Raw genomic sequence first — 130,863 nt, 5'->3', positions numbered from 1 at the left:
TACGTGTTCCACCATACTCTCGCCATCCCGGTACTTGAGATTCACTATCTTCCTCATCAGGGAGGTCCGGTTCAATGCATTCTTCCTCTCATAGAGGCCCGACAGCTTCCGCCACATCTCATATGCGTTGGTGTCGTTCGCCACATGTTGTAGGACGCTTACATCGACATATTGTCGGATCGTCGCTACGGCTTTCCGGTTCAGGAGCTTCCACTCCGACTCAAGTACCCCTTTCGGTATTTCCGACCTGTCAATCGGTTCGTACAGGTCCCGAACAATCAGAAGATCCTCCATCTTGATCTTCCAGTCGGCGTAATTCTGCGCATTCAGCACCATCATCCCCGGCTGCCCGCTGCCGCCGCCTTCCATTTTCTGCAGCAGTTCGCTCTGATACCAGTTTGTTGGGAATCAATGCTTCGATTCACCTTCTTCGCTCGGCCACAACCGAGCAAGCGCGAATCAATGGAGCAGAAAATAGGAACCACAAAGAGAAACAAAACGCGGACACACAGGGATTAACGTGGAAAACCCTAGACGGGAAAAACCACGGGAGTACAAGACTCCAAACCAACACTATACAGAGAAGTATACAATGGCGAGCTGCAAGGCGACGACCTTGAGCTCGTTGTCCTCGCCACAGGCGGCGGAAATACACAGAGGCGTCGACCTCTTCCTCTCTCTCTCGCGATCTATCTCTCTCTCACGGCTGCTCTCTCTTCACTCCTCTAGAGTGGAAAAACAGAAAGATGAATAGCAACGACAAAAACTGTTTGCCCTAAGTCATATTTATACACATATGACTTTAGGGCTATTTACAACTATAGCCTCAAGGGCCCTTGGCAAACATATTCGCAGATATGTCCCCGCATCCGGATCTCTCTCCGGGTACATTCGTCATCCGGTTCCGAAACCGGGGTCTTCATCATCCGGTTCCGAAACCGAAACCGGGCTTGTCGGTATTCATCTTCGGACATCCGACCATCCCATCCGAAAGGGACCATAATCCCAACAGTTACTACCCGTTTGCGCTTTTGGCAGAAATGGCGGAACACACCCATGGTGACACAAGGAGGAAGTGGCCCGACGTGGAACTACCAGCCCCCACGTTGGTTGTTTCCGACTCACTTACCACCCTCCCTTCGCTATCGACCCCAAGAGTTGTCTCGTACTAGTCATCATTGAACGGCACTGTTTTTAGCTATAAGTACTTACATTAAGTAGGGAGTCTGAAAGGTGATGTAACTAGTCTCATTTTTTTGAACTTGATCGGAGGGAGATTCCCCAATCTATATATAAGCCTCCTTGTACAGTCTCTTTGTAATAATCCTTCCTAATTAATGGGAAAGTAGCTTCATTTTGGGAAAAACAATATATATATATACTAATGTAGTATTTTTTTTTAGAAAAAATCATAAAATAGCTATACATGGATAATATGATTTTTCATATTTCTTATATGTATGAGAAACTTTAATAATTAAGGTGTATTCTAAATAAATAAAAATTCCTTTCAAAAAATGTGAAAACTAGCGATTATATTTTCATAACGTGTGAAGTTTGATCGATATTACAGCCTACTACTTATATGTATATACCATTTAATTAATATGTATAGAACTTTAGTGTCATCTGATCTATTTTTGTAAGGATTACCAAAAATGAGTTTAATATTATTGAGTATTGCATCTCAATTTTAGGTTTCACAATTTCATCTGCACACCTTAGAAACAAAATTACCAATTCTCAAGCATGGAGTGTTGCACAACATTCTTCAAAGTTTCATACTATTAGTTTTTTACATGTATAAAACACACATACACACAATATCACAATGTGAAATGGTTCTATACTTATCATTGGACCCGTACTGGACATTGCTCTTTCTTCGAGGTAAATGTCTAATATTTACAATTCATTAACTGTTAAGGGGCGTAACCCAATTTTTGGATCTAGACCAACTGCAAATCTTAGTTTGCTATAACTTATATTCAAATATCTTGTTTTTATTTACCTTAAGAGACACGAATAGTTGCACTGGGATTGCTTTTATTTAATTGGAAAATGTGTAATTCCTTTGTTTTTTATGTTCATACAATGGCATTCCATGTCAATTTCTCTCTCTAAGAAATGTGATATTGTGAGGTTGTTTTGGAATCTATGCGTGAAATCAATGCAAATGGATCACAAGAGAGTTGCTGGGGTCAATGAGGTTTTCCACATACAACCACAACGTATAAATTTTGCATATGTCCTAACTTCTAAGATATTCCCATTAGAGATAAATGAATAAATCTCAGTTCTCTTAACTTATCCGGGGAAAATAATAGTCCATACTCTAGTAGATTCAACATTAACAAGTTCAAAGAGTTGAAACTCCACTAGAAGATTTTCTCTCGAAAGTATTCTATGAGACATATATATATATTATCTCCTTGTGATGATTTGGTTTTGTTCCAGTGGAATGAAGATGGGGCATACACACTATACAATGGTGATACGGACCTAGATAAGAAAACATTTAAAAATAGGTATCCTCTTTCACATATTGATAAACTATTAGGTCAATCACATGTCACTAATATCTTTTCTAAGGTTGATTCGATATTAGGTTATCGTCATGCCTAGATTAAAGAGAATGATATTCCAAATATTGTTTTTAGGAGTAGATACATGCATTATGAGTTCGTTGTTTTATTTTTTGGTTCAATAAGTGTACGTAATACATTTATATGTCTTATGGATAGTGTGTTTCGTCCTTATCTTTGTGAGTTTGCTCACGTTTCTTTATGGTATGCTTATTTAGCTGAAATATGACTATGCAAGTGGTTAGAAAAACATAACTTCTATACTAGCATAATTTTTTCTTTTCTTTTGATAAGATAGATTACTTAGTAAAAACATAGTCAAGGACGGGATAGTCATAGATTTGTATAAGGTAGAATCACCTACATCTAGATGTGTATAGGATGTGCGAATTTTCATAACTACGGTAAGTATGAGAAGACAAAAGCAAGATGCTTGTTATAGATGTAGATGACCTTGTTAATCACAAGATAATCTCAATGACCCCAAGGTATTTAGTGGCATAATAACCAGGTTCATTTTAATGGTTGAACTCGTGTCTTGTTTGGATGTTTCGTGTATTCTTTGAGAGATTGGATTTAGTGTAATATTGATGTTTGCAACAAACCAAAATGACTTATGAGATCAATAGTTACAACCATCTTATATTAAATGGTACGCATGTCAGATTAAAAGGCTCAAGAAAGTAGTGATAAGAAGCGTACAACTAAGTGACAACTATTAATTAGGTACAATGTGTAGGGGTATTGATGATGCATGCATGCTCAAGATATCTCTAAGATAATTAGTACTCACATATTTGACTATTCATGAACAATAAATTGTTTGAGTGGATCAAATAGTGTCGACAACCTTTCAAAACGTAAACCATAAGTTTGCAAAGAATTGTCTGCTTAAGATTATCTATTTAGCCAAGCTGTATGTAGCTAGTCGTGATGCCAAACAATATCACCCTCAATGTGCATTGATTCATGATGGGAGGTTGTACCTCAAGAGTTCATGGAAGTACATGTGGTACCTAATAGCAAGAGTACATACCTTAATGTGTTTGAGGCATTTGTTGGTGGGAATCATATTCAACTCGATTACACTCTTTTTTTCCCATGAAAGATACTCCTTGGCATTATAAGATCACAACGAACATGTACACAAGATACTCCTTGGCATTATAACATCTAAATCCCATAGACCCACATCATGGCCAATTTGAAGCATATATACAAGAGCCAAACTTATTTTCAATGCATTATACCATATCTCCATGATTACTATGCTCTACTCCTCCCAAACTGTGGATGATCACGGAATATAGCCTATACCACCAAAAGCTAAAGTGCATAAGCAGCAAGATGTCATAATGAAGGCGGTAGCTAGTCCCCTTTATATAGCTCAATACAACTCCTAGGCCACTAAGTGTTCCCACATGTCATATGTCCCAATTCCAAGGATAACCAATTTCCTAAGGATCCTACCCTTAACTCATTAAAATTAGCCATAGAATTTGTCCATAAGGTTACGCCTATAACATAAACAAAGTTGAAATGGGAATGTATCTCCATGGAGTTTAGGAATGGGTTTCTTGACGATATAACCTTTCATGTATTTGACATCAAAGAGATATCTTGATTATGGGATTTGCCTAAAAACATGGTCTTCCTTTGGTATTTAAGGTCACCAATTTTGAAAATCTATTTTGTAATCCAAGGGGCCATCATTGAAAGGGATTAGACAATAAACCATACTCAAGAATACATATGGTTAACAAGTATATGAGGCAAAGTAATTAGGTTGAGTATCTTCCATCGACATAATTTGCCTATAATAGCTCATAGCGCAATAACATTGAATCAACACCTTTCCAAGATGTATGGTCATTATTATTTTACTCTTGTGAATTTCTCTAATCCCTAGAACAAAGTAGAATTTTTAGTGCCTTTACTTCAAATGATGGGTGAGGAATTATATGTTATATGTGATAACATAAAACATGCATAGCTTAAAGATGTGAAACTTAACAATGCAATATTTGCTTTTGGGATGTGGTTTGTGTAAAGATAACCCTAGGAAAGCTTCACATGGATAAGGAAGGAGCATTATCCCATGTGTTTGCAAGCCCCTTTAATCAAGAATATGTGTAGTAGCATATAAATTTGTACCATTTGCCTACTCATATAAAAGTGCATATTGTTTGTCATGTTTTCTTGATGCCAAATGGTTCAAACCATTTGGGTTGTTATGTTGCAACTTTGTGCATCGCGAAGAAGGAAATTTGTCTTACCCTTCCGGTGGGTTTTCTTGAGGGAGCTTGGGTTTTACCCTCCCCATCATATAATGTGTTTGACTACCTTAAGTATTGAGGTCCAAGGTACAATTGGAGTACCACCACAAGTATGCATATTGAAAGGATCATTGATTTCATAGAAGTTGCAAGATTTGTCTTTTTTGGGTGCACTAAATTTTACATGTCACCTCATCCAGTGTGTATGTATGTACTTCACTATATGTATATGAGCATTTTTTCATGTCTCTTGCTTCAATGGTAATATTTGGTTACTATCTAGGGCATAGGTCATCCATGGTAAAAAATCTCCATCTAATATTGCATATTGTAAATGTTCCGAGTTACAAAAGAAAAATTATTACCACAAATAGAAGAGAAAATGATTTCAACAACCCATTATTGTTCCCATAAATAAAAGTTTTGGATTAGTGATGATGATCATAGAAATTTTTGTGAATCGTGATAGTAGAAGGTTCAAAAAATGATCATGATTCTCTTTAACAAAAATATATTGTAAACGCTTTGAGACCATTATTATGAAATGCGTAGTCTTGTTCTTTTCAGATTTTGTGACGTGGTAATTTAATGTATACTTTTTTCTCTTTCTTTAAATGGATAATACCATTATAACATGAGAGGAGAGTTAAAGAATCAAGCCTAAATGAGAATCCTCTCCCATATAATACAATTGCTAATAAATCAATTGGCATTGAAGATTGGGAATGCACAATTAATAACATAAATGCACAAATATTGACTTTACTGTTGGAGTACTTTTAGTGATGGTAAAAGAATATGGACCACAAAATGGTTGTATATAATTGTAAAACTACCATCTCTATATTTTATGTTGAGTTCAGGGTCTCACAAGCTACTTCTAACTACAACAAGTCTATCATTGGTATGTACATTGGGTTAGAAATCTTACGAGTAACCATCAACACATTCCAAATGTTTGATTGTTTTTCCTCAACACGGTGTTGCAACATTGGAGCATCAACAAATCATAATTGGGATCACACTCTTTGTTGTCTCTTTGAAAATCCCTCACCTCAATATAACGCTTAATTTGCTAGGGGTTGAGGTAAGAAGTTTCAGCACAAAGAAAACCACAAATGCTTCACCAAAGAAAACCATAGCTGGACGAGAGCTTCAACCAATCATTATGAAATGGCTATGATGGATGCAAGCAAATAGAGAGACATTGACAAATCTTTGTAAAATCGCTTTAAAATGTTTAATTCTGAATGGGTAAATTTAACTAGAGTGTACATAAATACTTATGGTGGCCTCGATCTTTAACCCATGGGTTAATAAAGTCTTGACCATGCAAACATAAAAAGGAGTGATATGGGTGATTGCTATGTACTTAATTTCTAACTCCCAAATGCACGCAACCACACACCTCACACACTATCGTGCATTAAAGGATTTAGTAGCCCTTCTACATTTCTTGTGCTCTCAAACGATATAAAATCATGATAACGATTCATTTGACTTTCCCAACCATCACACACTTGGTACAAGATAGAAATGCTACATCCAACATGAGGGGGAAATGGAATAGAAAAATTGTTTTAACATCTCAGGTTCCACCAAATTCAATTCATTTGTATGTGTTTTGGATTATTGCTAGTTTTTAGTTTATTCTCATTGATAATATACGTATGTCACTTTCTTTCGTACAATCCCATCGTTATCTATGAATTTGTTGTTGGACTTGTATTAAATTGGCATAATATTGTGAGTTTGAGCATGAACCTGTGGTTTGGTAGGGTGACCAATCATTAATTAGAGCATTTCATAGGTTGAGCTTGTTTCGTATTTGATAAGGATAGTGAATTCCAAGTGGAGGAAACCTAGCAAATATTTATTTGGCTCTATAAATTTGTAGATGATAAAACCATACATTTTTATCATACCATTTTTAATTCTAGATAGTTAAAAATGATGTGGTTGGCTAATGAGTTCCATTGCAATGATGTAATGAATATGGAAGTGTCATCTTAACGAGTATAGAAATTGATTTAAAGTGAAAAATAACCATGATGTTATCTTTGGTCATACAACATGTTGCATGCTCATGTTTATTGGGGAGAGAGATTTCAAAAGGATTAAATGCATCCATTAACAAATAATTTACATATGCATGTGTTTTCTTGGATAACATGGAATTTAGATGGTGTTGTAATGCCTCTAGAATTTTGATAAAGGAAGAGACAATCTTAGTAGTCGTAACCATGATATCTTGAAAACAATGTGAAATCAAGGGTAGGAATGAACGTTTTACATGTGACAGTAATAAAGAACAACAAAATCAAAATAAATCTCACTAAACTATCCTTGGTGTTTGTCAGTAATCTGGTCATTTGATATAACAAAATGTTGAGGTGGAGGTGCTTTCGCATGTGAGTATTTCGGTTATGGCCCAAGTGAGAAAAGTTATACACGGATGATAAAATTGAAAGCAAGATAAAAAACTTATGAAAACCACATAGTAATAAATGCTCACCTGGTCAGATCCATTAACATGGTATCCATATGTAGGTTCTAACTCTGCCTTTTGTGCTACAAACAAAACTTTGTCAAGGGTTTGGATATGGCATTTTGATAATTCCAACTTTCAAAAGAAATGGCTTGCAAATCCAATTGAGTTTCTTTACTTCACCTACTATAATCAATGTATTATGTGTATGCATATATACTACTTGTTTTGACTCTCAAATTGACATAGTATAATTTTCATACAACTTGTGATAAAAAGGTTGGTATTTGGGAGGAATGGCATGAATGCAATCCAATACGGTAAAGTAGAATAAAAGATGGGGGTCGGGGGGAAAAACATTAGTTTTGTTTGGAGAACAAGCTTCTTTTCCGCAAGGGTTCAATGGTGAAAGAAACCAAAGCATCCAAAACTTTTCATGACAACGTCAATGCCTTTATATTTCTCTTGAAACTATTACGAAACAAACAAAACAACACCTTTTATGTTTGTTGGTGGATGAAGTTTACTCGACACATCTTGGATTTACATAACATTGAATTTTGACTTAGAGACAAGCAATAGCAAGGAGTTTGAATTTGTGAATTGACAGAAAAAACCTGGGATTTGTACCATAAATCTAGGTAAAATAAATGAGCCCATGAAGTAATAGGCACAAGTTTGATTTGCCCTACACAACATTGAAACCCAGACCTAGAACAAGGTTTCGTTTTAAGCTTTTTTAAGCGAGCTAAAGAATGTATGTATGTGAACTCTCCTATTCAGAAAACCATCCCATACGGGGAAGGCGAAAAACAAAACTGACCTATGCCAATCAAATTCTTTTAAATCATCACGGACCACAATCAACATATCTCCTCGGTAATGTCATTGTTTCCACTCTCAGTTTTGTCCAAGAAAATGAGGATGCCAATGTTATAGAGGTAGATGATGTTACGAGGAAACCAGTAAATGACTGATAAATCTCTCTAATGAATGCAACATCAAACCCTTTTAAGTCTAAAATCAAAACCTAGGATCAAAGCCTAGAACTACATATTCATGGATTGAAATCATGACATGTAACAAGTCGGTTGCTTGTTTCCTTCTGATGGACAAGCACGTCAATAATGTGTGTGTGTGTGTGTGTGGTTTCACATTCGGCGGACAACGCAAGTCTCTCGAGCCAGACAAAAAAAGGAGGAAAGAATGGGGAGACATGAGAGTTGGGGGGGGGGGGATGAAAAACTAAACAACAAAAAAGACATAAAGAATAAAGAAAAAGAACAAACAAAAAGCAGAAGATTTTCCCCAAAAACGCTAAAAGAATCCCCCCCCCCCCCCCCAAAACAATTTGCTTTTGTTTTGGGGGGGGGGGGGGGGGGTTCCATGTCAGCATGCCACGTATGCAGAGGGTGATGACATGGCAAAACACGTGTCTTACCTCTCTCTTCTCAGAAAAACAGAGCAATTTGAACTAAATTGAAAAACCCCAAACATAAGTTTTCACTCTCTCTCATTCTCTCTCTCTCTCTCTCTCTATACTTTGTCTGTCTGTCTGTCTGCTGTCTTCTTCTTCTTCTTCAAGGTTTCCATTCTTCTTTCAAGTTCCCATATATTCACACACACACACACACACACACTCTCTCTCTCTCTCTCTCTCTCTCTCTCTGTGTCTGTCTGTGTCTGTCTCTTATGGGTTTCTTTTTGTATATTAGCTTTAATGAATCTTTGATTCCACCCAATGGCCTTGTTGGCTTAAGCAGAGCTTTTTATTAATATTATTGTTTTGTGTATACTCTCTCTTTTCTCTCTCTCTCTATATGTATGTATGTACATACATAGATGATAGTATAGTTGCTTCCCTCTCTGCATTTTCAAAATGTTTACAAAATGGTGAAGTCCCCCCTGTTCTTCTTAAAACCCTATCCTCTCTCTCTCTCTCTCTCTAAACCTCACCTCAGAGGTCCCATCACTACGTCAAACAGTTCCTCTCTTCTTCTTCTTCTTCTTCTTCTTCTTCTTCTTCTTCTTTAGTCTTCTCTGTTGAAGAAGAAGAAGAAGAATGTATATACAAGCAAACAATCACACAAGCAAATTTTTACTAAGTCCCTATGTGAGTGTGATCTATGGGCGAGGAAAGGAATTAGGGGGGTTTTGTACCCACAACACTCTCTCATTCGTAGATAATTAACAGGTTAAGAACAAGAGATGGCTTCGGCAAGAGGCAGTAGAGGCGAGAGGGATGATGACTTGGCTCTGTTCCATGAAATGCAGAGGAGAGAAAGAGAGAAGAAGCACAGTCTTCCTATGCGTCCTGTTGCTGAGAATCAACACTCCGATCCTAACCATGGTCAGTTTTTGTGTCTCTCTTCACCTTACCTTATCCATGGTTTTGTTTTCTTTCTGATCTTTACGTGATCGTAACCATGGTTAGTTTTTTTTTGGTTTTGTTTATTCCTTATCTTCAATGGATCGTTAACCATGGTTTGTTTTTTTTGTCTCTCCTCCTCCTAAAACTGAATTACTTTCCTGTCTGGAAAATAATCTTAGCTACATCAGTGCTTACTAGGATAGCTACAAAATTTTTAGCATCACAGTTCGAAACATTTTTAGCAATAGAAAAATGTGGTCAATTTTAGATTTTTAAAGCCTAAATACTCAGTAGATTTTCTCATTAATAAGCTTTTGAGAAACTCAAAATCTACTAGGCAAACTCAAAATTTAGAATCAAACTTTGAGAGTTTTAGTGATAGAAGTATTGAATTAATTTTAAAATTGTATCCTTGTTCATATCTGGGAAGCTCAAAAATTGGAGGTTTTATATCAAGCATGCCGAAGCATATTCATCTATCAACAAAAGATTTGAGCATATTGATTATGTATGTCACATTATCTTCTTAACATTTCTATGTTCAAAGCTCATCGTTCAAATGTGACGTGAATGCAAGGATTCAACCTGCATTTGGTCTAGTGCGAGAATATTTGGACATTACTCCTAGTTTTTTATGCAAAGTTATGTGAATAGCATTTGGTCACTTTAAAAGAAGACTTAGGCACTTTGCTCATATACATACAATGTGAAATGAATACATGAATTCATCTTAGTGTGAAGAGTATTTGAACATTTCATCACGTTTATATACTTATACTGTATATGCATGTACATATCATGTGTACATATGCCTGCATATATGTGTATCTATGCAGGCTATCCACGCATGCATGTATGATATGTGTTTTGTTCTAATAAGCTGATATTTCTTCTTCTCTTAAGCAGCAAGGCTAGCAAATCCATCATTATATAGAATGGCAACATCTGCAGCTGCAACCAATGTATATCGAGGAAGGACATCGGGTGAGGAGCTTCTAGCTTCTGATATGGGTAAAAATGACTATGACTGGTAAGGCAAACAAGAAACCATATCAATCTATGATGGAAACCAACCAATGTAGTATGCTGGAATTTTGTTTTTTTAAACTTTCTCATATGAATTTTCCATAGGCTCATGACTCCTCCTGGCACACCTTTGGTAACGAATGCATTGGAGAATGAACCAATGGAAAGTGCTGGAAACATTTCATCCCAGAAAGGACTTCCTAATCTTGTGAAATCTCTTGCTACAATCAAGACAAGTCGAGTAAGTTTATATTAAAAAGGCGAAATCTTTACTTTTAGCATCAAAGCTTATGTTGAATATTTATTTTCTTGTATATTTGAAATCGGGTTCGGACATGTTGTTTTATGTGCTCACATATGCCTTCTTGTTTTATGTTTCAATATTATGAGAATATTGGAGACAACTTGAATCCAATTTGAAATAAAGATACTTCTGCAACTAGCTTATTTGTTTGCCAATCCATCATTTGGAAATGTGCAGATGCTGAGGGAACCATCAACAATAACATCAAGGTCGGATTCGACATCGAGAACGGTCCGTGGTGGTAATCTCTACAACAATTCGCCAGCAGGTGGACCAAATAGACGCTCGTCTCTTGCTCCAACAACATCCTCAGCCCCAACATCAAGGCCTAGTTCATCATCTCGTCCTTCAACACCCACAAGAAGCCGACCCACGATCCCATCTTCAACTACTAATGGAAGCATCGGCATTACTGCTAGGTCCAATACAAATTCATCATCTACAAGGTCGGGGGTTCCATCAAGATCCACCACTCCTCTTCGAAGACCTTCTACTCCTGTGATGTCTCAAGGACAATCAGCACCAGGAAGGTCTTCTTCGGCTAACAGGGCAAGCTCTTTGCCTTCAAGAAATACACTGAGTTCTCGTGGAAGCTCTCCTAATGTTAGAGCTACTGTTCCCCATGCTTGGCAACCATCCGAGATGCCAGGATTCTCACTCGAGCCACCCCCGAACCTAAGAACTACAACTATACCCGGCACTCGTTCTGTTTCCAATTCTAGAGGCACTTCTGTAGGTACTGGTAGGCCAAGTGTGTCACCATCCATGGGTTGTGTCAAACCGGGTACATCTTCATCACCATTGTTAGTTTCTTCAAGGCCACGAACAACATTGTCTTCACCATTGTTGGGTCCTTCAAGGCCGGGAACACCAACTAAGACAAGGCCGGGAACACCATCTAAGACTGGGGGGTTTAGGCAGGGTGCTTCATCGTCATCATCATCATCAAGGCCCTCTATGGCCCATTCATCAGCAAACCCCCCATCCCCATCATCGACAACCTCATCGAAAACAAGTGAATCAATTCTAGATAGATCGAGAAGACAGTCGTCCTCGCCTAACATCACTCGAGGCCGGGCATCCACCTCTGAAAGACCCCTCTCAAGAAATGGACGGAATGAGGGTAACAACTTGAATGACATGAGCGTTGGTAGAAGTAGCAAGATGGTTGATCGTATGTTACAGTCTCGACGTGTTGCCCTCACATCATCCATGTCCCCGGAAGAAATGTCAACATCGCATACAAGACGTGCCATGAAGCCCACAACTCCAACAATTAAAGATAGTAGGAATTTACCGCGGAAGCCAATCGACATGGCCCTTCGACATATGGTAACTCAAATATATTTTTAGCTCTATGGATTTGATGATAGCTTTTTTGTAGGGGAAAGAGCACAATAGCCCTAACTTGATGGGTATTTACGAGAATATCCCCCAAGTTTTCAATAATTACTCGAATACCCCTGTATAGTAGTGATACTTTTGTAGCACAGAAGGTGTATTCTGGTTATTGGGTGCGTTCACATTTTTCTAAATTGGAAATTTAAGGTTATTCTCGTGATTACTCAACAAGCCAGGGCTACTTCGGTGTTCACCCACCCCTTTGGGGTATGCGTGTGTAGATTGATTTGTCACATGATGATGCAACTGTAGGATATTCGGCAAAATGCAACAAACAGAATCCGATCCCTCGTACCAAACATAACCTCATCGTCGTCAATGCCAGCATTCTACGGAGTTGTACGATCCGTAGGGTGTATTCGCACTGGCCATTCAGCAAGCAGCACTGCAAGCTCTGAGCATAGCATGAGTATTGCAAGAGACCTAGAAGGAAGTGAGGTGGGTGAAGAGGTTTGCAGCGAAGTAGGAAGCAAAGCATCCCCGAGGAGTATTTCCGATTACAGAGAAGATAGTGTAGAGTTGATGCAACTCTTCCGCCGCAGTATTGAAAAGCTGAGTGGCGCGGAGTCTCCTCTTGTTTGTCAACATGGTAATGGAGGTGCAAGTTGTGATCTTTGCAGCATCAAGAGTAGATTCCAGAGCTTAAAAGAGAGTCCAATGTCAGCTGAGAGTTTGAGGTTAAGTCCGTATTCATGTTCTAGCACCGGGGCTTTGTCACCGTCCGGAAGCCATTGCTAAATCAAATTGAGTATCAAAAGAGGTACCACTTTGATTTCTTCATCCAGCAACATGAGGAGAATCATATTTAGAATCACCATGGTTTACATGCTACCAATCATGTTGAAATGTGTTCAATTGACTTTCTGTGAGGCACTGCTCGTAATGTTAATACAGTTTATCCAGAAAAGATATATTTAGAGTTGTCACAAAAGTTTTTTAATAGTTGATTATTTTAATTTGATTGGTGAAAAAATGTGGCTCATTAATTATGAAATGCTTATTTCTTTTGAATTTTGATGTTCCTTACCATTTATTGTTCATAATTGATATGTTTCTCCTTGGTGGTTAAATTTATAGTCAAATCATAATAAATTATTAATGTGAATAATTACCATGCAAATAAATTTTACAAGATAAACAACACATCGCTTAACAAGGGGTATGTAGCCAGATGTCTCCCAAATTACCCCTGATTTTATGCCTGTCGTGAATTGTAGCTTAAAACCCATTATCCAAAGATGCTTGTTGTCTCAAGAGTCAGTATTCTTGGATGGTCATGATGCCCTATCCCATTATGACAATGCAATTAATCATAGCGTTCTTATTGTTAATATATGTATCAATGTGCTTTGAAAGTGTTCAATCAATATAATGAGAAGCATTGTTCTTATTGATAATATGTTTATCCATAAAAACACAAGATTTCAGTGAAAATAATCACATAGGCTTCTTAATAATTGATTGATTATCCTGATTTGATTAATGAAAAAATGTGATTCATTAATTGTGGAACCCTAATTTCTTTTAAATTTTGATATTGTTCATAAACCATTTTTTTTGTTCATATTTGACTAAAAATCAACATTCTTCCGTTTTATATTCAACTCACGTGTAATTATTAATATGAAGAGTTAGCATGTGAAAATACTTTTAAAAAGACAAAAAACTTACTCCTTGACAAGGAGCACGTGATGACATCAATATAATTACTATGACAAGTTTTATATTACATACATCTAATATGAGGGTGCAATGTCATGACTTGCCATGCATTTTGCACCACCCTTTGCACACATAACCCACTATTAAAAGATGATCGTTGTATCAAGAGCCATGTTCCTATAGGGGACAAGATGGCCCTCTCTTGCTATGACTATGTAATCAATCATACTCTTATGTTGCAAAAAAGAAGAAGCTAAGATTTAGAGTAAATCTTAAATGTCGAGCCATGTGGGGGGTGGCAGACGAGGTTGCAATCAACTAATGTGATGTCAACATGATCGAACCATTTGGGCAATGCTGAGGCTATTTTGTTGTGATGGGCAACACGATGGACCCATATGGGTAATGGGGAGGCCACAACAAACCGTTTTATGTCAACGTGATCTCTTCGTTAATGCCTTTAGGCGAATCATGGGACACGTATGTGCGTACACAAACTTGTGTACAACGAAGGAAGGACTGTGAAAGATGGGATGGATTGCTGGAAGGAGGTTTGAAAGTATGTGCGGAAGTATGTGTGTGAGGACTTGTTTGAGCTATGCACAACAAACAACACAGATATGTAGCAATATGAAGAAGAAGATAGACGCAGTTCTAGCTTCAATGGAAGTTCTCTATTATTCTGTAACTCTTTCTCTACAAGACTCAAGATACGATACAAGACGATCATATAGTTACAAGGTTAGGTTAGAGTGTATATACCCAAGCCCTAACTATTGGACGTGTTCACACTTATATGGATACAAAGTGGAAGGAGTCGGCCTTTTATGCCAACATGGATACCATGGGCTACACATTAGGACCTAAACGTTGGTTGGGTGGTATTTGAATGAATGATCTCCGAGCATTTCTCTAGTGTACAAAAAATGGTAGCCTTGTAAAGTTGTATCATGTATGTATATCATTATTTGCATGTCACCCCAAGCTCTGTTGGAATCCCCTGGACTGTGCAGGGACGACCCCCCTTAACCCTAAACTTCGAGCTTCTCGCCACTTTATTCAGACATGGCAATCTACTCCAGGGCTCTCTGGAAGATTCCCACCCTCGATCGAGGATATCCACTTGTCGAGAAAGGTACACAATCCTCAACCTTCCATTGTAGGCATATTACTTACGCATATTTCATGGATCTAGACGAAGGAGTGATTTTCAAACAGGCAATTCGTCCTCATTCCTTTGCGTATAGTAATGACTTGGAAGCTTTATGAATAATGACTGGCCTTGTGTCTATGTTCGTGGATGTTGGATGTATCCATGAAGCTCACAAGGCCTTTGATGCATTGTTGTGTCTTTACGAATTATCTTGGAATACTCTCATCACTGGGCATGTGAAATATGGAAATAACCTCTACCAGCGTTTGCAAATGAAGAAATTGTTCTATTTTCTGGACGTGCCTTTGTCCCTTTTCTTTACTATTATAGAGGGGTGGAAGACATGGAAAAGGCATTTTGTTTGAAAAACCAAAATAAATATATTTGTATAAAAAATAAAAAATAAAATAAAAGTGACGAAAGAATCATGTTACCTATAGATGTAAGATTCTCAAATGAGATGGATTGTAATTTTTGTCTTGGAATGATCTCTAGCATAGGTCGATAATGAACAGAGAGATCTTGTTCTTTGTTCATGAGCTTGTGTGGTTATATTGTCGCTCTTCAACAACTTCTGCTACATGCTATGGAATAAATAATTACATATTTATCTGTAGAAATTCTAAGTGTATTACATTTATTTCAATGAGGCTGATGTATGCGTTTTGAGAAAAACATGCCTTCATTATGTAATTTATAACTGAGATATATATATAAATTTTGTACTAATCCTCTAAAATTGTCATACTTTTTTTGCAAATTTGTAGCATTTCATGCATAAAAAAGAAACTCGACCAAGTTATAATTTTTTTTTTCCAAGAGCTACATTCGCCAAGGTTTAGGTTGCATTGTGAAACTACACTATGGTAAATGAGATTTAATTTGAGTCGGACATTTGATAAATGAACGTAGGATATGAAAGTAAGAAAATTATGCTGATTCTTTTTGCTTGTTATGGACAAAGAGATCCCTTATCGGTTATGCATCTTGGCAAGCAGGGTTTAAAATTACAGCACAGAATTTAAACAGAGTTAACATGGCAGTGGATCATTTGGAGGACAACACAGGTTTGAGCAAAACATGTGGAATGGATAAATTGGAAGAGATTGGGCCACATATAGATAGAGGGCGAGGCAAGGCCATGCCGAAGATCGAGGAAAAAAATTTACACTCATCTTCAATTGATATTTTCCTAGGTGTGTGGCACCCCTGATCATGTGTGCATGAACACATCTTAACATTTCGTATTCTTTGGACTGATTTCTTTAACATCATTGCATCATTAATGATCAAGAATATCAGAAATGTCTGAAATTGAGTGGGAGAATATGCATAGAAATACAGAAGAACAGGTACTACTAGAAACACAATATGTTAGGTTGTCGAAAGCTTATATACTATGATCATATGGTCAAATAAAGCATTGGGGTCTCCTTCATCAAGATCAATCTTTTGGAATACCATGATTTCATCATGTATCGAGCGTGGTGAACCTGAGATAGCATTGAACATTTTTTCTCGCATACAAAACAATGGTATCAAGCCTTGTCCACACACTTTTGTATGTGTTTTGAAAGCTTGTGCAAGTATAAGGTATCTTGGGCATGGTAAAGAAATCCATGCTCTCCTTATCCATAGAGAAGAAGACTTTCTATCCAACATTTTTGTTTCAAACAGTCTCTTGAGTATGTATGGAAAATGTGGTGAGATCGCAATGGCTGAGAGAATATTTGTTGCCCTGCGTAGACGGAGCGTTATCTCCTGGAATAGCATGCTCTTGGCCTATGTTGACCTTGGGAAGGCAAACCGTGTATTGTTGTTGTATCGACAAATGAAGCACGAAGGTATGAATCCGGATTTTACGACTTTCTCGATCATTCTTCATGCTACAAGAATTCTAGTCAAGAAAGAAGAAGGCTTGTTCCGAAAGGATCTGGGAGCTGATTTGATGCTTCTCAATCTTTCTCGGGCTATTCATTCGGATTTCTTCTGGAAACATTGTGCAATAAACACTGTTGTTGCAAACAGCCTTGTAAATGTTTATGGCAAATGCGGCGCGATTAAGGAGGCTGAGAATGTATTTTGTGGATGCCCATTCAAGTATGATGTCATATCATGGACTACGATGCTCTCAGCATACGCTGAAAATGGTTATGAAAAGAATGCTTTACAACTCTACAAGCACATGCAAGAAAAGGGTGTGAGCCCGAATGAGCAAACATTGGTGCATGCACTTCAGGCATGTAGTATACTTGTAGAAACACAAGATATTCATCGATCATATTTGGAGATCGGAAAATCATTACACACGGATGTCATAAAAATGGGTTATGCATCCAATGTCTTTGTTTGCAATACAATCATGAGTCTGTATGGAAAATGTGGATTGATAAAAGAAGTTGAAGCTGTATTTGATGGAATGAACGAACAAACTACTATGTCATTGAGCGCAATGGTGTGTGCATATGTTCATAAAGGATTAGGGCACAAAGCATTAGATCTTTATAAAATTGTGCAGGAGAAGGGCATGATCCTGGATCATGTTATACTGTTATGTCTTATTCAAGCTTGTGGTGCTATAAGAAATGTGGAGAGATGTAGACAACATCACATGGAAATAGTTGCTTTGGGTTATGACCGAATACCATGTATAGCATCAACGCTTATCTATGTCTATGGGATTTGCACCCTTAGTATGGTAGATGCAAAACCATTGTTTGATAAAGCTATAGAGCAACCTGATATAGTGTTTTGGAATGCATACATAGCTGGTTATGCATGCCTAGGAGATCATGTATCGTGTCTACAAATCTTTGAGGTACTGAAGAAGACACAAATGAAACCAAATGATGTCACATTTGTTTCAATTCTTTCGGCTTGTAGTCACAGTGGCCTTGTGCATAGAGGTCTTCAGTATTTTGAATCCATAAGTAAAGACTATGGTTTAATACCAGGCTTGAAACATTATAGTAGCATAATAGAGATGCTTGGCCAAACAGGGAACTTTGGGATGATTGAAGTTATCTTAACAAAGATGCCAATGGAACCCAATCTCACCATCTGGTTGGCTTTGTTAGGTGCATGTTGTGCATACGGTAATTTGGGAAGAGCAAAACAAGCATTTGATGGGATAATGAAGCTGCAATCCAAAGAAAATAAAAAAATATCCATTGGTGGATAAAATATGCTTTCATTGTGGTGACACACATGCACAAAAAGATTGGAAAGGCCAAATGTTATGAAAGATTGATGTCTACGCAAATCTTAGTGCTCCAAGGGGAATCAGAATTTCATAAAGATGCCCACATTTAGCTTTGAGTCACAAGGGTTAACAAAAACTTGACCTTATGTAGTGTCCCATAGCTGAAGTTTGGATGTTGGCTAAGTGTTAATGAGGTTGGTGCAAAAGAGTAGCTGTGGAATCTTAGGTTTTCCCAAGGGTATTTGGTAAAGACCAAAACATTTCTGGACCAAATTTATGTTCAGTGGAATTTGAACTCGTAACCAACCAATTAATCTTGCTAAAGCATTGCCTCCTAAGCCAATTCTTCTGTAAACACTAGGATTATTCTTATGGTCCTAACCTCTAGTAGAGGAAAATGAAGATTTTTGAATCTGGTCTAACAGGTTATTGAGTTAAATCATGTAGAGAGGAAGTCTAAATAGAGGGATGATGAAGTAAAAAACATTTGTTTGTTATTACTACAATCAATACTAATATACACTTGTCATCATTCAGAGACACAGATGTAAATGATAGAATTAGGTGCTCATCCTCATGTCCCGACTTGATAAAGGCAATGTTGGAGGATAGATTACATGTTGTAAATGTCAATGACTTGTTTAGAATATGTATTTTATATGTAAGCTCTAAGGGTGTTTTAAATTTGAGAGATGGCAATGAGATGAAGGTAAATAATTGTAAGAATAGTCTTCATTGCATATTTGATTCTTTATGCATTGTAAGAATCTAGATCATGAATGTTTGGTGAGGCTATTGTGAAATTATTTTTTCCGATGCTGCATCTAATATGCAATACCCATTCTGATGCCGTTCTGATGCCATTCTTATAAAAAATGAAGTTCATTTGAAAACTTGAAACCTTTGCACATTTATAAATTGCATGTAGATCAGGTAGATCAGTCTTTAAATACTAATATGTATGTCAAAACATATTGCATACAGGTCACAAATGTCCTGTTTCTTATAGATTCACAAGGTTACAAAATTTAAAATTTAAAAACATAAATGCGCTTCATAATGTTTCTGGGTTCATGTCTGGATCATTGATGTGCACCAACAGTTTTAGTTTCAGAACACAATGTGCTTTTCTAAATTTTGAAATTTAATGATGCTCTGGTGATTACCCAATAAGCTGGGGGCACTTTGGCTATTTTTCATCTCCTGTTCATGCATGTGAATATTTCTGTGACATGATGATGCAATTATAGGCTATTTGTCTAAGTTGTCGGATGCCACCATTCTACAGAGTTCAATCAGTAGAGTGTGTTTGCACTGGCCATTCCACTACCAACAACACGAGCTCTTAGCATAGCATGAGTACTTCAAGATTTCTGGAACAAACTGAGGTTGGGGAAGAGGTTTGCAGGGAAGTAAGATGCAAAGCATCCATGAAGATTGTTTCAGGTTACAGAGAAGATAGTATAGAGTTGATGCTACTCTTCCACTGCAGTACCGAAAAACTGAGTGATGCGGAGTCTCCTCTCATTTGTGAACATGGTAATGCAGATGCAGGCAGCAAGTTGTAATCGTTGCATCCTTCAGAGTAGATTGCAGAGCTTAAAGAGAGCCCCGTGTCAGCAAAGAGCTTGAGATTAAGTATGTAATATATGTTTCTAGCAAAGGGGCTATGTATTGGAAATCCGAGTGGCGCAGAGTCTCCTTTCATTTCCCAACATGGTATGGAGGTACAAGGTCTGATCTTTGCAGAATTAAGAGTAGATTCCAGAGCTTAAAAGCCATGGTAGGTACAAGGTATGATCTTTGCAGAATTAAGAGTAGATTCCAGAGCTTAAAGCCATGGTAGGTACAAGGTGTGATCTTTGCAGAATTAAGAATAGATTCCAGAGCCTAAAAGCCATGGTTCGATCAATATGAGTGGTATCAAAAAGAGATAGTTCATTCATCACTATTTATGGCCTGATAGTATACATGCTTTCATGAATATTACTTGATTGTTTTGGTTGCTTTTAATTCTTGATAGTGCAATTAATTATATGTGCTTCCTGGTGGTTAATGGAAGTGGACAGTTTTGGTTGTACCCAAATGAGACTTACATATTGGTATATGCCTATTGTTTACTCTTTGGAGGGAGTCGACTATGAAGGCAATTAGATTCTCTCAAATGTTTTCATATTGAACTTGATCTATTTTTCTGTAAATGTGGCTAAAATGGAAGTGATATCAGGAGGAGAAACAAAAGAATTAAAGGGGAGCTCATATGGAGGCTGTTAATTTGCAATTAAACGATACCATCAATATGATCAAAATCTCAAGCTTTCCCATTGTTCTCAACCTCCATACGAGAAAATTGGTTCTTGCTTGCATGGCCCTTGCATTGGAGGAGTATCTTTAATGTGGAGAATGGAGATGATTGTTTTTTATAGAGGCAGACAAAAAGTCCCTATTCATGTTCTAGCAATGGGGCTTTGCTAACGTTTAGAAGCCATTATTGATTGCTATATCAAGTAAGAAGAAAAAAATCTACATGTCATGATGATATTGCTTGCTCACTTTCTTGGTTGACGTGCTTGTTATTCCTTTAACGGAAATGCATAGTTTATGTTGGTACTAACAAACTTTAATCATTTTGTTACGAGCTTGTGTGGACATGCGTATATAAAAAATATCCGTGAAACAAACCTTTTATAAACCACACAAAACCATTTGGGATTCCATAATGAAGGAAAGGATCATAACAAGTTCTTTGTTATCTTGTGAAAATAGGGTTCTTACATCATACTTTGAGAAATGAGTCGTGCCATTCTATTATGTGAAACTCAATAGAGCATTAACAATATGGCTTTAAAGTATCCATTAAAATTTATGTAGGTTGGATTTAATGGAGATCATTTTGTAACTAGAGAAGAAAGCACCATCTATGAAGAGTTGGGTTTGTGCACCACCACGGCCACAACTTGTGTTTGCCGCTTGTTATCAAATGCCATGAGACGAATGTATGCGTTCGGGTAGGTTTTCTTACACTCGTCGATTTCCCTAAGAACAGCTCCAGCATCCATGCATCCAAACATAGGAAGTTTCCACAAGGTCCAATAGCGTCCATCATAATAGCCACATCCCCTAGAGTTCTCTCGAGATAAGGTAGCTTCCTAAAAGAGAGAGATATAGAGATTGAATTGGTCATCCCAACATTAAGTAAATGTAAATAAATAAATAAACGAACTTTTGATATATTTACCATAATGCCTTAAGTTCTAAAAAACAACTAAATACCCCCATGTGGTACACTTTCCTATATAAAGAAATATAGGTAATCTTGTAAAATTTCCTTTTCAAGAATCTTGATTGATAAAATAAGTTATATTAGTTTTGAGATGTTAAGGTAAAATTGATGAATTACGTGGTCAAATTCGAGGCAAGGGACCCATCCCTTCAAGATGATGTAGTCGACTTGCTTTGCGATTTGCTCGTCACTCAACGCAGGCACATACGACAATGTCTCGAACCTCCTGTTCGTACAAGGGTTCACCACCTAGATGCCAACATCATGCAAAAACCACAAATTAATATATATAAAGCACACGTTTGTCATGAAGAGGAAACACACAAATGCAAATAAAATGTAATCAAACTCACATTTTATTTGCATTTGTACATACATACATGGATGCATGCATGTATTGCTAGTTTGCAGTATAGCTAGAGCAATTAATGACGTTGGAAGATCATTTAGCTTTGAGTTGTTGAGAGTAGAGATATTCATAGGTAGCATTTTAGATCATTACAAACTTGATTAACCTTGCTCCATATTCATTGGTAACATTTTAGATCATTACCAACTTGATTAACCTTGATCCATACAAAACATGCATGTCGATGAATTAATGACATATTGTTGTATGTAGATCCCCAAGGTTTTCATCATATTTGATGGAACTTGGAACAGGAACAGGTAACAGGCTGCTCAACCTCATTGGAAAGATGGTAACTTTTTGATAAGGTTACAAAAATGAACAGGCAAAATCTAACACCAAACATTTAATGAATAAGGTCAGATTTCATGGAAATCAAGAGGTTCGTTAAGGTTGAAGCGATTTTAACAAGGTCATAAAATGGACATGCAAGGTCTACTCAGATTTTCAAAGGAATTTAGAGCAAATATAGACTGGTCAGAAAAAATGATTTTAATAAAGGTCACAAAAATGGGACACGCGAAATCTAACGATGGGTTTAACCAGATTAACAGGCCAGCGGTTAATGGAAATTAAACCAAGAGCTAGAGACTGATTGAGGTTGAAGATTAAAAGAAAACATAGATTGATATAAGATTACAAACAGTTTGATGATATGTGAAGATGTAAAGAAAAGGAAGTGGCTTGAATGGCCATGAATTTACATGATTGCAAAATCATTGAAGCAGATTAATGACAGTTTTAAGAAATTAATCGAGTTGATTTTAAGATTTATAAGCATGCAGAAAACCATACGATTCAAGCTTGCTACAGAGAATCAACGAAAGTTTCAAAAAGAGTTTTTTTTTCCCTCTAAAACGTATTAACCTCATCACGATCAGAAATATGGTGTCTGACCTGCATGTTGCAGTAGACTCGGCTTCCATTGGAAGTAGCAGAAGATAATTCTGCAGGAAGTTTATTGATGAAACTAGACGAGGAGGAGGAAGAGGAGGAAGGAGAAGAATACATCGCCATAGCCACTGGATTGGTGGTACTGAAGGCAGGACAAGAGCTAGATTTCGGGGCAGAGGCATAATGATCGAGGCCAGACATAGGCATGCAAGGGTGTGAGATGACAGATCGCGGCGCAGAAAGAAGGTACATGGGGGCGGCCATGGCGTCTTTACTATCATCGATCTCCTTCGATGAATTCTGTCGATGTCTGTGAGGATTCCTGCCTGTTCTGTGTCTGTGTCTGTGTCTGTGTCTGTGTCTGAGGATGAAATAGTAGAGGCGTGTGGTGGTGATGGGAGGAGGAGGAAGCGGAAGCTTCTGCCTGTTTGGAGCTTGCCATGAAATGCATGCAGAAAGACAGGCTTCTCCCCTGCCCCATCCATGCATGCATACATCCATAGTATGAACCATACATAACCATACGTATTCGCGAATGTTGAAATCATTCGAGTATGGTAAACACCCTCTACGTATCGTAAATACCATACTTTTGTATTCATTACATATTTATTATAAGGTAATTTGTTTTTTAAAGGTAAGAAAGTTAAGGTAAAAAATGTAATAATAATAATAACCATACGAATGTTTTGATAACATACGCATTCGTTTGAATTCGTATGAAAGGGAATGTTTGCCGGTGCATTCGAGTATATTACGTACTATTCCGATACATCCATCCATGCTTCCATCCATCTATTGGGAACTGTAATCTTGTATTTGTTCCATTTTCATTCCAATCACTATTCCATGTATCGCAACTACATTCGGAACATCCCCGTTTCCAACTTCGGTCTTCGATCTCCAGCCTTCCGGTTTTCAGAAATTAGCGATTAGCCAATTTTATGTGACTTGTTCTTCATATTCTTATGGTCTCTAGGCATGTCAATCGATGCATGTGCTGGTTGTTGTTATGTACCTATGTCACCTTTCTCCACACTCACATTTGAATCGATATATTCGCTCGCCCATCAAAACCTTAGCCAGTCACTTTTGCTCTCTTTCAAACCCGCCCATCATTTCCCCAATGCGCGCACACACAACACACAAACACACGCATAATATATATATGTATATACTCTCTAGTCTACATAGACCACCATTATCCCCCTCTCTCCTAAATACATGCATTCGCATTGTCCGCATAAGTTAGGGATGACATTGAGAAAGTAAAAATTTGCACGAGCCACATGTGTTCTACCATTGTTTAGGTGAGGAGGTATACTATTGAATTACACACCGACTATACATAATAAATTGTGTTGGTGATGGTTGTTCACCCTCCTCTATTCCTCGCTAGTTCGCCATGTGATCCACCTCTTGGGTCGTTTCTATTTTTCATAGGTTCTGTAGGACATCCAAGAGCACATGATGATTTATATAGATCATCATAGTCCAAGAATATCAAGGTTATATCAAAATTTCCATAAACATAAATTTGATGCCTTCACACATTCCTTCCATGAGTGTTCAAAGTTTGATCCTTAAGATTACTCCATTTTGGCTTTTCACTACTATTCATTTCAATCGCTTCTTTTTAGTCATAGAAACTTAGATCCTTCTCAAACACCCTAAATTCCATCTCACATAAGAAACCCTACTCTAAAAGAAGGTTCTAGATGAAAGAAGCCATGTAGAAATTTTCTATTACGAAATTTAATATTTGTAATATAGAGGTAATCACGACCTTAAATCACACAAGAAGCCGCAAGCTATGGAATGAATTGTTACATATTTTTTTTGGATAAAATAAAATAATAGTTACATATTTGTTAGTAGAACTTCTATGTGCAAACATTTATTCCAACGATGAAGTTGCATGTGTCACGTTGAAGAAAACCATGCCTTCACTTTCTAGTTTATGAAAGTAGAGATTTTTGAGCGAGTACCATAAATACATCATTTTTGTACTAAATCCTTTAAATTTGTCGTGTTTTTTCACAAATTTGTAGCATTTCATGCATAAAAAAACATTTGATCAAGTGCTAAAGAAATTTTTTCTCTAGAGCCACATTCACCAAGATTCAGGTTGCAGTGTGAAATTACACAATGCTAGCAATTGGTGTTCAATTCTAGTGCGAGATGTACATGATAAAAGATTATAAGATACTAATGGGAGAAAATTATGTTGATTTTTTCTATCGTGTTATCACCAAAGACATATTTCTTATTGGTCATGGATCTTGATGAACAATGTTTTGGAGCACAATAGGGCACGAAGAGAGATAAGGCGATACTAAATAAATTGGAGCATAATGCGGTCTTCACAAAATATATAAATTCAAGTAGATAACATGGAGAAGGTTGGATGACACCTCAAAGAGAAATTTCTCATTGGTTATCAATGTTGGCGAGTAAGGTTTGGAAATATAACATGGGTGACAAAGAGGGCTAACACATAAGTAGATCATTTCATCAAGGACAATGCGGGCTAACAAAAAAAAATTCAGCATGGGTAACATGGTGGAGGTTGGGAGGCATAAGAGGTAGGGAGTATACATATTATATAATCATCGTGCATTTCATGTGGCAATCTGAAACATGCCACTCTTTTTTCTGTAATATTCTCACATGTCCATCCATACACATAGTAAGATGAGTCTACGTAAATGTCTTATTCCTTATAGACTCATGAGCTTGCATATTCTTAAATTTAATCAAATAAATGTGCTTTTTAATGCTTGGGGTTTCATGTCTTGATCAATGGGTTTCACAATTGATGTGACATTCTAGGTTCTAGTTTTTCATTTAGAGTTTTTAGTTTCAATTCGTGTAGACTAACAAATTCCTTCTAAACATTGGCTTTACAACTTCATGTTTTACATTGCAAGGAAAATACACTTACAATGATTTGGACAAAGAAGTTATAATGCAGTTAAGCTTGTAGGCAAACTGTTGAAATTGAAAACTTGGAATAATTAATTGAGGGGTTTAATTAACACGATTAGATTATTTGAAATATTTGTAGAGAAGGTGAACTTAAATAATGGAGTTTGTTAAACATTGGATGGCAACAATATCTTTCATGCTACAAAGAATGGATGGCAGGCTACCAAGTGGAACCAACAGAGGAAGGGGATTGGCATCTCATTCACTATAATCACGTGTCAATGGGAGGTGACATGTCAGCAATGACTCGAAATGAATGTTGGATGGTATGTTTTGGACAAGTTGATACATTGTTGTCTCCAAACGAACACCATACCACATTCAGGGAGGGCCTATTGACATGTCAACAAGCTCAATGTGAACAACAAGCTAGTCCAACTAACAACAATAAATTTTTTTATGAGAGCATGGTAGCACCCCCGACAACTTGATGGATATGCCAGAGGGAAATGTTAGTGACACTCAACGACTATACCGTGACGATGATGAGGGCTCTGAAGCGATATTTAAAAGGGCGAGCTAAATATTGAATGGCATATAATGGATGATATCTTGACACTTGCATCTATCTATCTATGTATATAGAAAATATATATACAAGTGTGTCTTTTGTACTGTATATATACTTCTTCTATACATAACATAATATCTAGCGTTATATGTATATATGTATGTGTACAGTGTATACAATACAGAAATATGTACATAGGAAATATATATACAAGTGTGTCACTAGTAGTGTATGTATATACATATTCAGCAGGGTTGAGAGAGAGAGACAGAGACAGAGACAGAGAGAGGTGGTAATGCTGATGGGATGCAGACATGGCAATCTACCGCAGGGCTTCCTGCATCAGCATTCCTGAGCGAAGTGGCGCAGGCACATGGTTTCCATAGCTTCTGGAAGATTCTCACCCTCGATCAAGCATTGCCACTTCTCGAGAAAGGTACACATCCTCAACCTTCCATTGGAGACATATTAAGCATATTGCATAGATCTAGAAGAAGGAATGATCGCAATCAGGTACTCCGTCTTCATTCCTATGTGTATAGAAATGACTTGGAAGCTCATACGTCTTTATGTAATTGCCTTATCTCTATGTTTGTGGATGTTGGATGTATTGATGAAGCTTACAAGGCCTTTGATGCATTGTTGCATCCTAATGAATTATCTTGGAATACTCTCATCACTGGTTGTGTGAGATGTGGAAAGCCCATATATGCCTTAAACCTCTACCAGAGATTACAAAATGAAGATATTGTTCTTCTCTCTGGACATGCTGTTGTCGCTTTGCTCAAGTCTTGTAGAGAGGTGAAAGACATCGAAAAGGGACCAAGAATTCATGCTGATATTGCTAGAAATAAATCGCTCCAAGAGGACCTTTATGTTGGTACCGCGTTACTTGATATGTACGCTAATTTTGGTTCACTTGTTAAGGCACGAGAAGTTTTCGTAAAGATTCCGGTTAGAAATGTTGTCTCTTGGAATGCACTCATTACAGCATATGCAAGATATGGCTGTGATCAAGATGTCATAGACTGCTTCGAGCAAATGCAACTTGAAGGTGTCTCTCCAGATCCTATAACATTTTCTTGTGTTCTAAGGATTTGTGGCAATAGAGGTGATGTCGGCATGGGCCAAGCAATACATGCTGAAATTGAAACCAATCATATGCTAGAAACAGATTTGATTGTCGGTAGTGCATTGGTTGATATGTATTGTAAATGTGGCTTTCTTACCAAAGCACAAATAACTTTTGACAAGCTTAGTGTTCGGGATTCTGTATCATGGACTATGCTAATTTCGGGGCTTGCTGAGCATAGGCGTGGTGATGAAGCACTTAAATGTTTTGAACAGATGCAACTTGAAGGTATACCAATAGATGATATTACTCTTGTTTGCATCTTGAAAGCATGTGGTACTATAGGATCTGTAGAAAAAGGCCAACAAATACATGCAAAGATTGAGATCCAAAGTTTATTTGGAAGAGAACTTTCTGTTGGCAATATGCTAATTGTAATGTATGCTAAATGTGGTTTCCTTGACCTGGCACAAGGTGCATTTGAGAAGCTTCCAGGTCGAGACATTGTTTCCTGGAATTCTTTGGTTACAGGATATGCGAATCATGGGTATAACGAGAAAGTATTGCAGTGTTTTGAACAGATGCAAGTTGAAGGAATTTCGCCAAGTGCAATTACATTCACTTGCAGCTTGAAAGCTTGTGGCAATGTTGGAGCCATAGAGACAAGTGGAAAAATACATACTGAGATTGTTGTAAAAGGTTTGTTGGAAAGAGATATCATGGTAGGAAATAGCTTGGTTGATTTGTATGTGAAATCTGGATCTCTTGTTAAAGCGCAAGAAGTTTTTGACAAGCTTCCAATCAGAACTGTTGTCTCTTGGACTTCTCTTTTTAATGGCTATATTGAGCATGGGCCAAGTGAGGAAGCAATCAGCTGTTTTAATGAAATGTTGCTAGAGGGAGTTCATCCAGATGCTATTGCTTTTGTCTCATGTTTGAAAGCTTGTAGCTGTATTGGAGCAATAGAGAAGGGGGAAAACCTCCATTTGGAAATTGAAAAAAGAGGGCTGTTGGAAGATCCTGCTGTTGGCTGCGCATTGATCAGCATGTATGCCAAATGTGGTTTTCTTAAAAAGGCACGCAAAGTGTTTGATAAGCTGGCGGTTCAGAATGTTTTTTCATGGACCGCACTAATTTCAGGCTATGCAGAGCAAGGTCATGGAGAAGCAGCACTTGATTGCCTTGCACATATGTCCCTAGAGGGATTGTCTCCAGATGATGTGACATATCTTTGCATCCTGAAAGCTTGTGGTTATGCTGGAGCCATAGATAAGGGTCGAGAAATACATGCTCAATTGGAAAGAAATGGGTTATTGGAAAATGATCCAGCTGCTGGCATTGCTTTGGTTGACATGTATTGTAAATGTGGTTCACTTGACTTAGCACAAGAAGTGTTTGATAAGCGTCCAGTACAGGACACAACCTTGTGGAATTCATTAATGGCAGGGTATGCCCAGCTTGGAGACAGTGAAAATGTTTTAAATGTCTTTCACAGTATGCTCAAAAAATCTATAAAGCCCAACCATATCACCTTTGTCATTATTCTTAATGCATGTAGTCGTATAGGGTTATTTAATAGTAGTTTGATGTATCTTGAAGCTATGAGTAGAGACTATGGAATTATTCCTACTGTGGAACACCATGCCTGCATTGTGGATCTTTTTGCTCGTGTAGGTCAAATTGACATGGCATTAGCAATGGTCAAGAGGTTGCCATTCAACCCTGATCTTGATGTTTGGCATACTGTTCTAGGTTCTTGTAGAAAATGTGGAAATGTGGAACTTGGAAAAGAGGTATTTAAGAATGCAGTGTCGATTGGGAAACAACATGCTGCATCTTACGTGCTTATGTCTCATATATATTCAGGTGTTGCTACTTAGCTTGTAAATTGAAAGTTGTACACCAACTTCTTCAAGCACAGCCGACTATTGAAGTGGATTCCAAATCATGCAAACATGCAGTCCAAATTCAAGGTCATTATTTAATATAACAATAAACTACCACAACTGATCATCTGCACCATGGATGTGTTGACGATATCAATGCAATCGTGGCTTGTACAAATTGCTGATGTGAATCTGGAATTGGAAATTGAGCAGGTGAGAAAGTAGCTCTACAATGTGTATTCTTTTGTCTCTATGATATGAAAGGTAATTAAAACATATTTCTTTTTGAGTTTCTGATTATGTCCCTTCATCTTTTTGCTTGTGAAGAAGGTATACAAACATGTCAGGATATGCAAATATTGCAACATGACATTTGAGATGAATGACAAGACCAATATTTTGATCTGTAGACTTCATGATTATATCACTTTCTTCCTTTGAAGAGAAGTCTTCAGTTCCATTTGAGCAAACTTGTGGATGGCAAGAGTGACCCAACAAGTAAGATTTTCACTTGAATGCTCCATGAATTTATTCTATTTCTGTCAAGACTGACCATTGCAACAAGTAAGATTCTAACTTGTATACTCCAATTTTTCATTTTGGACAGAATTATATTATATTAACAACAATTCATGTTCTACTCTTCTACTATGGATTTGGCTACAAGGAGAGATCGATAGCAGGTTTGAGGCAATAAAATGTTTCGTTGTAAGAGAGCAACATAGTCCTTGTGGAGCCATGAGACCCTCCATCTTCCCCAATGAGGCTATTTTGATAAATAAAAGATTTCGATGAAGTGTTCTTTTTTCACAATGGTTATGCTATAAAATGCTAAATCGTTTTCCCTGAGGAAAGTCTAATTTAAATTAGTGGCTTGTGCAAGGCATGTATCAATAAGATATGTAAAGCAAGACATTGTCATATTTGAGGTAACAATTAAATATGTAATATATTGATTGTCATATTTGAAATAGCAATAGAATGTCACATGTGAGATTGTTCTAGCGTTCCATGATATAGAACTCTAAATCATTGTCTTAAGATCAAATCAATTTAAATGTTCCATAAACATTAGATTTGATAGGACCTACAACTTGAAGTAGGAGCAACTTTAAGATATGTGAGTCAAGACTTCATATTTGAGGTAACAATAAAATATGTCGCACATGATATTGTTCTAACATTCCTTGATATAAAACACTAATTCATTTGCTCTAATGGTCAAATCAATTTTTATATTTTGTAAACAATTAGATCCAATTGGAATGACATTTTGAAGCATAAGAATCTTTAGTTCATGTTAGTTCATGCAATTGAACTAACTCCATTTTCTTTTTATAATGTTATGTGGGCCTTTAGCTCAAATTTCGCTTTGGGAGGGAAGTTACTTTTGGTTTAGTTGTTAACCAAAAGGAAAGGTTAAAGTGTATCTAACATTTGATGTGTGGCATTTGATTGTATATGAATTAGTTGTTATGTTTGTAATTACTTAGACTGGTTCATGTTAGATTTAATATCAATATGTTTTTTACGATTCTGAGCAAAGTTTATTGGTGTCTAAGATCTATGGGATTGTGTCTCGAGGGTCCATGGTTGTATTTTACTCTGCATATTGCAATATGTATTTGAATTAGTTCTACCACAAGATATGGTGTGACGATGCTTCGCAAGTGGAAGTACCAAATGCTTTAGGGAAGATCAATAATGGGAACATTAAGTTGGACACAATGGTTTAAATATCATGAATGTTGAGGAATGAGAATGTGTGAGCTACAATATATTATGAGATGTGTTCTCTATGTAGTAAAAAAACCTAGACAAATCAGTTTTTTGAAAGAGAATCTTTAACCCAAGCCTACCTACATGCAAGCAATACAACTAAATGGGAATTCAACAACCTTGAGTGCATATGGTAGAGAGAGATGTTGGACATTACAATGCCATATGTCAATACTTTGTGTGTCATATGGTTCACAATAGTTGTTCTCATAAAGTTGAATTTTTATGCATTTTGAGAGGGAATATATGATCGCCAAAATGCATTCGAATGCAAAGGTGTGTCACAAAAGTGTGTATCATGAGTTGTGTTGATCACATATCTTGCACCTTGCCATATGTAAGAGGATTCGTAAGAGTCAAAGGGAATCATTAACTTCATGGTTTCAACAATAGAAAAAAGTAAAAATGGTCAATATTTTGTTGACTTAAGATCATTGATAATCTAGTAATAGGTGTTCACCTTTGGATGATGATTCTTGGAAAACTTTGGAAGCTTAATACAAGGAGATGATATGGGAACTAGTGACTTATAGTAAAACTTGGGGTAGTGAGACACATAAGGAACTTACTTACAGATGGGGAAAGGCTCATCAATGAGCAAGTTATTGCTCCACGCGGATTTCACCAACCTGAGTGAAAGAGTGCTCGAAAATTCAAGTTGGTAAAGCAAAATTGGTGTAATGGGGAACACGTGTATTTATGAAATGACGAGCCTCGCTGATAGTACAGCTTCCTGAGAGAATGAAGGATGGGAGTGACATTCAATGAGCTTGGTACGAGGTATCGTAAGTTGTCATTGTGAGGAATGAGTTGCTTCCCGAAAAGGTGGAGTAGGGTTGACGGCAGTGGCGCGCTGCCTCTCGGCTTACATGGACCAACCCTACGAAGGAAGGAAGGAAGGAAGGAATCGTGTGGTTTTTCCAGGGAGCTTGGATCCAGGTCCGAGGATGCTAGAAGGGGGGGTGGAGAGGGCGGAATGAATGCGAGAGGATGGTTTCCCGGGGACATGCGGGGTGGGCGGGACAGACGGACGAGACGAGAGAAGGATAAGACACGTGGCAGATCCTAGGGATGAGAAAAAAAAGCCGTAGAAATTAAATAAATAAATATATAGAGAGATAGAGAGAGAGAGATGATCCAAATGGAAGAATTGATTATTGAGTGTATGGTGTGGTGTGTATGTATGTAGTCTCCCACGCACGCCTCTTGTGAAGAAGATCTTGTTGGCCCAACCCCACACACACACACACACACACACACACACATTCATTCAGAAACAGAGACACACAGAGACACAGAGACAAGAGAGAGACAGAGAGAGAGATGGGAAGAGGCACAGCGTTCTTCTAAAGAATTAGGTTTTCATCCCTCTCCCTGTCTCGCAAACCCGGGCTTTTTTGGCACTTTGGGCGTATGCTTTGGGTTTAGGGTTTGGATTATGGTTATGGTTATGGTAATGGTTTGGGCTTGGGTTTGGGTTTAGTTCTTTAGGTTCAAGCTTGGGTTTAGGTTTAGGGTTGGGTTTAGGTTTTGTTACGGTTCTGTCGAATCCCCTCTCGAAGCAACGAACGACATAGCTCCACTCCGCCAAGCTTTCTTCTAACCTGCATAAAACCTGGTGAGTTCTCTCTTTCCCTCTCCTGTCCCACCCCCCATCTCGACTTCAAACCTCTCTGAATCTGTTCCTTCTTTTGAAGGACTGTTTCCAGAAGCTTTTTGAAAGAGAAACAATAAAAAGATAAAGAAAAGGCCATGGATATAGTTCCTTCCATTAGTTCTATTCCGCAAGAGGGAGAAACGGATACTCTCTCTGACCGTGTTTCCTTGGGAGGTTATATCTCGTCGATTGATGGAACAGTAAGAGATGGTGATGTTTTGGCTTCCGAAGCTCAGGATAATATTAATAATTCCTCGGGAAGCATTCCAGATGCAGAACGAGGAGTTTCTGTTGGCGCAGAGGGCGGCCATGGAAAACTCCTGGATTCAGGATTTATAGCTATTCGGGCACGTGTTTCAGATGATGTTGATGATGAGGATGAAGAAGAAGAAGAAGAAGAAGAAGAGGATGGAGAAGATGAAGGTGAAGAAGGTGATAATGAAGATGAAGAGGCCAGTAATGAAAGCTATGATAGTGCTCTCGAGCGTATTGCTCTTGTTACCACCCCAGATATGGCAAGTCCTGTTGGATCCTTCACAGAGTTCCTGCCATTTTCCGAAGCTAATTCCATTAAGTTCAATAAACTGGATGCTGGCATGGTCTCTTCTGTAGATTCTTCAATAATCAATACCAGAGCTATGCCTGTAGCTAAGCCCACAATTGAAGATGAGGATGATACTGATGCCTTGGATGATGCTGAAGATGAAGCAAATGTGGGAGCCTCAGACTTGGATTATTTTGAAGAAGAGGGAGATTCGCTTTCTTATTCCGCACGAGGTTTGCCTGTTAGAGGAGCGGAATATGAGTCTGAGGAGGTAGATGACTCAAGCTTGGCACCTCATGAAGAAGGAAACAGTACCTTAAATTCAAAACAAGCTGAGGCCTTAGGCATGGTTGCTGGCGAAGATCAGGGGGTTATTGATTCTGAACAGGACAATAGAGGCATTCTTATATCGTTTGATGAAAATAATCTTGATTCTCATGAGCCTGTTTCTTACGCTAATGACCAATTGCTTGATGTGAAGGAATCAACCAGTGAACTTGTAGACTCTGTAACCGTTAACTCCGCTGATGATATTGACCTTAATACCGCTCATGGTTACCCAGATTCCACACCAAAGGATGATCTTCACGATTTGCTTCCAGAAGTTACAAGTAAGAATAAGAAGGATTCAGCACAATCAGAGAATAGTGAATTGGAAATAAAATTGTCAACATGCCCTGTGGAAGAAGATGAAGCGTTAAAGCACAAGGAAACTGACTCTCTGGAGATGAGTGGCATCCTAGATGAAAAAAATGTACGTGACTCTGAGCAGGAGTTACAGAGTTCAAATGAACCAGAAGCTGTTCGAGATGTGAAAATTCATTTTGTGGACGTGGAAGAGAAAGATGTAAAAGATGGTATAGAGATAGAAAATTTGATCAAGGTTGATGCCGGCAAAGAAGGTAAAGAAGAGGTTATTGAGGCTAATCTCATCAAAGAAGGTAAAGAAGATGTTATTGAGACCGGAGAAGGTAAAAAGGTGCAAGATTTTGAAGCTTATAATGCTAACAACAATGAGGTTGAGAATGATGGTAATGATGCTGTTGGTGAAGGTGAAGGTGATGATGATGATGATGTTGATGATGAACATGAATTTGTCATGGAGAGTTCTTCTCTTCTGGATGCATTTGTAAGTTCTAATTCATCTGAAGCTCGGGCAACTGATATGCGGTCATTGGGTGGTGCAGGACCTTCTCTCCCTATTCGACCTGCTGGGCTAGGGCGCTCCATGCCTTCCCTAGATCACGCTCCTCGATCTCTATTACAACAACGTAGCAGTGGATCATCATCCATGCCTATATCAACTACAGAGAATGAACCTAGAGACTCAAACGAAGATCTTTCTGAGGCTCAGGAAGATGCTCAGAAGAAACTTCAGATGATTCGTGTTAAGTTCTTACGACTAGCTCATAGGCTTGGACAATCTGCAAATAATGTGGTTGTTGCTCAGGTATTGTATAGGTTGGGATTGGCTGAGCAACTTCGTAGAGGTCAAACCAGTGGTAGAGGAGGAGGAGCTTTTAGTTTCGAAAGGGCTAGTGCATTAGCTGAAGAACAAGAAGCAGCAGGGCAGGATGATCTAGAGTTTGGTTGCACTATAATGGTCCTTGGGAAGAGTGGTGTTGGGAAAAGTGCTACTATTAACTCCTTGTTTGATGAAAGTAAATCTATTACTAATGCATATAGCCCAGCAACAAAGAAAGTGCAGATGATCAGTGGTACTGTCCATGGAATAAAACTAAGGGTTATCGATACACCTGGCCTCCTAACCTCATTTGCTGATCAACGTCATAACGAGAAGATTATGTCATCGGTGAAACGCTTTATCAAAAAGTCACCGCCTGATATGGTGCTCTATTTTGATCGACTAGACATGCCATGTAGAGACTATGGGGATCTCCCTTTGCTTCGGACTATCACTGATACTTTTGGTGCAGCTGTGTGGTTTAATGCTATTGTAGTTCTTACACATGCTTCTTCAGCTCCTCCAGATGGTGCTAATGGTGTTCCTGTGAGCTATGAGATGTTTGTTGCTCAGCGTTCTCATGTGGTTCAGCAAACTATTCGGCAAGCAGCTGGTGATATGCGTCTTATGAACCCTGTCTCTTTAGTAGAGAATCATTCAGCATGCAGGAAAAACCGAGCTGGACAATATGTATTACCCAATGGTCATGTTTGGAAACCACAGCTTTTGCTTCTCTGTTTTGCTTCTAAGATCTTAGCTGAAGCTAATTCTCTCTTGAAATTACAAGAGCACAGCCCAATTAAGCCATTTGGTGCCCGGCCACGGGTGCCCCCTCTTCCTTTCTTACTTTCATCCTTGCTTCAGTCTCGTGCACAGCTGAAACTTCCAGATGAGCAGATGGACGATGATGTATCTGATTCAGATGAAGAAAGTGACTCAGATGATGAAGAAGACTATGATGACTTGCCGCCTTTCAGACGTCTTACCAGGGCTGAACTTGCTCTATTGGATAAGGAACAGAGAAAGATCTATCAAGAAGAGCTAGAATACAGAGAGAAGCTCTTTATGAAGAAACAGCTGAAAGAAGAACGGTTGAGGAAAAAGGAGTTAAAGAAGAGACTAAGTGCACTCCCAAAGGAAGTATCTGACTATGTGGAGGATGAACTTGAAGAAGAAACTACATCAGGTGCAATTGCAGTTCCGATGCCTGATATGGCATTACCTCCATCGTTTGATTCCGACAACCCTGCTTATAGATATCGCTATCTTGACACTGCTAATCAATGGCTTGTTCGGCCTGTATTAGAGACCCATGGTTGGGATCATGATAGTGGATATGATGGACTGAATATCGAGAAAACTTTCGTGATTTCTAAGAAGATTCCTGCTTCGCTGTCAGGCCAAATTACTAAAGACAAGAAGGAGGGTACTGTGCAAATGGAAGCTAATGCAGCTTTTAAGAATGGGAATGGTAAGGTCACTTTGGCAGGAGTTGATATACAAACCATTGGTAAGGACTTGGGTTATACTTTACGGAGCGAGACTAGGTTTGATAATTTCAAGAAAAATAGAACATCATGTGGTCTTGCGGTAACAATGTTGGGTGATGCTATCTCAGCTGGTATGAAGTTAGAAGATAAGCTAACAATCGGAAAGCAATGCAAGCTGGTACTGAATGGTGGAGCTATGACTGGACGTGGAGATGTGGCATATGGGGGTAGTCTGGAGGCTTCGGTTAGAGCCAAAGATTACCCCATTGAGCAAACATTCTCGACTCTTGGGCTTTCTCTTATGAATTGGCATGGTGATGTTGCAGTTGGTGGAAACTTGCAAATACAATTCAAGGTAGGTCAAACATTGGTGGGTGCTCGTGGTAATTTGAACAATAGAGGCACTGGACAGATAACTATTCGAGCCAATAGTTCTGAGCAAGTACAAATGGCCTTGATAGCATTGATACCTTTGTTGCGGACATGCTTGAAAAGGGTTTTGAGCTCTGGTGAAGGTATGCAGTAATTCTCTTTCTAGCAATGCTTGTTGAAAGCAGAGTATTGCAATACAAGCTTGGAAAGAGGAATTTTTTTTAGCAGGCATACTCTTTTGGTGAGGTGAAAGAAGAGAAATAGCAAAACAAATGCTAGGTGAAAAGAGGAAAGTTTTATAGCAATAGTGTGCTTGGTAGAAGAGGAAAGTTTAATAGCAATACAATGCTTGGTAAAAGAAGAAAATTTTATAGCACACATTTTGTTTGGGCAATTTTTTTATTGTAGGGATTATTTTATGAGGCTATGAGATCTAGGTGATTTTATTTTAGCATAATTTTATTTTCATTTTGAAAGGTGAATGAAGAGTTTTCCTTGAGATATCTAAACCGTTTCATGGCTTTTCACAATCCAGGCTCCATTTGAAATTATTGGCCTGAAGAAAGCAATATCTAAAAAGCTCTAGGATGTTAAAATGTAAAAGCCAGATTTATAAGAAAGGATTGGTTCGTTCTCCTTGATGTCCTTGACATTGTTGAAAGTAGCTAGCAGGGTATCAGTCTTTCCTTTTTCGTTGTTATTGCAACTGCAAACATTCTGCTCTTTTGAATTCAGGATAGGCTTGTTGCTTTTTTTGTGAATATGATTTGAACATGTTGAGGGTTAAAAAATGTGATTTTTCCATTCAAATAATACTCTGTCCATTTCCCTTCCATATCATGCCAGTTGTAATCCTACTCAGATAACTGAATGTGAACTTGGATGGATGGTCAAACTTACATTCTTTATATGAATACATGATTTCAACATGTTTTGCATGTTAAAAAGCTAATAAAGAGTGGAATTAATTGGAGATTGTTACTTGTGCTGTTGTTTTATTATATCTTAACTTCACTCCCTGTAAACAGAAGAGAGGATGAAAATGACTAAAAAGAATTGAAATAGAATTGCAGTCATTCTTTCATATTTGTGTTCTAAAAATAGGGAGGACTCCCAAGTTTCGAAGGCTTTTAGTTGAAGGTTGAATGTTAAATGAAGAAAGAGTTGGCAGTCAAATTTGTAGTTTGAGTTTTTTATATCTGTTTTTGATATCATTGCTGTGTTCATGGTAGGTATTTTCTAAAAGTTAATTCATGCCATATTTACAAGATGATTTTGTTGTAATTAACTTGTAGAATGAACAAGGGCCAACATCTTTGGGAATTTTTTTTTGTATGCAACGAGGTGAAGGCATGACTTCACTTCATAATCTTATAGACTTTATAAATTATGCATCAAACATTTACCTTCAGTGTTTGTTTGAAGTTGGTTTGTACATGTGTGTCTATCCTAAAGGAGCATCAAGCGTTTGATGAAATAAGCAAAGATTGATACAATGATTATCTAACAGTAAATCTGGATTATTATTATTTATCCTTATGTTAGTTCTTGGACTTTGGGCTGGTTTCTTGATACAACATCCTATCATGACTCATCATAATGGGGGAAATTAGCAAGAATCGATTCAAGATGATATCTCAAAAAAATGATGGTTCATCATACTTTCAAACTCAATATGATACTAAAACTTTAGAATGTCTCTTGTTGCACTTAGTTTTGAATTCATTCACAAGGGCAAACATTAAATACCCGCTTTAACAATGAAACGACATAAGATTGAAGCTTTGTTATAGTGCATGAGGTTGTTATCATGAAATTATAGCATGATGTAACATTTATATTTCATTCATGCCCCTTGATGAGGTGCCGTGATAGGATCCCAACATTCACATTCATGCTGAACAACAAGGGAAAATAACAAACTCCCAACCCAGCCCAAGGCCAGGAGTAGCTGGCCTTTACCACAAGGATTCGACAATCTTGGCTAATGTTTACATAGGAGCCTACCGAGGGCCAGAGTCTGAACGTCATGATCACTCTACACAGACTAATGTGTGTCGGAAGCCTTTCAGCCTCTATTCAGCTAAGGGGGATGTTCACACAACTGCTTAAAGGCCTTTCACATTAGTAGTCCGAAACATATGGACACGGCAACGTAATATTTATGATGGATCAATTCAATTATAGAGAGAGACCGAGCTAGTCATGATGATGATGATGATGGAAAAAGTCAGAGATACAGGCATTGCCTTTAGATGTATGTGTTTCCCAGTCAGAAACCTTTTAAACTCATGGATTTAGTGATGTCCTTTAAAACTCATAGATTTAGAGATGTAATGAGTATGGATGTAGATTTGGTATGGTTTCATGGAATGAATGGTCATGGAATTGGCACATGAGAAACTCATAGATTTAGAGATGTAATGAGTATGGATGTAGATTTAGTATGGTTTCATGGAATGAATGGTCATGGAATTGGCACATGAGAAGCCATGTTTCCATTGGGAGGCCACACAATGCCCTTGCTCTTTATTATAATTACTTGCATAGCCTTCCTTGCCTAGGTCTTACATGTTACACATTTGTTGCTTTGTTGAAGGCATGTGCAAAGCTTCAAGACCTTGTTGGAGGTTCTCATATACATGCTGAGGTTGCCAGGATGGGATTTCTTGAAAGTGACTACTATGTCGGTAGTAGCTTAATTTGTATGTATGGTGAATGTGGATTTCTTGGTAAAGCACAAGAAGTATTCCATGGCCTCCCTCTCAGAAACGTTGTCACATGGAATACACTCATCGCAGCATATGTGAATCATGGATTTGGGGAGAGAGCACTTGGATATTTTGAAGAAATGGAAAATTGCGGTGTCTCTCCAAATGCAGTCACGTTTGTTTGTAGCTTGAAAGCTTGTGGCAACATAAGAGCTATAGAAGAAGGAAAAAGCTTACATAATGAAATATTAAGAAGAGGTCTTTTGGAGGAAGATGTGGTTATTGGCCGAGCGATGGTCAGCATGTATGCTAAAATGGGTTTGATTTCAGTAGCACAACTAGTATTTGACAAGCTTCAATGGCAAGATGTCATATCATGGACTGCTTTAATTGAAGGGTATTCCGAACATGGATATGCTCAAGAAGCACTTGAGCTTTATGGAAAAATGAGGCTTCAGGGTGTGAATCCAAATGCAGTTACATTGCTTTGCATCTTGAAAGCATGTGGTAGTATAGGGGCAATAGAGAAAGGCCAAGAAATGCATACAGAGATTGTGAGAAAAGGATTGCTCGAAACACATTTTATTCTTGGTAACAGCTTGGTGGATATGTATGCAAAATGTGGTTTGTTCATTGAAGCAAAACAGTCATTGGACATGCTTCCGAATCAAAACGTTGTTGCTTGGACTGCATTGATAGCAGGGCATGTGGACCATCACCAAGGTTTGGAAGCCCTCAATTGTTTTGAGGAAATGTTGCATCAAGATGTCCTTCCGAACGCAATCACATTTGTTTGTAGCTTGAAAGCTTGTGGAAGCATAGGCGCCATACAAAAAGGTCAAGAAATACATGCTGAGGTTGAAAGAAAAGGATTTCTTGAAGGTAATATACTTATCGGTAGCACACTAATCACTATGTATTTTGATTGGGCTGACTTAGTAAAAGCACAGGAAATATTTAAGAAGCTTCCTGTAGGAAATGTGGTTTCATGGAATGCTTTAATTTCAGGATACTGTAAATATGGGTATTATGAGGAAGTGCTGGAGTGCTTTTATCAGATGCAAGATCAGTGTATAATACCAAACAATGCTATATATGTTTGCATCTTGAAAGCATGCAGCATGACGGGGGATATAAAGACAGGTTGTGAAATACATGCAGAGACAAAAAGACGGGGTTTGTTTAAAGAAGACATGATGATTGGCAACTCTTTGATAGATATCTATGCTAGAAATGGTTGGGTTATTAGAGCACAGGAAATTTTCTTTGAGCTGCCAGTCCCAGATATAGTCTCCTGGACTACACTTATCTATGGTTATGCTGAGGATGGACAAGGAGAAGAATCATTACAATGCCTTGAACGCATGCAACTGACAGGTATTAGTTTAGATGCTCTTACTTTTTCATGCATACTGAAAGTCTGTGGTGATGTCGGAAGCATACAAGAAGGGTATCATATACACTCTGAAATAGAAAGAAAAGGATTATTCGACCAAGATCTTGGTATTGGTAATGCTTTGGTAGATATGTATACTAAATGTGGCTTGCTTATTGAAGCACAAAAAGTATTTGATGAGCTTCCGATTCGTGATCATGTTGTATGGACGATTTTAATAGCTGGATATGCTGAGAATGGGCATGGCATTCAAGCACTCACATTTTTTGAGCTGATGCAGATGGAAGGTATCTATGCAGATGCTGTTACCATTATCTGTGCCTTGAAAATTTGTCAGACCATGAGTGCCACAGAGAAGGGTGTAGAATTACATGCTGATATAGATAAGAAAGGTTTATGGAAATGCAACTTTGTTGGTAACACCTTACTCAACATGTATGCCAAATTTGCTTCTCTAGCCGAATTACGGACATTGTTCACTAAGCTTCCAGCTAAAGATTTAGTCTCTTGGAATATTTTAATCGCGGGATGTACCAAACATGAAGATAGGAAGGAAGCTCTTGCATGTTTTAAATGTATGCAAAATGCAGGTCTCACACCAGATACTGTGACATATGTTTCTATCCTCAAAGTTTGTGGCATTATTGGTGCCATAGAGAAGGGCCATAGTTTTCACGCCGAGATCACGGAAAAAGGTTTACTAGAAAGAGATGTTATCCTTGCCAATAGTGTGATTGATATGTATGTCAAATGTGGCTTGACCCAAGTAGCACATATATTGCTTCATAAGCTTCAGTATCAAGATATAATTGCATGGAATTCCATTATGAAAGGATATGTACAGTGTGGAGAGATTGAAAATGTCTTTAATGTCTATACTACAATCTGTGGAAAAGGCATAGTGCCAGATCATGTCACGTTTATTATTATTCTCAGTGGTTGTAGTCGTAATTGCCTATATGCAGAGAGTAGATCATATTTTGAAGCCATGAATGAAGACTACGGAATCCTTCCAATGCTTGATCATCATAGTTGCATGATTAATGTTCTGGGTCACATGGGACAGCTAGAGGCAGCAGTAAAAATGATAAGTGAGATTAAGGTTCATGCTAATGCTATTGTGTGGCATTCACTACTGGGTATGTGTAGAAGCTGGGGAAATATACAGTTAGGAAGACGTGCATTTGAGCAAGCTCTGTATCTTGACAAGAAAGATTCTGCAGCTTATGTGATGATGTCTCAGATTTATGGAGATGCCCAAATATCACTTTTGTGAACATGCAAAGAAACAATTTATAAATTGGTTGAGATTCTGGGATGTCACATAAACATGCAAGTGCATGAATGAGTTAATATTCTTTGACATCTAGACTATCTTGGGATGATTGACTAAGGGTACAGTTTTGGTAGACCTTTGAATGCTTTTAAACATGTCATACTGTCTACACAGCAGTTTCTACATCAACATTCTTTTGAGGGTTTCACCTCATATTGAGGGTTCTCACTAGTAATGTATGTTAATACCAAAATCTAGATTCATGTCCCTTTGAATTCCATGTCATCATGAAGAGAATGATTATATTGGTCCTGGCCCTGTCGTTCTAATTTTCCATCTGCGAAATGCATATCAATTCTGTGCATATCTGCCAAGCTACATGCTTATGCACAAATTTTAAAGCCTCTAGGTTTAAGTGTATACTAAAAAGTATCAAATGTTTTATAGGATTTTTTCATCTGTGTTATCTCATTTCATCACATGAGGAAATAGTGAAAAGAGTTCTAATTGGGTAATGCAACAAAACATGAAACCATTAGGATGTGGAAAAGTGTTGATGACACAATCTCAACCGCCTCTTGAACCATCCAAGTCATTTTGGTATAAGACGAGATAAAAGGGATTTTTAACAGTATTCTCCAAACCATCCTAAACCCACTTGGTAGTGTAAATAAGAAGTGTACAAGCGTACCTATCCAATCCCTACACTTTGCCATATTGATAACACATTATATATAAAATAATCTGCATCAAAATATCCCTTAAACTTAAAGAGCTTCTCCCACTAAAATTGGTGGCAAGGAGCAAGTGACGAGACCAAAAATGTCATCAGATGGGGCAGGGACAGATGGATTTCTTGCTAGATCCCTTCCAGAATATAGCTAACATCCAGGCTTCTGGGTTGAGGAATGGAATCATACATTGGACCAATTGGATGCTAAAACAATTATCACCTTGAATTTTTTAGGGCCATGTTTCTGTGCAGTCTTTTGAAGTCACATCAATAACTTTAAATCTCCCCTTCTATTTTTGGGGTCAACTGTATTTGCATAAAACATATGAACAGTGCCTCACTGCCAACTTCATTTGACCTACCAGAATCTTTACATAATTATCCTCCACAGTACTTAACCACAAGTTTGGTGAAATTCCATTGATGTGAATAACTATGCTGCAATAAATAATTTACATGAGAATAAGGTCTCTGTCAACAAAACATGTGTTCACATGATGATGATCCATCAAACGTTCCCAAGTTCCAACTTAGAAAAAACAGCCATTACACATATATAAGTCAGTTACACTGATCTAGATTCTACAGCATTGATCTACACATATATAAGTCAGTTACCAAAATTATGTAAAGAACAATGAGTTTAGAAAAGAAAACAACCCTCTTATAAATTGCACATCCAATACAAATCAAATCACTTACATTAATCAATCTAAAGTGTAAAACCATAATGTGCAATAAGAAGAGAACGATGACTATAAATAAACTATATGGATGTGCTAACAGCAGTTTGTTACAGTGGTAAACTGTTCCATCATAACATCAAACAGATTTAAATGTAAAGCTGAAGCTTTAATACCCAAAATGAGTAGTACTTTTGTCATCAAGAATTTGCTCAATACTTTGTTGGTGATATTTTGCTGTAATTCTCGAGTCAAAAGGCATCAATTCTCCTGCAACAGATATGCAGTCAGCACAAGGAATTTTGTATGCGCATATATTAGTTAATAAATTCACATCTACAGTAGTCATAATTGAATTTGTTTACTAGTTACTGAATTAACCTCAATGGTCATAATACAATTTACTTACAGCAGAGATTGAGGGACTCCTACTTGTATTGCGAGCTGGACTTCTCCTCAAGCTGTTTTCTGGCTGCTTGAACAAGATAAAACAAATTTGATCATTGTAACTGTTGTACACATGAAGGACTAAAGCCCATCATATTCATTTTATATGATAGATGTTCTCAACTTAACAGTACGTATGGAAGGATTACATATCATTTTAAGAAGTTTATGCCATACTCACTGAGCCAGAAGGTGACCTTGATTTAATCACTGTTCGATTTGGACTCTGACTTTGGCTACTGCAACAAAATATTTTCAAAAAAGCCACTGTGAAAGTTTCCTAGAGTTGGAATGTAAGCTTGACTTTGAGCCTGGCCTACTTATATAGAACCATGAAAATTAATCATAACCATATAGAGGGAAATGTGTAAAAATACATCTTTGTCTCTCAAAATTATATTTATGTTACACAAAAAGGACTTCCCCAGTCTTATATCCCCCTCAATGTCTAAAATGAACAGAGTAACATATGCCTCATGAAGTCTCTAGTTTGTTATATATGTTGTGTTTTTGAGAGATTATGATATGCTATGTTTTTCCATTCCATTCTCTGGCCTACTTAGTGTGGGAAAGAGAGAAAGATGTATTATCATCTATAAGCAATGATGAACCAAAGCATTTTGTATAACAGGAGATATTATGATAAATTTTTCTATTTAGTGAGGAAGAGAAAGAATAAACGTCTAACGAAGGCCAAGATGGACACACGAGACCGAAGCATGTTCAGCAAATGCTTACAATTAACTGTCTCATCATAACAAGATAAATAATAAAGCAGGAAATTTACCAAGCTATGTTATAATTACAAAATATATACAAAAGTATACATTTATATTTTTTACATTACCAGAATATGTTCATCAAAGTTGAAGCCTAACACATAGTTATGCACCAACCACTCATTAATAATTGATTTTTTTAATAAAACAAATTAATCACATGTTTCTCTTAAAACCTATGCTTTACAAATAAAGCTTCTGGTTAGAAAGGTGGTTTGCATATCTAACAAAACTAAAGATGACTTAAATTATTTATTAGCCTCACTTACATGCCTTCTTTGATCATTAATATTAGGCTCATTAAGCCAATATATACGCTAAACATATATTATTTCCTAATGTGGTTAGCCTTAATTTTCATGTCATTTGAGCTTCAACTTTAACCAAGCATATTTTAGTAAGTTTCCTGAAATAAAATAGAAAGTAAAGAACATTTGAAGCCAATATGTCATTGGATATGCTACCACAAAGGAGTTATGATAGCCTGGCACACGCCTTCTGTGAATGTCAATGATAGCTTTGATCTTTCTGAAATTGTGAGGTTGTTGGTGATGCCCCGTGGGCGTGATAGTGATCATTTTTACTGAACATTCCATAGCTCCCTCTATGTTTACCACTCCAAGAGGTGTCTTTTTCTGTTTGTTGAACTCTTTAATGGGCAAAAATGGAGAATGATTGGGCCAGGGCAGGGGAACTTCGAAGAAGTTAGCAATAGTTCTTGGGAGCTGTGATTGGCAAAGACGTTGGTGAATGGCATTGAAGTTGTAGCGTCTTTGATTCTTCCAAGCCCATTATACTTTGTAAGGTCCAAAACCTCATCCCCTGAAAAGGCAATGATACCTTCCTCTGATCTCATAGAAGACAGGGCAACGACATATGTGGTCCACCCCTAGAAAGCACACCTGATAGAGACATCATTTTGGTTCCAAAGCTCCATACATTCAACTACCATCCAGAATTGAAGTGATGAGGTGCAGATCTGCCCAATCACACATTATATGCCATGTTTCGTAACACAACAGCCTTGTACCCAAGGGGAGTGGTGACTTCATCAAAAACAGCAAAATTGCAAACATACCTTCTTCCATTGAATTAGCATGACAGGCTTCAAGCACATAGATATGATTTTAAGAAAGATCAAGAACATTCTATACTTGAGAAAGAATAGCCACACTTTTCGCAAAGATTTAGAAGTAATATTTTTATCTTTCCATATAATATAGGTGCAAATGAGATTCAATAGAGCTAATAACAATGAACCTCAGAAATTTCCTTGATTGAAGTACAATCTGACTACTCATGGTTAAAAAAAAAGAGTTTTTCATGGGAAGGATAATAATCAACTCAAATCACCTGCGTGCACTTCTGTTAGCATTCCGGTCGTAGCTAGCACTGCTACGACTTCTGCTAGGGCTCAGGCTCAGGCTACGGCTTCTAGTATGGCTTCTTGTCCAACTCCGGCTTCGGCTACGACCATGACCCCTGCTCCGGCTATGGCTACGGCCACGACCCTTGCTACGGCTATGGCTACGGCCACGACCCTTGCTACGGCTACGGCTACAGCTACGACTCCGACTCCGGCTCCTTGCATTATTTTTATCTTCTCTCACCTGTCCAAATGGTTGTTCAGTGACTGCTTTCAACAAGCCTATCCAGAAAGGAAATAAGCTCATGCCACTGGCATTCCTTACCCTTATATACCCTTTAGCAAAAGGGTTCCTAAATTCTGAATCGTCCAATTTTCGTATCTAGATAGATGGACAGATAGATATGAATCCAATAAGATTCCTTAGGTAGAGAAACAATTTCTTATCAAAGAAATCAAATCACAGGAGCATACCGCATATTTCATATCATCATAATTTGTATAGTCCACTATGCCAACAAGTCCTAAAATAAGCTCACAGTGGTAAACAAGCAATAGCAGTATTCAATAAGATCCATAAACATAACAAGAACTAAAACATCTATTTTATGATGCTACAGTTTAGAAAAATGCTCACCCCTCCCATCTCGGAATACTTGGGCAAAACAAACCTCACCACCAGCACGGCGCATATGATCCTAAAAAAGCCCTCCGATAAAATCCAAAAGATAAAACTGAGAGCCTTCAAAAGCTCCCATTATACTAAATAAAATATACTACTACACTCCATCAAACCTTAAGATCCTGCCAAGATGCTGAGGATGGCAATCCAGTTACCACAACTGCACTTATACAATTAGATCATTTACTTCAAATAACCTTAAGAAGGGCCAACAGGAAGAACATTAAGATAGATATCATACCTCTATAATCTGATCGTCTAGAAACACCGCCCACTCTTCCACCTGAATAACTAAAGTTGCTGTTACGATCCGAAGACGAGGATTGACCCCTCCCACCATGGGCCAACTCAACCTATGGGTATTTGAGCATGGAAAAGTAAGTTGGGGGCAGAATAAATACAATCAATGTCCCAAAACACACATATGTATAGTAAACAAAATGGTACTGCCAATAGAAAATACCAAGCAAATAGCTAAAATCATTTACATATGTGATGTTACACACTGATGCAATGATTCAAACTTCATAAACGTGTACATGTATGCTATTAGGCAGCACACCTGAAAGTTATATAGGATGTAACAATATAACAAAGAAAATTTGCAGATTTCACAACTATCCTGCAAATAGTTTGATATCAAAGTTACATAACCCCCATATTTGAAGTTGATAACTTAGCAGGAAAATAAATTCCTAGAAGTTATCGAGTTTGATAGATTGCACTTGTACATGAATGAGGATAACAAGCAAATTTAAGATGACAAACACTGTGAGCATGAAGAAGAGGAGAATTCAATTCGAAGATTTGGACCCTTTACCTTCAACACAAAGTCACACTCCTAACAAATAGAGTATACTATGCCTTTTCATGATTAAAAGGATGGTTATGATGATGCTGATGCTGACAATGAAGTCATGGTGAAGAAGATAACGACAATGACATGATAAGGAAGAAGATGATGGTGATGGTGATGGTGATGGTGATGGTGATGGTGATGGTGATGGTGATGGTGATGGTGAAAGCAAAGATGAAGATAGGTGCAACATTGCTGTGCAAGCCATGCTTGTCATAAACTTGCACACCCTGACCTTCATTAAGGCTTTTAACATTTTCCTATTTCTCTATAGGTTCCCACCTCTTTGGCTTCCCTTCTATTCTATATCTACAACCAATCAAGGCTCTCCCTTTTCTAAGGGCCAAATGGTTAAGATGTTAATTTAGGCTTCAACTTTGGTTCGCTCCCCCTTTTTTCCTCACTTTTTTTGGGTTTCACAAACACAGACATGTAAATACATATTAACTCGTGTAAGCCTACATGCATGAATCACATTTACACATAAATGCACACAGCTCACATGGTCATACCTAAGTTAACTTCTTTCAACATTGTTTTGGTTCCATTATTTACCTTGCTTTTATACACAAACATACATTAACTCACGTAAGCTTACATACATTGCTCACATTAACACATAATTGCACACTGCTCACACCCAAGAACATGTATGCCAAGCTAAAGAATTAAAACAGAATACATGCTTGGCATCAGAAATCCTTCTGGCTAGTCCTACTGGGACAATTGATACCCCTATATGCTCAATACAACAAATATGAGGCCCCAGTGGTTCTCTATACAACACCAGATGACAGCAAAGTTTATAAGTATTACTCTTATCATGATTTTCTCCTGGTGGATATGCAGCATGACAATGTCCCAGTAAACAATATCAATACAAATGGAAATAATAGAAAAATAAATATGTTCACAGAAGGCTAAACAGCTTCAATTTAATTAGAAGATCCATCTGAAGAAGCATAACTTTATTATTGCATGCTTAATATTACCACATCATCGTTGTGCTGAGTTTCTGTCACGTTTCTAAAGAGAGATCAGCATACTCAAACCATTCAGCCAAGAAATACGAAATGCACAGCACAAGATTGCTTAAAAAGGGACGCTCATTAATATTAACCATAAAGCTATCAAATTACAAAGACATTTTCTCACAATTCCTTCAGCATATCTACAACATCAGGCTTTCTATTTCTATAGCAAATGTACCCTTATGTGATATCCATCGAAATTATATCCATCACGCCCCCTTATTGCAGCTTCTGCATCTCTCTCATCTTCAAACTGTGGAATTGTGTCAATCAATCAAATATTTGACATTTGAGTTGCTAGCAAAATATCCAGATTTACTAAGTAGTGACACATTACCTCAACAAAGCAATAGCCCGGAGGACGAGGAGGCACTTTTAAATCAATATCAACAATAGGTCCATACTACACAAAAGCTCAAGTTAGGAAGCGTAAAGATTGACAAAAAAAAAAAATTTGAATCTTGTTAAAGCATATGCATAGTAAAATAATGATAGATGAACGTTTTCACAAAATAAACATATTGACCTTGTAAAAGAGATCTTCAACCTCCTCCTCACGGATATCCCCAGGAAGATTTCCAACATAAATTGTCCGACTTGACCGACGGCTCATAGCTACACTTCAGTAGCTGAACTTTGACTACATTGTAGATGCAAGGTTAATAATAGCTACAATGGAAAAGAAGAACATATATATATATTTATATATATCATAACCCAAGGCCATCAAATTAAGCACTGTCAAATAACAAACAAGCTGATGGGCTTGCAATCACAGTTTCGCTAAAAGGATTGAATGCTTTGAGGGCAATCCAAGAGTAGTTTTCTTTGGCTTGCACATTTCCTCCTCTTGTTTCCTTTGCCATGATATGTAACTTATCAAACTTAACAACCCATTAATCTCCCATTCAGCCAAAGCTCTCTCCTAAACATGGTTTTCAAAGGCCACATGAAAAACAATTGCCCCCTGGATCATTCTTTTCCCTCATTCCCAAACTATTCCATACTACTGCATGTTGAAGAGCTCCTTTTGTCCAAGCTCCATGCATCTATCCATAATCAACAATAAGGTATTATCATGATATTTACAGTTAGGGTACAAGCCGATAACTCCATAGAAATTGACACTACAAGTGGTTTATCCGAATTCAGAATACTATTTGAAAAAAGAAGTAGCTTTGATCAAAAGTTTCTTTCTTCAAGCAAAAAAGAAAAAAAAGGGCATGACATTAATTAATAATAATAAACGCATAAAAGTCCATCCAGAACACGAGAAAACATACTGATGTTTGTTCGAACACATTGTCAGACCTACATTTCTTTGCATGATGATGATGATGAATGGACAAAGTATCTGAATTGCATGTTGATGTTGATAATACAGACATAGAGAGCCTATGATTTGCATGCTGATGAAGAAAATTAACTAAGAGTCTCTGATTTACATCAAGTGATGAAAATTAACTAAAGTCTCTGATTTTCCTGCTGATGATGGAATTAAATAAGAAATTCTCTGATTTGCATGCTGATGATCAGAAATTCTCATGTCTGCATGCTGATCATTCATATCGCAGAATTTCAAGCGTGGCTAAAAACTCATGCAATATTTGAAGTACGTATACCCACTAAAAATATCATAAGGTACTATACATCGGGAACCCAACCCCTCTTTGATGTATATTCTACATTCTCCCACCTTCCAAGGAGGAATTTGTAAGGATCAGTGTGGCATTATATACCTACATCCACGTTTCAGGGGCTAGTTAAGAAGAGTTGGAAACCTAGATTGGGTTGCTAAACAGAAAGAGACCATCATATTTAGTAACTGGTGATAAGTGTTAATATATACGAATAGTGCATTACCTGTAATATTGAATCGAAGGGAGGGAGAGAGAGAGAGAGAGAGAGAGAGAGAGAGAACTTGCGCACCAACTGGGGGTATTTGATTCTTACGAACTTGGAGAGTGAACATAAAGAGAGAAAGAAAGAAAGAAGGTAAGACGAGCGAAGCGTTGATGTCTACATTCTTGAGCATTACTTGTGTGTTGTATTGATGGAGAGAGAGAGAGAGAGAGAGAGAGAGAGAGAGAGAGAGAGAGAGCTTGTGCAATCGAGGACATTCAATTCTTAGAAGCCTTGAACACAAAGAGAGAAAGTAAGTTATATTAACGTCTTTTAAGAGCCAAAATAGCCTAGAAGACTGTACATATGTTTAAGGGCATTGGTGAGCACTCACTTCTGATGGCGTATCTAAAGTACCTCTTCCAACATTTCTAAAAACCAGCAAATAAGTATTAAAACCTTTGGCCCATGACTAGGCCTAACCTTGCCAGTTCCACAAGCGCCAGTGCATTGATAGCGAGAGTGAACTAGAGCAATTGCAGATTTACATGTTAATAATGAGAATCACATAGTCACAGATTTGCATGTTGAATTATCAATTGACTGAGAAATGCTCAGCTTTCGAAAGTGGTAGTTTGGTGTTGTTCATTGGACACTCAACTTTATTTAACAAGGAAAGTCTTTGATTTGCATGTTGATGATAACAATTCATTGAGAATTCTCATATTTTCCTATTAATGATGAAACCGGTCAATAGATTCTCATATTTTCATGTAAATGATGAGAAATAACCAGGCAAAGTTCATGATTTGCATTTAGTTAGTGAGAATTTAACAAGGAGAAGTTCTAAATGGCATATTTACATATCGATTATGAAAATTCACTGAGAATCTCATGTTGCCATGTTAATGATGAGAACTACTAAGGAAAGTCGCACATGTGCTCTTTGACCATCAAAATGAGCTCCAAAAGTCCTCTGATTTGCATGTTGATGACGAAGGTTAAGCTAAGAAAGTCAAAATTGTTGATTGACCATGATGGTGAAAACAAGCTATGAACATATATAGAAATCAACTACAGAAACTCTCTAATTTGATGCTGATGATGAAAAGAAAATAAGAAAGGCGTTGATTTGCAGGCCGATGATGAAGATTAAACCAATAAAAGGCTGTGATCCCTTCTCTGTGACCGACATGCACATATATTCGCATATAAAATGAAACCCTAAGATTGCATATATAGGTGTACAATAAAACCCTAAATGTATGTAAACATGAACACATACGTATATATACGTACAAAACGAAACCCTAATAGATATATGCAGAGGAAAACAGAGAAGAGAAAGTAGAGGGAACGAACCTGAAGATTATTGAAGAAGAAGAAGAAGAAGAAGATGGTATGGGTTCTGCTCGAAAATCAGAAATTAGGGTTTCCAAACAAAATTAATATTTAGAAATACTCCATAATATAAATTATAATATATTATATATGTATGTATGAGTGTGCGTTTTTTATTTTGGGGCCTTTGTATATGTATACAGTATAAATATATGCATATGGATATGTGTGTGCATGTGTGTGTATGTGTGTGTATGTGTACGTGTATATGTACGTGTACGTGTACGTGTACGTGTACGTGTATGTGTATGTGTATGTGTAGGTGTATGTGTAGGTGTATGTGTATGTGTATGTGTATGTGTACGTGTATGTGTATGTGTATGTGTATGAATCATCTTTATAGTATCCCAACATTATACACACTTTCAACATTTAAACATGCATAATAAAGGTTGCAATTTACCATCACTTCATGCTTATACAATTAGATTTAAGAAGGTAAGCTTGTGAATCTAGCAACAAGAATGTGTTATAGTCACTTGCATATTATAATGCTTCCTAATGTGCTTTAGACTTTCCCACAAATTGGCTTGTTTTTAGTAGGTTTTGATTGGTGCTCTATTTAGAGGCATTCCAAATTGAGCGGCATGCTTATCGATGATCGTGGCTCTTTGCATTCGTTCCACATGTTTTCGAATTGTTTGGCAAGGGAAGTTCTTTAATGACATTGTTGGATCTTTGCTTACTGGTTTCTACGACCCTCTTAATAATTCAATGTTGGTTATGAGAACCAAGAGATGAAGTGCTAAGTCATTTGATCATGAATCGTGATCAAGATTTGGGGGCAATTCAGGTGGAGAGATTGAGAATGAGAACAAGTGATGAAAGGGTTTTACTCCTCATTTCTTTCAGCTGCGATTTTCTTCACAAATTTTGTTGCCTTCATAAGCAAGAAGACTACTGCACGTGTCTTCTTGCACTTTCTCCATTGAGCATTGGATGGCGCCATTAATTCATTAGCCTTCATGACAAATATTGTTGTCTATGAATGTGGTCACAACATCATTTAGTTTGGAAGTAAACTTTGTTCCCTTAGGATTTAGTGTTTAGAAAACCCAATGTGCTTGAGAACAAGCCCGCAATATCCTTCAACTGTCAATGTAGTCTCTATATCATAGTTGAAGGAAACTCGAGAAAGCGAGTTTCTATGAGGTTTACATCACAGTTCATTCTCAATGCTTAAGTTGATAACACACCTGTAATTTTCCTGCTCATGTGAAGGAAAAGGAAAACTTGGAAAGCATTTAGGATGGCATAATGTTGATCTTTTTATCCTCTCAACCTCCTGCACAGATGTGAGACATGTACACATACGCAGCAGCATCCTTTTTGTCCAGTCGAACAGCACACTGAAATACCTCTTTTCCGAGCTCAATATTTCCCCAGTACCTACAACCACTGAGCATGGTTTGCCACACTACACGGTTTGGATTAAATGCCATATCATCAATCATTTCTACTGCTTTCTGTAATCTTCCAGCTCGGTTGAGGAGATTCACAATGCATGCATGATGCTCCACAGTAGGAACAATACCATATCTCTTGCTCATTGCCTCAAAGTATGATTGGCTTTCCTCAAATAATCCTGCATGACTGCACGCATTGAGAAGAACAATAAAAGAGATCGAATCGGGTTTTATGCCTTCACCCAGCATTCTTTCAAAGATGTAAAAAACTCGTTCATTCTCTCCGATCTGTGCATATCCTGCCATAAGTGCCGTCCAAGATATCACACCTTGAAATAGAAGCTTGTCAAAAACATCTGATGCTTTGGCAAGAAATCCACATTTTGCATACACATCAACCAACGTATTACCCATGAGCATATCAGTTTCCAACAAACTTCTCCTCTCAATCTCAGCATGTATTTCACCAGCTTTCTCTATCGCTCCTATATTACCACAAGCTTTCAGAGTGCAAATAAATGTTGCAGCAGTCGGGCAAATATCCTCACTCTGCATTTGGTGAATTCGTTGAAGTGCTTTGTTACCCTCACCTTCAATAGCATATGCTAATATCAGTGCATTCCATGAGACCACATCTCGAACTGACAGATTGTCAAACACCTTCTCTGCATTAACAAGAGAGCCACACTTACTGTACATATCAATCAAGGTACTTCCAATGAAAGAGTCTGTTTCAAGCAGCCCTCGTATTTCTATCTCAGAATGCACTTTTTCACCCTTTTGTATGGCCCCTACACTTCCGCAAGCTTTTAAGCTGCAAAGAAATGTAACAGGATCAGGACAGACTCCTTCAACTTGCATTTGTTCGAAACACTCCATAGCTTTTTCACCACGACCATGTTCGATATATCCTATCATCAAGGCATTCCATGAGACTACATTTCGACATAGAATGTTATCGAATACTTCTTGTGCTTTCGTAAGCCAGCCACATTTCCCATAAATATCTACCATCGTATTTCCAATGACCATGCTTTCTTCTAGGAAATCCTTCTGTTCAAGCTCAATATGTATATCATTAGCTTTTTGTATCACTCCAATGTTGCAGCAGGCTTTGAGAGCACAAAGGAATGTCAGATGATCTGGAACGACACCCTCCAACTTCATCTCTTCAAAGCACTTTAGTGCTGCTTCCTCTTGCCCATGTTCAGTATAGCCTGAAATAAGTGCAGTCCATGAGACAACATTACGAGCTCGAATCTTGTCAAATACTTGTCGTGCCCTTTGTAGAGAGCCACATTTTCCATAAAAATCTACTAAGGCATTACCAACAATGGGTTCCTCCTCCAATAACCCTTTCGTTTCAACCTCAGCATGTATGTCGCTGACCTTATCAGTTGCACCAATACTGCCATAGGCTTTTAAGACAAAAGCATATGTAACAGCATCTGCCAAGATACCCTTGAGTTGCATCGTTTCAAAACACTTAATTGCTTCCAGATTGTGGCCCTTACCAGCATAACCCACAATTAATGCATTCCATATAACTACAGTTTGAACAGTAAGTTTTCCAAACACCTGTTGTGCCTCTGAAAGTGAACCACAGTTGACATACATATAAACCAAGGTGCTGCCAACCATGGTGTCCCTTTCCAACAGGCCTTGCTTTTCTATCTCAGCATGTATTTCTTTACCCTTATCTGCGTCACCTATCTCACCACATGCTTTTAAGCCAGAAACAAGTGTGACTACATCACGAGAAACACCCTCAACTTGCATCTGACTAAAACACTTTAGTGCATTTATACCATTACCGTTTTCTATGTATCCTTCCATCAATGCAGTCCAAGTAACTAAATCTCGAACTTGAAGCCTATCAAACACTTCTTGTGCAACAAGAAGCTGTCCACATTTGGCATACATATCAATCAAGGCATTTGCTACAACAATGTCATCTAGAAAACATTTCAACTCGATCTCGTGATGCAATTTTTTACCCTTATTTAGATCTCTTAGACTACCACAAGCTCGCAAGATACAAACGAATGTTACAACAGTTGGGGTGATTCCCTCACCTTTCATCTGATCTAGACACTTGAGAGCTTCATTCTCATGTCCATATTCAACATACCCAGCAATTAATGCATTCCATGACATTTGGTCTCGGATCATAAGATTATCAAACACTTCTTGTGCTTTTGACAGAAGATTCGATTTTGCATACATATCGACCAATGCATTTCCAACATCACGGTATCTCTCTGATAGTCCTAATCTTTTTACCTCTGCGTGTATTTCTCTGATTTTCTCAGTTGAACTTACGCTACTGCAAGCTTTCAGTAGACAAATAAAAGTGACAGGATTTGGTGAGATGCAACCTTGCTGCATCTGCTCAAAGCACTTGATTGCTTCATTTCCATGGCCATGTTCAGCATACCCTCCTATAAGAACTGTCCATGAGACAACATCCTTCATTGGAAGATTGTCAAACACATTTTGTGCTGATGCGAGCAAGCCACATTTTGAATACATATCAACGAGAGTGTTGCCAATTACAAGGTTGCACTTTAGAAATCCTTTTCTTTCAATATCCACATGTATATCTTGGCCCTTTTCTATATCTCTTATGTTGCTGCAAGATTTCAGAATACACATCAATGAAATAGAGTCAGGGAAAACACCATCTAATTGCATAGATTGAAGACATTGGAAGGCACTTTTACTATGACCATTCTCTGCATAAGCTGCAATTAAAGCATTCCAAGTGACCACGTTCCGAATTGGAAGGTCACTACATATTTGTCCAGCTACATCAAAAAAGCCAAATTTTGCATACATATCAACTAAAGCACTGCCTACAAACACATTTGTTTCCAAAAATCCCTTCTTTACAATCTCTATATGTAGCTTCTGGCCCTTCTCTACAGTTATTATAAACCCACATGCTTTTAGACCACATACATAAGTGATAGGATTCGGAGAGAAACCCTTGTCTTCCATTTCTTCTAAACATTTGAGAGCTTCTTCCTCATGTCCATGCTCAACATATCCTCCAATAAGTGTAGTCCATGAAACAACATCCTTAACTGGAAGCATCTCAAATACTTCCTCGGCTATAGAAAGTGAGCCACATTTAGCATACATGTCAACCAAACTACTTCCAACAAAAGGGTCTCTAAAAAACAATCTGGTTCTCAACGCCTCAACATGCATTTGAAGACCAGTTTTGAGGTCTTTTAGTTTTATACAGGCTTTCAATATGTTCACAAATGTATGCCCTTTAGAATAATACATAGCAACATCGAGATATTTTTCTTCATAGACTCGGAAAGCCAAGTGCGGCTTTCCAAGATTAATATAACCATTGATAAGGCTGCTCCACGACGTTTGATCTTTATACGTTAGCATATCAAATATATTTTTTGCATTTTCAATTAAACCAGTTTCCACTAGCATCACAACAAGAAAGCTTCCAAGCATTCTGTGAGCTTCTAATCCACAGCGACAAACATAGCTCTGCAATTTTAAGGCAATGCCAGGGTCTTGTTTCTGTCTACAGTATTGCAGTATGTGGGAGAAATCCTCGATGGAGGATTGAAGTGGCATTGTTTCATTTACATATGCATAGAAGAAGTGGTTTGGCTATCCTCAGGAAAGCTTAGTATAAAGACATCCATATGCATTTCTTCGTTTAATATATGAATTTCCTCACTTAATATGGCATCATTCTAATATACCATGTCATGCCTTTTGAGCAGTTTCTCAGTTAGATCAGCTTCCCCTAAAACTACACGCAGAGAGTGGCCAAAGGTTTATGTGAGCTTCTAGCTCCATGGCAGCGATTCGCGAGCATCGTCGACGACAACGAGGCCTCGCTGCTTTCAACGGTATTTTCTGAACATATGGTAGAAATTATCAACAGAGAATTGAGGAAGCATGAATGAAATTCAAGCCAGGTATGCAAACAAGAAGCGGTCCAGTTTTGTTGCTTACCTTTTTTGTTACGGGAGCCATGGAAGCTTCAAAGGAAAGAATGCTTATGTTGGGCATTCGGGACTGAGGATGATCACGAGTGAAGAAGAAGAAGAAGAAAATGAGGAGCTTTGTCTTCATCATCAGATGCATGTCGGGTTGCAACATGCACTGTTGGTGTTGGTTTAGGGTTTTAGGGTTTTAGGGTTTAGTTGAAAATGCAAAAAATGCAAAGAAATAACTCATAGGAATGAAGCACGTGATACCTACCTACCATCTCCTCGTACTTCAATTTGGTAACAAATTACAATACGATACCAATACAATTCGGACTATGCCTTCGCCACTAAAATGCGAGGCTTCATTTGGCCGAATCGAGAGCTATGGACGGCCTCATGCTCTCCCATGTGCCATCTCGGCCATTGGCTCCTAGTTAACAACTTGTATACCATACATATATGTCCATGCATGCACCTCTTACGACAACCTTTTTCTTGTTACTTTGCATTTTGCCTTCTTCTTGTTAAGAAGCGGCAATCGTCTTGCTATATAATGTTTATACAAGTCTGACCTTTCGGCTTTTCAATCTCACTTGAAGGACCCCCAATCATCAAAACACTCTGTGCAAGGTGACAATAACTAGTACTTTCTCTTGACGAAGTGCAGGTACAATGGAGAACTCGCTTTAGCCTTCTTATTCGCATCCCATGTGTTGGGGTGGCCTCTCACCCCCTCCCCCTCAACTCCAAAACCAAAAGAAAACTACCTTTAAGACGTCAAGGGGCTCAAAGTGAAATGCATTAACCATACTAATTAAAGAATATGTGTAAATCATATCATAGCCATTGACAGTTAGTCCACCATCCACATCCAAACTTACATTGGACCTAAGGTGTGTCAAGAATAGTACTAAAGCAGAGATGGAATTAGTACTAAGAAGAGTAGTACTATTAGTACTAAGAGGACGAGACGGAGTAAGATTCCCGAGAGAGGAAGTGAGAAGAGGAGAGAGAGAGAGAGAGAGAGATAGCGAGGATGAGAGAGAGAGAAAGATGATGACAGCAGCTAATATATTATGTGAAAAGATAAGTACAAAGCGGCTAAGAGGCTTAAGACTGGCGTTGAACCAATTTGGTTCAACATAATGCCTAGTGCCTTCTTTTATAGTGTTGTCAGGAGTAATCTTGAAATTTCTAGAATGTTCCAGAGAAATCTGGAATATACATTACTTTCTTATAATAAAACATAAATGAAAATAATATATTACGAATTACAATAGATGGTGTGATGGTTAAGAGCTCGACCCATATACCATAAGGTCATGGGTCAAAAACCAGCGCAACACCACTTTGTTCATTCCTCGAGGAGCAGTTTCGATAATATTCATCCGCAGCTAGCCAGATTCATGAAGTCGAGGAATGCTCTTCTCATTCGTGTGCAAGTGTCGTCTGATCGAGAAGGCACTCGGTAAAAATTGTAACCGATTAAAACTAACCGCATGTCCGAGCCCCAAGGCCTAAAGTTAGTTAGTTAATGGAGTGCTTCAATGGAAGTGTTCCTCAGAGAAGTCTCTTCTCCTTCGCAAGCTCAGAGTCATGTGTGTTACCACCTTGCATCTACCTATACTTTTCCCATCGGTTATGTTGATATGTTCATGTGCATGTTGAGGAGATGCATCTCGTTGAAGGATCTAGAAAAGGGTCACGTCATACACGGTGAAATTACTGCTCATGGATTTACTGAGAAAAGCATATGTGTTGGAACCTCTTTGGTTCATATGTATGCCAAATGTGGTTCATTCACAGAAGCTAGAAATGTATTGGAAAGCCTCTGTGTCAGAAATGTGGTTTCATGGACTTCTCTCATAGCAGGACATGTTGAACATGGTTATGGTGAGGAAGCATTGTGTTGTATTAAGGAGATGCAAAGGGAAGGAATATCTTTGAATGAAATTACCTTTGTTTGCTGCTTAAAAGCTTGCGGCCTCATCCAAGACCCGAATAAGGGTTTAGGGTTTCATGGCGAGACAATTAAAATAGGGTTATCAGATGTGAATGCATATATTGGGAGCTCTTTGGTAGATATGTATTGTAAATGTGGCTCAATCCAAGAAGCACAACAAGTATTTCAAAAACTCACTTTCCGAAATGTAGTCACCTGGACTGCTCTCATTGTAGGTCTTTTAGAACATGGCTATGGTGATGAGGCACTATACCGCTTTAAAGAGATGAAACTTCATGGCATATCTGCCAACGTTATCACATGTTCTTGTGGCTTAAAAGCTTGTTGTAGCATATTGACCTTGGATGAAGAAGGGCGAGAAATACATGGTGAAATCTTAAAGAAGGGGTTTGAATGTGAGATGTGTATTGGCAACAGCTTGGTTGATTTTTATGCTAAATATGGTCATCTCGATGAAGCAAAGGTAATTTTTGACAAGCTTCCAAGTAGAGATGTGGTCTCTTGGACCACGCTTATTTCCGGATATGTTGAACAAGGGTGTCCTGATGAGGCACTCTTTTGCTTTGAACAGATGCAACAAAAGGGTGTCTTTGGGAATTCTATCACATTTACTTTTTCCTTGAAAGCTTGTAAGTGCATAGCCAGAGGTAGAAGAATGCATATTGAGGTTATCAAAAGAGGGTTTGAGGAAAAAATAGTTATAGGAAGTGGATTGGTTCATATGTATGGGAAATGTGGTTTCCTTCTTGAAGCCCAATATGTACTTGGAAAACTAACAATACAGGATGTGTTTCCCTGGACTGCATTGATCTCGTCATGTGTTGAACTTGGAGACATTAAAAAAGCACTTCATTACTCGGAAGATATGAAAGATGCAGGTGTTTCAAGGAATGTGTTCACGCTTATGTCAATCTTGAAATGTTGTGTCGACAGAGACTATGTAGAAATTGGTCGAGGATTGCATGCTGAGATTATCATGAGAGGATTGGAAACAGATGTTCGTGTAGCCACTAGCTTAGTTCATTTTTATGGCAAAAGTGGTTGGTTTTCAGAAGCAAAGATGCTGTGTCTTAAGCTTGTAAATAGAAGTGTAGCTACATGGAATGCACTCATCTCAGGCTACACTGAACATGGATTCTATGAGGAAGTATTAAATTGTGTTGAATCAATGTATATTGAGGGAATCTCATCAGACATTATTACATATGTTTGTAGCATTAAAGCTTGCGGTAGCATTTGGGGCACAACAAAAGGTCAAAACGTACATGTTGAAATAATGAAAAAAGGGCTAGAGATGAATCTTCTTGTGGGAAATAGCTTAATATACATGTACGTGAAATCTGGACTACTTAACGACGCTCATAAAGTGTTCAACGACATTCAAGCTCGTGATGTAATCTCATGGACAACCCTGATGACAGGATGTGCTGAAAATGGACATGAAATAGAAGCACATCTATGTTTCCAACACATGCAAAATGAGGCTATCTCAATCAACAATGTTGCTTTTATTTGTCTTCTTAAAACTTGCTTGATCACGCATACTAACCAGGCTATACATTCTTTCGTTGTTCATAAAGGGTTAGAAGATGAGTTTTTTATTGCTAACAGCTTGATAGATATGTATGCTAACTGTGGCTTACTTCTAGAGGCACAAGAAGTATTTGATAGGCTTCCTTGTCCAGATATTACATCATGGAATGCACTCATGGCTGGATATTGTCTACTAGGTGAGAGTGCATGCGTTTTCTCTATGTTCAATAGCATGATGAGAGAAGATATAAAGCCTAATTTAGTGACATACCTTATTGTGCTTAATGCATGTAATCATGGAGGCCTAGTGGAAGAAGGTATGATGTGCTTTGAGGCTATAAACATTTACTTAGATCTCGCTCCACCTCTCCAACACTATGCTTGTATAGTAAATCTTCTTGGGCGGGCTGGTCATGTTGCCATGGCAGTGGCAATAACAAAAGAAATGCCTTTCCAGCCAAAGGCCATGATTTGGCATGTTGTGCTGGGCGCTTGTAGGAAGTTCAGCAATCTAGAATTTGCACAACTTGCGTTTGATCATGCAATAGGATTGGATAAAAATGATGTCATTGCATTTGTGTGTATGTATAATGTTTATGTAGGTACTCTTTTTTGTGATCAATACACATGTTTATAATAACGGAAGATATCTATTTGGACAAAAACCTTGTTTCAAATTCTTGGAATGAATCTAGAGTGATGGCTCTTGTTATGCCATCCAACCCAAAAAACATATGCACGTCTCGTTCTTAAAGAGAGACGTTGAAGGCTGATGTGACACCCAACTCACCAAGGTAAAAGTATGATTAAGACAACATACCACCTGAAGTAAAGTGGGTGAATGTTTCTTAAGTTCAGAAGACTTGAACAAGTGAATAGTAAGTAAAAGTGGAGTGAATTTCTCCCAAGAAATAAAAAAGGAAAGAATTGACCTCTCTTCTAATATTTTAAAGACATGTGAGATTGACATGTTTGTGTCATGATGATATTCATCATGCATTCCTTAAGAGCTACCAAGGATCCTACTACAAATATCAACTATGCATTTGAACCTTAAAAACCTAGAAGACAATATTGAAAACTCTTAATCATCGAAGTTTCGAAAGGAAGCATTTACCACTTGAGTCTTACTCTTGGTAGATTCCAACAAGTAATACGTGAAGAGAGAAAACATTGCATAAAATTATTTTGAGAATCAATTTGATCTCTTCATTGCATTGTTCTCTCCCCCTTATTGTGTCCTCCCATACCCTTGTTTGTGTCGTGCTTTTGATAATCTTGCCACATGTAATTTTATTTGTTTCTCTTCTCATCCTCAATCTTCTATTATTCCATAACCCCTCTTGTATTATTTGTTGGAGATTGAGAGGTTCATTGGTCAAAAACAACTTCATAAGCCTTGCCTTTCAAAGGGAAATGTTGTCCTTTTTCTCTGGTTGCATTGATCAACAAAATGGCAACATCAATGTTTTAGGGTCACGTTTAGAACCAAATGATTCGTGCAACAATAATTATGAGGAGGGGAATGCTACTTTGCATGGAATAAAATACTTTTAACATTTTTTTCATTATTAGATGAAAACTCTAATGGTGCTAATTATATTAATTCTATGTTATTCGTTTATATATTGATGTTATGATGTGCTTGGGTATGATGATTCTATCCATGTTGTGTGTAGCATTTGAATAGAACACCAAACCTGAGTGTGCACATTATTGATGATGAAAGGCAATGTTCTCACGTTGTGCTAATATTACACAACTTTTTGCTTAGTTGTGAAACTATGGCCTTCAATTAGGGCATTGTCATTCCACATCTCTTCTTCTTTAGAACTTAGGAGAGGGTCTTAGGTTCCCACGATGTGAAAGGGGGTGACCATAAAAACCAACTTATGGGCTTTCACAACTTTTTTAGCTTAGTCTCTCTAATGCACATATGTTGAGATATCAAGCTCGACTATCCAACATGTGTGTGATCCCACATGTAGTGGATGCACGCGAGTCACTCAATTGTCCAACATTTGTATGATCACACAGGTGGTGGGTGCACATGTATGCATTATGATCCACTCACTCCCTTGTCATGTATTTAATATAAGGGATACTCTATCTAAATCATATGATAATGAAAGAGAAGTCGGAATCAAGTGAGAAGGTGATGCTATATAAAGCAATGTTGTAACTTGTTCCTATAGTGAAGTGTTGGTTGATTTTATTATATATTCTTAATGTTAATATGCATCCTTTTTTTCGACACATCTAATGTGATGCCCCTGTTGATGACTAGAGGCCAATGCTCAAAGTGTTCAGCAGAGATTTTATTTCTCTCCAAGCAAGTTTTCAAAAACATTTAATATGATCAAGGGTGTTAAGGGTATCCTAAAGAGTCGAGACATAGGTCAAGCCCACAATTGACAATTTTGGGTTCCCTAACCACCCCTATTAATCACATTTTGTATTTGCTTTACTAATTAAGTGTGCCATGAATATTATTACTTTTGTTGATAATATTTTGATCACTAATCACAAATTGCTCTCTCTAATTTCTTTTTATTTTCAGTTAACCACGAGGATGGTTAACTCACCAAGTATGCTAAGTAAAATGACAATGTTGAAGAACTTTGAGGTACCTTATGAGAATATAGTTGCCTTGATTATTTCGTAGAGCCGAAAAATCAAAACACTACCCTTCACATTTAGGACTTCCCTATTTGTTAGTCACAACCAAATCTCATGACCAAAATGAGCTTTAGAGAAAAGCACATTCTTGTAGGGAGCTCGTGAGTGAGAATTAGGACACGAGGTGAGTTCGTGATTGATTGTAGTTCAAGAGCACAATCACATGAATGAATATGGTTCAAGAACCAAACTCATTGTGACCAAAGCTAACACACCCATGCATAACGTGTGCATGTTCAAAAAATTTACCTCTTATGCTAAACAAAGCTTTGATTTTAGGTTTTCTCATTATGATGGGTGTTCATGGTGTGGCGATAGGGATTGAAGCATAATAGTATGATGAGAGGATGAGTGATGACGGTGTGGGGGCCGAAGTAGATCATGAGGGAGGAGGAAATAGTCTAGATTTAGTTCGTTTTTAGTTGTACAGGAACTTCGTTGCTGAACTTCATTGAGAAACAACAATCTAGGTTGGTTATTCAACCAACACTGGGAGAGCAAGATCTTATATTCGAATCAAAGATCTATGAAGCAATGATTTTCCTTTTTGAAATGTTACAAAGAGACTGACAGATCATCCCTAGATGAACGTATGTTGTTGCTATTGGAACATGCCATGGCCGTAAATGGAACAGTTGATTTACATGTTAAGGCATCAAATAGAATTCTAGTTGTTGTTGCTCAGTCACCAAAGAAATTTGTTGAAATGTGTAGGTTGGGAGAGTAAGCTGGTTGAGACAAGTACACGTGAGATAACAAGAAATCCTCTCCTATCAGGAATTGTAGTGGAAGCAGTTGGTCATATTGGTCTATGGGGCTTTTTACCTCTATTTTCTTATGGTGATGAACAATATGTAGGTGTAGAAACAATATTTTTTGGGCATATCTACCATGGTGGCCCTGAAAAGATACTTTTGGAAGCAGCGCTGTCGTGAAGATTTTCGGCAATGGTGAGAAAATCACATAAAACGTACAAAATCAAGTATGAATCACATAAAGCAATAATAGTGAAGTATCTACGTACAAAATGATAGAGATCTTCAAGAGCTTTCGAATGCACTTTATTACACGTGAAACAGACAACTAGATGTCAAGATATGAGGGTATAAAGTTTGTGAAAGGAAAAGAGAAAACTGTGAGATATCCCATATAGGCACGACAAATACGGCTCTCATAATATATAAAGTAGAGCAAAAGCTATTATCTCTTGTGTCTATGTGTTGAGCATAGAGAGTTCAAGGTAACTTGAACTAACTGGACAATAACCGGCGATCCGACGGAATCGGCATCCGACAGAGCCGGTGGTATCGGCGACCGGCATCCGGCAAACCGGCGACCAAATTAATAAATAAATATATATCACATATATATACACAAGGAGGGCAAGTGAGGATTTGAACCTTGCACCTCCTAGTTAAGGGTGAATAGGCTTACAACTAAGCCATGACATTTAGTTAAATTTATATTTCTATCATTGTACTTTTACATGGAAATTCTCATACATGAGAGCTAAAATGAGTGACATGGTTATCATGCACTACATGTAATACATGAGCGCCAAATGGCAAACATGCATTTTATGCATGTCTTGTACCCTCACATGCATCATATGCATGAGAGCATCTATAAAAGAAGGGATGAAAAAGAAGAAGGGTTAGGCTTTTTTTGGTTATGAAATTAAGAAGAAGAGAATTTGTTATTGAATTGATCGTGTAACTTGTTTCTTAAAATCTAAAATCAAGAGTTCAATCTTAATCTCTCTCAATCTAAAGTCAAGCGTTCTATTCTATCTCAAGTTCTCTCTCTCTCTTTCAATCTAGCTTACGTACTTTCTCGCTAAAGCTTGCGCCAACTTCAAGTCCTCCCGGTCCAGAACCCCGACAGTTCCACCTCACGGTCCGCGCCTAGTGACGGATTTTTACGACATAATAAAGTGGTGAACCCGACGTGAAAGAGGCGGTTAGGGTTATTGTTATGACCGTAGCGTCGTGACAAGGAGTGCGAGCGAACTCGCACAACTATTGAGATGATATGGGAAGAGTAATAAAAGAAATAAAGCAATGATGCAAGTGAAACTAAGGTGAGTACGATTAGAGGTGAACAAGAGTAAAAGAGAATGAGAGAATGAGATGAAAGAAGAAGAGAAGAGTGAGTGAGAAACAAGAAAAGCTTAAGAAATTTTCATTAGAAAGACCTTGTGCAATCTAGCTTACGTACTTTCTTGCTAAAGCTTGCACCAACTTCAAGTCCTTCCGGTCTAGAACCCCGGCGGTTCCGCCTCACGATCCGCGCCTAGTGATGGATCTTCACAACTACGCTGAATGCAATATTTGCATTGAGCAGGACTACGGCGGAGGAGGTGTTGTTTTCTGTAGGTGAAGTTATTTGTTTTATATGGGGTGGTCTTCATTAGGCCAAAATCTTGAGCCTAGTGTTGAGATTGTTAGAATTGCACGAGTGTTCAATAGTTTTCTAGTTAATTATGTTGCATTTTTCTTTGTAATACTAGACTTTTTTGTATATTGCCTTTGGCCACTTTATGTTAATACCAATGGAGGATATTTTTTAGGGAAAAGTACCAAGATACCCCTGGATGTTCGTCTATTTACCAGAATGCCCCTAGAAGTTCCAAATTTACCAAACTACCCCTATGTCCAAAAAATTACACTTTATAAAGTAATTATACACTCAAATCTACAAGCCCTATTTACCAAAGATGGAAGAAATGGACCCGAACTAGCCCTATTTACCAAACATTTGAGTGTATAATTACTTTATAAAGTGTATTTTTTTGGACATAGGGGTAGTTTGGTAAATTTGGAACTTCCAAGGGCATTCTGGTAAATAGACGAACTTCCAGGGGTATCCTGGTACTTTTCCCTATTTTTTATGGAAAAAATAAAATAAAGCTTTGATTATTGATATATAAATATGTATTTAATGTATGAATGGAATGAGCAAATTGAAAGGTATATTTTATAGTGAAAACGCTTCATTTACAATAAGTTGGTTATATTCCTTGTAATAAATTTACATTTAGTATCTATCCAAAATCTTCTTATTGAGTGGCATTTACATAGGATTGACCATCAACTTTGTTGCCCTTGGAATTCCTCGCACACATGGGAAGAGAAACTTAGTAACTACATCAACAATTATGCAAATTCAAACAAAAGGCTATTATTTATTCAAATCATACTTCCATACCTCCATCAAGTTGGCTCTGATTTTCAATATGACGATTTGTTATCATAACTTTTCACCTTGATCATTTGTTACATGCATAACCTTGTGGACCAATTCTATAACTAATTTTAATGGATGAAGGGTAGGATAGTCAAGAAACACATTATATTGGGAATTGGAACAAACCCATGAAGACATATGACACATGGGAACATTGTTAGAAATGTTGAGAATCGACTAAATGGGCAAATAGAGTTACACTCACATGATGTATGTGTCAACGCAAATTTTCTATTACATATGAGAGTAGCTTACAATGGTAGTTTTCCTCCCATGTGCTCATACCTTAGAGTTTATATTGGATATTGGGAGTCGGGACTAGTTGACTATACATTTAGTTCATACAAATAAGAGTCACAAACTCACAACAACCAAGTTAAAGCGAATGAGGATGGATATTGATATTGATATTATGTGTTTGGCTTTGTTGGCACATTAAAATGTGCACATCAATTGATAGTAGTGGGGATATTCCTTTTCACTCAATTGGCTTATTTAATATGGCCCAATTCCCCATATACAAGCTAGTTCTAAATAACATTTATCATAAAGTCAATGGCATATAATTCAAACACAACTTCAACTTAACCTACCAATAGAGAATATTATTCTAGTCAATCACATTACCATACTTCCCTCTTTCATAAATACATCATTTCTAATTCTAATTCATAAATACATCAACCCATATGGCTAAGTTGCACAATAACTACTCCTCATTTGGGGTGTTATCACGAAATTTACACTCTTAGCATGCATATGGACATAAATTGGCAATGTGGGGGTGATCGTTGATGATATCTAACAAATACGTGGTGGTCTACAAGCCTTAGTAGTTGAGCTATATATAATGGACTAGCTATCCCTTTTCTTACGGTTGCTTGAGACATCGTTGATGAGCCACATTTCTCTTCATCAGATCTATTATCCGATCAAGGTATAATATAAGGTAATATTCAATGGCGTGGCAACGAGATAAGGGGAAAAAACCATTTAAAGTTGTAGTACCAAATATTACAAATCAAATTAATGATAAGCAAAAGAAAAACAAATCAACGAGAATATATGGATCAAGGGTGCTTAATCACACCAACTGCCATGTTGCATGATTATCCTCATAGAAACATTCATGGATCAATTCAGTGAATATCCTTGGACTTTGTTTGTATGTAAACAATTAGAAAGTACAAAGAAACTTCTAACTCAATTCGTGAGGTTGTCTATTGAAGAGAAACAATTATTGCATGAAACCTCCATACATATTTCATACTCTCTGACTAGTAAATTAGAGCAATCATAGTTATTTTAACTTTGACATATTACTCGATAAGACATGCTTAGCATAGGGTGCAACCCCAACAAGGAGAATGATGGTGAGAGAATTCCATCGAGACTTGTGGTTGTGTTGATTGATGTTGCACCATTCTTGGAGTCTACGCATTTTCTAGTAATATAAATTCTCAATGACGTGCTTTAAAATTTAGTGCTACGTTAATTGATACAATAGTTAAAAAATGAAAATAATTGTTCCTAAAATATTAGCACCACATCAATGTATGTGCCATGAAAGGTTAGTTGGTTTAAACAAAAAAGGTCACGGGTTCAATACTATAAGAAGATAGGTGAGACTTGAATGTAGGACTAGTATGTTATAAGCCATAATCAAAACCAACAATGAATGGTTCGTAAGCTTATCAAAAAATAGGATTTGCTTTTTGGTTGTTTCTACCAAAAACGTATAAAAGATAAAAGTTGGGATGAGCATATATGCTCTTTTGTCATGGATGCAACTTGTACACAAATAAAGATGAAGGATTGTCCCTAAAGTTGCAAACATTTGGGACCTTTTAGGTAGAATAGATGCCTTTGAATAAAGCGAATTGGCTACTTCGATCTAAAATGTGGTTGAAACGGTGCAAATGTATGTATGTATGTATGTATACGTACATAGTACATACATACATATATATAGAGAGAGATTAATTTATGAGATTAACAATATAATTTCGTTAAATGGAGGCCAAATTTGGTACAAGACAAAACATGCACGTAGAAATGTCTTGTAGGCATCTTAAACAACAATAGAAGACAATAATTAACAAATAATGACAATATTGTGAGGGTAACATGTTCATATGAAATCTTATATTTGCTATATATACAACAACAAGATACTTAACTACCACGATGGTTTTAGGTATTTCTACATGGGAATCGTGTCTTGGGATCTATGGTACACTCAAAGTATGAGATGAGTTTCTTGTTTCGATCCTCATCACGGAGTATCGTAACAAGTTGAAAAGAAAGTTGTTTTGGTACCTTGTCATCAAAGGAGATAGTGCTATCCTAGCTATAGTCTTGTAGCATCTTAGAGGTTCGGCCTTGGCATAAGGTCCTCAACACTACGAGGACAACAATGGCTTCGCGTATTGTAATTTGTCAGCTTGTTTTAATACGATCCTCACTACTTTTATGAGAAAGGAGAGAAATATAGATAGATATATAGATTCTATTATCGTATTTGGAGGTCAAATATGACTAGCGTCTCCCTCCCTCCCTCTCTCTCTCTCTCTTTCTCTTAGATGATAATGTCTCGATATACAGATGAGAGCTTTTGCACATACCACAACGACAAAAGTAACAGGAGAGATTGATTATGAACAAACGGAAGACAACATATGGCCTTTTTTTTCGAGACCTGGAAGTATGAGAGAAACTGCAAGAGATCGAGTACGAACAAAACGGAAGACAACATATGGCCTTTTTTCCGACACTTGGAAATCCACACGAGAGAAATCGCAAAGAAGAACGAACCTCATTTCACACGGGGAGGAGGAAGGAGCTCGTTCGGGTTTTGTCCGGCTAGTGTGAAACCGGACGTCGGTTGATTTATAGATATATCATATATGCATACATTTTCAGGGCAGCGTTCATTAGGGTTTCTGAAGCAGGTCTCTCGCTTCTTCATCTGTGTGTCCTGTATATCCATCCTGTGCCAATCCATCGATTCTCTGTACTTTCCATTCTCCGGCACCATTGTATTCTGACTGCGGCCTCGATCGAGGTTTTTTTTTCTTTTCATCAGGTAATCTCCTTCCCCCCCCTCTCTCTATGTTTGATATTCGGTTTTTGCTTCAGCTTTCCTGATCATCATGGCTTGTATCTGTCAACCATTGAAGTTTCATAATCAGACTGTTTCTTTGTAGTACAGCTCATTGATTCTCTGTGTTTTCTTCTGCGTTCTCGGTCCAGTATATTGATTGCCATTCTTTCTTTATTCCATTATTTTGGAGGCCTTCGGTAGAGTTCATTGATTCTCTGCGTTCCCGATTCTAACTCCGGAGGCCTTTCTAATATGATCTGTGGTATCCTGAAATTCTTGCATCATACGAAAGCAAATTCCTTAATCTCCTTATTTACATGTCTCCAACATATCTCACAATTTTGATTGAGTTTGAAACATTAATTCCATATAACCAATTTATTCGTTCTTTCTCATCTGCCATCCGTGCATTTCTCTAATGACATCAATGCAGGATTCCGGATTTATCTTGTTAGACATGGTCAACTTTTGTGTATCATTGTCTTTAGTTTCTCAATTCACACCGAGGAAAGAGTGTGGTTTTGGTCCTTGAAATTCATCAGGATACTAGTCTTATATTGTGACCGTCCTAATCTGAATCCAATATTGATAGGAAAGATAGTGCTTTTTGTATGCTGCAGTTTTCCTACTTAGATCGCTTTGTGTGAGTTCTTTTGATAGAAAAAAGTTTATAATTTTGATAATTTTTTGTAGCCCTTAGGCTTATCGACTGTGTCTAATTTTACTTGTAGTAAAAGTCAAAGGCGATGCGTAATATATTTGAATAATGCTCAACTGAATTTGTTCGAATTTCTTATACGAAATATTCAATAACTTACGTAAAAAGTTCAAAAGGTTAGTAATGTTAGTATTTTTGGATATTCTCGGAGTGTATGTTAGTCAAGTATCTGGAATTTGCTAGTTTTTCTTGAGAAACAAGTTTTAAAATTGATTCTATGCTTGTATAGTGGCTGAATATATTGGTTACTAGGTAGGTCTTTATATTTCATCATCATAACCGATTAACAATTGCCTCCTGTCCTATTCTCGTTGAAATTTTTTATCTGATACAATCCATGCTCCTACATTATTAGTTTTTCATTTTCATTGAATTATGACTACTTCTTTTCTGGAACAAATCTTGAGCTTTATGAAATCGAACATAGTTAGTGGGATGATTTGATTGGTGCTATTTATTCAGTTTTCTTTGAGAGGTACGTGATTGCCACAGAGTTTTCCTTATATACCTTAATGAATCTCAGTTTTTTATTATTTCGCTGAATTCCCCTATAAGTGCCTGTTACATTCCCAAATTCCCTAGGCTATACTGCCTGAGTGGGTTTAAGTGGATGAAATGACCATAATCCCCAATTGGTTTATACAATTTTTGAAGAATGTAATAACCGGAGGGCATTTGGAGAAATATGATTAATATCGGTTAGCAGGGTTATTTTGCATTTTTTTATTGTCATTGCGGGAGTTGCATGTTATATAAATGCATTAACTTTGTTTGCTGGATCCGTTAACATTGCAGAGCTTACGTCAACCTTGGAGTGATTCATTGTGATGCGCAGAGAGCCTTATAAATTCTGTATGCGGTCGACCCTGACCCTAAATCTTGAGGGTGAGGTATCTCCTTCTACATATCCAGTTTCTTATCATTACAGCTGGAGTACATTTCACCGTTGGTGTGGAGGACAGGGCATTCTTCATTTGCTTGATAAGGGACCCTTTCCATAATATATACATATATATTGAAATATTCTCGGAAAATAAAACAATGGCTCTTCAGAACATTGGTGTGAGCAATCAAGATGACGCCTTTTATAGATATAAAATGCCGAAGCTTATCACTAAGGTTGAAGGTAGGGGAAATGGTATCAAGACCAACTTGTCAAACATGGTTGATGTTGCCAAGGCTTTGGGTAGACCTCCTGCATATACTACTAAGTACTTTGGATGTGAACTTGGTGCCCAATCCAAGTTTGATGAAAAAACTGGCACTGCGATTGTTAATGGAGCACATGAGACTGGCAAACTTGCTGCACTATTAGAAAATTTTATTAAGAAATATGTTCAGTGTTATGGATGTGGAAATCCTGAGACTGAAATTTTGATATCGAAGAGTCAGCTTATATCTCTTAAATGTGCTGCTTGTGGGTTTGTATCTGATGTGGATATGAGAGATAAGCTTACAAATTTCATATTGAAGAATCCTCCGGAACAGAAGAAGAAAGACAAGAAAGGGATGAGGAAAGCTGAGAAAGAACGGTTGAAAGCAGGTGAGGCTTTGGATGAAGAAATGAAGAAAAGCAAGAAAGAGCTGAAGGTAAAGAAGATTCATGAAGGAAACAGTAATGTGACTGCGAAGAAGAAAGTTCCTGATGGTGATGTTGAAGGTCATTCTCCTGCATCAAGCCAAAGGGATGAGAGTGAAGAAGATGAGGATGAGGATGAGGATGTTGTGCAATGGCAAACAGACACTTCTGCTTTAGCTGCACAGCAGCGGATCAAAGAACAGCTGACTGCTGCTACGAGTGAGCTTGTTATGTTGATTAATGCTGATAATGGTGAACAAAAGCCCAAAGCAACGGTGAAGAAAACCTGTGTAAATAGTTCTGGTAATGATGAACATAGATCGAATGGAGCAGTAAAGAAAACATCTAAGGAAGTAGCTGCTTCAGGAAAAGAGACAACAGATTCTCTTCTTGTTAATTCTCAGGATATATACAAATCTCTTGTAAAAGAATTTAGAAAGTGTATAGATGATGAATTTGACGAGAAACAGCTGGTGAAAAGGCTGTATTCTGTTCATCCTCACTCTTCTGAGCAGGAAGTTATGAATGCTTATTTTGAAGCTTTGTTTCAGGGAACATCCAAGGGATTGCCTAAAGAAATCAATAAGAAGAAACTGTTCTTGGCTCAGGCGATGGTTAGGGGTGAGCATTCCCAACGTCTGTTGCTTGGAGCTGTGGAAGCATATTGTTCTTCAGGATCTCTTCAACTGCAGAAGGAGATTTCTGCAGTGTTGAAGATGCTTTATGATCTTGATATTTTGGAAGAAGATGACACAGTGACTTGGTACAATGGTGTTTCTGACAGCAGTGATGTGAAAAAGTTTGCAAAACCTTTTGTTGATTGGCTTCAGAGTGCTGAATCTGAAGAGGATTGATTCAATCACGCTAATAACTGAAGTTGATATGGGTTGTTTTTATAATAGGTATAATGTTATCATAAGTTTGTTTCCGGGTGGTTTATTGAGAACTGTGAGCAACTGACTCAGCTTAAACAAACGTTTAGATTTTAACTTGATACTTTTGTGACGCTCTGGCTTCATTTGGTATGATGTTATGCCATTCTACTTCAGGCTCTGTGTTTTGTGGTATGTTAATCAACTTTGGCCTTTTGTTCTAAAATCTAGACTGGTTACACCTATGTTTGTGTTGTTTTTTGTGGAATTTGTTGTGATTCAATTTTATAACTGATACCTTCATTTGGGGGTATGGTATCAAATTTTATTTTAGTGCTAAAAAATTGGCTTGTTGCACCAGTATTTATTTTATTGTAAACTTGTGCTCTCTTTCTGTGTACTAAAATTTTGATTGCTTAATTAAACTATATGAATACTCAATCTCAAACCGAGTGACCCAAGAAACATAAACTTTATTTATCATGTTGTGGCTTAGTCTTACCTATACTATTCTAGATGGTACATGGATATCTGTATATGATGTTTTGTGTGCGTGCCATTGATCAATCTAAAGGAAAGGGCACAAGAAACATAAACTCTCTTTTTATTCAGTGTTTAAGGGTTTGGATTTTAACTTTCCTATGGTAGATTTTATATGTGTGTGTAGGCCATAATTTGTATAGAATGACTCACTAGGCTATATTTTGTGTGGATTTACATATTGATGATATTGTGGTGTGCATGTGTTCCTTTGTGCCATCCTTTTAGCTCACCCTTTTTAGGATGCACGTACCCAAGTTGTCCCTGCCCTTTTAGCACACCCTTTTTAGGATGCGTGTGCCCAAAATGACCCACCCTTTTAGCACACCCTTTTTAGCCAAGCCAACCCAAATGGGTTCTGTTGTATCAACTATAAATTGATTAAGAAGTAAGAAGCTAAGTAGATTGGTTTTGATCTCTTATGTGCATTTCACATATTGGTGGAGAAGCGGGGTATTAGTCCCCCACATCCAAGCATCTGCCTCTTCCGCTTCGTAGGTAACATCGCCCTCACTACCATCACCGACACTCTTGTTAGTCTCTTGTAGTAGTATCTTTTCTATTAGCACCGCCTTAGTTCACTAGTTAGGCCTCCCGATATCCATCGCTTCCTCCATCCAAGTCTTTTTTTGCGATCGCCATCTATACCTCTCTAGCACGTAAGCCCACTACACTTTCACCTTAGACACTCTCACTTTCTCACACCACTTTTATGTCTTGCCCCACCAACTCTTCCCCCTCACCTTAGGTTGCCCACTAACTTCTTGTCCCATGAGTTTCTTTGATCCCCCTCCTACACGATAGCCCTCCAGACCCCCACCTCAGCCAAGTCCAGGTGGTAGTTAGACCGACCAACTGAGTGATTGATCTTTCTTTGCCAAATGATCTTTTCCCTGATCCCCCTTTGACACGATAACCTTCTTGTCCCCCACCTCAGCCAAGTCCAAGTGGCCCTCAGTTCATAAGAGCGATTAATCTTTGCCGCCATATGATCTTTCCTCGATCCCCCTCCGACACGATAGCCCTCATGTCCCCCACCTTAGCAAAGTCCAGGTGGCCCTTAGTCCACAGGAGCGATTGATCTTTGCCGCCATATGATCTTTCCTCGATCCCCCTCTGATACGATAGCCCTCCTGTCCCCCACCTCAGCAAAGTCCAGATGGCCCTCAGTCCACAAGAGTGATTGATCTCTATTCACCGATTGCTAGCTCGTTTTCCGTCACTAGCCTCGTCCAACTATCAAGGCCAACAGTTCCACGGGGATGTCCTCAATGTCATTGCAACTCAACTATGTGTCGGTAGATGTTTACATCCCCACGCCATCTTCACCGAACGCCTCAACAAGACCCTCAAACACGAGATGGTTGCATAAATAAACCCTTTTCAAGCACTCTATGGGTGTAACCCTCATCTCGCACTAGAATCATCCATGGATTTCCATTTGAAACTTGCCATCAGATGCTCCCCCTCATTCGACAAGCCATTGTTCTTATTCTTGTTCATGTACCTGTCATGTTCTTGTTCATGCCCCTCAATCTCTTATTTCTCGCAAGGGGGAAATGTGGTGTGTGTGGTGTGCATGTGTTCCTTTGTGCCACCCTTTTAGCTCACCCTTTTTAGGATGCACGTACCCAAGTTGACCCACCCTTTTAGCACACCCTTTTTAGCCAAGCCAACCCAAATGGGTTCCGTTGTATCAACTATAAATTGATTAAGAAGTAAGAAGCTAAGTAGACTGGTTTTGATCTCTTATGTGCATTTCACAATATCTTTTTGTGGAAGGATTCTGTTTATGCTTCATAGAGCTCCACATGTCCTTGTGATTATAGGTGAATGTAGTCCATTAGAACTTGCATGTGTGAGAAGCTATTTCTCTTCTATGTGTGGAGAGTGTTGTGTATTCATTGTCAAATGATTGACATGTAAACATTTATAGTGATGTTAATTATAGGTAAATAGGATGGTGCCTAAAGTTTAATTTTTATGTAAGAACCCAATTATGAGCTGCATAGGATTAAATGAGGGTAACCATTTACTGTTTTAAGGTTGGTCAATGGTTTTGGCAATAGAAGTTGTATAAACGTGGATCATTGCTATAATTGAGGTGTAGTTACCTTACCATGTTAAAGTGCCTTGTGTTGTGCCTAAGTTGTCCCAATGGGAACACAATCCCAATCTGAGTTGGGACTCACCACAGGGGTAGTCCCAGTCCCAAGGAAGGTGCCACTTGGGTCAACACAACCCAATCTCAATGGGGACCTCGCAACGGTTAACCACCCTAACGACCAGTCCCAACAACAATTTCTGGCATATATAAGGAGGATTACTCATTTGTAACCATTCCTTGATTTTGTGATTCACTCTCACTCCCTCCTATTCTCTCATTCTTATCTTGGTTCTAAGGATTGTGTTCCATTTTGCTTTCTCTCACTCCTTTAGTGGTTTTGGGGAGTCGTCCTAACTTGTCCCAACTTCGAGTGGTGGATCATGGCTTGTCCCAATTTGGGATGGTAGTAAGCTTTTGTATCCATAATGAAATATAACTATGATTCATGTCCTAATTGGTCTCCAAACCGTGTTTTCATGTGGTTTTGAGACCCCCATAATCTAGGGGCAGGGGCATAACAACCTTCTTTCGTAAATAATGGCTTCCATTATGAAAGAAAAAACACCACCATGACTAGTAACTTGCAACAAAGTATAGAACCCTTCTCGGGATATAAATACTAGTGCTATGACTACAAACTCAATCCCACCATATACACCAATTCAAATGTTGAATATGATGATATGTGACCTACTCTCTCTCTCTCTCTCTCATGTGCGTGCACCCCCCCCCCCCCCCCCCCCCCCCCCCCTCTTTGGAATTATAGAAGCCCACATATGAGATATATAGATTATATGTTGCATTGGGCATGCGATGAAGTAATGTATGATGAGTTGCTATGACACTGTATGAAAGGAATGCTATGACCCTAAACCCTAAACCCTAAATTTACCTTCTTCCTTTGGGGAATCTCTCTTGCAAGGACGATTTGCCGCCGACCAAATATAACCGTCCTTTAGCTTTGATCAAATGGACAGCCCGCCCGCCCGCCCAAACCATGCCTTGGCCCCTCCCTCCCACTAAGCACGCTCTGCCCACGATGCTATTTTTGCCCCTCTCAATTTCCCCCAACATATCTATTGCGAACCAAAAAGGCCTTCGATGCTAAATTCAGCTGCAGAAGAGGAGGACGAAGAATCTGAAGGTCTAATGGCGACCTTGGTAGATGTACGAGGGAAGAGAGCTCTCCTTGCCATTCCCTCTACGGGAATAGAAGAAGATAAAGAGAAGGAAGAATCAGAGGAAAGACTTGGTTTAAACGTTGCTCGATCTTTGATAGCTCATGGTTGCAGGTAAAATATATCGTTTATGCAATCATTCTCTTCTTGCTCAACGAAATGATTTCAGATATTTTCCTTTCTTATGCGTGTCAGAGTGGTTCTTGTCGGTGATTCTTCATCCCTTCATACTGCATCTCAACAGATCCCGTGTGAAGAAGATGATATCCATGTCTTACATCTGGATTTTCTCACATCTGTACGTTCTATCCAAAGTCTCGTGGAGGATGTTGTAGAGAAAGCTTGGCATGTCTTTGGAGGATTTGATCTTCTCTTGGCATTCTCTTCATTCACAGGTCTCTCTTTCTCTCTCTATACAAATATGCATATAAATATATAGCTAAATTAGGGTGTTTTCACCTCCCATCCATTCATAATAGTGAAGTTAAGAAACAAAATCAGTGGTGAAATTTCGTTTTCCGAAAAACATATGAAGTTAGAGTTCACAGGGAAGTTTAAATTAGCTATGCAAAGTGCATGTATACATGTCAAAATATGCTTCAATTGTATCTTTACATGGGTGAGAACGGTCAGAAATTTAAGACTTTTTGCACACTGGTAGACCACTTTCATATGAACATCATCTGCTTGGAATTCGTAGATAATATGACATGAATACATTTTGATTGGAATCTAAATGGAATTGAATAGCCTCGTTATGTATCAATTAATTTTAGTATTAGATTTTAAACACTAAAGAAAATCAAGATTTAACTTCAAAGACCAAGACAATAGAGAGATATAGGAATACGAAGAGCAAGGTTGAAAACTATGGCAGATTGTTATTAGTTAGCATGTCTATTCTATGTGACGGGGTACTTGATTCATAGTTTTCTTTAGATGTATCAAAGGTGGAAGACTTAGCTTGCTATCAACGTCAGCCAGCATGCTGATGTTGTCTTACTTCCATAGTAGTCTTAGGTTGAGACTCTACTCCTTACTTTTGTATTTCGCAAAATAGATATTGCAACAGATCGTTGCAAGCTTATATATTTTTTGTTATTTATTACAGAAATGTATTCGAAATTTTGTGATCCTACTTGAAGCCCCCTACTTGAAGCCCGGGCATTGCATTTCCCAGGTGCATTTACACTTTCAAGATTGTGTTCTTTTGATATTACAGAAATAGATATAAAGTTAGTTGTCTACCATATGCCTAATACATCAGAGCAAGAGGGGGACATTTTATGAAGCTTGTATTTTAGAAATACATTATCACCAAGCTATGATTATGCGATTTATCTGTGTATTAATTTGTACAAGGGCATGCAAGAGTGAGTCTAGCATGTAACCATCAGCATGAATTTTTTGTGACTATTGGAAGCCAAGATATTTGGTATTTTTCCAGGTGCATCGAGACCTTTTTTAGAGACAAATGTGCAACAGCTGGAAACAGCCATCAGTGTCAACTTCAGGTCTGCATGCCTGTTCAGTATTGCAATAGGAAAGAGAATGAGAGAAGCTGGCATTGGAGGATCTATCATATTTGTCACATCAATATTAGGCACAGAAAGAGGACTTTTTCCGGGTACAGCTGTTTCTGGTGCTTCGATCGCTGCGGTCAACTATCTTACCAGAGTAAAGTTCTCGCTGTCTCTCTTTCTAACTCATGTTTACAAGTGTATGTATGCATATGTACGTATGATTGTGTGCATGTGTGTATATGTAGAAAACAAAATTCAGCTTTTCTGAGGCTTGAAAACTCTACTCTGTTTCCAACTGGGCTGGCAATTTTGATATTCAAACACACCCTTTTTTTTTGGTGATACATTTTGATTTCTCATGAGAATCCAAGAAATAAAACGAATACAATGAAATGAACAGCATGTCATTGTTTCTCTCAAAGTCCAGAACATTCAAATAAGAGGGCATATATGTCCTTGATGTTATGTGAAACATACGAAACATGCATGTAAATATTGAAAATAGTTTGACCATAATCCTGTTGGTACTAAATTTCTGTAATGTCCACAAAGCCCGAAATCTCTTTAAGGGGGGATATGTATTCTCAACATCATGTGAAATGTAGCAAGCATTTATGTAAACATCGAAAAGAGTTTGATAAGAATCCTGTTGGTACCAAATTTATGCAATGTCCATAAAGCCCAAGTTTTCTCTCTCTCTCTCTCTCTCTCTCTCTCTCTCTCTCTCTCTCTCCTCCCATACAATCTATCTGACTTGAGAATTATTAGTCAGATAATGAGATTCTTTAGTCACTTTTTCATTTACTTTCTATGTAGTTACATTTAACAGTCTTATAGGCCATTTTGTCCTCTAAAAGGCGTTAATATATCTTTCTTGCACATACACATAGAGCAGAGCTATCATCTGAATCATGTCTGATGGATCAGGCCATGGCAATGGAGTTGGGGAAGTATAAGATTCGAGTTAATGCAATTGCGAGAGGTCTGGTTGACTCCGACACACTTTTGAAACCCCTTGATAATAATCTTATAAGGAAGGAAGGGGAACGAATCGTTCCATTGAGAAGATGGGGAGATAAAACGAGAGACCTGACATCGATGATTCTATACCTAGGTGGAGACATGTCTTCTTTTATGACAGGAACTGTGATTTTTGTTGATGGTGGGCAATCTCTTGTTAGGGCCCGGATGAGGTCCTTCCTCTAAGCAACCCACAGTATGAGGGAAAATCAGCTTTAGACTCAATATTTTTAGAATCAGAAAAATCCTCCAGGACAAGTAAATCAATTAAAATCTGTACTGTAATTGGTTGCCAATTGGCATATGTAAAGAGTATCAACTTCCCTCGGGAATATAAGATAATGAAGCCGGACTCATGGTGGAAACAAGTGTATGTGATTGGTATTCAACATATGTTGTAAACTTTCCTGGCAAGTTTTGTAAAACATCATTGCATGGTATTCAACATTTTGTTTAGGAAAATGATCAATAAACCTATGAACTTGCATCAATATCAATCCCATTGATAGCAATGTATAGCATGCATTCTATAAAGACTTTTCAAGGAAGTCTTCCATAGATGATGTACCAATTATTATTCAAATTGCTCATTTGATCCATACAAAAGATCTACTAAGAGATTTTCATACAAAAGATTCACCAAGAGATTTCATGTTATGGGCAATATGAATAACCTATGAACTTGCATCAATATCAATCCCATTGATAGCAATGTTCACTATTCAAAGATTTGCTAAATAGCCTCCTTATTTTATTGTGAGGCATTGTGTAATGTTCACTATTCAAGCTAAGACTCTACTTTCTCTAATATTATCGTTGATCAATGCTAGAAATCACATATGTTTGCTTATAATTTAAACCTGTATAGGTTTTAATCAATCAATTATTCATGCATTGTTAAGTAAATTGGGTGAAACATTTATTTATATTTCATGTTATCCTAGACAACTTCATACATTTGACTCTATCTTAGATTCGGTTTCACTTGTGCTCTTACTTAGATTCACATAATATAAGACACATGCTAGGCTTAGTGTTTCACCACAATTGTTGAGTTATGTATGGTGATAAAATGGAGACCTCCTTAAATACTTCCTTCTCATTTTCTCAAAAGCATTAAATCAACATCTTTGATAAACCGGGGACTAACTTACATACATGGTTAGTTATCTATTATGAAAGCATCAATATAATATTCAACCATTTTTGTTCTATTTATTGATTTGGCTTATTAGTTGCTTCTTAATATGTTCTTAAACTCTTTGTCCTTGGGGTAGGCATGTTGAGGGTGAGGGTCAATTATTGTCAATAATTCCCATTTTCAAGTTATAGATGAAACACGGTTGTCCTAGAGACATGATAATCTACACAATCAATTTCTTGGTCGTTGGTGCTTCACTCGATTCACACTATGGCTAGAAATGATGAAGGATAAGTTTAGGAGCTTTGAATTAATTTTTTTAATCTACTAGAGAGTGGATGCCATTTGCTTTGCATTTTAGTATATTGTTAAACATCACAAGCTTGCATACTTTGGTGATATTGCCACGGTCCACACCTATAAGATGTAGACAACATGTCCTCAACGATATTTTACTTTATACAAATTTGGGCAAAACCACAAACCCAAATGTAGAGATAGGAATAGATTATGTAAACCTTTATAAAAAAGCTCTGAGATCAATAATATAGTTGGTATCGAGTTTCTAGGTCATTGGCTATATTCATGACATTAGTTATGTTAGAGTACTCCAGATAAATGTGTCTCGATTCACAAAACAACATCGATCTAATTCCATAACTTGTGAGAGAAATATATGTTTATGCTTGGATATGTTCATATAAGGCAAAACATGTGGGAGAAATATATGTTTATGTTTGTGAAAATCTCATGAATTTGGGGGGTATTTCTCATAAGATTCATATTATTTTCATGCAATAGGAAGGTGGTAAATCTGTGGAATCAATGAAGAAACAATTCAATATTGGCACAACAAAAGGTTGCCAACAAAAATTGTAGCTGTTATTAGATGGGAAAAATGGATTTTAGATACATAGGTCCGTTTGGGAATTCTCGAGGGTTTAAGCAGGACCCACAGGTACCCAGGGGGGTGGGAGAATAATTGAGCCAAGGATTGAAGCCACGGATGTGAATGCGATTACCAGCCGAACCAAGACACGGGACGGGCTACAACGGGCGAATGGATCAATTTAGCTCGCCTTCACGTTCTCGAAGCATACATATTTTGGACACGAAAGACACCCCCGAAACACAAAAAAGGCTGACAAAAAAAAGCCCCCTTCCTTCCTTTTACTTCTCTCTCTCTCTCTCTCTCTCTATGTCTTTGTCTCTTTTGTTGAAAAGCTTCTTCTTCTTCTTCTTCGTCTTAATTTATTTGGTCGGGGGGGGGGGGGGGGGGGGGGAGCCTTTGGGCGGAGTGCCGGCTGACGTGGAGTCCTCCGTGGCGTCCTACGTGGCCTGACAAGTGTTATGCGTAGCGGGGACGCCACGTGGAGGTGAGGTGGGTAGGACACGTTTGAGGGGACGGGGAGCGAGCAAAGCAGCGCCGTTGGATGCATCCGATCGAACGGTGATGGGCCACCCCCCTTCCTTCGTCACAGGCGGGAAGAGAGAGAGAGAGAGAGCGCACAGAAACTGCTTCTCTCTCTCTCTCTCTCTCTCTCTCTCTCTCTCTGCGATTGCCCTAATTTCTCAATCCTCTCTCTGTTCCCTCTCTTCGTCTGTGATCTCTCTCTCTCTCTCTCTCTCTCTCTCTCTCTCTCTCTTCTGCCCTGTGTTCTCTGCCCTCGCTTTCTTCCTGACCTGAGATCCGCTTCATACCTCTGATGGGTCTCCTCTGAGAGCTCGCCATTCCCAGCACAACCTCCACAGATAAGCTCTCCTACATACAGCGTAGAGAAGGGAGAAGAGAGAAGAGAGAAGAGAGAGAGAGAGAGAGAGAGCTATGTCAGTCTTGCCCTTGCCTTCTTCAACAAGGTTCCCCCAAGATTTTGCTCTCCGTAATGCGTTTATAGAGGACGCAGCCGTGATGCTCCCGAAAGGGCTTATTAGAGGTTCATCTAACCCTGTAAAACAGGCCGAAGTGGAAGATGAAGAAGATGAAGAGTACACCTCCGCCGCCGCATACTCGGATGATGACAATATGCTACGTCTCAATAGGCTTGTGAAGATAGAGCTCGATGCTGCGGAAGCACTCGCAGAGTTCTCGCGCCTCGCCCAACTTCGCTGCCAAGAAGCAATGCCGGGCATTTCTCTACAGTGGTCAGGCAAACGGAGGAGGTCGACTAGGGCTGACGCCAGCAGCAAGAATGCTTACATTGGTGGCCATAGGTGGGCTGGTCCCGGAAGCATTAGGGCTGACATCAGCAATGTGAAGGTTTCCGATGGTAGTAGTGATGGTGATATTTCGAAGTTGCTCCAAAGCGCTGCTCCTACATATGTCACTAAAATTGCAAGGTCTCTGTGTAAAGATCCAGGTTCAGGGTCGGGTTCGATTTCAGATAGGGAAGACAATGACAGTGTAATGGACGCCCAAGAGCACTCATTTCTGGATTCAAGAGCAGAAAGCCCTAGCTCTCCGCTACCCTCGTTGCAGGTTTCTTGTACACGGTTACCTCTTTGTGATGGTGGCCCCAAAGCTAAGTCTGCCTTCCAGAGGGTGCTAACTTCATTAGCACCACCTATGCATAGTTCTTCAGTGCTCCAACCAAAAACTAAGGTACACTTTTCATCTGTGCATTTAGGCATGTATGTGTGTATTTATACATGTGTATGCGCACACACGTATATGTTCATTCTTGTTACAATAGACTTTTACAATATTTTTGACTAACTCATATAACTTCCGTGAATTGATTCACTCTGTTAAGTGGACGCATTTACATCATTCATGACTGATTCATATGGTATGTAATTTTTAGTGCTTGATGTGATTTCTACCATTTGTATTTTGTGCATTTGTTCCAACATTCATGGACACTCATATAAGATGTCTTTTTGAAGTGAAGGAATGGAATTAACTGCCATATCTTGATAAAGTGATTGATATAACAATTTTATATGTGAATCTTGGTGTAGATTGAAGAAATTCATTGCAAGAGCTTAGCTGGGAGGCCTAGTAAAATGTCTGCCCGACGTAAATTGAAAGCTTACAAACCCAATACTTTGTCGATATGGTCACCAGTAAAAACTGAGCCATTATATGAACTAGATATGGACATCAAGGATGTACGTAATCAGGACTATGGATTAACAGAGGCAGCTGTGAAATGCTTGGTGAGTGTGGCTTCAAATGTATCTGAAGTTAGTCAGGAGGCTGGCTTTGGGGTTGTAAACAAGCCTAAGAGTCTGTTGACCGAGGTAGGCCTTTTAGTTTCTTATCATTGCTTTGTTTGTATTTTTGTATATAATGCTTTTGTTTATGAAGCTTTTTCAAGGAGCAAAGTGCTAACTGTTATTGTAATCATCTCCATGTCAAAGTATGAATGCTTTATACAAATGAATATAGTAACAGACTCTAAAGTTGTAAAGCATAAGCTTTACCATTACCTTGCATACAGTCATTTTACTCATAATTACAATTTCAGTTGGATGTCAGCAAGGCCTTCACATGGTGATTCAGTGTCTAATATCTTGTCAGGTCTTGAAATTATATGTAGTGGGTATTTTTAGACCTCAAAATGACTTAGTTGGTGCATCTGGTGTCTTTTTTGTTTTCAGAATGAAAAAGATGCACGGAGGTTGCGTCGAATTCATGCAAATAGAGAATCTGCAAGACAAACTATCCGAAGGAAACAGGTATATCTTTGTGTATTTGTTTATATACAGTTAAATAAGCATAGCTGCTATCATCTTTCCTTGTGATTTTGATCGTTAACACTGTTTGCAGATTTTATGTGAGGAATTAACAAAGAAAGCATCTAATCTTGTGGCAGAAAATGAAAGCATGAAGCAGGTTGGTTAATAAAAGCCTTTCTATTGTCTGCTCTCATATTAGTCTTTATTTGGTTATTTTGAATGGTATGTCCTAATATTGCAGAAAAGAGAGAAACTTATGCAAGATCTATATGCCCTAAAGGAACTGAATTATCAGCTTAAACAGCAGGTACATTATTATAAGTAATTTTCGGGCAAATGTATCATAGATGACATCAAGTTCTTTATTATACTTGAAGTTGGATTGTTCAGTTTGTACTAGGAAATAAAGCTCGTTTATAAACTAGGCATTGCTTGTTTTTGATGAATCTGTTTCACCCAACTGGAAAAGATTATGAAGGATACTGATTTTTCCTGTACTATTTTGCTGCTATGAAGAAATATCTCAAAGGTACCTTAATAATGTTGTATATTGCAGCTAGGAGAAAGTACTCCTGGAAATTTAGAGCTTGCAACAAGGATTGATTCACAGCCACTTAGTTTGCCAGCTTTGAAAGTGCAAACAAGCATGCTATTTACAGGGGATTCTATGGAAGGAACATGCGTGGAAAGGTGTATAGTGAATGGTGAAGGTGGAGATTCCCTTCCTGATCAAAGCCCACAAGATGATTCTCAAATGGCTCCTAGTGTAGATCCACATAAAAAGGATGTGGGTGAGTTGCCAATTCAAGCAAGGGATTCATCAATACATATGCCTAACACAGAATGCTATATGGTTCCACCTCTATATGCATATCCTTATGCTTGTAATGGAGATATGGCAATAAAGGGGTCTTTCCCTCTCCACATGTATATGGGCCGAAAGTCGTATGCGGCAGTTCTTGCTTCAGCTCAAGCTCGGAAGAGAAGAAAGGAGCTTACTCTAAGTAAATTTCCTCGTCCGCGAGCATACCGTCGTCAGATAAAGTGAAAAAGCCTCTTGATTAGAAGCAAATCAGTCTCTAGTTTGAATTTTGCATATATAGAGTGGAGGTCATATGTACTAATTCCAGCCATGATGTTAACCGTCACCCTATGCAAAAAGCCCCTTCGTTAGAGAAGAGTCCTTTTGCAGAGGGGATCAATTACACGTGACTTGCAGCCACCCATTGTGTACTTGAACGTTCGTAAATCATCATCATCAAATTTCCTCATCGATGTCAGCATCCTCATGTCATCATCCGTATCCTCGTGCCATCATCCTGATCCTGATCCTTGTCATTGACCATGTTCTTATCGTTGTCATCCTCATCCTCATTATCCATCATCTCTCGTCATCATGGACAGTGGCATCAATATTCACATAGGATTGTGGTGTGACATGTGTGTGTATATATATTTTGAGACGTGAGTGCTGACAGCCATAGAAGTTTTGTGATTTTCTTTCTAAGGAATAGAGCTCCTCTCGAGATATGTTCCAGGCAGAAGCTATTTTACATTTTTACTGGTACTCAAAATTCAGTCACAGAAGCTTTGTGATTCTTCTGGGAATACAATCCCGGGAGAGTCGTTTATTTTGACAGCCTATACTGCAGACTTAGTTTTACAATTGTACTTGATTTTTTATGGTGCTCATTTTACAAGCCTTATGGGGCTATGTTCTTTTATGGCTTTTGTGAAACCAGTGTGCCATGTGATAGGTCTCCTTTCAAAGAACATTAACCAAGTGTAATGTGTCTAATTATGAAGAACATGACCTTTTTTGCAGGTCTACTAATCGAGAAAATTATTATTTCCGCAGAAATTTGATGTGAGTAATGTATGTTCTGATATCTGGGTGGGTCTTTTTCGTAGCCTGTTATCAACAACCATGTGGTCTGTATATCAGTTTTTAGTGATTTTTTAGGTGGTAAGAATAATATTGTATTTCATGGTTCTCCATTTGCAAGGGAAGTACTTAATTGGAGGAATGACCGAATGATCCGAGTTTAGGGTAAGTTGATTAGATTTTTAACTAGTTTGATATGGGAAAATTTAATTGAATATCGGGATAACAATTTCGAATATGGATAGATTATCCGAGCAAATGAGGTTGGATGTGCTCAAAAAACTGTACACAATTGTTACTGTACATGTTACTTGTACACAAAAACTTGGGTAATGGCTATATAGTGAGTTTGTTCATGCGGACAATGTTACTCCCAAATTTTCTGATTTGTTAAAGAGATGAGAGCCAAAAAAAGATAACAATATGCACCCTTACAATGAGTTTATAATACTAGGTTTAGCCACAATATGTCAGAAACGTCATGACATCATAATTTTTGTGCTTCATCAATACGTAGGTGATTCATGTTTCTTATTTCAAAAAACAACTTTATCATGTTTATCCTAATGTTTGAATTTGAATGTGCGTTTTTGAGGTGTTTGTATTGAAAACTATTGGAAATCATGAGCTATAAACTTTATGGTGTTTATATACAATTCAACCATCTCATCTTTGAATTTTTATCCACAAAATCCAACTAAAACAACCCAGTATTTGGAAAAACAAAATGGCCCATCATTATATATGGAAAATTTCGTAAAATGAGAGGCCATCACAAAGTGCTCCATGATATTCCAAGTTGAAATATTGATTCTCAAGATATATGCATTTTAGGATAGGTGCAAGAGGAGATAGCCAAAGAAATATTATATGGTCTCTCATTAGGATATACACATGCATGTTGAAGTAGCCTATGTTAGCTTCTTTTGTTGAAGCTTGGGTCAAGTAACACTCTCAACATATGCCCAACATAGCAAAGGTAAGTTGCTTCAACATTATGCAAAGGCTTGGCTGTTTTCTATATCTCATTGTGTTTTTTTTTATCAATATAGGGTTGGTGGTGTGCAAAAATCCTGTTGATGTTGATTTCATGCATATGTGTGCATATATACCCCTATATAACATGCACGATTGTACTAGACACCCTTTTTGTTGGAAGCAAAGACAATTGAAATACAATGATTCCAAGACATAACCAACATGCCCAATGCAAGGACACAATAACTTGTTTCAAAACAAATTCATATTAAGAGTTTCTTTTTGTATTGGATAACCTTCATGAAATCCTATTGTATACATCATGGAATTGACATTAAAGAAGGGGTTCTTAACGTGAACAAGTGCCATCAAATCTCTTCACCACAGTAAAGGGAAGTGAGTGATTTGAGGAATTAAAAGGCATTAGGTAAAAATCCCATGAATGTTAGAAACTTGAAAATAGTCCATCAAGGTAGTCACATCATGCTTGAAGCCATATGTTTTATTGTATTTTTTTTAGCTTAGGAGCTTACATCTATGACATTTTTCAACACAAACTTTTAGCATGGCTTCATAGCTGTAGTGGTTTTGCATAGGTACAATGACAAGACTTGGAGGGGGATTTGAGTAATCAATTTATGTAATAGTAACATCAATTAAGAGAACAATCTTGGGTAAGCCATTCAAGAGGGAAGGCAAGGCAATGTTGATTTGACACATGCCGATGATGACAACACGAGGATGCACTCTACCACTTGGCCTGCCCACCACGTTGCTCGATCGCTAAATATTAAATGGGGACCGATGCATGTGACCACAACTAGAAACAAATGTAATTTGTTGGGAGGACATGCAAGGGGGTGAGATAACAAAGATGTTAAGGGCATATGGGGAAGTGAAGGAAAATGTCAACCTTATTTCAGAGTCCCTTTTATCCTTACCTTCAACACACACTATATCTTCTTCTTTTTCTTCACCATGGGGGCTCAACCTTATGAAACATAGCATCAATTATACATTCTACAAGAACAGAAAGGGAGGTGGGGCCTTCACACAGATGGCATATATATTCTCTTCTTGCACTGCACCTAGCAAAGTCTATGTTTGAAAGTGTGCATGTACACAGCGACAAAGAATGTTGTGTGAGGGAGATGGTTTTTGTTGCATTGCTCTCTATTGGTAATGAGTTTTCACAGAAAGTCTGGCATCAAAAAGCACGCGGACAATAACAAGATACATGTGGAAGTGGTGCACATGGGGGGCTTTTTCCGGTAGCCCCATCCCATTCATTCTACACAACTCATATAAAGTATTCATTGGTTAAAATTTAGGTGATGTGAGGAGCAGGGGTATGGATGGTAATTTGTGAAGAAAGTCAGGGAGGGGTATCCGTTTGTAAATTCTCTAAAACTCAAAACAGAGAGACACACATATTTTTGTTTCTTTCAAACTTCCTTTCGAGCTTCTCTGCAGAAGAAAAAGAAGAAGAAGAAGAAGAAGAAGAGGAAAATCAGAAAGCAGGAAGTAGACGAGAGAAGGAAGGAAGGTAGCAAAGAAACAAGCGAAGAAGAAAAGACAAAAAGAAGCTATGGGAACAAGCGTACAGCTCACACCTCTGAGCGGAGTGTACTCTGAGAGCCATCTCTGCTACCTTCTCGATGTCGATGGATTTCGCTTCCTTTTGGATTGTGGCTGGGATGATCGTCTCAACGTTGATGCTTTGCAACCCCTCGCCAGGTCAGTATACATATTTAACTCTGAATTAAAGTTTCTCAGAGAAATATACGCCTTTTCCATGCAAGTATGAACACTGAAGCCAGGGTCTCTCAGTAAATGATATGCTTTCCAGGTCAGTGTTAGCAGGGAATATAGGGATCCTCAGTGGGAGCTAAGTTCTAGCTCATTACAACTCTAAAATGAGAGATTCTCTGTGAAAACCAAATCTTCCGTATCAGTGATAGCACTGAAGTTGGGGTTTTCAATGAAAAATATATATTTGATTCACAATGGACTTTTATTTCTGGAGAATGTACTTAAAATGTTTGGGTTCATATGTGTTTTTTCATATTATTTGCATCCTTGCGTTCAAACTTTACAAAGTGACATGCCAACCAGTGTTGGCCCTGAAACTAGGGTTTGCCACTGAAAATACGTGTCCTTCACTCATTAGTAACACCAAAATTATGGTCTTTCAGTGAACAATATATATTCTAGTCTGTATAGCTCTGAAATTTGGGTCATTCAGTGAAAGTGATATCATTATTTGCATACTCTTTTTCTGGTTCTTGTGAATGTACCAGAAAATTTAAGTATTGCAGTGAAATTTATACTTTCCGATTCATGATCAACATCGATTCTTTGAGAACAGTGAATGAACTTTAGGGATTGTTTGCATCTTTTGATATTGTTTGCATATTTATTTAAGCTTTAACAAGATCCATAGGATGCCAATATTAACACGAAAATTAGTGTTTCCTAATGAATGATATACCTTCCAGGTCATTAGAGCTCTGGTACGAGGGTTTCTCAGGGAAAGATATACCTCTATCTACAGTTTTGTTCTATTTGCTGAAGAATGTATCTGGAACCTTAGGCATCAAATAACTCTTCACTTTCAGTAAGAAACCTATAGCTTTTATTGTTAATACCGACAAGCTGAGCCAAGTGAAATCTCTACTCTCCAAACCTGAAGGACAGTAGTACCGGTGAAACAGATTCTCAATGTAACCTAGCTAATCAGTATGAATCTCTAATTACGGTTTCTCAGTGAAATATAAAGATGGACAAGACAGGATAAAGGGAGCACAAAATTAGAGGCTTAAGGCATGCTAAATAGTGAGAAGCTTAGCCACGAGGCTAGGAATGAGCACATGGCATGATGTAAAAGATTAAATGTCATAGTATTGAGGATGCAATCTACGGTTACTATTTTGTTAATAGCATCATTGCATATTTAGAAAGAGAGAGAGGGTATTGGATGCATGCCCTATTTGGGAGCTCCATTCTTATGCATCAGGATGAACTGTTGGCAAGATACGTCTGTGTTATGATAAGAGGGGTGTGGTAGGATCTTAATTCTCTTCTTTTCTCATGACAAAGTGTCTACATCAGAAATTTGGGTCGTTATAGTTAAAGGTGAAGATAAATCTTGCTTGATTCTTTTTCTGGTGCCTGTTGGAATTAGCCTATGGTCCAATCAGTACGACTTTATGCTTTAGTTTACAGGCAGAAGACAAAAATTCTCAGATTAGTGCTGGTTTCAAAGTACATAATAAATTAAAAGGTTCTCTCTGCTGGCTTATATACCTGTAGAAGAGGGAAGATACATCATTGTTCTCTATGATGGTTTAGCTATAGATTCTGATACTTTCTTGGAATTAATTCCATAGTTGCTTTGCTTGGGTTTTGCCAACTTAGAGAAAAAGACAGAAGGTTATGGTAAAGATTCAAGGCCTGGGATGATCCCTGGGAGAGGTATGGCACAAAATGAGTGAGTTGATAGCATGTTTGGTTGCAACCCTTATTACATAGTAGAGGCAAGGCACACAATAAGTGAGTTGATAGCTTGTTTAATTATGCACATGGTTTCAAGGGCAGGGATGATCCCTGGGAGAGGCAAGGCACAAAGAAGTGAGTTTATAGCTTGTTTGGTTGCCGCCCTCGTTACATAGTAGATTGAGCATAGTCCGTCACCTTTATAACAGCATAGGTGGCACAAAATAAGAAACAGCTCAGGCTGCCACCCTTATTACGAATTAGTTGGAATAGGGCTTTTACCGCAACATGAGATGAACCCAATTACACAGCATTTGACATGTTGAATTTGCCTTTAGTGAGCCATGGGAGGATGCACATGCTAGGGTAGAGGTGTGGATAAGGGAGTTGCTTCATAGGCTTGTCAAGCCTGACTACATCTTTACGAATGGCACATATAGCCGAACCATTGTTGATATGATATTGTTGTACGTGAACAAAGGGGAGAGTGTCAAAAATGGACTTAGCAGCAGGGGGTGGGTTTTGTAATTTGTACATAGAATTAGGTCACATGACAGGCACAGTCAATATAAAGTCCTACTCCTATTCGGAAATTCATAGAAGCTCAGAATATAGAATGATGCATGACTTGATTGGATTACAAGAACACGGCTTATTCTGTTTTTGGATCCTAACCACGAAAATGAGTAAAGAACCATAACCACGTTGTTAGGAATATTTTATCAGCTGGAAAATACTTACGTGTAAATTTCTTTTGTAAAGAATATTTACAATGTGCATGGTTGTTTTTCACAGATTATAGTTAAAGATGCATGAATTTTAACAAGTACTTCCCCAAAACAATTAGGATGTTCAATGTGCATAGCCATCTTTAGGGTTTGTTGAATGTTCTTCAGTTCATCATTATGTTTCTTTTCAATTCTGAATGTAAGAGGTTGAAGAACTGAGCAACCTTAGAACAAGGCTATCAACATATCATGTGAATCTCTGGCCTAGAGCAGGAATGTAGTTGCATTTTGTGTGTGAATCATTTCTTAATTGATCTGTGTGGGCTTTTTCAAGTGGGTTTCATGTGTTGATCAGGGGTTTAAAGTTTCAATGTAAAATCATTTTCAATGCTGCATGTATTCTAAGGTGGATAGAGGATAACACCTTGTTCCTTGCTTTCAGTGTTTCGCATCTGAAACCAATGTATTATGTGAAAACTTTCAAGAGAACTTATCAGGACTACAATAGAATATCTATAATTTGTCTTTTTTGCACCGCTTCTTCAGAGTAGCCTCTACAGTTGATGCTGTGCTGCTTTCTCATCCGGATACACTCCATCTTGGGGCTTTGCCGTATGCAGTGAAAAAACTTGGACTTACAGCTCCTATTTATTGCACTCGACCAGTCAACAAAATGGGGCTCATGTATATGTATGATCATTTTCTCACAAGGAAGGCAAGAATGTGTAGCAATTGCTGATTTTTGGAACTACACGTTAAACAGTTGGATTGAGTTCTAACTTGGGCTTTACAGGCTGTGTCAAATTTTGACCTTTTCAACATGGATGACATAGATGTTGCTTTTCAGAATTGTGTGGCCATGACATATTCTCAACATCTTCCATTGTCAGGCATGCATTTTTAATCTGGATAACTTCTTTGTGTATTTTAGATTTTAATCATTAACTCTATTTCATTTTTTATAGTTATGCATGCATTTATATATGTAAAACTCCTTTACATGTAAAAAGATACTTGCATGCTTATATCCTCTTTATCTGACAGTATTGCAAACATTTTATCAGTGCAAACCTCAATGTGAGGAACTATAATAAAGTAATTGCAAGTTCATATTTATCACACTTACGAGCAATTAGCATTGATTCAAAGAATAGTCTCTTTCGGATAGTGGTAACACAAGAATGCCTAGGTTACCCCACAAGAAACCAGAATGTAGGATATAAATCTAAAGTAGCTTGATTGTATTGATATTAGTGTGGGATGGTCATCATTTCCATACACAGATGTTGATATAGATGGATGTGCATTCACTCACAAACACAAATATCTGTCTAGATTGTTGTTGTATTGTTGGCGAAAAACTTTTTGCATTGTAGACAATTTGTTTCAGAGATTTCTTCTCACGCCCCAACACACCCACAGGCTTGATGTTTTTTGCACCAGTAATATAATAGTATTACTAATGAAAATGTGCATTTAAGAATGTGATAGTCTATGCAGTCCACGCTTGACTTTTATTCTATTTGAAGATAAAATCTATTTATTTGAACTTTGCTTCTATGTGGATTATTGCTGCAATAATATCCTGCATTCTTATTATCTCTCTTTAGCTTCTATCGGACAGTTATATAATGTATCAGCTGATGGTTATAGCTTCAGTTTCATAGGTAATTTTGGCTTTATACAGATGCTAATGCAGCATTTCATTCCCATTTATTTTGCCATTTTCTTTGTAATCCAGAGATGCATATGGTTTTAGAAGTGAAACTGATGCTTGAAGTGGTTTAGAACTGGTAGATTGATTCTCCAAATTTCTGCTAGTTTTTCATGAGTTATTGTTTCAAGAATATATTAGAATATTTATTCACAATCTCACGATCATAGAAATTTATGTTAAACTTGGGTTACATGATCAGGAAAAGGCGAGGGAATTACCATTACACCATATGCAGCAGGGCACCTGCTTGGGGGTACAATATGGAAAATTACAAAGGACACTGAAGATATCATTTATGCAGTTGATTTTAACCATCGAAAAGAAAGGTAAATATTCATGGCATGCAATTCAGAATTGACAGCATTATAATGGTTTAAATGTTGCAGGCATTTGAATGGAACGGTATTGGAGTCATTTATACGGCCAGCTGTACTCATAACAGATGCTTATAATGCTCTGAATAACCAACCTGTGAGGCGCCAACGAGATCAAGAATTTGTGGGTAATTTTCTTATTTGTTCTTTTTGCTTAGGAAAGAAAGGTTAGCTGCAGAGTAATCATTAAGCACCTTTGTGTCTGCATCCCAGTGGTAGCCTGCTTTATGTAATCAGAGTAGGAAGCCATTTCTCTTTGATATGAAAAATGCTATCTATGAACACTTGAAAGGCATCTTCATCCCTGGTGACACACACATCTCTTCTTTCATATATGTGCTCATTGGTTGATGTCATCAGCCAATTGAGTAAGAAGAAGCTTCTATGTTGCATTAGAAACATGGTAGTGAATCTATACGAAGGAATTACAAATTGGATGATTTGGTTTGTGAGCACTATGTTCCATGAACATACAAGCTTCCATTTTCTATGAGAACTGAAAAGTGAGTCTTTATTACAACTTGCATATCTTATGGATCATACGACTTTCAATGGAGAAAAGGAACACATTTGAACAAGATTTGAGTCACAAATACTGTTGATCATAGAGCTACAGCTCATCTTGGATCGTGATTTATGTTAATAGTAATCCATATCACCGTCATTAGTGTTCACTCACAGAGTTGCCAGCCATCCGTAGTATGTAGGTCTCCTTGCCTTCCATGCTTATTTTCATCATTGTCCATGTTTTGAGTCTTTTATGCTATATACTGCAGTCTATCATCAAGCTTGATCCTTGTTGTATATTCAAAATGTATAGAAGCTTGACCAGTGTATGAAATAACCATAGTTTCATCTGGGTAGTTGGAAATAAATAGAGCACCTAGCTTTCAAGATTAATGCTGTTGTGAATGTTGTGTGCTAACCATTCTATCGTCTGCTATCCCAGAAGGTTAGATATCTTCATTGCCTTTCCCACAGGCTAATTGTAATCCAAGTGGATGACCCAAGCTGAAGATGTTACCTTTCTCTTCTTGATACTCATTGTGAGGATGACAAGGTAGGATTTGATAGATTTTGACAAGGGATGATGGATGACCTAGCTTTTGTCAAGGCTATGGTGTGTGAGTAGTAGAGGTCAGGTAAAAAAAAATCTCAGCGTTTCCTTGTGGTTTTGGTTTTCAAAATGATTTGCCCATTTATATTTCCCTTGGTGTCTGGAAATTGTATAACATTTCACTATAAACTCTCAGCTTGATGTTATTATATTTTTGGTCAATCATTGAATGATCAGATTGCCAATCTTGCAACTGTTGAGCTAGAAATTTTCCTGATGATATTTGAATTCATATGCAAGTTAATGTTGCTTTGAGTTATTTGAGTATAGTGCACATTTCTTCAATTCTTGTCTTTGTCATTTTAGAAAATTTCTTGCAACTATTGAGCTGAAAATTTCTTTCATTTCCGGGTGTTTCACTTGCAATTTATATTCAAATGACTCAAGCTTTTTGTTTTCTTTTACTTTCAATAGGGAAAAGCTGCATAACTGAGAAAATGTTTTTCTTTTGTTTGTTTTGTTTCTAGATGCGATAATGAAAATACTCAGAGCAGGTGGTAATGTATTACTTCCAATAGATACTGCAGGACGTGCCCTTGAGCTAATATTGCATTTAGATCAGGTGTGTAGTTCGTTTGATATATTTTTGTTAATTTCATATTCTTATCTGAAAGTAAGTTTTCTTTACTGCTCATGTTTATGCAGTACTGGACCTCTCAAGGATTTGACTATCCGCTCGTGTTCTTAACATATACATCTGTCAGTACTATAGAATTTGCAAAAAGTCTGTTGGAATGGATGAGTGACGCAATAGCAAAATCATTTGAACAAAGTCGGGAAAATGCTTTTCAGTTGAAGTAGGGATTTCATTCAGCATTACTTGTTTACCCTCCACATTATAGTTCTATTGCGAAAAGAGGGCAAGTGCTTTCTAGACCTTTGTGTAATGCTGTTGAATTTAACATCTAGTTTGACTTCGGGTTTATAGGTGTTTCCAGTTGTGCTCAACTAAGAAAAAATTTGAAGCACTGCCTCCTGGTCCGAAGGTAAAGTTTGATAGTGTGTTATGTTAGATTGTGCATCTTCAAAGGAACTATCATTGTGTAGGTTTTACTAAAGCACTTTATTTCAATACTAGTTTTCTTGTGGAAAGGGAGGGTGTGATTATGATTGTTCTGAATATTCTTAGGTGGTTTTTGCATCCATGGCAAGCTTGGAATCCGGCTTCGCAAGGGAGCTTTTTGTGGAGTGGGCGACGGATTCCAAAAATTTGGTTCTGTTCACTGAACGAGGACAGGTATGGCTGAATGTAATGTGCATTTTCTACTGAATATTGTATTACGTTGAATGTAATGTGCATTTTCTACTGGTTATTGTATTACATTGATATATAAAGTAAGGCTACATGATTATATGTTAAAAGTAGACTTCTTTTTGGGGTAAAGGTTTGTGTACATATATTCTTTGATATTTTCGTTGATTGTAATGTTTTGTTATTTGGGTGGATATACCGTTTATGAAATATATCCTTTAGCTTGCTGACACTGAAGGAATCCTTTGGGATTTTTTTGTTTATCATAGTTTGGAACATTAGCTCGCCTGCTTCAATCTGAACCTGCTCCAAAAGTTGTAAAAGTAAGTCTGAGCAGAAAGGTTGCTCTTACGGGTGATGAATTAAAGGCATATGAAGAACAAATCCGCCTAAGCAAAGAAGCAGCTCAAAATGCTTTGAAGGCACAAGAAGAGGAAATGAAGGCATCTGGACCCCCTGGAACCTCAGCAGATACAAATATGTCTGAAGCAAGCACAAATCCATCTGTTTCAGGTTCAAAGAATCTTCAACGTAATGCTGGCTTCCACATGCATACGCCCTAAATCTCTCCTGGACATTTTCTTTGACAGATGAGTAATAAGTACTCACTTTTAATGGAAAAATATGCCCTTCTTATATATTAGTTGTATAATATCACTTGCAGTTGCATCAATGCCTAATTAATTTTTTCACTCAATTGTAACTTCTAACATCAGGAAATCAGAAATCCATTTTGTTTTACATTTGTGCTAGCCATTGTAAACCAAATATAGCCTTTTGTAGGTTATCAGTAGTGTTCTTTTGCAGTTATGTCTGCATGTGTCATCATTCTGTAAATACATGGTTTTGTTTTCTGATAGGGAGAACTGACAGTTGTGAATGTTTTTGAACATAGTTATGTCTTCGGCACAGCTTGGCCTTGCACACCATCGCCATGTGTTTATGGATGGGTTTAAATCTTCTCCATCAAGTGTGGCACCAATGTTTCCTTTCCATGATAACGCCCATGATTGGGATGAGTATGGGGAGGTTATCAATCCTGATGACTTCATAATGCAAGAGGATGATTCCATGGACATCTCCCTTGCACATGTGTGTAAACTCTGAAAAGCCCATAAATGAATTACTGGTGATAATAACAAGTGATATTGTTGTCTCTGAAGTAGTAAGTGATTTATACATTTCATACAGATTTCAGGGAGCAAAGATGGGGACATAAAAACTGAGGCTGAAACAGAAGAGATGCTGTTAAATGATAAACCTTCCAAAGTCTTGACTGATGATGTTCTTGTAAGCGATTAATTCTTTCTAATCATTCTCATATTAACCAACGATACTTAATGTTGGTTGATCATCTGTCATTTTATGTAGGTTCAAGTCCGATGCTCTTTGCAGTACATGGATTTTGAAGGACGGTCTGATGGCCGTTCTATGAAGACAATATTGGCACATGTGGTCCCTTTAAAACTTGTAAGTCTGCTTGAAGCTTTGCTTCAAGTGAGAGATTTTTTTTGAAAAGCAAAAAACTCTCTGTTGTCATTAATCCTTACTATTTTCAATTTGAGTCTAGCTGTGGGTTTTCTTATAATTTTTCCGTGTTTAGGCAAAATCTGGTCTGGTTACAGATCAACATGTGCTGGTGACAAAGTTGGCCTTGTATAGAGACCATCATTTAACATTTGTAGGTACCTAGTCTAGAGAGCACACTCCAATAGACTCTATTTATCTATTATCTATTAATGGGCAGCCTAGTAGGTATGAGAGGCCAGATACAATACGTTTTCCTTGAGGGACCCAATTTTATAGTACTTTTGAGAGACATAGACCCTCTCGACAGAGTCTAGAGACCATAATACTAAGTTACAGCAAGAGTAGATGCCAAGATTCAGATGCGGAGAAAATATTGTGTTTTCCAAGGCTGGTACGAGTTCCTCTCATCTGAAGCTTTGAATCAATTTTTTGCATTCTTCTAGATGTAGAAGAGAAGGCAAACAACACTCCATGGTCATCTATTGGCCACTGACAGTAGACCAGTGACTAAACAATTGCCCAAGAGAAAATGGGGCAATCACAGATTGGATTGTGGGAATTGACGTGCATGCGTGGCATGTATTCCTTCTTGCAAAAACTTGTGACATTTTCCATTGTTCAATTCAGTTATATTTTTGGGATGGTCATATAAATTCCATCATTCAAATTTACAACATCTGGCGTTTTCCATTGTTCAATTCAGTCATATTTTTGGGATGGTCATATAAATGCTATCATTCAAATTTACAAAATCATTTATGCCATGAACATTAACATGGTGTTTTCTGTGTATTTTAGGTTTTAGTTCATGGTTCAGCAGAGGCAACAGACCATTTAAAACAACATAGTTTGAAGCATGTTTCCCATGTATTTGCTCCAAAATTAGGTGAAACAGTTGATGTTACATCTGATTTGTCTGCATACAAGGTGACAGTGCATCGTTCAAGTTGTTTTGGTTTATAGATTCCAGTGGTATCTTCTAAATGGTTGTTTGTATATCAGGTGAGGTTAACAGAACGGTTGATGAGCAATGTTCTATTCAGAAAGGTATGAAAGCTTAATTTCTGTTCAATTATCTGGCATTTGGTGAATCGTTTTTCATTTTGAACTTGAATATTTCATTTCTAAATTATTGGAAAACAGCTGGGTGATTATGAGCTTGCGTGGGTTGATGGAGAGGTTGGGTCCAAAGAAGAAGACATTCTCCCTTTGTTGCCTCATTCAGGTCTTCCCCCTCCACACAAGGCAGTCTTTGTGGGGGACCTTAAGCTTGCAGATTTTAAGCAACTTTTAGCTTCAAAAGGAGTCCAGGTTAATTTAACCTTCCTGATTTCTATCATCAGCTATGAAGCTTAATAAAATAACTCGTATTTCCTAGTTTTTGTTTTCATAATCATTCTTGCAATCCATTTTGCTTCTTTGGTTATTTAGCTCTCTCTCAAAAAGTAATTAGTATTTTTTCTTGTCTTGCAGGCAGAATTCACAGGTGGTGCACTTAGGTGTGATGGAAACTTCTCTGTAAGAAAAGTTGGAGGGGACACTCTGCAAAAGGTAATAACTCTACAGGCTGAGGTTTACTGTAAATAACTTGAGATTTATACGAATACACTTTTCCTGCAGAGTCAGCAAATTGTGTTCGAAGGTCCTCTTTGTGAGGATTATTATAAGATGAGGGATAATTTATATTCCCAGTTTCATGTGCTTTGAAGGTGCCTGTTCTGTTGAGGGCATATGAAAAGTATATGCACATCAGTAGAGGTAATGAATAACTTTTAATTGTCAGTCCTCTCTTTGGCAGCAAATCAATTTCATAAATTTATGTACCACGCTCACGTTTTTACTGTTATCTTAATCTATATAGCTGCTCAGAAACTGTATATTTGAACATGAAAATATGAGGCCTGGAATCTTGAGTGTATCTTCTTAAAATCCTAAAAGCTGTAGGCCGTTTATTCGTGGTGACTATGTTTGAGCTGTGCACTTCAGAAATCAAACATATTCAAAAAGAAAAATGAGTGATTGATTATATGCGAGTATGAGTATGTAGAATACAAATGAGTAACTGGACAAAAGGGAGAAAGGGTTAGAAGAGGCAATGGTTTTAATTGAATTCTAGGTCAAAGCAGCTTGCAGCTTTGGTGAATTCATCTTTGGAACTGGTGGAATTAGTTGTTTCTCAGTGTTCTCGAGGGCAGAAGTGGGTTATCTGTAACAGCTCTAAAATTGGACAATGTGTGCACTGAGGTGGGAGAGTATTATACGCGAAATCTGTGGTTTCAAATGAGCTATTGGGTTTACGTAACTTGATATGTATCTATAGCTTAATAGTAAGGAAAATTCATTCAGTAAACTATATAAATGTAAGCACTACCTGAAAGGTGGATTTTTTGGTTATTGATTCACATGTTTGTTGTTTGGTGGTCTTTGTAGGACTCTGGAAGTACATATTTTTGATGATCTACAAATTGTTTACTGAAGCAAACATTGAAATGTTTTTTGAGCAATACCGAAGAAATGTCCAACTGTTTACAGAAGTGATGCATTGTTGTATTATACAAAGAAACACATACCTTGCCATGTGTACTGCCATTCATTGTAGTTACCTGCAGGTGTACTAGACTCTGAAGTGCTTCAAAGTAGAGTTATCGTTTTTTCTTTGGTCAAAATTACACTCTGAAGCGTTCCTTTTTGTAATTACTACCAAATTCTCTCATAGGGTAGAGCATGTCTTGCAAATTAATCAAAGCTCATAAACTTCTGTTGTCTTCAATAGTAGATGCGTGTACATCCTGCTTGGAGATTGCTGCAATTGTGATCACTTGTTCCCCAGAAAGCATATTGATAAGATTCCCTCTCTTTCTATATATTAAAAGTACAATACATTACAACTAGAACTTGAGAAGGTTATGTGATGTTGTGGAAGGACTTTCAGGTAGAAGTGTATTATTTTGATATTTTAAAGACTGAAATTGAGATATAAGATACATTATGAGGTGCGGTATCAAGGTGCCCAACATGCCTGCTTAGGCACTGGGTATTGCAAAAAAATTCCAAATTAGAACTAGATTGTAAGCTCACTGAATACAAACAGTTTATTAGTCTTTCAAAACTAAAGCTTACATTGAACTAAAGGAGAATAAAAAATGGTTATACGAATTTCATTTTGTATATTTCTACCAGTGTACTTTTGATTGTGTGAATTGCAAAAATATAACAGGAATGATGGACACATTGATATTGTTTAACTCATATTTCTCATTTGAATTTCTCTTAATAATGTGTTTACCATAGATCCATTATTTGGTCTCGGTGATTTCCATTGAAAAAGTGCAATCAATACAATAAATTATGAGAATATAATATTGTCACAACTTTATTAATACCAAGAGAGTTCCTAGATTTCTAGACTTTTGAGAATCTAGGACAAGACTTAGTATTCTTAACATGCATGATTTTCAAGAGCTTGTCATTAATAACTATGAGCTTGTAATGAAAAATATTGACACGGTAAAAGAATTAGGGTGAAGTTCCAACTACTCAGAGAGAGGATGCAGCCAATTTTCAATGACATTTACCTTGCATACATAAAAACAATATTAAGATATAATTAACCATTTAACTTTTTGGGCGAGGAAGAAAAGTAGACATGTGTACATTAATTCTTTCACAAACACCTATAGCGATTAGAACGTCTAACCATATTTCTTGACATTGTTGCTTTGTAATCACTAGTAAGTTATAATTTGTGTTATAATTGTCGTGTGTTATAATTTGCAATCCATAACTTCTTTCAACAAGGATTCGAACATTTATCCATATTCCATTAATAAGATAAAATAATGCAATACACAATGGCCAATCAAGTCGTTTTGCAACATAATGTGTTGCACATGAATCCCTACAATCATGAGTATAACATGTATTGATATTCCTTAATAGAACAAATCACATGGTTTCACATTGTAGCTCTAGAAAATAATGTTGGAAAAAATAGTATAGCAAAATAATAAACCCTTTCGGATTCATTTGTATTAACATAAATAAACTTTGCGAAGCTTTGACATTGATATTCCTCGTGACATTTGTTATACATGAATAGTCTTATCAATTATTATATGAGAGCATTTCACAATATAGAGGATTTTTTTAACCAATATGTTGTCAATCCTTTACACTTTCATGTATAATAATCAACATTTGTGTGGACTGTAATAAAAAAGTACTCATAAAACATGACGTTGTATTCTTGAACATTGCACATTAATATTCTTTAATTTAAAAGCATGGAATTCATATTTGTATTGAAAAGGAACAAGCTTTTGTGAAGACACAATCTAGTCTTTTAAATTGCAAATTCTGTAATAAGATAGTTTCTTTTAATTGATTCTACAAGTTGGTCAATTAATGGATCATGTTTTTATTGCGGCCATTGATTAATGGATCACGTTTTTAATGTATGCTACTTTCTTTATGCTTAGAAGCTATAAATGAATTAATAGACTTCTAGCAAAATGTTCCGTTTTAACCTAGATAAAAATATTATGCCAAATGCAAAAAATAGAACTCTGTTTAAGATGTACCTTTACAAACATTAGTGCAATAAACTTTTATTTGCATCACAATAGGGAAGGTACATATCATGTTGAAGAGATTACCTTGTTGCACAATGGGAAAAAATTGTGAATATATATATATATATATATATATATATATTGATTTGAAGAAGACTTTTACTTGATAGACATCCAAAATCCATGCTTAAGTTCTAATGACTTTCACGAGCAATTGATACAACACTAACCACCATTTAGTGATATGTACCAATTTAAAGATATATTTGTGTTCAAGAGTTCTATGATATGTTGTAGAAATCCGTGGGTCACCCATCCATATTGTTAGTATACACTTGAAGATGGTTGTTTTCACTCAAAAGAATTTCCTGCTAACAATATACTTGACTACTCAAAAAGGAATCCATTAATTTTCAAAACTTTTAAGAATGTTGCAAGTCATCTTAACTAGATTTTTGTGTATCACCAAAGAATGAAAACCGTTTATACACTTTTTTCATAGGAGAGAATTTTGAATCCGGTAGAGATAAATATTGAGGTGAGGGAACAAGGTAGAAGTGAATGTAATGATCATCATAGTTGTTTGTTGTTTCTTTTAAGAAATAGATAGATAATAGAGAGAGAGAGAGAGAGAGAGAGAGAGAGAGAGAGAGAGAGAGAGAGAGAGAGAGGAAACTCCAACTAGAATCTTATTTCAAGAAAAATTGTATGGGAGTCATGGGCAAGAACACACATTTTCATGAAAGAACATTTACAAGACTTATGCACCCAAAAAAGGAGAAGTGTGACCACATGTGTATTTGTTGTGTTTCCATGTGAATAAAAACATCAATCCCAATAAATATTATTAGGATAAGCGTAGAACTTCAAGGTGTAGATTACACAAAATCCTTCAATTATTGCAAAAATCATCTAAAATATGTTTTTCCTCGAGTTGGAAGCTACAACGGGCCTCGGCCAAAGATGTACGCATGCATAGAGATGGTTTCAAGTATTTTTGAATGAGACTCTCTATGATGAGTCTGTTTATGGGAAGATTACGACCTATTGTTTTTTTACTAATAATGTTGTGATTAAGATCTTTAAAATGTGTTTGTGACATAGTTGTGTTGCGCGAAAAGCCTTCAAATTCATCTCACACTGATGAAGTAGTTATAAATATAGAACCACATGAATGGCACGTTATATATATAGAACCATGTGAAAGTATGTTCAAGTGTGGGCTAGCCATATGAATAGGTAATGGATAAAGTGGGGACGGTTGCAATGCATGAGCCATTTACATATGCATACACGAGGTTTGCACTTGCAAAAGATGTACAGAGGATCAATTCATTGATCACTCGAAAAGGTTACAATAACTACATTGAATGCATGCATACACAGACACATGGCACACAAATAGATTTGAGGTGGAATACGTTTGGAATTCACTTTACATCATTTTTATGCATCCTGTATGGATCAAGCTTACAATGTCCAAATTGGGGTTCCAAGTTCTAGTGCATCCTTTAATGGACCAAACTTTTGGTGCTAGTGGGTGTGTCCCGTTTGGGTGAAGCGTACAATGTACAATTTGGGGGTTCCAGGTTTCATTGCATCCACAAATGAGCCAAAATTTGGGTAGTGCTAGTGGGTTTAGAGTTTAGAATATGTTATTCATACGAATCACTTTTGGATCGACTTGGCAACTATAGATTTACGGAGTCCTAGTGAAAAAGGGAGACCGATGGAGAGCCCTACACAGGTCGATAGAATAGATAGATAGATAGATAGATAGATAGATAGATAGATAGATAGACAAAGCTAGACAAACAAATACATAGATGGGTCGGGTCGATAGATATAGTTTATAACCATCCTAGAAGGTTAGCTATGATCTTCAAATAGATACATATATTATATGTACATCATATTATCATCTTCTAAAGTTAGCTATGGTCCCACTAGGCCAGGGGAGGGGGAGAGAAAGAGACAGAGCACTTTGAAAAAGGCAGAGAGGGACATGGGATTGTTCATCAAAGACATTGAATGTGAGAAGATGTAAGTAACCAAATTTGATAGTTTATGGTTCCCCACCCATCTATCTATCTATCTATCTATCCATATTAGATTTACCAAACTAATTTATCTGGCCATATCCTATACTTCATCTCTGCACATCACCACCCTTTCTTTCTTTGTTTTACTCCACACTTTTTTGGGGGTTTTGGTGGGGAAATGCAATCAATGCTGCAGCTCCCTCGTTTGCTTCTCGTTGTGTATGCACGGTAAAATGCAGTAAACTTCATTTGCTTCTCTTCTGTAAGTTTTGTTCTTCATAATTTGGAATAGTGGGTATTTAGATTCCTCTGTGAAACCCATATCCTTCATCCAAACCCCCCATATATAGATAGGTACAGTTTATATGTATAAGCACTGATTTGTTGCTTTGGTAGATATCATCTGTTTTTGCTATGAAAACTTCCATCTAGATATGGCTATGGCTATGATGCGCCATGTTTGCTGAGAATTACCCTCTTTCAGTTGAGAAAGAATTACCCACTTTGATTTTGATTTATGGATATATATTCTTTGCAAATATAATCTATTTTTCTATCCAATTATTGCATTTGGTTATGGCCATGGAATATGCCCATATCTATTTCAAACTAACCAATTTTCAACAAAAAATGAATGTATCATTATCTTGTGAATTGTGGATCCGTAAAGAAGATACATCAAGCATAGTATGACTATAAGAAGATAAATTGTATACAAATTGATATATCTATCTGGATTATAGATATGGTTATGACCATGTCTGTGTGTGTGATGAAGTAACCATTTTTCATCATAAGAAGCGGATTATCACTTATCTGGTGTACTATGGATGTCTCAAAAAGCTCATCTATGTTTCTATCCCCAAATTTCCATCTAGTTGTGGCAGTGGCTGTGGCTGTGTAGTATAAGAAGAATATACCTCTTAGCAGGGTATATTGTGGGGGTGTAAGAAGACCATTTAGTGTATGAATGCAAAGCAGACATAATGCCCTTAACCATTTCTTGAGAAGAGGATACAATCTTATTAGACCATGGAAGAAAACAATGAGCACGGATCCATACCATTTCCCACTAGAGAAGAAACGCGTCAAGAGCTGATTGAAGTTACAAGAAAGATGCATCGGGGACAGATGTACTACACAACTCATCAAAGTCTCCCGAATCTAGAAACAGCTTTCTCTCAATTCGAAAAAATGTACCCTCAATACACTTCCCAGACATTGTCAATGGAATCATTAAGATCTCGGGAATATTCTCATCTTCTTGAAAGTGGCCGAGTTTGCTTTGATTATTGTGGATTCGGACTCTTCACATATCGTCAACAAATGGAAGAATGGGAAGCTTCCTCATTTAGCCTTGCCACAATGCAAGTAAACCTCTACTCACAAATGCTACTCGGAGCTCCAAAGGACGGAACTCTTGAGTATAGTGTTCGAAGCCGCATAATGAAATATCTTAACATTGAAGAAACTGAGTACAACATGGTGTTTACGGCGAGTAGAGGGGCATCGTTCGGGCTTCTGGCTGATGCATATCCGTTTGCAAGTTATCAGAGGCTTATCACAATGTATGATTATGAAAGTGAATCGGTAGGATGGCTTGTGCAACGTGCAAAGGAGAAAGGTGCAAAGGTATATGATCTCTCTTTCAAATGGCCATCTCTTAGGGTTGCATCAACACAACTTAGAAAGCTTTTGATTGCGAAGAGAAAAAGGCGGAGGAAAGGGTCTATGAATGGCCTCTTTGTGTTTCCAGTCCAATCCAGAGTGTCTGGATCCAAATTCTCGTATCAATGGATGTCTCTAGCTCAGCAGAATAAATGGCATGTGCTTTTGGATGCTTCTGCTTTAGGACCAAAGGATATGGATTCTTTGGGTTTGTCACTCTTTAAGCCAGATTTCATAATTGCATCGTTTTATAAGGTTTTTGGGGCTGACCCATCTGGATTTGGATGTTTTTTTGTTAAAAACACTGCGATATCAAGTATTCGAGGTCAATTGGGACATGTTGCTCCGGGCATTGTTAAAATTATCCCTCCTCCTTTTGACGTTTCCTCAAGCGGAAGCTCTTATAGGGATAATGATACCATAGGTGATGGTGATGGGTCGGTGGATGAAGAAGACAGTAGAAATGCAAGCATAGACTTTGAGTTTCCAAAGAACCCTAATCTTGCACCTATGGTGGCTTCATTTTCTGGTCCAGTGCTTGGGTTTGATCACCTTTGTTCATTTGAAAACAAATCAGTTCAAACTCAAGAGAAGAAAGAAGGAAAACAACAAGGTGATGATGATGGAGAAGGATATGATGATGATGATAGTTTTGCTTGTGATTCGAATGGAGAAGTAGTACAAAGCCCTGTCTTTAGTGAGGAAGGGGCAGAAAACTTGCGTGTGGACAACATCAGTTCAAGTCCTATGGAGTATGCTTGCCACACATTGATGTCTTCTTGTGATCAATTTAGTAGTCCTTTTAAAAGTGAGCCTTTGTGTGTACCTATTCTTGGACAAATGAATCTACCCGAGTCAGGTGCCCTAAGGAATCCTCTCTTTGAAGATAACTGCCTTGAAAATGAAACAATGAAGCAAGAATCTACACAAAGAGAAGCTTTGAATGATGTTGATAGTGCCAATGCAACATCAGGTACAATTCATTTCTCTTCCGAATCATCGTCGGAGATGCTAATGAAGAATCCAGACGATGAGTCTTTCAAAGTGAATAATAACATTCAAGAAAAGGGTCGGTTCTTGAGCAATATGCATGAACAAGATTTGGACACGATAAGGACATGTAACGAGAAGGAAAGAGCTGATACTGAATTGGAAGTCCTCAGTTCTGAACATAAGATTAATGAAAACAGTCAAAAGCTACTTGAGGAAATTCAGAAAACTGAAGAAATAGATTTCTTTTTGAAAAGCCAGAGTGATATATGCAATGAGATTGAAGAGAATGATCGGCGCGTAGGGAGAAGTCTCTCACCATTCCGAGAGAATCCCAAGAAAACAAGACATTTTGATGCGGCCCAACATATGGGCCAATTGCATCTTGATTCACAAAGTGGGGATGAGTATGAAGCAACAAGAATAGAGGAGGATGATGACGATGATGACGATGACAATGACGATGACGACGATGAGACATATGAATGGGAACATCACAAAGTGGTATGCAAAAGTCTTGATCATGCTGATATGCTAGGTTTAAACAAAGCTACATTGAGGCTTAGGTGTCTTATCAACTGGTTGATCGACTCTCTACTTCAACTTCGGCATGCTCGCTCACACTCATCGGAGAAGTCGCAATCACTCATCCACATATATGGCCCTCGTGTCAAGTATAATCGAGGAGCTTCAGTTGCTTTCAATATATATGATTCACAAGGTAGATTGGTGCATCCTGAACTCGTGCAAATGTTAGCGGATAAGAACAACATATCCCTCAGCATTGGTTTTCTTAGGAACATACAATTGCCCGATAAGGAAATGATGCTTAAGGCTTCTGTAGATGAGAAGAAAGTGCTAAAAGGATTGGAAATAGAGAAAGTGCAAGCAAGGGTTGAGGTGGTGACTGCTGCATTGAGCTTCTTATCCACATTTGAGGATGTATACAAATTGTGGGTATTTGCATCTAGGTTCTTGGATGCACACTATGTTTCTAAACAATTGGGTGGTCACAAGGTCGAATCTCTTCATCACCCGAGGTCCCAATAAGTAAAAGGTTTGTACATCTATTTAATGCACGTTTGTGTTGTTTGATCATATTGATCTTAGATTTGAATGACAATCATAGGGATTCTAGATGGCCGATAATCTGTATATGCTTTGTGAATTGTCACATATAGACATCCGATCTTTGGTTTTCGTAACCTTCAAGTTTGTTCATTCAAACAATTTGAATGTATTGAAGGAGGCGGGATGTGTTTAACATCATTCATTCAAATATTTGGTTTCCTTGTATTCTAGATTGTCCATTTTATTGAATCATAAATTGTCGAAGTCACTATGATGGCTCTTAAAAAAGCATAAATTGTCTCAATCGCTCATGTTTTGATCGATGCATCCAAAAGAGTTTCAATTGGGATTCTAATATTACAAGTGGACATCTCCTAAAAATTGAATCACAAGGCTTGCCCAATGATTCTATCTATTCTTTGTGTATTTTAGATGAAAATTTGCAAAAGACAAGTCATTTGTTTACATCTTCATATAAGGACAAGTCATTTGTTTACATCTACATTCTAGAGATTGCATGTGGAGGCAGCATCTATACTGACCCAATGTAGGCATATGCTTTTAAGTGATGTAGGAACCACATTTTCCACATTATGAGCGTGTATTGTGATACTTCAACCACGATCCTCAAATGCTCAATCCTCAATCCCTTCAACCCACAAAGCTCGATCTAACACCAACCAACAATGCGTGACTGCCCATTTGTGATTTGTGTTGTCTTGTAATACTTGATCCAACATCAACCTGTGATGTGCAATTCGACATCATTCTACAAGCATGATACTTGATTGGCAACCCTATGTCATCGAGAAGTACACAATTCAATGTTTGTGATGTGTTATCCTTGATTTGCATAGCGAGCCATTGTGTCAACAAAATTGTCTTATATCACTTTGCCAAATTGATATAGCTCTTTTCAATACAATCTTGAATGAAGTGATGTTGCACTAGATGTGCTTGTTCTTTGTTTGAATGACTAGATTCCACACCATCAAGCTTTGATTGTCATCGTGGAGGGTAGGGCTTTTGCAAGTCGGTCCCATGTTGGTCACCCAAGGTGTCTTGCATGGACTTTTTTGTTGTCAACATGTCATCCACATACAAGATGATCAATATTAGGTTTTTGTGTTTGAACACATATTTTTGTAATGCAAGAATTGTTGTTGTTGCAGAGAAATCGTAGTGCGAGAATTGTTGTTGTTGCAAAGAATTGCAAGTCGGTACCTAAACTTTGTAAACGGGTCAAACTTTTGGTACCATTGTTGGGGATCATTTTTCAGTTCATGTAAGGTATTCTTTCATTGTCAAACCCTCTCTGCCTTACATAGTTTAGTGAATCCAACAGGTTGCTCTTGAGTGCCACCTTGAGTTCGATGTGAAGAAATGTGGTAGTGACAACCATTTGTTCAAGCTCCATGTTCTCCTTCTTTGCAATAGCAATAGACATACAAAACATTGCCACCTTTGCGACTTGAAAGAAGATTTCGTCAAAATCACATGGCCTTTGCCGAAAATTAACTTGTTCAACGCCTACAATTGTCTAGATGGCCTTTAAAGTACATGTAGGTGAACAAGCTCATCTTTATCACCTCAACCCTCGTCACATACAATGTCTCTTGATCCACTTCATTTTGCATAATCCAAAATCTCGACAGCCAACATCAAACACAACATACCTGCTTGGAGGCAAACAAAATAGCTCAAGTTACATATGTTCTACGTTACTATCATCAAGTAGCTAGGCATGAAATACCAACATGGGCATGGTTAGGGAGGGGGGATGTTGGCGAAACAGATCACCAACAAGGTATATGATGACCCAACCCGCACACCTAGGCGAATTTCCCTATCTCATTTGAAGTCGCACACGACGAGGTATACATACGAGGCATGGGAGCGGGAGCAACCTAAGGAGATGCGATGAGGTTGTCAAACGGAGGGCATACCGATACCCCCGAGTGAGTGTTTCGTGGACGACACAACGACATGTGATCATACATGATGGAGGAGGGAGTTGGGAGGAGTTAGGAGGAATGACTACAGTCAAGCTAGATGTGTGTGTGTGTGTGTGTGTGTGTGTGTGTCATGAACTCTTCCGTGTCAACACCACCAAATTTCACCAAATTCAAACACACACATACTCTCTCGAGAATGACTACAGACAAGCCCGATGTGTGTGTGTGTGATGAACTCTTCTGTGTCAACACCACCAGATGACACCAGATTCAGGCACACACAAACTCTGTCGAGAATTACTACACACAAGCCAGATGTGTGTGTGTGTGTGTGTGTGTGATGAACTCTTCTCTGTCAACACCACCAGATTCGCCAGATTCAGACACACACATATTCTCTCTCTCTCTCTCTCTCTCTCTCTGGGTGTTGTGTGTGTGTGTGTGTGTGTGTGTTTGTGTGTGAAAGGGTCCAAAAAGGTCATGTTGGGGTGGGGTATCTCTCTTCTGCCCTTCTTCTTCCTGCCTGCCCCTCCTTCCTCTGTTCTTTGCACTCCGTGCTTTTCTCAGAATTTCTTCTTCTTCTTCTTCTTCTTCTTCTTCTTCTTCTTCTCCTTCCATATTCAAGCTTCCGTTGTTTGGACGCGATGGTGGATGCACAGAGAGCTCTCCTCGATGAATTGATGGGAACAGGTCTTCCCCCCCCCCCCCCCCCCCCTCTCTCTTTCTCTTCTTTCTTTATGTGATTCTGTGTTCATTTTCGCCTCACTCCGCCTTTTCGTCGTCATTTATTTTCAGCCCGGAACCTCACAGACGAAGAAAAGAAAGGATATAGAGAGGTACGATGGGATGATAGAGATGTTTGTGGCTGCTATCTCGTGCGGTTTTGCCCTCATGATCTATTTGTCAACACCAAGAGCAACTTAGGTAGGTCGAAATCCCTTAAAAAGGGAACTCTGATTTGAATGTAGATCTACGATTCTTTTGATCATTTAGCTGTCTTAAGGGATTTATATGCACTAAAACTGTATTCTTTCGGTGTTTTTTATTTCAGGTCCTTGTCCCAAGATTCATGATGCGAAGCTTAGAGAAAGGTGAAGGAAATTTTCTGAATCTTTACAGCTACTTTTATGGTTCAATTTTTGTATTTTTGTTGTTACTTGGCTCAATCTTTTTATCATGGTTTTATTGTTATAGCTGTTTTAGTTTCATGGTTGATGTTGTTGTATTTTTATGGTTATTGATCAGGGATTCTTCCACGTTATACCTGTTTTGCAGTATATGGCTTAAAATCTGAAAACAGGTTTGTTAAATTTTGCAGTTTTGAGAAGTCGAGCAGACATGATTCCTATGTGCCTCGGCTTGAAGCTGAGCTTGCACAATTTTGCGATAGACTGGTATGCACTTTTATGTTTTGCGATTTTAACACACATGAATGGCATTTTAAAGTGTCATGGTTGCTAATGGTTCGAAGAATATTAATTTCACCACTTTTGTGATAAACTGGTATGTGTCTTTAGCATTATTGCATTTATTACACATACCAATCATTCAAAGTATTGTAATTGCTACTGATTCCAAGATTGTCAATTGTCAAATATCTGCATGTGCCTCAGCTTGAAACGGAAATGGCATGGTTTTGTTCTTAACGTGTGCTTAATGTATGCCGTACACGTGTTACGCAAAGCAGTGGCACCTCGAATGGTAATCATTGAGGTCAAAGAATAGTGATTGTCAATTGTTACGTATCACTCACACTTACTCATATCTCAGTCCCCACTTTACGTATAGTTCATAGTAATCTGGCATTTTATATGCATTACATACATGTAGGCTGGGAGTAAATGTAAATCACATTTTGATTTTAGTATTTTCAATGTAAGCCTTGAAACATAATATATGAGTGTCATCCATATGTTTGAAAAATACAATTCGAAATATTGCAAGTAAAAGAACCCAAATTTTTCTCTTCCCTCTGTCCTGTTTCAAATGCAAATGAAACTTGCATAATTTTTTATCTCTTTCAACTATCAGACAACATATATCCAACACAAACACATTCAATGCATTTATACACACATAAGCTTGTCTATAAATGTTTGTATGTAAATATTTCTATGTCAGTGTGTGCATAGCTATCATTTAGCTCTCTTTGATCATCTGTCAGGTTCTCATATAGTATAGAATTGCTAAGGAATGTTGATAATTCTAGTGAAATTAATGAACGATAAGCTATACATTGAAAAAGGTATCATCACGACAATTGATAGGCTTCTACCGTTTGTTGCGTTATTAGCATTTTGCATTAATGACTTTTGTGGCATTTTTTGTGAGTTCTTTTGCAAAATCCGTTTACTTAATTCCTTTATACTATCATGCTTGCGATCTGAACACTGATAGTATAGAAGGCTGCATTCTAACAAAATGGCATTATAGGTGCAAGACCTTGACAGAAAACTGAGAAGAGGGCGGGAAAGGATTGCCCATGATCAGGATGCTCCACCAATATCTTCAGAGAAGTCTGAACAGCTTGCTACTATAGAAGAGAAGATGAAGAAGCTCCTTGAACAAATTGAAAGCCTGGGAGAAGAAGGGAAGGTGGATGAAGCCCAAGCCCTAATGAAGAAGGTTAGTGAGTAGGTTAATAAAATGTACAAAAGATATTTTTACATTCCTTACACTGATGTTGAATGGAATTTGTTTATTAAGGTTGAATTATTAACTGCGGAAAAAAATGCTCTACTTCAACAACTGACTCTTACGCCAGCACAAGAGAAGAAGATGGCTCTTTGTGAGGTTTGTGGCTCATTTTTGGTAGCAAATGATGCTGCAGAGAGAACACAATCACATGTCACTGGGAAGCAACATCTGGGATATAGCAAGGTTCGGGAGTACCTTGTTGAATATAAGGTATTATTGCATTTCATTGACGTGTATGTGCTATAATTGCTTAAAAAAATCATTGTTAAATGTTGCTTGCATATTCACTTGTTCTAGGAAAAGAAAGAAAAAGCGAAGGAAGAGGAAAGGCTTGCCAAAGAGAAGAAGGCTGGAGAAAAGAGCCGAAAAGAGAGAGAGATAGAGTCTCCAAAGGAAAAAGAAAAGAGCCGAAGAGAGAGAGAGATGGAGAATTCGAAGGACAATGGAAGGGACATGCCAAGAGAGAATCATTCAAGGGAGAAGGATGCATACAGTCAGAGGTCCAGGGAAAGAGACCATGCTTATCATGGAAGGGATAGGTATAGAGAACGTGATGGAGGAAGAGATAGGGATCGTGACAGAGAGAGGAAAAGGGAACGGGACTATGGGAGAAATCGTTCTAGTTCTAGGTCTCCTAGTCGTCATCGGAGCAAAAGACCATCACGTTCACCAGACCATTTATCTTAAGAGAATTCAAATCAAGAAATATCCTTATTCATGGAGATTCCATGTAGCCTTGTTGCCTTAAATATGACTGCATCGGTTCAAGATAAGGTAACCGAATTCGTGAAGATCTATAGGCTAGTGTAATAGTCATCAGTTCTGTCTTTGAAGTATTGTGATATCTTCAGGTTGGACACGCCCTTCACCCACAACATACTTTTGTTTGGCGTTTTTGGTAACATCATTCCATTGTTGATATATGTGAATGCTATTTGGTCTTCTTGCTTCGAAAATGATAGCCATGTTGATACACAGGACCAAACAACAAGTTCATATTTGAATATGAGCTCTATTGACCAAGAACTATTGTGACATTTGGGTAGAACTAAGAGTAGAGGATTGTTGCTGTAAAGGCACTTATCAGGTTAGTATGTGCCATGTTAAATACATAACTACATATATTATAGCGAAGTGCACATGCACAGATCCACGCATACCTGATGCAGTCCCTCCCAGACGTCTTGGACTTATCTTTCCTATAAGAAACTAATATGAAACAACGGGATTCTTCAAAAGGTTAGTTATTTGTTTTAATTCAGAATGGGGTGCTGAAAAGTATTTGCTGAGTCTTTCAGAAACCTTTTTGCTTACCGGTGTATAGAGGACTGTCAGGTTTCTGTGTTTCCCTTTTTTGTGGTCGCATATATGGTTATGTCAGATATGGCATTGTCTCTTCAATAGTGTTTTTGTATCCTCGCATACAACTACAAACAATATTGGAAAGCTCAATTGTTGCATTTTACTCATGAAGCTTTTCTATTTAACTTGTCTACAAATAGCGAATGCCGGCTAGACTCATAGTTCACAGTTAAGGGATTCATCAAGGCTACTTGTTATGGTGCAAAATTAATGGTGCCCATTTTATTATATAGTTTTACAGTCATGGAGGAGGTGGCACGTTCTCATGTTCAGGTGTTGTGGAAGGGGGAGGGATTGAAATAAGGTTTCACATAGTGGATGGAAATAGAGCTGAGATGAAGTTCAAATGAGCTTTGTGCTGTTTCTGCAAGGAGCACAAGTGAAAGGGTAAAAACTCTAATTAGTATTCTTTATCTAAATGTGCGTGTCTTCTATATACATCCTCTTATCGCATCTTAGTGTGCATAAGTCTTAATATTATGCTTGTGACTAGTATGCTGCCCTTTGATATATAAGTTTTGATAGTCACAAAGGATATGGCAGCTTCTCATGTAAAAAGTTTTTTTAGAAGAGTGAGCTAGGTCGAGGAATTCAATGTACAGAGTTTTATATAGTGGAAAGGACATAGCTCAAGCACAACTGAGGTAAATGCTAACTTTGAGCAAGTTGGGTAAATATTCTCAATTTTTACCTGTCTTTAGTGCAGCTGAGATACTTCTAACTCTGAGAAAGTTAATGGATGATTTTGAAAAGACGTTATTTTCACCAATCTCTCCTTGCTGTCTGTTATTTTGACATTAAACCTTAGAACAAACATCATCGATGTCATCTGGCAAATAAATTGCCCATGGCATTCATTGGTGGCATGTAAATGCAATAATTTTCACATTTAAAGATATGGGGAACGTAATCTTATTTATTAATATAAAAATTCAATGACAAAAAAGGTATTCATGAAAGAATTTCATGTCCTTTTTGTCCCTACTATCAATGTCAATAGCATTGTAATATTAAGATATGCAAGTATCTAACTTTGTAAACATTTAGATTAGTTGAATTCGACTTTAAGAACACCTGTAATCCAATGGCAATCATCATAGCATAGTATAAACTTGGGCATGGTGATGTTTTTGAGAATATGATGTTTTGAAAAGGTAATTTGGTAGTGACGGACCTGCATTTGTTTTCATTTGTCCACAACGAAGTATAAATGTGAGTAATGGGCCATATAATTGTCTGATGTATGGAACAAATTTGAGAATATTGCGAGTATATATTTACTGTGAATTGTAATTTGAGTGCATCTATGGTTTCATGAGAATTTGGATGTTTAACAAATGAATTTATGTTGAATCAATTTTATGGTGGTGGTGTTTTGCTTTTAATAACTTTTCGTTCCAAGTCTTTTAGAGTATTGTTAACACTTGACAATACATGTAATAAGAATTAATAGCTCATCTTTGATTTCTAGCTTTTCCCACTTTCATGGACTGCTCTCTATCAACTTTCATGGACTTGTCTATGCATTGCAAAAGCTTAATAAAAGCAATCAAATGGTGAAAAGATGTGTTGTGGGTCTCTTTTACAATGCTTCCCTTTAAGATTGAAGATATATGTTAAGGGCTTAAGGAATTGACCTCTTGATAGATGGAATATCTTTTATATATATAAGCGTGAAATGCTTAAATGGATGGGAAATCATAGATGTATCATGTGCCTTGAAAAGTTATATGTAATCATGTACATATGTCAACATGCCATTATTGGAGTATAGGGTGGATCACAACCTTTACAAAAAGGTGAAAATGTAAAGAATGCCATTAATAATTAGGCATAGCACCATAGCTCCATTGAGCATTTTGTCACTCTTGATGAGCAAAGTCACTAAAGATGTAAGGGTTTATATTGTTACTACAAAGATTGAAGAAAGAATTTGATGTGCTTGCATCTTTAGAAGACTTGTGAAAGAGCTATAATTTCTTGAATATGTGAGAAGGTTATATGATGTTTGTGTATAGACAATCATTTTCAAAGTTTTTAAATATCACTATTAGTTAATGTAAGGATGCTCAATTTGACAAAATTCTTTGGTTAATGGATTGAAACAACTGATTGCCAAGTTTATAAGAAGATAGACATTGAGTTCCATTGAGGAAGTTGTTGTCATGCTTTTGTTATATGCATATGAGTAGTACTTTTTTAAAACACTTTAGAAAATGCACAAAAGCTTATGAGGGCATTGGAAGTGCTAATAACCTTAAGACAAAGATTATGCTTATGAAGAACCAAGATAAGGGTATAACATGTACTATTTATAATAATAAGACACTTGAAATTGTTGAAAGTTTAAAGTGGCTTGGCCTTGAAGTTCCCTCGAATAATATATGGAATGAATGTGTTATACATGGTTCAAAAGTAAAAAAAAGAGGCTATATTATACATTGGAGAACCTATGCAATAATAGAGAACTTAAATATTAATTCCTCGAGCAATACCTTTTCGATACTTTGTGATATTGGTGCTACTCTATGGGGTACTCATCCTTGGAAAGGGTTATTGAGTACATGCTTAAGGGCGAATAAAATCTGTCACATTCATTTCCTCATTTTCTTTTATAACACCCACTTATAAATAGTAAAACGGATACATCTTGTAAAGCTCAATCTATATAATCATGAGGTTATGGTTTCAAATCTAAAGACGTGAGCCTCACATTGGAAGCATGCAAATTTATTTAAAAGATATGTAAAAGTGTACTTACTTCTTGATGCAATAAGTATAGACTTACTTCTTGATGCGAGTGTAACATGATTTGGGCAAAATGTGAAGGGTTGTGCCTAACTACAAAACCATATTCTTCCTCAATTTTATAACCTTTTGCTTCAACTTATGGAGTTGAACTGGACAACTCTTCATTTTGCATCCATGATCGAGATTGATAAATTACATTAATTATGTTTTCTAGCCATACGGTAAGAAAATAATTACATCTCTCCATCAAAGTAGCTATTGACATGTAATAATTGATTCTTCATACGCAACTTTATTTGCCTTCCATAATATCTAGATATGTTATGCACGTTATTAGTAAAAAATTCCCTAGTATAATCACCTCATTCAATCATTTCAAAACATTCTCAGAGCCAACGTGTACTTCAATGACATCATCTTCACCATACTACATTAACTACATTATTTCTTCTCCATTCACATCATATAATAAACTAGCATAACAATTTCCACACAATTTTCATGTTCACATTGACTATCATCCATCCCATTAGCCCCATCGATATCTACCCACATTGTTTCTACATGTGACATGCTCTAACCACCACTTCTTTTATTGTCCATAACATCACATCTCTACCTTGTAACATCAACCTTGTGACCATTGTTCCAATAATTTGTCAAGTGCACCCATTGTGCCGTCTTTCTACTACTACCCAAGTGAAGGCCTTGTTACAACTAATGTTTTCTACTCAAACGAACATTTATGCATGAGTGAGATCATTACATTACTCATATTTAGAGCTTTCCAACACATATTTGTGTGCTATGATTCACTAATGAGAAACTCGCTTTGCTCATTTTTTCCCTTAGCCATGTTTTCCTCTCTAAATATAACTTCTCTCTCCTTTCTCTCTCTCTAAAGTTTTTTGTTGTATTGTAGAGTTTCTTATTCTATTTTTAATGTTTTTTTTCTTGCCCTTTTGGGGTTTTTTCATTTTTTTTGTTTCTCTCTCTAATGCACTAGTGTCCACACCTCTCTACCACACAATCAACAACGAATAGCATCAAAGTGATGTTAAGTCTCCAAAAGATGGGTAGAAACTTAGCAAACATCGAGGAAAAACTTTTGTAGTTGATTATTGAAACAAGAAGAACTCAACTAACCTTATGTATGGTGTTGAATATTCTTCCTTGACAAAAATAACAAGCACTTTTGTGTTGGAAGCAAAGGAAGGTGAAGTCAACTTCGTGTAATACTTCAATCAATGTACACCAATCCACGTTCTTTGTTACCCTAATGACAAAACCTTTGTTCTTGAATATTGTGTAGGTCTACGACCTCATCTCGATGCCTTCAAAATTTGTTGTTGCTAGAAAGGGCTAGTGATGATATTCAACGCGTCCATGTTGACTCACAATATTGGAATCACATTTACAAGCACAAACGAATTCTTTTTTATGACTCAACTCACCGTGGATCATTTCACTTGAGAACCACAATGCAACCAAGCACATTTCCAAGTAGGAATCGGCAACGGTTCGGTTTAGGCTTAACCTGTTTGGCCTTATCCAAGCCAAACCGGTTAAGCCTAAACCGTTTTGGGGTTCTCAAACCTCAACCAAACCAAAACAAACCAGTTTGGGAACCACTTCCTCCTACTCTTCTTCTCCTCCTCATAACTCCCACCCCCTCGGCCTTACCACCGATGAGTCAAACTCAACTCCAAGTTCCACCTCAACGACTCCCTCTTTGCATATTACTATGATTGGTGACATCCATGAATCCCCCGCCTCCCACCATCTGAACCACGAGGCCCGAGGCTATGGCGACCTATCACTCTCAGTGATCCAATCCTTCTCCAAAGAATGTATATAACACTGAACAGCACGGAGGTCCCCTAGTCGTCCACTATGCAAGCTCTCTCTCCCTCTTTGTCCCTCCCTCTCTTGTCACTCAACAATATGTTGCCTATGGCTTCCTGTTAGTCTCTTTGTCAACTTTAAAGTTCTAACTTCTAACTTCTAATTGTCTAATTTCTAACTTTCTAACTTTCTAAACCCTAATTCTTAAATCACATAAATGGCTTAACCGGTTTGGCAAGGCTCAAGGCAAGCCGAGCGGAGCTCAATCCGTTTAGGTAGGCTCAAGACTAAACCGAGCGGAGCCGCTAAGCCGTTTTAAACCGTTCTAGCTAAACAGTTTAGGCTTGAGCTAAGCCGTTGCCGATCCCTATTTCCAATAACCCCATACTAAATAACGATTATTTGACACCATGGTCATCATGGTCCTCATGTATGATGTAGCCATATGGACTCTAGGCCTCAAAGTTTACATGTGGACACAAATACAATGTCCATTGATCATGACGTTGTCACAAATTATACATAACAAAGAATCAACAATGCACAAAAATAATCCAATGATGTTGAATTGGTGTCATACCTTCTAATGGTCGATGCAAACTTCAAAGGAAATGGGTGAGCAAAGCATTCTAATTTGGGAAGCAACATTGATATTCATTTCAAAAGGATCGCAATTTAAGTAGTGAGCTCCTAAATGTCATGCACTTAGGTGCACGAAGATTTGTGCAAATCACAACACCTAGCAAATATAGATATAATGCAACCATCATTGACGATTAACCTTTACATGCATGGGCGTACTGGATACACACAAATAGCAAGTGCATCCTCGTGGGCTACTTACATGAACAAAAGGGGCGAGCTTTGAAGTCAGTCACACCCATGGGGACCAAGAATTACACAAAAGTCAATGCCAATACGAACATAGGGCTAAGCTTAACATCTCTTGACCTTGTTGGCAACTTGAGTTTGAGTTTGATGAAACTGTCATGAGTGTACAAAATGTCATAGGTTTTGGGACTTGCACCCATCATGTGATACATTGTAACTACCATAAAATTTATCATGAAATATTGTATTGCTAAAACTATCGAAGAAATGAAAGTAGGAGTATCTTGGGCACGTATATTGTTCACTGGAGGTTTTGGTTCAACAAGGCCACAAAGAATCATCGTCCTAGAGTGAACCTCTTAAAAGGAAAGCGCATGGAAAGTCAACATGAATCGGAGACCACACATTATGTCATGGAGGAGGTTGGTATTTACCACGGGTAACACGCGGACTAGAGTGTGAAATGAAGGCGGCATGGAAACTCAACATGAATCGGAGACCATGCATTATCATGGAGGAGGTTGGTATTTACCACGGGTAATATGCGGGCTAGAGTGTGAAACGGAGGCGGCAAACGTTGCAAGCAATGTGTTCGATTGTCCGAGGCACACAGAGTGAGTTAGTTTGGTTAGATAGCGAGCAACGCCTAGCGGGGGAGAAGTTTGGAGGAAGTGGCAAATCGATTGGGAAAGCGTGGACAAGAGGAGATCGTGTTGAAGGAAGGGTATGGTTAGGAAATAATGGAAAGTTATGACAGGGGTATTTGGGGAAATAAGGAAAGCCTGCCTAGAAGAAGAAGAAGACGACGACGACGACGACGACGGAGGAGGAGGAGCAGATAAACCCTAACGAAAAACCTGCGCTGTTTTGCAGACACGCAGAGACAGAGAGAGAGAGAGAGAGAGCGAGCGAAAGAGACGAATGCTCTGATGACTGCCACCGCACTGCGTCTCTATAATCGCAGACTGTGTATATTCACCTCTCCTTCTCCCTCTTCTTCCACCCCAGCTATGGCGTTTCTTCACCTCAGCTATAGCCATCGCCTCCCTTCCCACCTTGTTAAGTCTAGCCTCTCCCTTTCTGATGACCTTCCCATCCCTCTAGCTCACAGGCCTACGCCTCATATCCCGCAGCCATTCCTGCAGCAAAGATCAAAACAGTACATAATCCCAACGCGGATGTTTTCTGGCTTGTCTCTCACGAGGCATTTGCATAGCCGGGTTGGCGATGATGATGTCTCTTCTACGAGGATTAGATCGCAAAATGCTAGTGTGGAAGGAGGATTATCTGGCTCTATTTCAGAAGCAAATGAAGATGTTTCATCTTCTCCCGACGAAGTGTCAAGCAGAAGACCTCAAGACGGGAGAATAGAGCATGTAGAGTTACACAAGGAGGTTTCTGAATCATACTTGTCTTATGCTCTTTCGGTTCTTCTTGGACGAGCTTTGCCAGATGCTCGCGATGGTCTAAAGCCTGTTCATCGGAGAATCCTGTAAGTGGTATTTAAGAACATTTTATATGCATTCAGTCAGTTTTTAAGCTGCAAACCACCTTTGCATATAAATTGAAGTCCGAGTGTTTAAGCTTGTTCATTGAAAGTTTATATACATACATTCACGTGCTTATGTTTAAGCGCTTTAATGTAAGTTTTTTTTACTCACATGTGTATTAGGTCACTCATTTTTTATGATAATTTCTGAAGGCCACTCGTGTATGCATCCAAGTGCTTATTCATCTAGAATTCTATAAGCTCTAGGGAACACTTTATTTTGAAATGCTTATCTTTGAGCTCGTTCATAGACGCAATCCGTATTTATGAATAACACTTCTGTACATTAAAATGCTCATGTTTAAGCTAGTTCAATAATTAAGCTGTGAAAAACGCTTGCATATATATATGTTTCAGGTTTTCCAATCCGACGTGATCTCTAAGTGGTAAATTACTCCTATATGTCCAAGTTTGTATATTTAAGCTTGGGCACTGAAGAATTTCCTAACTTGTAGAGGACACTCGTACACATTTAAATGCAGATGTGTGTAAAGAATGATTAGAAAGGAATCGAGATAAAGAAGAAATATTGATATCAAAGCTTTCAACATCTATATATTATCTCTCACAGGAATAGGAAACGATGAGACTCCCTTATTTCTATCCCAGAAATGATTTAACTTTTCCTTTGTGGCTACATGAATGAGTGTTTTTTTGAATTCTGGCTCTAGTTTTGATGCGATTATAAAATAAACGACATAGGATGTGATTACTCACTGTGAAATGAATTCGACTTTGTAATCAGTGTTGACAATTTACTTATGTTTTGCATCAATTTTCTCTTGTGGAAGATGTGATTGGTTTTTGGTTATTTCAGTTTTGCTATGCACGAACTAGGTCTTTCATCAAAGAAGCCATTCAAGAAGTCTGCTCGTGTTGTTGGAGAGGTACGAGATGATTCTATCGAGATAGTTAAAGCCACATGGGAAGTGTGAAATTCTGAAAAATCTCAGCTTGGTATCCGTGTGTCTACAGGTTCTTGGTAAATTTCATCCTCATGGTGATACTGCAGTTTATGATGCTTTAGTCCGTATGGCTCAAGTAAGACAACGCTGAATTATTTGTTTCCAGTCATATGATATACTAGTCGTCTGTGAATTTTTATTTTATTTTTCAATTGCATTATCTATTACTTACATGGAGGAAATGATATTTTTCCTTATATGTTTGTGTGTACTGCTAGGACTTCTCACTACGGTCTCCTCTTGTAAATGGACATGGTAATTTTGGGTCAATAGATGCAGATCCACCAGCTGCTATGCGGTATACAGAATGCAGACTTCAAGTAAGCTTTGCATAGATATTAATTCATGTATCTATTAAAGTGAGACTGCTTTATTATTTGAGAAAATTTTAACGTGTTCTTTTTCAGGCACTCTCTGAGGCAATGCTTCTCACAGACCTTGAGCAAGATACAGTATGTTTTCTCATTGTGACTTGATTTTGTTTCAAGACTGGTCTGAAGTAGTTAAGATTTACAAACTCACAAAAATTAGTTGTCTGATTGGAACCAATAGCAGTTAATATATAGTCCTCAATGAAATAATATATGAGTAGGGAATCAGGTGATGGTGAAATTGGTTCTTAATATTTGCTGCTATTTTAGGTGGATTTTGTTGCAAACTTTGATGGCTCTCAAACTGAACCATCAGTTTTACCTGCACGGCTACCCAATCTTCTACTCAATGGTGTATCTGGAATTGCAGTAAGTTGTAAGTCAGATATATAAGCACTTCTAATTCCTCCTGATTTGTAATGGCTCAGATCTCGGGTGCCATTTTGTAGGTTGGCATGGCAACAAATATACCTCCACATAACTTGGGTGAAATAGTGGATGCATTATGTGCTCTCATACACAATCCCAATGCGTCTGTGAGTGTTTTATTCTTTGTTTTAGTCCTGCACTTCATGGTTGATCTTTGGATACGTACTGATAAATGGGACAGTTTTCTTTCGTTTCCTTGTACCATTCTTATTTCAATCCTCCTTTCGGGAGGTGACAAAATCTCAATTCATTAGAAAATCAGTAGATTGTATCCCATGTTTAGAATCTTGATGAAAGAAGCCCATAAATGTCTAAACTCCCTTTATTCTGCGCAAGGAGTTCTGTTTTCATGATTTATGCACTAGCTGATATCCTTGATACTGTATAGTTATCTTACTGAAGTTCTACAAGAGTCCTATTGAACCTGTGCCTTGCTGTAACATACCTTTGGCAGAAATCCCCTGTTGTCTCTCCTCTTCATACATACATACATACATACATACATACATATATATATATATATATAGATACTTACATCTATATTTATTCTCGTTTGTGTTCTTTGGATTTGGGTTCAGACATGTCGTTCTTTCTCTGTTCCTGTTTGAATCAGGTACAAGAGCTCATGGACCATTTGCCTGGGCCAGATTTTCCAACTGGTGGTCAGATTCTTGGCGCTTTGGGGTACTGCAACATACTTTGATATTCGTACTTGAATATTTATAAATATCTATTACATAGTCAAATTACTAAGTGGAATTCGGGAACAGAATTGTGGAGACCTATAGGTCTGGTAAAGGTAAATTGACTATAAGAGGAAAAGCAGTGATAGAGCAAGTGGACAAAAAAAATAACAAGAGTGTCATTGTTGTAACAGAGGTTGGTTGATGGCTTTTGTTTTCACCAATTTTATTTTTTGTGCATAATTCTGAGTCCAATCTATATTCTCTTCATGCTTGCAGATGCCATATCAAACAAATAAAGCCAAGTTCGTACAGAAAGTTGCAGACCTTGTTGAGCAGAAAGTATGCTTTGTAAATCTGCTTAAAGTCTCATATGTAAAAACAATCGTTGCTCATACTTAAAAATGTAGATATGGTATATGTTGGGTAACCCTTGTCTTGCATGTTTAGTTTGTATGTCTAATGCATGAATTTGAAATATGCTTGTGGGTGGATTTAACTTAGCTATGTTTAGGTCGACATATCTATCTGTTGTTTCAGATAAAATCCTTGTGAAGTGACCTCTTATTGCACACAATTTTCTAAGAGGTTTATTGTTCTTGGATATTGGAGTAATTTTTGAATGGAGTAATCCATGAGAAAAATGTATGGTGGGTTTGTCCAAGATATTTGTAGAGTTTTGGTGAAATTAGGTTACCAATTAGATGCCTTAGGCTGCACGTGGCAAAATGATGTGAGTTCCTATTGAAGTCTATAGTTCAAGCCTGTTGGAAAAGAAAGCTTCATGGTGTGAACCCTCCTTTTAATCAAATTCTACTCGAATGTTGTTAGAAGTCGATCATTGCTTTTGAAAATCTAGCAAGAAAATGTGTTAAAATGTTTTCCAAATTTTAAACCTTATGTGCACTTATTATGTGAAAGGAAGGTTGAAAGCTACATGTCAAAAATGTTTGGTTTAATGTTTCTTAGGTTTTGGAGGGTATTAGTGATGTTCGGGATGAGAGTGATCGTGCGGGAATGCGTGTGGTGATCGAGGTCTATTCCTATGAATCTGGCTCCAGTAATAATTGTAGCTTCATTATGAATTTCTCGCTTATTAGAAAATTTCCAAATTTGTTACATTAACCTAGGATGGTCTTTATTTTAGATCAAAAGAGGCTCAAATCCAGAAGTGGTTCTTAACAATCTCTACAAGCACACACCATTGCAAGTATCATTTGGATGTAACATGGTTGGGTAAGCTACTTCCTACTTGTTCTTTCTTTACAAGGCTGTAAGACAGTGAGTTCTGCTCCATGCACATGCATGCATGTAGATTGTTTTGAGCATCTCTAGGCATTGAGAGTATTACCCTGAAGATTAAGATATCATATATTCTTTTGAATATGGGGCTAATGCCTATCTCACTCACTTACACTCATTCTCAATCTGAATATGGGGCTTGTCTTCATGCTTGGGTGTGGAATCAGAGGAAACTCTTGAGATACATTAATAAATAAAGGATTTCCCTCTGATATTTGCATGGAAGTCAAATATTTAGAAGTTTCAATTTACCTGTGTTGTATGATGATGGAACTTAGGCTATATCTTTCCTAACCATTCAAGAAAGTTGATCATTTTGTTATGCTCTCGGCCAAGCTGCATTTATTTTTACAATGTTTAATTTCTCGTCTCTTTTTGTGTCTTTGCATTGGGTTAATTCATTAATGTTTGGCTTGTAGGATTATTGATGGGAAACCTGAGTTACAAGGTCTCAGGGAGTATTTGCAGGTGATATGTATCTCTTTGCTGAAGTGTAAAAATATTCGAGAAACAAAATTAAATCTAGCATGATAATTTTTAATGTTTACTGGTCCAAGATTTAGCAAAAACATTTTCTTATACATGTATAGTGTAATATTTTCTTTCGTTTGGGCAAATTATCGAAGTGTAATATTTTCTTTCAATAAGTTTTGCTTCTGCCCAGACAAAAATAAGAAGATATCCTGTTAATGCTTATCATGCTAATGACCATTACATATATTTTAGGTGTTTCTGGACTTCAGATGTACCATCATTGAGAGGAGAGCAAAATTTCAGCTAAGACAAGCAGAAGAAAGGGATCACATTGTACAGGTTTGTTCGGAATTATCCTACAATTTCTTGCGTTTCTTGATTGTGCTGGTTCTGCATTTGAGATAAAATTATGAAAAAGAAAATATGACTTTTTCATACATATAGTTACAGTTATTCATAGTGTTGGGTCTCAATTAAGATCTCTTAAGCTAAACCAACATGAAATATGGTCTATAGATTTCTGGATCTCATAGCCTCCCCACCCAAAACATATTATCCCTTTAAAGAGTCTAGTTGGTAGTGCAATGTTTTTGCATGTGCTTGCTGAGAACTCTTACAGTGTAATTTATCTTTATTGGATGGAGTAATAGCCCATCTGAAATAGAATGGTTTGAGTAATAACCAACGTCTACCCACTTTATTCTCCTTGTTCCCATAATATATCAAATTGATACATTTAAGATAACTCTCTTATTCGCTATCTATGCAGGATATTCTTTCCATAATATACTTATGAAGGTGCTCTATGAGATTACATATATTCTTCATGTTCTCAGGATGGAGTATTCTCCCATTTGAGAATAGAATGGGCCTTATAAGAACTAATGTATGCCACATTATGCTCATACTTTCCAGGATATACCAAACTGATTCATTTAATTTAACTCTTTTATGCTATATCGATTCACAATAGTCTTTCTTATTGGGTGAACCTGCTGAAATTTAGTAAGCAGTAGAATTATTGGTTTCCATTCCAACATACTTCTGTCATGGAACTATGCTTGTTTTTTTCAGGGAATATTAATTGGTTTGGAAAACCTTGATAAGCTTGTGAATATAATCAGAACAGCCAATGACACCCGGATGGCAAATGAGTCCCTTCAGCATGGTATGTTCAGTTTTTTGTTACTCATGAAAAGCATCTTTTTGCTCATTTGATATTCAATGATAAAATGTTTGTCATTCAAATTAAAGATGGAATTCTCAACGATGATGTGTTCTGGGGTTTCTGGTTACATGTGTATAATTATGATGAATTTTGAAGATTCATTTCTTCAAGGTTAGGGGTTTTCTTAGCCTAAGCCTGTATTCCCTTTACATAAATATACGAATTGACATCATTATTCTTTTTACATCTTGAGAGAAGGCTCAGCTCACCGAGGCTAGAGGTCTTGTTACATGGGAAGTTTGAGACTCATCTGGCCTATTGGACGATTGGGTACCACCTCCACAATTCTGCTATGATCCATCATCTTTCTGGTTGTTCATCTTAGGCCTAACCTTACATCTAAGCGCAAATTTAACTTTATATCAGTAAGTGAAAGGGAGGTGCTCATTTGAATGCAGGAGAAATTTATTAATATTTGAGATTTATTGCGTTTGATGGTGAGGTTCCAGTTAAGAATTACACTTTAGGTCTGTATTTATAGCTTCTATAATTTCTGTGAATTGGGATTTAGGCATCTGTTGGATGCATTTAAGAGTCGATCTTAATGCATCAATTTATATCATTCCATGTAACTATGGAAGGATAACATTCCAGGTCCATGAACACAAGGCAAACCTACTTGAATAAATTTTAAAAACCAAAAAATCTGTGTCTCACCCACATCTGTGTGAAAAGTGCCTTGAAACAGACCAACCCTGTGGTGTGGATATGCAGCCTCATCTGATATGACAGGTATTTTTGCAGAGCAATGTTGGCCCTTCTTTCAAGTTAGTAACAACAGATTCTGTAGGGATGCACACCTGTGGCGATAGCAATGGAGATCTGTTCTGTTGCTTTGTGTAGAGATATGCTCTATAGTTGCACAATAGTTACATGTAGATATCTTCTTATAGATGTCTGTTCTCTAGTGATAGTGTTGATCTCTGTAACAATGCAGCAGCAAGGGCTATGGCTTTTCGTTCCTGGTATGATGAGGAAGTTTGTGATATAAGAGGATGGCTGTAAGGAGAAGTAAAGGGATTTATACACGTAAACAAGCAAGATCAACTTGTCAATGCCTTGTGAGGAAGAAGAAGAATCATATTTGGCTAAATTTGAAGCAGATGTGTACCCGTTGTTCCTAGAACAAGAAAGTAAAAGAACACGGAAAATGTTTAATGAGAGGCAACCTAATGCACAGCTCACCTCTCCTCGGGTTTGGCAAGAATATGAGAAGGCACACTATGACAATTATGAGCAGCTCCCCAACCCACACTCACATAGTTCATGCCCACCCAAATACCTTTTGGGAATGCCATTGATAGTTTGTAATTTGGAAAGTTCAAATCATGAGAGATTAGTAGGTGAGTATTTTGTCTATGCCTGTAACACCTTGCTCCAACTTTTTGCATACAAAAACTAGTAGCTGTGAAGCATACCATTGTACAGATTTCTAAGAGGAGAGATCCCATGATGCCTAAAAATTACAGGACTATCCTGATTTTTCGTGCTTGGCTAAAGTATTGTATGGTTATATCCTAGAGTCAGAAATGAGTGTATGGGTAGAGAGAAATGACTGCCACTCAGCTGGACTGGCAAGTTTTCGAAAGGGGTTCACAATCGTGGATTGAGTATCAACTCTCCCCCTTTTTAAGATGGAAGAGCCCATAAAAGGAGAATTTGTTATTGTTTTGTGAATTTCTGGAAAGCTTTCAACATGACATCACATATTCTGCTCATGCAGCATGTAGAAGCCCTTGGACTACTGATAGATATGCAATGGGGAATCTATGCGCTGTATGAATCAGTGTTAGTGAAAGCGTGCACTCTTTTGGGTTGTTGGAGGTAATTGCTAGCATAATTGGGAGTAAAACAAAGATGCCCACAATCACCTACTCTACTTGGCCTTTATATAGATGAGGGGCTAATTGCATACAGAGGTTGTGTTGTTCTGGAGCATGCTTAGCAGGGGTAGCTATACCCATATTACGCTGATTCTCAGGTGGAATCACAACGACATGCATGTTTCTAGTCACATGGCATACACATAAACACAATACCCAGTTCCAGTATAGTTTGGTTTTTTTGCCCTTACATGACTAAAGTTAGAATATAGCATGGCATTATCACTTGAGGAGATTATTTTTATCATTATCTTACACCTTATTAGCTGCTAGATTCCTCCATCATTCTACAGCACCTTCACTTATTCCTAATTCATCTTGAAGCCTCACTGCATAGCAGCCTCAAAATTTTAAACAGTGTGTGCCCATCCCTCATGTCCTGTGAACAGTCCTTGGTGTTTATGCTAATGTTACTGTAACAGACTTAGTGCAATGAGGTTCTGAGATTAATGCCCACAATACTTTACTAAAATCTTTCTGTGTTTTCTGTTTAGTGTTAAATCTTCCAGTTTGGTGCTTTAAGCATCTCCAGATTGAGCTATGGAGAGCAATATGAATCTTTCAAGAGCTATTGAGAAGGAACTTTGGTATAACCTCTAATAATGCTGTTGGGGTTATTGCAGACACCTACCCTAGATTTTCCCTATGACTCTGTACCATATTGTTCACCCAATTATATTTGGGGCATGACGAGAGGTTGCATTAGTTTTTAGTTCTTAGCTAATATACATTAATTGATTAAATCTATAAATAATGGCTGAAAATGCTGATAGAGTTTAGAAGACAGGTTGTAAGCTTATTTAGAACATTATACAAGAGCGGTTTGCTTGTACATTAAGAAAGTTGAATTGATATCTGGGATGCTGGTTTTCCTTCAGAATTTGGTTTGTCTACCGTTCAGTCTGATGCACTTCTGAGCATGGCTCTACGCAAGCTGACAGGTTTAGAGGTATGTAAATGGATCTTATACACTTCATTTCTTTGTCCTTCAATAGTGAAATAAAGAAATTCTGACACATGATTATGTATGGATTTTAGAGGAGCAAGTTTATCCAGGAGCATAACTTGCTGATGACAGAAATAACCAACTTAAAGCAGCTGCTTTCTAGTAAACAGAGAATTTTGCAGGTATTACTAAAAAGATAAATCAGAATAAACCTGTTACTGAATACTATTCTGCTTTCTTTTTTACTTTTAATGTACTCTTACAGGTTGTTGAAAAGGAAGCACTTGCACTTAAAAAAGAGTTTGCAACCCCCCGGAGGACAGCACTACTGGATGATACGGGGATCTTGAATGATATTGATGTCATAGCCAATGAGGAAGCTTTGGTGGTACGTAGTTTTTATTTTTTACATGTTCACAGCCTACACTTCGTTTTGGTTTCTTCTTCATGATAGTATTCCTGTTACAATATCAGATCCTTACTGAGAAGGGCTACATTAAACGCCTGCGACCCGACACATTTGCAGCACAGAATAGAGGTACTGCTGGAAAGGCTGCTGGGAAATTGAAGGCCGATGATGCACTATCAAAGTTTTTTGTTTGTAAAACACATGATTATCTTCTTTTTTTCAGGTATTTAAATGCCACACATTTTTAGATTGTTTTGTATTAGCAGTTCTCTGTACATTTCTTGCTTTCATTTTGTTTATGCTTTTCTTTAATACATGTGATATGTTGAAATTCATAGCAATTTTAAGCATGTGTGGATAATGTGGACATTTTTCTGCTATTTTAAATAATTTCTTAATGCCATTGAAAGTGATGCCTTTTCATAGTCTGAAGAAATTTGTCCCATTTAGTGCTGACTTGTCACTCCTAGTAAAGCGATTTATAGTGTTTGCATGGCATAGATATTGCGAACAGTTTTGTGGCTCTAATATATCAGAGTCTTGCAGTGAGAAAGGAATCGTGTATTCAACCCGGGCCTACCAAATACCGGAGTGTTCTCGCACTGCAATAGGCAGTCCTCTTGTGCAGGTATGATATATATATTTTTTCAATTATGCATTAAAAGAATCTGTTGTTTGCATTAGTTTTTACATTATTTCTGGATTCCTTTTCAGATCCTACCAATTCCTTCTGGGGAGAGGATAACATCTGTCAAGTCTGTATCTAGTTTTAAGGATAATGAATATCTTGTGATGTTAACTGCTCGTGGGTTTATCAAGCGCACTTCTTTGGCTACTTTTTCAACAATAAGATCATCTGGAATTGTGGCCATACAGTTAGTATGTAAAGTCATCTTTTCGTTTATTGGATCTAGTACAAAAATGTGAAATTGATCTTGCAATGCTAAATGGCGCAGGTGCCTGGAGATGAATTGAAATGGGTAAAATCAGCTGCTGATGGAGATAGTATAGTCATGGGATCTAGAAATGGTTTAGTCTTGAGAGTGATATGTGATGCGACTGTGGTATGTAGTCTTGAGAGTGATTTTGTAGCTCTTCTCCTTAACAGAAACTTCGAAGCCTGTTAAACCCTGTGCTTCAGTTTCGTGCAACAGGAAGAACTTCTAGAGGCGTGAAATCAATGAAATTAAAAAATGAGGACAGAATGGCTACCATGGATATTGTGCCTGCATCTGTGGTCCGTCAATTTGAGTAAGCAAACTATGATGATATGAGTTTTCTGCTACTGTGAATGTTTCCTGTTATATAAATGCTATTGCCCATTCTGTAAGTTGTGCTCAATTTCGTGAGTGGACAATTGTTAAGGGGTGATCTGTCTTTCAGTTTATTCCTTAGCAAGTTATTCAGTTCAGTCATCCTTTGTTAACACTCATTTAAAACATCCTTTAGATCTATTTTCCACTGTTTCGATTTCATTCCAATTTCTA

At 37.6% G+C, this 130,863-nt stretch overlaps 16 protein-coding genes across 25 annotated transcripts in view; 13 read left to right on the top strand and 3 right to left on the bottom strand.

The window, feature by feature from the left end:
- The first annotated feature begins 9,380 nt into the window (after positions 1-9,380).
- Positions 9,381-13,241, top strand: LOC147862612 (uncharacterized). The gene is made up of 5 exons (XM_087321221.1): positions 9,381-9,699; positions 10,627-10,750; positions 10,852-10,987; positions 11,228-12,382; positions 12,704-13,241. Exons 1-5 carry the CDS (start codon positions 9,558-9,560, stop codon positions 13,187-13,189), a joined length of 2,043 nt encoding a protein of 680 aa, XP_087177347.1. The 5' UTR covers positions 9,381-9,557; the 3' UTR covers positions 13,190-13,241.
- A 1,857-nt stretch (positions 13,242-15,098) lies between these two features.
- Positions 15,099-19,039, top strand: LOC147862611 (pentatricopeptide repeat-containing protein At4g35130, chloroplastic-like). 2 transcript variants are annotated; one of them, XM_087321738.1, is made up of 3 exons: positions 15,099-15,248; positions 16,265-16,462; positions 17,013-19,039. In XM_087321738.1, exon 3 carries the CDS (start codon positions 17,038-17,040, stop codon positions 18,445-18,447), a length of 1,410 nt encoding a protein of 469 aa, XP_087177864.1. In that variant the 5' UTR covers positions 15,099-15,248; positions 16,265-16,462; positions 17,013-17,037; the 3' UTR covers positions 18,448-19,039. The 2 variants fall into 2 exon arrangements, with proteins under 2 accessions (XP_087177864.1, XP_087177863.1); XM_087321737.1 differs by having other exon boundaries at positions 16,265-19,039.
- Positions 19,040-21,329: 2,290 nt separating this feature from the next.
- Positions 21,330-23,389, bottom strand: LOC147862610 (ribulose bisphosphate carboxylase small subunit, chloroplastic-like). The gene is made up of 3 exons (XM_087321482.1): positions 23,058-23,389; positions 21,869-22,000; positions 21,330-21,617 (listed from the first exon to the last, which is right to left on the bottom strand). Exons 1-3 carry the CDS (start codon positions 23,316-23,318, stop codon positions 21,387-21,389), a joined length of 624 nt encoding a protein of 207 aa, XP_087177608.1. The 5' UTR covers positions 23,319-23,389; the 3' UTR covers positions 21,330-21,386.
- Positions 23,390-26,815: 3,426 nt separating this feature from the next.
- Positions 26,816-30,517, top strand: LOC147862609 (putative pentatricopeptide repeat-containing protein At3g01580). Of its 3 annotated transcripts, XM_087321525.1 has the most exons (4): positions 26,816-29,418; positions 29,492-29,724; positions 29,842-30,009; positions 30,119-30,517. In XM_087321525.1, the coding sequence occupies exons 1-2, from the start codon at positions 26,860-26,862 to the stop codon at positions 29,510-29,512; spliced, it is 2,580 nt and encodes an 859-aa protein (XP_087177651.1). In that variant the 5' UTR covers positions 26,816-26,859; the 3' UTR covers positions 29,513-29,724; positions 29,842-30,009; positions 30,119-30,517. The 3 variants fall into 3 exon arrangements, with proteins under 3 accessions (XP_087177651.1, XP_087177649.1, XP_087177650.1); XM_087321523.1 differs by having other exon boundaries at positions 26,816-29,724; XM_087321524.1 differs by having other exon boundaries at positions 26,816-29,775.
- Positions 30,518-32,766: 2,249 nt separating this feature from the next.
- Positions 32,767-37,275, top strand: LOC147862608 (translocase of chloroplast 101, chloroplastic-like). 2 transcript variants are annotated; one of them, XM_087321825.1, is made up of 2 exons: positions 32,767-32,908; positions 32,988-37,275. In XM_087321825.1, exon 2 carries the CDS (start codon positions 33,043-33,045, stop codon positions 36,970-36,972), a length of 3,930 nt encoding a protein of 1,309 aa, XP_087177951.1. In that variant the 5' UTR covers positions 32,767-32,908; positions 32,988-33,042; the 3' UTR covers positions 36,973-37,275. The 2 variants fall into 2 exon arrangements, with proteins under 2 accessions (XP_087177951.1, XP_087177952.1); XM_087321826.1 differs by having other exon boundaries at positions 32,775-32,908; positions 33,000-37,275.
- Positions 37,276-39,023: 1,748 nt separating this feature from the next.
- Positions 39,024-42,468, top strand: LOC147862607 (pentatricopeptide repeat-containing protein At4g18520, chloroplastic-like). Of its 2 annotated transcripts, none has more exons than XM_087321627.1 (2): positions 39,024-39,075; positions 39,418-42,468. In XM_087321627.1, the coding sequence occupies exon 2, from the start codon at positions 39,478-39,480 to the stop codon at positions 42,199-42,201; it is 2,724 nt and encodes a 907-aa protein (XP_087177753.1). In that variant the 5' UTR covers positions 39,024-39,075; positions 39,418-39,477; the 3' UTR covers positions 42,202-42,468. The 2 variants fall into 2 exon arrangements, with proteins under 2 accessions (XP_087177753.1, XP_087177752.1); XM_087321626.1 differs by having other exon boundaries at positions 39,024-39,098; positions 39,214-42,468.
- Positions 42,469-43,612: 1,144 nt separating this feature from the next.
- On the bottom strand, positions 43,613-52,074 carry LOC147862606 (serine/arginine-rich splicing factor SR30-like). Its single transcript, XM_087320894.1, has 14 exons — positions 51,983-52,074; positions 49,786-49,827; positions 49,305-49,398; positions 49,116-49,181; positions 48,957-49,031; positions 47,133-47,244; positions 47,005-47,051; positions 46,847-46,907; positions 46,684-46,733; positions 46,535-46,591; positions 46,197-46,453; positions 44,246-44,303; positions 44,027-44,089; positions 43,613-43,887 (listed from the first exon to the last, which is right to left on the bottom strand). The coding sequence occupies exons 2-14, from the start codon at positions 49,821-49,823 to the stop codon at positions 43,879-43,881; spliced, it is 987 nt and encodes a 328-aa protein (XP_087177020.1). The 5' UTR covers positions 49,824-49,827; positions 51,983-52,074; the 3' UTR covers positions 43,613-43,878.
- A 612-nt stretch (positions 52,075-52,686) lies between these two features.
- Positions 52,687-57,620, bottom strand: LOC147862605 (pentatricopeptide repeat-containing protein At2g39620-like). The gene has a single exon (XM_087320785.1). It carries the CDS (start codon positions 57,031-57,033, stop codon positions 53,299-53,301), a length of 3,735 nt encoding a protein of 1,244 aa, XP_087176911.1. The 5' UTR covers positions 57,034-57,620; the 3' UTR covers positions 52,687-53,298.
- Positions 57,621-58,945: 1,325 nt separating this feature from the next.
- Positions 58,946-64,508, top strand: LOC147862604 (pentatricopeptide repeat-containing protein At4g18520, chloroplastic-like). The gene is made up of 2 exons (XM_087321119.1): positions 58,946-61,475; positions 64,288-64,508. Exons 1-2 carry the CDS (start codon positions 58,946-58,948, stop codon positions 64,506-64,508), a joined length of 2,751 nt encoding a protein of 916 aa, XP_087177245.1.
- A 5,238-nt stretch (positions 64,509-69,746) lies between these two features.
- On the top strand, positions 69,747-73,222 carry LOC147862603 (putative eukaryotic translation initiation factor 5-2). Its single transcript, XM_087321084.1, has 2 exons — positions 69,747-69,904; positions 71,436-73,222. Exon 2 carries the CDS (start codon positions 71,682-71,684, stop codon positions 73,071-73,073), a length of 1,392 nt encoding a protein of 463 aa, XP_087177210.1. The 5' UTR covers positions 69,747-69,904; positions 71,436-71,681; the 3' UTR covers positions 73,074-73,222.
- A 3,603-nt stretch (positions 73,223-76,825) lies between these two features.
- LOC147862602 (uncharacterized) lies at positions 76,826-79,827 on the top strand. The gene is made up of 4 exons (XM_087321748.1): positions 76,826-77,030; positions 77,112-77,311; positions 78,364-78,593; positions 79,367-79,827. Exons 1-4 carry the CDS (start codon positions 76,840-76,842, stop codon positions 79,643-79,645), a joined length of 900 nt encoding a protein of 299 aa, XP_087177874.1. The 5' UTR covers positions 76,826-76,839; the 3' UTR covers positions 79,646-79,827.
- Positions 79,828-82,290: 2,463 nt separating this feature from the next.
- On the top strand, positions 82,291-86,002 carry LOC147862601 (uncharacterized). Its single transcript, XM_087321497.1, has 6 exons — positions 82,291-83,199; positions 83,559-83,840; positions 84,201-84,278; positions 84,370-84,435; positions 84,520-84,585; positions 84,835-86,002. The coding sequence occupies exons 1-6, from the start codon at positions 82,426-82,428 to the stop codon at positions 85,324-85,326; spliced, it is 1,758 nt and encodes a 585-aa protein (XP_087177623.1). The 5' UTR covers positions 82,291-82,425; the 3' UTR covers positions 85,327-86,002.
- Positions 86,003-88,624: 2,622 nt separating this feature from the next.
- On the top strand, positions 88,625-100,075 carry CPSF100 (cleavage and polyadenylation specificity factor 100). 2 transcript variants are annotated; one of them, XM_087321309.1, is made up of 19 exons: positions 88,625-88,878; positions 91,911-92,079; positions 92,158-92,254; positions 93,281-93,407; positions 93,468-93,583; positions 95,040-95,134; positions 95,218-95,369; positions 95,501-95,558; positions 95,702-95,809; positions 96,094-96,337; positions 96,720-96,916; positions 97,016-97,114; positions 97,196-97,294; positions 98,153-98,281; positions 98,357-98,401; positions 98,498-98,665; positions 98,828-98,905; positions 98,975-99,112; positions 99,785-100,075. In XM_087321309.1, exons 1-18 carry the CDS (start codon positions 88,730-88,732, stop codon positions 99,059-99,061), a joined length of 2,217 nt encoding a protein of 738 aa, XP_087177435.1. In that variant the 5' UTR covers positions 88,625-88,729; the 3' UTR covers positions 99,062-99,112; positions 99,785-100,075. The 2 variants fall into 2 exon arrangements, with proteins under 2 accessions (XP_087177435.1, XP_087177434.1); XM_087321308.1 differs by lacking the exons at positions 88,625-88,878; positions 91,911-92,079; positions 99,785-100,075 and adding an exon at positions 99,216-99,768 and having other exon boundaries at positions 92,135-92,254.
- A 4,020-nt stretch (positions 100,076-104,095) lies between these two features.
- LOC147862599 (uncharacterized) lies at positions 104,096-107,921 on the top strand. The gene has a single exon (XM_087321193.1). It carries the CDS (start codon positions 105,000-105,002, stop codon positions 107,673-107,675), a length of 2,676 nt encoding a protein of 891 aa, XP_087177319.1. The 5' UTR covers positions 104,096-104,999; the 3' UTR covers positions 107,676-107,921.
- Positions 107,922-110,208: 2,287 nt separating this feature from the next.
- LOC147862598 (uncharacterized) lies at positions 110,209-114,483 on the top strand. Of its 4 annotated transcripts, XR_015529930.1 has the most exons (9): positions 110,209-110,341; positions 110,447-110,575; positions 110,703-110,742; positions 110,970-111,045; positions 112,085-112,276; positions 112,358-112,558; positions 112,646-113,122; positions 113,200-113,246; positions 113,327-114,483. XR_015529930.1 is itself a non-coding variant. In XM_087321037.1 (7 exons), exons 1-7 carry the CDS (start codon positions 110,296-110,298, stop codon positions 113,033-113,035), a joined length of 1,074 nt encoding a protein of 357 aa, XP_087177163.1. In that variant the 5' UTR covers positions 110,209-110,295; the 3' UTR covers positions 113,036-113,271. The 4 variants fall into 4 exon arrangements, 1 of the variants encoding a protein (XP_087177163.1); XR_015529931.1 differs by lacking the exon at positions 113,200-113,246; XR_015529929.1 differs by lacking the exon at positions 113,327-114,483 and having other exon boundaries at positions 113,200-113,271.
- A 5,477-nt stretch (positions 114,484-119,960) lies between these two features.
- Positions 119,961-130,863, top strand: part of GYRA (DNA GYRASE A) — a 12,242-nt gene continuing 1,339 nt past the window's right edge. The window contains exons 1-23 of the mRNA XM_087321085.1: positions 119,961-120,629; positions 121,504-121,573; positions 121,662-121,727; positions 121,870-121,971; positions 122,059-122,103; positions 122,293-122,391; positions 122,472-122,558; positions 123,065-123,135; positions 123,222-123,330; positions 123,414-123,476; positions 124,104-124,169; positions 124,282-124,370; positions 124,856-124,904; positions 125,163-125,249; positions 125,985-126,078; positions 128,900-128,970; positions 129,060-129,149; positions 129,233-129,355; positions 129,442-129,599; positions 129,923-130,004; positions 130,091-130,255; positions 130,333-130,440; positions 130,518-130,627. Of these exons, the coding sequence (XP_087177211.1) occupies positions 120,067-120,629; positions 121,504-121,573; positions 121,662-121,727; positions 121,870-121,971; positions 122,059-122,103; positions 122,293-122,391; positions 122,472-122,558; positions 123,065-123,135; positions 123,222-123,330; positions 123,414-123,476; positions 124,104-124,169; positions 124,282-124,370; positions 124,856-124,904; positions 125,163-125,249; positions 125,985-126,078; positions 128,900-128,970; positions 129,060-129,149; positions 129,233-129,355; positions 129,442-129,599; positions 129,923-130,004; positions 130,091-130,255; positions 130,333-130,440; positions 130,518-130,627 (2,567 nt within the window). The 5' untranslated portion in view covers positions 119,961-120,066. The remainder of the gene's footprint in view (positions 120,630-121,503; positions 121,574-121,661; positions 121,728-121,869; positions 121,972-122,058; positions 122,104-122,292; positions 122,392-122,471; positions 122,559-123,064; positions 123,136-123,221; positions 123,331-123,413; positions 123,477-124,103; positions 124,170-124,281; positions 124,371-124,855; positions 124,905-125,162; positions 125,250-125,984; positions 126,079-128,899; positions 128,971-129,059; positions 129,150-129,232; positions 129,356-129,441; positions 129,600-129,922; positions 130,005-130,090; positions 130,256-130,332; positions 130,441-130,517; positions 130,628-130,863) is intronic.

Source organism: Azolla caroliniana, unplaced genomic scaffold (assembly GCF_043228905.1).
Source record: "Azolla caroliniana isolate FFs.n. ecotype wild unplaced genomic scaffold, voAzoCaro1.0.p SCAF_6, whole genome shotgun sequence".
Classification (NCBI taxonomy): domain Eukaryota; kingdom Viridiplantae; phylum Streptophyta; class Polypodiopsida; order Salviniales; family Salviniaceae; genus Azolla; species Azolla caroliniana.
Note: the sequence above shows the minus strand (reverse complement) of the source record. Positions and strands in the feature narration are given on the sequence as shown.

Coding starts and splice junctions, on each gene's coding strand:
- LOC147862612 (XM_087321221.1), top strand. CDS start 9,558: ATGGCTTCGGCAAGAGGCAGTAGAGGCGAGAGGGATGATGACTTGGCT. Junction 10,988..11,227: donor CTACAATCAAGACAAGTCGA/GTAAGTTTATAT, acceptor GGAAATGTGCAG/ATGCTGAGGGAACCATCAAC. Junction 12,383..12,703: donor ACATGGCCCTTCGACATATG/GTAACTCAAATA, acceptor ATGCAACTGTAG/GATATTCGGCAAAATGCAAC.
- LOC147862611 (XM_087321737.1), top strand. CDS start 16,666: ATGATCATATGGTCAAATAAAGCATTGGGGTCTCCTTCATCAAGATCA.
- LOC147862610 (XM_087321482.1), bottom strand. CDS start 23,318: ATGGCCGCCCCCATGTACCTTCTTTCTGCGCCGCGATCTGTCATCTCA. Junction 22,001..23,057: donor GAGTCTACTGCAACATGCAG/GTCAGACACCAT, acceptor GTTGGCATCTAG/GTGGTGAACCCTTGTACGAA. Junction 21,618..21,868: donor CTTGCCTCGAATTTGACCAC/GTAATTCATCAA, acceptor TCTCTCTTTTAG/GAAGCTACCTTATCTCGAGA.
- LOC147862609 (XM_087321523.1), top strand. CDS start 26,860: ATGCAGACATGGCAATCTACCGCAGGGCTTCCTGCATCAGCATTCCTG.
- LOC147862608 (XM_087321825.1), top strand. CDS start 33,043: ATGGATATAGTTCCTTCCATTAGTTCTATTCCGCAAGAGGGAGAAACG.
- LOC147862607 (XM_087321626.1), top strand. CDS start 39,265: ATGGTTTCATGGAATGAATGGTCATGGAATTGGCACATGAGAAGCCAT.
- LOC147862606 (XM_087320894.1), bottom strand. CDS start 49,823: ATGGAGCTTGGACAAAAGGAGCTCTTCAACATGCAGTA. Junction 47,245..48,956: donor TCGATGGATATCACATAAGG/GTACATTTGCTA, acceptor AAATACCCATAG/GTTGAGTTGGCCCATGGTGG. Junction 46,454..46,534: donor TTGCTAAAGGGTATATAAGG/GTAAGGAATGCC, acceptor CCATTTGGACAG/GTGAGAGAAGATAAAAATAA.
- LOC147862605 (XM_087320785.1), bottom strand. CDS start 57,033: ATGCCACTTCAATCCTCCATCGAGGATTTCTCCCACATACTGCAATAC.
- LOC147862604 (XM_087321119.1), top strand. CDS start 58,946: ATGGAAGTGTTCCTCAGAGAAGTCTCTTCTCCTTCGCAAGCTCAGAGT. Junction 61,476..64,287: donor TGATGTCATTGCATTTGTGT/GTATGTATAATG, acceptor TGAAATGTGTAG/GTTGGGAGAGTAAGCTGGTT.
- LOC147862603 (XM_087321084.1), top strand. CDS start 71,682: ATGGCTCTTCAGAACATTGGTGTGAGCAATCAAGATGACGCCTTTTAT.
- LOC147862602 (XM_087321748.1), top strand. CDS start 76,840: ATGCTAAATTCAGCTGCAGAAGAGGAGGACGAAGAATCTGAAGGTCTA. Junction 77,031..77,111: donor TTGATAGCTCATGGTTGCAG/GTAAAATATATC, acceptor TATGCGTGTCAG/AGTGGTTCTTGTCGGTGATT. Junction 78,594..79,366: donor CGGTCAACTATCTTACCAGA/GTAAAGTTCTCG, acceptor CTGATGGATCAG/GCCATGGCAATGGAGTTGGG.
- LOC147862601 (XM_087321497.1), top strand. CDS start 82,426: ATGTCAGTCTTGCCCTTGCCTTCTTCAACAAGGTTCCCCCAAGATTTT. Junction 83,200..83,558: donor TGCTCCAACCAAAAACTAAG/GTACACTTTTCA, acceptor ATCTTGGTGTAG/ATTGAAGAAATTCATTGCAA. Junction 84,279..84,369: donor AAACTATCCGAAGGAAACAG/GTATATCTTTGT, acceptor CACTGTTTGCAG/ATTTTATGTGAGGAATTAAC.
- CPSF100 (XM_087321309.1), top strand. CDS start 88,730: ATGGGAACAAGCGTACAGCTCACACCTCTGAGCGGAGTGTACTCTGAG. Junction 95,559..95,701: donor CACTGCCTCCTGGTCCGAAG/GTAAAGTTTGAT, acceptor GAATATTCTTAG/GTGGTTTTTGCATCCATGGC. Junction 96,917..97,015: donor TGGACATCTCCCTTGCACAT/GTGTGTAAACTC, acceptor CATTTCATACAG/ATTTCAGGGAGCAAAGATGG.
- LOC147862599 (XM_087321193.1), top strand. CDS start 105,000: ATGGAAGAAAACAATGAGCACGGATCCATACCATTTCCCACTAGAGAA.
- LOC147862598 (XM_087321037.1), top strand. CDS start 110,296: ATGGTGGATGCACAGAGAGCTCTCCTCGATGAATTGATGGGAACAG. Junction 111,046..112,084: donor CACAATTTTGCGATAGACTG/GTATGCACTTTT, acceptor ATGGCATTATAG/GTGCAAGACCTTGACAGAAA. Junction 112,277..112,357: donor CCCAAGCCCTAATGAAGAAG/GTTAGTGAGTAG, acceptor TTGTTTATTAAG/GTTGAATTATTAACTGCGGA.